The 144,179-nt window shown below is 41.1% G+C and overlaps 4 protein-coding genes across 9 annotated transcripts; 1 reads left to right on the forward strand and 3 right to left on the reverse strand.

Moving 5' to 3' along the window:
- Positions 1–13,651: 13,651 nt before the first annotated feature.
- CASP3 (caspase 3) lies at positions 13,652–27,378 on the reverse strand. Of its 4 annotated transcripts, XM_086746187.1 has the most exons (10): positions 27,265–27,373; positions 24,693–24,955; positions 24,554–24,603; positions 22,828–22,980; positions 21,449–21,541; positions 20,235–20,359; positions 19,599–19,727; positions 16,606–16,781; positions 16,002–16,119; positions 13,652–15,100 (listed from the first exon to the last, which is right to left on the reverse strand). In XM_086746187.1, exons 5-10 carry the CDS (start codon positions 21,520–21,522, stop codon positions 14,874–14,876), a joined length of 849 nt encoding a protein of 282 aa, XP_086602313.1. In that variant the 5' UTR covers positions 21,523–21,541; positions 22,828–22,980; positions 24,554–24,603; positions 24,693–24,955; positions 27,265–27,373; the 3' UTR covers positions 13,652–14,873. The 4 variants fall into 4 exon arrangements, with proteins under 4 accessions (XP_086602313.1, XP_086602315.1, XP_086602312.1 ...); XM_086746189.1 differs by lacking the exon at positions 24,693–24,955 and having other exon boundaries at positions 27,265–27,372; XM_086746186.1 differs by lacking the exons at positions 24,554–24,603; positions 24,693–24,955 and having other exon boundaries at positions 27,265–27,378.
- On the forward strand, positions 27,361–46,978 carry PRIMPOL (primase and DNA directed polymerase). Of its 2 annotated transcripts, XM_086746182.1 has the most exons (14): positions 27,361–27,489; positions 28,875–28,905; positions 30,967–31,151; positions 32,218–32,309; positions 33,294–33,435; positions 34,927–35,074; positions 39,747–40,040; positions 41,722–41,884; positions 43,204–43,301; positions 43,563–43,649; positions 43,730–43,838; positions 45,033–45,115; positions 45,200–45,246; positions 46,257–46,978. In XM_086746182.1, exons 3-14 carry the CDS (start codon positions 30,972–30,974, stop codon positions 46,560–46,562), a joined length of 1,749 nt encoding a protein of 582 aa, XP_086602308.1. In that variant the 5' UTR covers positions 27,361–27,489; positions 28,875–28,905; positions 30,967–30,971; the 3' UTR covers positions 46,563–46,978. The 2 variants fall into 2 exon arrangements, with proteins under 2 accessions (XP_086602308.1, XP_086602309.1); XM_086746183.1 differs by lacking the exon at positions 28,875–28,905 and having other exon boundaries at positions 27,377–27,489.
- On the reverse strand, positions 46,907–59,159 carry CENPU (centromere protein U). Of its 2 annotated transcripts, none has more exons than XM_086746184.1 (12): positions 59,049–59,159; positions 58,484–58,610; positions 57,366–57,483; positions 55,819–55,924; positions 54,756–54,846; positions 53,596–53,644; positions 52,440–52,557; positions 51,959–52,037; positions 50,923–50,970; positions 49,557–49,618; positions 48,150–48,306; positions 46,907–47,434 (listed from the first exon to the last, which is right to left on the reverse strand). In XM_086746184.1, exons 2-12 carry the CDS (start codon positions 58,532–58,534, stop codon positions 47,297–47,299), a joined length of 1,017 nt encoding a protein of 338 aa, XP_086602310.1. In that variant the 5' UTR covers positions 58,535–58,610; positions 59,049–59,159; the 3' UTR covers positions 46,907–47,296. The 2 variants fall into 2 exon arrangements, with proteins under 2 accessions (XP_086602310.1, XP_086602311.1); XM_086746185.1 differs by lacking the exon at positions 59,049–59,159 and adding an exon at positions 58,789–58,884.
- Positions 59,160–60,964: 1,805 nt separating this feature from the next.
- Positions 60,965–90,106, reverse strand: ACSL1 (acyl-CoA synthetase long chain family member 1). The gene is made up of 20 exons (XM_010129645.2): positions 89,883–90,106; positions 83,234–83,348; positions 82,780–82,844; positions 81,413–81,514; positions 77,492–77,591; positions 77,152–77,330; positions 74,360–74,392; positions 74,144–74,195; positions 73,251–73,324; positions 72,106–72,183; positions 70,114–70,248; positions 68,388–68,522; positions 67,539–67,634; positions 66,502–66,574; positions 65,747–65,835; positions 64,225–64,341; positions 63,532–63,675; positions 62,953–63,054; positions 62,803–62,874; positions 60,965–62,604 (listed from the first exon to the last, which is right to left on the reverse strand). The coding sequence occupies exons 1-20, from the start codon at positions 90,075–90,077 to the stop codon at positions 62,464–62,466; spliced, it is 2,097 nt and encodes a 698-aa protein (XP_010127947.2). The 5' UTR covers positions 90,078–90,106; the 3' UTR covers positions 60,965–62,463.
- Positions 90,107–144,179: the final 54,073 nt, after the last annotated feature.

Raw genomic sequence — 144,179 nt, forward strand, 5'->3', positions numbered from 1 at the left:
ATCACAGCACAATGAGGGAATTTCCATAACGCATTTCAAAGCAAATCCAACATTGGGGTAATTTCTTTGTCTTCAGTTGGGTTACGCCAGCGGGGAGGCCTACCCTTGAGAGGCTTAACAGGGTGTCTCAATTAGCAACTACTTCTCAGCTCTCATATTCCAGCTGTGCTGATCTTCAGATTGCTAAGAATTTACATGGTGGGAGTGTTGCTGTGTTTTTGTTGGGACTAATTAAAGTAATAATTACAGAAAACTCTTCCAGAATGGAAAAATGTATTTGCTTAGACGAGATCTCTGAACAGTAACTTCTCTAGCCAGCAAGATAAAACTTTTCCACTGCAACTCAGTAAAGGCAAGTGTCCTCATTAAGGTGCTGCTTTATCCATCCCTCAGGGAACTGGGTCAGAAAGACACAACGTAATAACTCACGCAGACATCTTTTCTACTACGGAATTTTTACACTTTCTCGATCGTTTTGGTCTGGCTGCACCCAGATGCTCCAAGAGGACAGGTAAGCAGGGAGAGCCTGCCATCTGAGCCAACAACATATACGACATAGAAAAACACTGCTGAGGGCTAGGTTGCCTATTCATTTTACTTGTCACTGCTTTTATTTGGCTGCAGCACTTCAGCCCCATCACTCTGCCAGCTCAGCTGCTGTACAGGGTTCATTTTCTTTAGCAAGAGGGAAGAGAGGGAACAAGAAATTTGCTTAACACCAGCATTGTGAGATGGTTTTAGTTACTCACTTCTCTTGGCCCTCGCAGCAAATTTTAGGGAGGAAAGCAGTTCTTTAAAAACATGTACAGCATCTTGACATTTCAGGGCTGGAATGGAGCTTGGCAGAGAACACCTGGACAGGAGCCAGGCTGCTTCAGCAGATCCTACCTGAAAGTGATCCTGCTTAGCCCTGCTTTAATACAGTGTTTCGCTGAAGTGGAAGCTTTTGTGGCAATTTTCCCAGTGAAACTGAGGTAGGATAAAAAGATAAGTGATGTATCACCTATTGGCTTGACAAAGCAGAACAAATACTTTTTCTTCTGGACAATAATGAGGTATTAAGAGCTTTGCTTCATGTCACGTGTAAACACAGGCTTTGATTTATTAATTAAAAACTTGTTAAAATCGGGTCAATACTCTTTGTTGAAGGAGAAGGGACTTTTTTCTCTTTTCACTTTCTGTTTGTAGTGGATTTTCACATATAAAGAAGTCTTTCCAGGGACACTCATCACAGAAATGCTCACCAGGCATATTCCCCCATCAGTCACTGTCTGAAGCACATGATGCTCTTCTGCGCATCCTGCTGAGGTCAGTGGCTTTGGTGGGGAGAAAGGTCCCACCCCGTGTGCTAGGGGTGTTTTCCTCCCCTCCGGAGCTGGACAATGGGAGGACAGAGGGAGCCAACACACTGGTGGGACCGTGCCCAGGGCATCACCTGGCAGATGTGCAGGTGAACCAGCATCCCATCCGCTGTCCCTGCCTCCCATGGTCCAAGCCAGCGCATCCTTGTGCTGGGCAATGGAGGTCAGGTGGGATCGTTGCCCAGTTCAGGAGAGGCAGGAGGTGCTGGGACGTGGCCACTTCACCAACCCCCTCAAGGGTGGCAGAGGTAGAGAGGTGCCAATATGGGGGTTCCTGCTCAGGAGGTCTCCTGCTGGTGAAACAGGCAGTGACCTGTGTGGCTCACCACTTTCCTGACCCCGCAGCAGCCCCAGATGCTATGTGTCTGGGGGGCTACTTAAATATAGCTCAAGCCTTTCCTCTTTGGTGTGCTCCCCAGCTTATTCTGCAACACAGCCTGGGTGACAGCCCAATGTGACTCTGAGAAAAAAAAAAGAGGAGCCAATTATAAACATTTAATTTAAGGCTCTTCTACCTTAAGGTAGAATGGTCACTGCAAGTTACAAAGCCATTTCCAAGTCAGCACTCTTTTCAAAGCTTTGGCTCTTTTGCCTTTTCTAATCAGTGTTTAATTATTAACAGAAGAGTAATTTTTGGATAACGAGTCCCATCTGCTGACTGCCTGCACGTATTTGGCCTGGCAACCCTGATCTCCAGAGAGCTTCTCCATAGCCTCTGCACACCCAGCTGCTCATCCTTGCAACGCAAGAGCAGATGCAACATCTTCTGAATGCAGAAGTAGCTGAAGCTGAGCTCCTCTGTTGCACCTTTGCTGCTAGCCTGTCGAGTCCAGCAAGTTCATTTTCTGAAAGGCAGCAGCTGGCCCTGCTGAGCTGTTTCTGGAGCACAGCTCACCTCTGACTCATCTCTCCTGCAGCCCATCTCAAAGCACTTCTCTGTTGACAAGTCATTTCTGTCACTCTGACCGTTGCCCTGCTCTCAGGTTTGCTAAGCCCGCATAACCGAGGAGAGGCTCCTTCAGAGGCAACCAGACAACCAGTGTCAGGGGCCGAACAAGAAACCTTTCACGGCATACTAAAAGCTGACACCAATTTTAAGTCATCTGTTCCCAGAATTTGCAATCGTTACTGGGGTCTTGATGGGTCTACCGGGGTCTTGACAGGGCGTATTTATGAGGAAACCACCTTGGGGAATGCTGCTATAATGCAGCTGGAGGGGTGCTGGCTTGGTATTTGGGTGCAAGGAGTCTCAAAACCCTGGGCAGGGTTGCTTTATCACTTTAAAAGAAAGAAGTCGTGGGAGGGGAGGGAGGAGGAAAGCTGTAGGCTATTAATAGAGAATATGAGTAGGAGCTTTATTCTGAATGGCTTCTTTAATTAGTGACATGCAATGCAGAAGCCAGGCTCGCGATGCACTCTACCTGCTGACTTCCCGAGCGCTGATCAGAGAGAGGCAGAAAGATGAAAAACCATTGCCATGCGGAGGAGTTTTTAAATAGGCCGAGCTAAAATGCCCAAATTAAAAAATAACCAGGAGATCAATCAACCTTGATCTTCAGAGGGGCGGTCTCTGAATGTAGGCTAGTGGAGTCAGTGCCAGCTCAGACTCAGGAAATTTAAGTTACCTTCCCAGCCTTACCTGCCCACCACGAAGTTTTCTGATCACTTTTATTTCCCTCAGACTTTGTTCTTTATGTCCGTGCAGAGGATAAAGCTCCTGGACATAACAGCTGTCTCGTCTTACTGAGTTTTACAGTGCCTGGTACCAATGTGTCTCACTTTCTCAGGAGCCCTGCTCTTGTACTGTGCTACAAGAAATAATGTTGCTCTGTACAGTGGTTCTCCAGTAGCACAGTTTATTTGTTCTTGTATTTTCAGTGTCTCAAAGAAATAAACAACAACAACCAGAAGCAGCTATTTAGGTGATTTAAAACTAGGAGAAGGCTTGCTTCCCCAGCTCTGTAAGTATGATGTGACACCTGGACCCAGGAGCCCAAACAGACTTCAGTAGTACATTAAATTAGTGAGACTATTTTGAAAAAACACAGCTCCGATGCTTGTGGTTACTATTTGCCTATTTGCACCTTGCTTTAAATAATTACACGCAGAGTGGCAAATCCTCCTGCTAATGAAAGGAGTACTTCACAGGTACGCATGTTACGGCCCTGATAAGCAGCAACCAGGCCTGCAGGAAAGTTTTAGCATGCAGATATCAAAAGCAGAGGTGCGGGCAGACAGCTGCCAGGCGGAGGCAGAGCTCCTTTCCCGGTAAAGCAGTTCTATGGGAATGCTGACTCACCTGCTTCCTGTGTAAGAGACGTGGAGAAAAAGCAATTATGTATAATTCCCCTGCGTTTCTTTTCCTCCCGCACCGCCGTTTCCCTTGTGGAGTGAATCTGGCTGAAGGGTCAAGAGTTCTCTGTGTTGGAAAGCATTATAAAATTATACCTTGGGCTAGGTATATAAAAGCCTGATAAGCAGGTGTTAATAGTTCCCAGTCATCTTCAAAGAAAGGGTAATGTTTCATTGCTTGGCAAGCCAACACTTAATGCACATAAACCAGTTGTAAATAGTTTGTGGTATAGTTGCAGAGAACATTTACACGAAAGCTGTTAGCAGATCTGCTGATGGTGTTTGCAGAGGCTTCCCCTCTTTTTCCCGACTGTGTATTTAAAGTTTTCATCACATTATCTCCCCTCTCTTCCCAACTGGGGGAATCTTGTTCCTTAAGAAGAATGTTTCAGCTCATGTGCCAGTACTTGCTCATCTGCAGGTGCTGGTCCATGGCCAGTTGTCCAAAGCAGTGCCATTTTTAGCATCTGGCCCTCTCAGCAGCAACGTCTCTCACTTTTCCAAGCAAGAAGTCGCAGCATGTCCAGCTGAATGGCTTCTCCTCTTTGGCCAAAGCCAAATGCTGCTCCATTAAATGCTTTCAGGTGCAAAGGGGAATGGACATGGAGGGTAGTTCTGAGAAGAGCTTCGTTACTTGGCCTATTGCCCTATCTGATCACTCGAGTACAGTACACTGCACCATCACCCTTGGCCTGACAGCATGGCTGAACTATAACATCAACCAAAAAGGAAGATCAAGGTGCACTATGGTTTTTTCTCCTCAAGTCACAGGCGCTGGGTTGTGGTAGTCACAGCAATCTGAGGACATGAGAAAAGCAGAAGACTCAAAATGCCCCTTTCTCCTGCTTCATTAGTGGTTCTGGTGAAAGACATGACCTCTCTCTACAAGATGAAGTTCCTCCTCATATCCTCATCTTCCACCAGAACTCGGATGCTGTTTCTTGGATGCAAAGCTGCTGGTTATTTTGCTAACTTGAAGGAAATGCCTAAAGGACAGAAGCCACAAGACTTGGAGTTGTTGAGTGTCCATCATCACAGGGCTCCTTCTGTCCACAGGCCATCTCTGTTACTCTGTGTTTATGGTAAACCAGGAATGGCGGATGCGCAGCCCTCAGCCCACCTGACCTGACACAGCTGTCTGGATTTTGGCAGGCCAGAGCCAGCTAATCCTGGCTGGAAATTAAACCTCTGGAATGTAGCCAGCCCCAATGCGCTGCCAGGTGCCCCAGCAGTAAGTGGGGGCATGCAGGTAAGACCTCGCTGCCCAGTGCAATGCTGGTGAGGCTGGCAGGGCTGCCTGTGTCCTAAAACAATCTTGAAAATCCTGGGCTACATTTTTTTCCTCCTTCAGGATCTCACTTTAATCTCATTAGATCTGAGATTCCATTTTCCCATTTCCCAACCAAAATCCCTGCGGGACCTTAGTGACTTGAGTTGCACGAGTTTTCCTGTGGCTGTACTACTCATGGCCTCATATACGCCTCCAAGATGTGGCGTAGGAGCAGCCTGGAAATGGGCGGCACCTGCAATGCTGTTGACTTACGCCTACAATCAGTATTTGGAGTGTTTTGCAACATTTTGCAAGATGGGAAAACAAATGATTCTCTGTTTTAGAAAGGAGGTAAATGGTGAACTCCACTGCAGATACCTTATCTCTTGCAGTTATGGAGAGGTCAGGATGCAGTCAAAACAAGAAGCCTGAGGCAGAGGAAGCTTGCCTCTATATTTTTACGCTTTTTCAACTCCTACCCTTGGGTTCCAGAGGTTTGTAACACTTTGCTCCAATCTTTTGCAGGGCCCTTGCACAGAAATGCCTTGTTGCTCAGCGCCAGCATGTGCATATACATCCATGCTGGAATCTTGTTTCCCAGCTTAAGCTGGGTACCACCATGGGTTTGTTCCCCTACCATTGTGATTCACCTGCAGGTCTGTTTATAAGTGATGTGGCTTTCAGCTTAAATCCAGAGTAAAGCCAATCAGTGAAATAAATCAGTGGCTCCTTCGTACTTGTAACCTCAATCCTAGCAAGCGAAGGATAGGTGGTTGGTTTAATGAGGTTATTATCAAGCCTGTGAAATGTAGGTTTGGTTTTCTTTTTAAATCATCACCAGCATTAAAATGAGTGAATCCTAGAAAGCCATGCTCTCTTTGCACTGCCTCCGCCCTGCTCTGCTGCATGTTTCAACACTGTAAGTCTCTGGGGCACTGGAGACCCCTGTGATTGTCAAGGACAAATCACCCGTGGCAGCTGTCACTGTCGCCCTCTCCCCAGAGAAGAAACATGCACAGGAGTCTCTTGTTTTGATAAAGTTTGTATTTCACTCTTATTTTGTTTTTCAGCCAGCTTCCCTAAAGAAAAGAGGCCACATTTGCGAGCATGTTTTTTCAATTCCCTTTCTCCCTGGCTCTCAGCATCCCACCTGGCTCTGCCATCCGCTGCCTGACCAGAGTGGGACACGGAGGAGAGGTGCAGAGGAACTGCGGTGCTGGGGAGGGGGCTGCAGTGCGAGCCCTGCTGCGGCCACGGCCACCAGCCAAGGCAGGCAGGACCATGCAGTGCAGAGCCCCGCGAAAGCCCTGAGGAGAGCTCGCCCCTTTGTATGAGTGGCATGAAAGGAACATAAACAGGAAGCATAAAGCCACAGGAAATTAGACTATAGAAGTTTCACTGTTCATAGAAGCATTATTTTTACTAGCTCTACCGCTGTGACTTGTGTCAGTAAAGAGCATTTGTTTTCTCACTCTGCTCAGACTTTGGGTAGGAAAAATACAGTCCCTCTAGGTTATGGATTGCTTTACGTTCTGCCTCCTGCAATGTTACAACCTGGTAACACTAAGTCTGAAAAATTCACACCAGGGGATGGGGAAGTCCAGCCACAGGGACACAGCTCCAGCCAGAACTTGGGAAGACTGGCTCGATGGAAATTTTGTATTGATTTAAATGGGTTTGTAGAGCTTGGCATCTGTAGAAGTTGCTGTTGTCATGTTGTGCGTGCACTCAACAAGACATCCTTCAGTTGCCCTACGCGTTTCAGTCACCAGGACAAGGCTGATAACCGCTATTTTGTTTTGAAGTAAGGGGGAGAAAATAACGTGCTTTGTGGCATCTCCCAGAGCACTCCTTTTAATCCTTAATAACTTTTTTTTTTTTTTGCCGCTTCTCTCAGCAAAATTCTCCCATCTATGAATTACACAGTTGAGCAGTTTTTCTCCCAAATCCTCCAGCTCTCAGCAGTGAATGAGGGGCACTCCATACTTACCTCCTCCTCTTGTCGGGACACACCACTCCACAGGGATTTCTTCATCCACAGACACAAATCTCACTCCATCCCCTGTGCCGCTGACTGGCAGATCCACTCTCTTTTCCAGCACCATTCTCCTGTCAAGCTAAAAACCAGGTGGTCCTCAGAGGCAGAACAGAGAGAAATCTGAAGCTTCCAAGTCCAGCCATCGTGAATAATATCTGTCAATCTGCCTGCACAGTGAGCTGGCAGGGAACCAGCGTGAGGGGACCTCAGCACCTCTCTGAATGTGAGAGCAGCCCACGAGGGATGCCAGCAGAGCTCACCTTACCTACACACTCACATGGGAAGGATCCTGTGCCCACCCCTTTCCAGGGCATCCATACAGCTACAACTCCTCCTCAAGAGCTCCACATCTTGGCCACCACCAATGCTTTGCTGGGGCCTCATGCAGGTGGTTTTCTCCATGGACAGCTTCCTGGAGGTGGCTGTGCTGGTGGCTTTCCCAGCCCACCGCTGGTAATCACCCCACTCCTCTTGCATCTTGCTGCTGCTTCACCATTCACTTCCAAGTACAATTTTCTGACATAGCCTGCCTGTCTTTTCTTTCGAGGCCTTTCCTGGTCCCTGTTGCCCACCAAAGCCATCCTTGCCTCACTGCCCAGCAAGCGCTCCTCCACTTCCTTCACAGCTGCCACCCGCATTTTGACCGTGCTCTAGAGCAGCACTCTGCACAGCTCCTGGGATCTCTCCAATTTCTCCTTAAAACTCTTAATCGCAACCACACACAGATTGATACTGCTGCCTTTTACACCGCCCAGCACCGTCTCCTTGGCTCCTTTTCCTGCCCCACTGGACCTGCCTGCTGTTCCTTTCCTTCTCCTTCACTTGTGAAGTCCTTGAGGTTGTAAAGTTCGTGGCTTTCCAGGAGGCAGTAGCTTTCCTCCACTCACTCAGGCAGCACAGGACTGGCAGTACCTCCTGCCTAAACTCATGGCTGATACAACTGGCCATTCCCGGGGATCTTTTGTGCCCATCTGTTGTTGCCACCACAGATCTCAGCCCTGACATGCAGGGTCCCTAACCTCTTACACTTCTCCTTCCCCACTTCCTTCGCCCTCTCTTTCTCCCAAGCTCCATCACACGCTGCCATTTGAATGCAAATTAGCACCGATGGTTTACCTAGAGGTTTTTACTTCTGCTGTTTAGGGCATTCCTCTGGTTTTAGGGTTCTGCTGTTTTAGTCTTTTTCCTTGCAGGATGTCCTTGTATTTTAGCTCCAAGCTAAGTCCACTCCATGCCTGGACCATGATCTCCTCCCTGAACGTTTGCAGCAACTGTCCTTCCTCCTCCTTAATTTTCTCTGCTCCCTGGCCTGTTCGCTCTTGTCCCTCACCCCCTGTTTTGTAAGCCAGGCTGCTTCCTCCTTCCCCCCCTCCCTGGGACCATTTTCTGAGCACTTTTGTCAGCCACTTCCCTTTTTCAAACTTGCCGTGCAGCCATAGACGACTGAGGGTACAGCATCCTGGGCACACACTGGAGTAACCCTCCGCTTCCAACCACCTGCCGCAGCACATTCTAATCTCATCAACAACTGCACCAACTATTTATAATCAGCTCTCTGATTACATTCCTAAGGTCAACGTCCAACTTAAAAGACCCAGAGTAGCTGATGCACTGCTGCAAAGCCTCCACTCCCCCAGAGGTTCCCAGAGCTGCGGGGTGGGTATTTAAAGGCTGTGGTCCGAGGTGCCACCACTTTCTCAGGTTTCCCATCTCACTGCTGACCTCCCAGCAGGTCAAGCCAGCATACCGTATCCTGCAGCAGGGTCTCCCCAGCTCCCTCAAGCCTTTGTCCGGTCCCAGTGGGACACAGCCCTCGCAGTACCCAGCTGGGGACCCGCAGCAGAGGTGATGATGCTCGGTGGGCTCCTGTGCCTTCCTGCTGCTCAGGGTTTCAGCAGCAGGGAAAACAGATGTCCTGCCATCATCACAGACCTGGGCCACTTTGGGCAGCTAAGCCACCTGTAGTATTTTAACTGATTTCAGCACAACCAAAACCCCCATTTTTTTTCTTCCATGGCTTACTTACAAAAGCCAGTGCCACCTTTTAGGCTTGCCTACAGAAACCCAGCGTCCTGCGGGCCACCAAGCCCTGCGCAGCGCTGGCCCTTAGAGCTGGTCTACAGCAGGACCAGGAAGCCCCACTACAGCAGGGTGTTGTCCAGGGAGGCTTATACACCACATACAGCCCCTGGGAGGATTGCAGGGATAGAATATGGGGACTAGTGAAAGTGGGGGACGAGTCTGGTTTTCGTTTTGATCCTAGATGCTTTCATTCAGTAGCATTTCAGCAAGCAGCAACCTCTAAGCATAAAGCAGAGGTGGCACCAGCTCCCAGCACGCTGCTGGAGACTCGGTAAAACCGGTTCCTTCTTCTGATGCTTCTCCCATCCTCCATAGACCTCAGGAGACATTTTTATTATAATAGTGTCATGTAATCTTACATAGACCCTATCCTGGGCAAGAAAAGGTTAACCAAGAATTATGGACTCTTGGGTGACCTATGTCTGCTTTAAATGTCAAGTTTAAACGGTTTACAGCTCACTTGGGGTTATTTATTGCCTTAATAACAGGCAGGCCGCATGGAGAAGGTCACACATGTGGGATCACCAGTCTTACCAGTGGTCTGGCCAATAGGACCAGATGTCAGGTGGGGAAGCCATGGTCCCCCCAAATGCATGTCCGGGCTTAGGACCTCCTGCAGCAGCAGCAGCATCCCCCTCACCTGAAGCTTAGCCCTCACCCAGAAAGCCCATAGCCTCAACCAAGGCAAGGTGGGAGAGCTGAGCACGGGGAACCAGCTGAGGATGAGGAGGCAAATAAGGGTGAAGGGGCTCTGCAGGAGAACTGCTTTATCCAGAGCAGGTTACATATGCCTTTAACCGGCCTTCTGGCATTGCATCATGTGGGAGAGGTGTGGGCTGTGCATTTGAGGAAGCTGTTTTTAGCTGAATGGGATAAAAGGGAACCCAAAATGTTCTGGTTTTAGTACCGGAAGTAGACAGGGAGAGAAAGAGGAAATGTTTGTGTTGGTTAAGAGGGATCCTACAAGTTTAAATCCTCCTCTAAGTTAGTGTTTAGTATTAATCAAGTTTTGTACAGAAAAGCATAATTGCACGGTGCTGGTTGGTTCCACTGCTCTCTTTAAAGGTCTTATGGTTAAACAAATGGAACCAATATTATCTTAATGGTCATGGCGTACTATGATAGTACTCTTCATCCATAGGTAGATCTTTGCATCAAATACTCTCAAACCACTCAGGTAACATTACTATAGCTTTATGCATATGCAGGAAAACGTGTTTTCTGGTCCTCCTTTACAGGTAGTAAGGTGCCTTTGCATGGTCCCTTTCTGTATACAATTTGAAGCCAGGAGGACCTATAAGATCACCTAGGTTGGTCTTCTACACACCCCATGCCATTGAATTTCACTAGCAAAGTCCCTATGAAGCTCACTGTGTTCGGTTAAGCAGCAACATTTTTGTCTTGCGCGCAGCAGGCAGCGGCTAGAGCAGCATCATTGTTTCTCAGACATTGGGGGCAGCAGTGGTGAGCTATTGAACCTGATGCCAAATCTTGCCTGCAAACACTAAACAAAAACACTTTTGGAAAATGATTGCTGTGCACCTTGTTTTCTTTTGAGGTGCTTTAATTATGCGACTGCCTTCACGACAGAACATCTTGGTCTCTAGCAAGAAAAAAAACATTATTTCATTTGGTTGGAAAAGACAGGTCTTAATTTTTTGTTTTGTGATTATCCAGGAAAACCTCATCTTCAGAATTAATAAATAATATGTAAGAGCTTACAAGGCAAGTTCTTTTCTCTGTTTCAAGTAACTGCCTTTCTTGATGCTAGCAAAGCAAGCTATTACACCATTCTTCTGATTAAAGACCATCACCACAGGTATGGCAGAAATTTTTTGGGGGGTGCTCTGAGCTTTTTTTTAAATTGAACATTACAGGACTATTAGTGGTATGGCAGGGATCTGCAGCAGGAGATGCTCCACAGTTGGAAGTGTGCTCTGGATAGGTCTAGGACAGCAGAGACAACCTCTTTTTTTGCCTCAGAAAGAGCTGATTCCAGTTTACTCTGATATGCAATGAGAAAGATGGGGAGGTTTTCTTGGGAAGCAGCAAGGGGATGTTCTCACAGACTTCGGGATGCAACTCCCAGGATGTAATAAACACTCAGGCTGACAGACAGCGACCAACCACTGAAGGTGTGAAAAGGTTGCTTCATTCAGGAGGCTTTTGGTTATAAATGGCTCATTAATGCGAGTTTTGGAGATGATTGTGCTATCTGCAGTGACACCTCGTGGTGAGGAAGCAGCAGTTTATCTTTGACCCCGTTATCTCAAAAAACCAGAGTAGTTCTGTTGTGACTGCCCTGCTGTCTGCAGTTGTTAGCAGGAGAAAATATATAGCTGAAAGGTAGATTTTCCTCGTAATGAGTAGCATTCCTTGTAGGATATGAGGAGACAAGTCTTTTGCTGATACTGTTAGAATTTAGCTATTATTATTCATACTGTAAATGTTTCTAAAAGTGATTTCATATGCATAGTGCTTTAGAAGAAAATAAATAAACGTGTGATTATAGTTAAAAATATGAATTGCATATGAATGTATAGTAATTTAGTTTAAAATGTAGGAAGAAACCATATATACATCTAAGAATGCATTATGTATAAAAAAAGGTCTTAGTAACTTGTAAACAACTGTATCATCATAAAATCATAGAATGGTTTGGGTTGGAAGGGACCTTTAAAGGTTATCTATCCAATGTCCCCTGCAATGCGCAGGGACATCTGTGAAGACAGGCTGAGAGAGTTGGGGCTGTTCTGCCTGGTGAAGAGAAGGCTCTGGGGACACCTTATAGGAGCCCTCCAGTACTTAAAGGGGGCCTACAAGAAAACTAAGGGACTTTGGACAAGGGCAGGTAGTGATAGGACAACGGGTAATGGCTTTAAACTGAAAGGGGGTAGACTTAGATTAAATATTAGGAACAAATTATTTACTGTGAGGGTAGTGAGGCACTGGAAGAGGTTGCCCTGGAAAAGGCTGATGGCTTCTGTGATGGGCCTGGGAGTAGCCCTGCAGGGCAGGGTATTATTCAGGCTTCCCCTCCTGCCCTTGTCTTTCTGTGCTCCTTTGTGGGTGCAGAGCTTTTATCACATAACTCAACAATAAAAAGATAGTTCAACGGCCCCTTTACCAGTCGAGCCTGTTGTAAAACTGATGTGCTTTCTGCCAGGTTTTTAACATAAATCACCTGTTCCTTTCTCCTTTAGCTTCATTCAAACTAAGGCAGCTTCCTCTTTGTCATTACATTGTGCCATCTCTCACTTCGCTTCCACTCCTCTACCTTAATCTCCCAATTTTCTGTGATTTATCCAGCCAAAACCTGCAGCAATGATTAAGTGGCAATTGTGCCTCTACAGTATGGCCTTTATCTACTTGTGTGTGGTCCTCACACACTGAGCACCACCCTACAGACAGCTGTCCTACAGTTTAAGTTGTCCTATTTTCCTCATGTCTTTCCTAAATGCTCACTCTATTACAATCTTCCATCCCACTGCCTCTTCCTCAAATTCAGCCTTTCCACTAGATCACATTTTCCCTGGATTACCGTGGTCTTCGGTCACCACCTCCAGCCAGATCTCCTTGCCAAACTGAGCGAGTGTTCTCGCCTGCCCCGCTCCCTTCTCTGACAGGCTCTGCCTCTATCCACAAGGCCCACCGACTGGAACACCAGCCCTCAGCTAGAAATACCCAGAAGCCTTCCTGGCACTGCGAAGGAATTTACTGACCTGGAATAAAATGAAGCTCTTGTCCTGAGAGGAAAGGACTGTATGGGAATATTAGGTCTTTCCCTAAGCTCTACCTCTACATCTTCCTAAAAGACTGGTTACTCATTGTAGCTCAGCTTTGATTTTGTTTTGCTCTATTTTAAAGACTATTGGAAAAGCTGTGTTTCCTTTAAAGGACCAAGAAGGATTAAGACCAGAACTTATTAAAACTAAGAGAAGAGCAAACTCTGTGACAGGACTTTTTCACAGCAAAATAACAAAGAATTCAAGGAACATTCCTGTTCCAAATTACTTTGAAGAAGATTAACAGAAGTTCTGTCAGTCATTTACAACATATAACTGTTCAGCTGCTTGTTGTAATTCACAACCGACATGAAGAAACCTTCATACAGGTTTTTGTAAATGTTACTTTTAGGTACCTTTAACAGGGGCCTATTTAGTTTTTTTAACAGAAGTGCGAGTAATAAATCTGCCTGGAACTGAAGTTTCAATCAGTTAAAATAGACTAACCCTCTCTCACAAAACATTTCTACACGGGAGAGACAAGACTCCTCCTATTCAGCAGGCAGTCATCAGAGAACTCATTTACGATGTTTAGAATTGCCTCCTCTGCCTAAGTTTTGAACCTGCATTTCCCAGGTCTCAATCACTACCCTTATTACCTGGCTATACAGTATACAATGCTTTAAAGCAGTTTCTTTTCAACTTCAGGTGGTAAGGCAGATGGGGAAGAAAACGTGAAGAAAAAGGGATAAAATTAAAGCTAAAAGTAATTAACAAAAGGTATCAGATCATAAAGAAATAATACACATAGAAAAGCGTGATCCAACGTAGGAAACAGTATTTAATTTAAATTAAAAAAAACAAATGCCTCTGAAAGTGAACATCCATTTGCTAATATTGTTTATGCTACACAACTTAAAGAGTTTTAAGACTTGTTTTGCAAGCACCCTGTAGTCATTTACCATTGTCTTCCTCTGATCTTAAAAAGACTGCCACAAGCTGAAACATCAACAAAAATGTTTTACAGTTTTGTAAAAACCCGTTTCACAAAATTCCATCGAGTCATAAATTTCCTATTTGTTAACACATTTTAGCTAAAATCTTGTAATTAACTCAATTTGATATTAAAGTTAAGAAGTGAAGTTTCTCCAGTACCACAAATCCAGGTTTCCACACAGATCAAGTGTGGTATGCACATAGCACAAAGCAAACTCACTCTTATTTATAGCCAGAAAGAGGAAAGCAGACTATTCAGAACGTAGACTTCCTTTTGCACCGATTCTTATAGCCCAAAATATGGCTTAACAGCTCCCCCCTTAGGGAGCTGCAGAAAAAGAAATTTCTGAAGACTGATCCCTTAGTCACTCAGCTTCAAGGTCAGAATATAAAATTTATTTTGAAACAGCTACCATGTTGATATAATTGCTTTACCTAATAATCGATACAAAAAGTTATAAAATGATCAGGAAAAAAAAAATACTTTATTCTAAATATGCTTCCTAATTGTATGCAAAAAAAGAAATGGCTGTTTTCCACAGTTCATACCCTAAGTTATAAGAACAGTTTAGATTAGTTTATAACTTAAAGAACTCGAGTTAAGAAGAAATGTATGATGACACTACTATCATATTACCATCATTCATAAACATATCACATTCTGAATCTTCTTCCTATTGGCAAAGATATGAAACCAAACCATTTACGAGAACGGTTTCTCTTCTCTGCCCCTTCAACAAAGTGAAGTATAGCACCAAATAGATCTGTTAAGTGATCTAATCTTTCTTCAGTCTCCTCTTCCTAATTTTTCAAGATACTCAGAGCACTACTTTCAAATTTGCCTGTGCTTCAGCTACTCAAGTTTGCATTTCTAAACATAGCCATACTATGTTTTACTTCTAACAACAGACAATACCTAACTTTGAGAGTTCATTATGCCACACACAGTAGTGAACAGTCATTCAGACTTAAAAGTGGTATTCCATACTAACATTGCATATAAATTACAGGTAAAACCATGAACTGAAAAATTACAAGGTGAAATTATTTTAGTAAGGGAAGTAAAATTCTTTGGTGAGCATAGAGACAATGCATGGAATCTGTTTCTTTGCATTAAAATCCTGCCGAGTTGAGCAAGACTCATACTCTGCCACTTTGCGATTTACCCGAGTTAAAATCTGCATGAGTTCAAGTTTCCTTGCATGTTCCTCCAGCATTTTACACAGTGACTGAATAAACCAGGAGCCTTCAGCTGAATTCCTCCAGGAGTAATAGCCTGTGGAAGACAGATGTCAAATTGATCAGTGTAGCAGTTTGATGCAGGACAGGATAGCAATGAGGGGAACAATGCATTATTTCCAATAGCAATCAATGTTTTAAAATAAAAACTCAAACCCACTAACCAACAAAATTTAAATCTGATAATCTCCCCAAATTCCAACTCAAAATATTTTTCAAATCCTCTCATCCTTTCTAATCTAAGGTAGAAAATCAAAAGGCAGGAAAACTGTCTTCTGCTGCAACAGCCTTAGCCATTAACCACTTACTACTTCTTTATAGAGTACACGTATACGAAGGAGAGGTGACACTCAGATGGAGCCAAGATGCAAAATGGATTTCAGTGTCACTGTCTTCAGGACTACATGCCTGAATTAAAGACTGGAATCTACTTCTGCTAACTGGTAATATAAAGGGCATACTAAGGGTTCTGCAACTACTAATTTTGCTTAAGAGTGGAATGAAAATAGAGTTAATAAGCAAATAATATGCTGCTGTTTATCACCCACTTCTGCATATACATCTATAGATATCTGATTGTTTTGTTCTCTCAGAACTAATAATACCTTTTACTTCCTGCTGTAAATTATTTGCACAACTCAGATTAACTGAATTTATAGCAGATGAACATTTGAGGGTTTGCTTGTCAGATAAATGTATATTCAGGGTTTGGGGCTCTTTTTTTTTGTAGGAACTGAGCAGAGCAACTACTTAAAAAAGAGATCAAATCAGGGGAGAAAAAACGATTGAGGGAAGAAAATTCATATTTCCATGAAAGAGAAAAAATGAAGTAGTCACCCACTGACTGGATACAACTGCAAACTGTCATTTAAAATAACAATACAAGCTGATACATAGATACAATTTCAGGAACAAAAATTTATTTCCAAGTCTCTCACCTGGAGCTGTAGAATATGCATACAGGAAGTCTGCTTCTACAGGTATTTTTTGACACATTGTTTCTTCTGATCCACTGTCTGCCTCAATTCCAGAATCTAATTCTGTCCCTCTACAAGCCTATTTGGTGGAAAGAAGAATGGAAAATAAAATAAAAAAATAAAAGAAATAAGGGCAGTGATCATGATCAGAATACTGATTTTTCTTTTCCTTTTTAAAGACAATAATATCCCAATTAAAAAACTGCAAAAATCACAGGAATTTATATGTCACATTTCCATTAGACTGACTCAGAAGAAAAGTAACTAACATTTATTTAAATCAACTACACAGTTTGGTTAAGATGTTCATTCAAAAGTGCATTCAGAAACTCACTAAAATATTGGCTAGGGTTCAGAAAGATTTTACTTGATCCATAGAATTAAGGTAGCGCAATCTCAGCTATTACAAATTCATATTACACTTTCAGACTTCAAAAGAATCTTACTCTGAAAGCAATTAAATTTAAATAAGTTTTAGAAATAATTAACTTTTTTTCACTATTGATGGGAAACACTTTTGTAAGTATCCAGCTGATTTGATCATCATTGTTCAGCTGTACATCACCTGAATGAAAAAGAGCTTGGGTTTTCCTGCTAAACTTCTGCACCTGTCACCTCTAAAAAGGCTTGTTAATGCTTTCAGTTCAAGAGGGCCATCCGTGCCATAGATTAATCCTTCATCACCATGGCTTAGCAACACACAAACAAAACTGCTTCGCTTGCTGTGATCTTCTTCAGAAACTTGAAAGAAAAAAAAAGAGCATTACCTTAACTTCTTGCATTCCCTAAAAGCTTTGAACACATGCTGCTTCCTATGTGAGAGAAGTCTTTAAGAACAAATTCCCCATGTTTAGAAACCTCCCATCAGTTTTCACTTCTGAACAAAAAAAGCCAGCCTATTTTACTTCAGAAGGTTGGATACAGAAAATCCCAAATTAAAGGCCAACCCTACCCATACTAAGACATGGCCACAGAACCAGGCCAGGAACACTGTGAGGAAACAGAGGGTATTCCCAGAGGGTCTTAAAGTCTGAGTGGTACACTTCACTCATGCAGTACAGTCTTGTGATCTGGGATTGGACTGCTGAGAAGTTCTGAGTTTTGGGAAAGGACAGGGAAGCCTTCCTCTCCTTCCCGTTAGAGACACTTCAACTACACTACACTACAGTGGGATAGAGTGCACCCTCAGCAAGTTTGCCAATGACACCAAGTTGTGTGGTGCCGTCGACACGCTGGAAGGGAGGGATGCCATCCAGAGGGACCTTGACAGGCTGGAGAGGTGGGCCCGTGCCAACCTCATGAAGTTCAACCAGGCCAAGTGCAAGGTCCTGCACCTGGGTCACGGCAAGCCCAGGCACAAATACAGGATGGGCGGGGAATGGATTGAGAGCAGCCCTGAGGAGAAGGACTTGGGAGTGCTGGTGGATGAGAAGCTCAACATGAGCCGGCAATGTGCCCTTGCGGCCCAGAAGGCCAACCGCATCCTGGGCTGCATCAAGAGAAGCGTGGCCAGCAGGTCGAGGGAGGTGATTCTGCCCCTCTACTCTGCCCTGGTGAGACCCCACCTGGAGTACTGTGTCCAGTTCTGGAGCCCCCAGCACAAGAAGGACATGGACCAGTTGGAGAAGGTCCAGAGGAGGGCCACGAAGATGATAAAAGGGCTGGAGCACCTCTCTTATGAGGACAGGCTGAGAGAGTTGGGGCTGTTCAGCCTGGAGAAGAGGAGGCTCCAGGGAGACCTGATAGCGGTCTTCCAGTACCTCAAGGGGGCCTACAAGAAAGATGGGGAGAGGCTGTTTAGTAGGGCCAGTTGTGACAGGACAAGGGGTAATGGTTTTAAAATAGAGGGGGGTAGATTTAGATTAGAAATTAGGAAAAAATTTTTTACGATGTGAGTTATAGAACACTGGAACAGGTTGCCCAGAAAGGTGGTGGAGGCCCCATCCCTGGAAATGTTCAAGGCCAGGCTGGTTGAGGCTCTGAGCAACCTGACCTAGTCAGGGATGTCCCTGCTCCTTGCAGGGGGGTTGGACTAGATGACCTTTGAAGGTCCCTTCCAACCCTAACCATTCTATGATTCTATGATTCTACTTGGATTACATGGGGACCGAACGTAAAATGAATGTTGTTGCTGCTGCAAGACTAGCATTTATCCTCTCTCTCTCTTGCCCTGTAGCAAGGCCTAGAAAGATTTTTCAAGTGTTTGTAGATTTATATTTTTTTTTCCATCTTGTGGTATGCAAAGAGCATAGAACAGATATTCTCGGATGTCTTATTGTAATTAAGGACCAAGATGATTCTTCTAAATATATGAAAAGATACAAACATGGTTTAAAAGAAAGGATTCAAAAGGAATTCTGAGTGCAAAACTCAAGAAGATGCAAGAATTCATAGATGAAAAATATAACAGTCCCTAAAGCTGAATTTTCTGTTTAGAGCTTGCCAAAACACTGAATTTCAATTCTGGAAAAACAGAACTATTTAGATTTTTCTCAAGCGATACACACTCAGGCATTTCTACAATCTGTGGACAAGCTCTGCATCTAGAAGGGTCAGGAAAGGCTCTTTTTTGGGAATCTCTAGTTAGGCTGCAGTCTGTAGTTCACACTGACTACCTGGAGGCCTTACACCACAAGACGTAGACCTTCCACTATCAGCTACTGTCAACAGACAGGCTGCAACTATATTAATAAAATTAACCATGCCTGGGAGCATTTTCTGGCATAAACATTAACTGGCACTAAAGAGCGTAAATCTACGTTAGCAAACACATTATTAAAAGAACCAAACCAAAACAAAAAACCAGGATTGCTGAAGGCTAACTAGCTGTTAGGAATAATCCCTGGAACACTTTTACTGTTGAACTGTGACCTAGAACAGACTGGTAGAGCAATAACAGAGTGATAGTAGGTATGAGCCACAGTCATGCTAGAGAACCTTCCAACAGTTAACAAGAACAAACTGTGTTCCAGGGCTTTAGATACCTCCAGGCACCATTTAATTCACTGGTCTAGATGTAGCCAAGTCCAAACAAAGCAGGACTAACACAAACAGTAGTATAAAGCTCTCACTTGACAGAAGGTGTTTTGTTACACAAGTCAAAGAAAACATGAGCTGCTTCTCTAAAAGAGTAATTCAGTCCACACGCTTGCAGTTCTGGTCCCTTGATCAGGACCCCCTCGGATCACAACACCTCCTGGGCCACACCACAGCACAGAACCCCTCTACCCAGTTAAGCAGGTTTCTTTCCAACTCACAGAGCTTCGGTGATCCCAGGGTCAGAATACAACTCAGTCTGCATCTAAGTTCAGCCTTTTTTCCAGCCTTCTTTAGAAGATGAGAAAGTATACAGAGACAACGGTCATGGCACAAAAGATGGAGAAGTAGCAAAGATGAATAAACACAGAAACTATGATGTACATGCCATCCTTAGCAAGAAACCACTGGTAGGTGTGAAATATCATCTAAAAGAATCATGGAAGAAGAGATGTGAGGGCTAGAGATCTATTTGGAAAGAGTGGTTGATTTAATACATGCACCGAACATATTATTACTTACCATTTTTCAATAGTTTAAAAATGTCCCCACACGAAAGATCATTGTTGATCTTTATTTTATATCCCAACTTCATAAAAACTTTTCTGACACTTGCAGCATCTGCATCTGTACCCGAACGGGGTAACATCCCTATACGCAAGAGAAATGTATTATTTTTTATATGATATAGATGGCATGGTCTGATTGAGCCAAATTCTTTTCTCGCTTATACCTGTATCAGTCTGGAATATTATTCCATTATTCCAGATCCACTCTAACAGAAAAAAACATTGCACTACTACACATGCACACCATCTCCCTCTCTCTGTACCTGTATTACAGATTTACCTACTCCTTATTTTTATATCTACTTATCTATATAAAGACTTAAAAAAAAAGATTTCATTTACAAAACAGAAATCATGACTAAAGGGTAAGACAGACTTGTACTGCCTATCAATTTTTCTCCCCATTACTGATACATCCTAATGTGTTCCCTCTATGCATATTTTAAAGAATGCACTGAAATTAATCACACTCCTTCAAACCACCTAGATTGCAATTAAAATTGGTCTGCATATTTAATTTTGAAGAATAATACATGCCACTAATTTATCTACATTAAGGAAAAAAAACTTAAAAATTTCAAAGCGGTACCGGTCTGCCTGTGGAAGTTCTTATTGTTTATTATTACACACTCCCCCATCTCTGGATAATCCATTCTGTAACTGTGGTCTGGCAGAATTCCAGAGTCCATAGACTTGCTAGCAGGTAGGTTCTTTCTGTATCAAAACCAGACAAACTTTAGGTATAATTTATGATTGTGCAACTTGGAACAAGCTTAAAATTTAAAGAATCAAGGAAGAACTGTGCCTAAAATGATAATGCCTCTGCACAGGAGAATATAAAAAATTAGTTTAAGAAAACAAGTTATTATATGAATAAGAAATCAGTTGAGTTTTTTTCCATCATCTTTTGAAAGATATGTATCTGCAAGCAAGATCAGCTCTGAGACTAAATCTATTCTTAATTCTAACCAAAGTCATATTACCATTGAATTTTTATAAGTAAACATTCAAAACCTAGAAAGACCAAGAGTCTATATGGCAGCTGTAATTCTGCCTTCATGGCACACCACTGATGGCTCTGCAACAGCTGTCAATGTATGCTGAAGTCTGCATGAATTTCTTCTTTTAAGCACATGGGCAAGTGGTTACAAGATTGGGGACTGCTATCATATTGTATTCTACAAATAAAAAGTCTATAATGCTGTTAAATCTAATTTTCATTGAAATACAAAAAAGAATTACTTCAGAAACAAATTAAAGTTCCCAGAGAGAGTGTAATCTTATGATAGTGCTACACCAGCATAACAACTAGCTGTCACAAGGAAGAACAGGCCTGCATTTCCTCCCTTCCACCCCTGTAATTTCCCCTTGCACTTGTGCTTCCCCACATACAACCCTAGAGCAGGTCAGCTCAAGCAGCAGAACTGCCTGACACAGGTTCAGGTGAGCTCTAGAAGCAGTTCTAGGAAAGATGTGGACATTTAGCCCAGGGTGAAACAGAGAAGGCTCTTTTCAAGAACAGCTAACCACTTGATAATACTGTTAAGCCAAGTCTAACTGTACCTCAAGCGTTTTGCTTTTTAGCTCCGTGTACATACACATGGCCTGTTCTGTCAGAGACTGTATGTTTTCAAGATCAGTATACCAACTCTAACAGTTGTTTATTATTATTATAATATATATATTATTACAATTTACCATAACAGAAACTTCTCCTTCTAGCATTATTTCTTGCCTTTTGTTACAGCACAAGATTTCTCAAGACTTAGATCGAAGATTTAATACCAAAAGTACCTCACTTACCCTTTGGGACCAGGAAGAGATTTTGCATCTGTCAGATCTTCCTCCAAATGTGGTCCATCTCCTCTGTCTGCCATTATGGCTCTCAATTATCAGCTTGAAAATGTAAGAAAATAGAAATACATGACAGTTAATTATGAAATAATACCTTCAGATTGCTTAAATTTTGTTAGGTTTCCTTACAGCCTTGCACAGAGAGCAACTTTTAAAAATTACAGAGAAAACAGGAATGTTAAAAGAGGATATTCACACAGAATAACTTTAGCCTAGGAGTATTAGCGTTGTTAGGCAAAAAAAAAAATAGCATTTCTGAGTAATCCCTACATATCTTACATTTGAAAGAAAAACATGAAATATTTTTCTAAATTATTATGTTCTTAAGCAACTCTGGTAAAAATAATCTGTAGATCCTTGTGACCAAATCACTGAAAATGCCTACAAAAAGCAGGATAAGAGACAATTTGAAAACAATCTTTAAAATATTGTAATGCCCGTACGTGCATTAGTAATATTCATAATACTAAAATGCTATGTCATATATGGATCCTTCCATCTCAGTAAGACAGAAATTGAGATCCAAAACCCATCAACACAAGTTATGGGATGTGTGCAATGACTAACATAGGAGATTAGACTTGAGGTCTTAGTATTTTGAGAAACAAATGATTTCTCTGCATTTCATTTCAAATGAAACATTGCTGCAGCCAATTCTAATTGATGTCTGAGAAGGCAACTGCAATATAAATAACATAAAAACCACAACAATATAACTTCAAATAGTTGATAAACTCTATGCTGTGGGCTTCTATTTACTTTTGATCAGAACACAGGATAAAAACTGATGATTGATACTAAGCCAGAAATCAACTTAAAAGCAGTAAACCTCCCTCCCAATTACTCTCTGTCTACTCATGGAACACATTGCCACAAGCAACCTTTAACTCAGGATTCAGAAAAGGTTTAAGCATCACAAAGTTAAACCATCAGATAGGACAAAGTAATAAATGCTTAGAAGTTAAATAAGCGCTTAGACCTCAAGAAACAAATGAGGCACTACAAGGCAAGAATTTTAAAGAAACTTACTTAGCAGATATATTTATGGTAAACAGGGACGTATAAATAACCAGACCAAGTAGTAAGATTTGCTGGCCAGATACGATGAAGACTCGTATTTAAGACTTAGGTTATTTGGTGGCAAACTGTATTTGCCATCTTATACCACCATATTCTTATAGCAAGTCTCTTAACTTCATATCTATGCTCTAGCTGGTACACTGTGAACATCCATTTTCTGTGGCAACAACTACTGATGCATAAGAAACACTAATCTGGGTAAGTATAACTATCTTTCTTTCCTTGTTTCTTAAAAGACATTTACTTACATTTTTAGTGACTCCAAGAGATCTTAAAGGTTACTCAGAATACTATTTCTTCTTATCTTGGAGCACTGATGTAATTAAGAAATCCTCTTGCTCACAAAATTATTCCAGACTTGAGAACTGTGTCATGTAAATCAGCAGCACACAGGGAATTTCCTGAAAATCAAAGTACAAAAATATCAAATAAGCTTGATATTTTAGAAATAAAATTTCTAAAATACATTATTTGCTTTATATTTTAGAAATTAATTTTAAAGACAGTATCATGGGGCAGGAACTACATCTATGATGCTGGTGCTAGGCCGGCCAGTTGATGATCTGGATTCATTCATCCTAGCTTCAAAGCCTAATTCCTTAAAAGTTCCCTATGTGAAAAAAGACAAGCACTTCCAAAGGGTAATTCAAGTACCCGAGACCTGCGGCACAACAGTTATTCAACCTTATGCCTTATCATTGGGCAGGGTGTGCTTGCATTGTCACTCTAGACTAGACTTTGTTGTCAATTGGTGTGTCCACCCAGCTGCAACTGAGAAGCAGAGCTTCTGATTCCTGGCAAGTGGAAAGCAATGAAAGCTTTCATTGATAAGAACACTAGAAGTTCTATTGCTGCAGCAGAGCCCAGCGTCCAGGACTTACTACGCCTCTTTCAACACTGTCCCTACCACAACCATCCTTGGCTTTGGTTCCCAGCTCTCCTGAGCTCTCTCAGCCTAACCCACAATGCTGATGCAACTCATGCTGTTCCTTCTTCTGGAAAAGCACTATGTGCAGAAGCACGACCGAAACCCTTCACTGTGGCTGGGATGAACAGGAGAGACAGGGAAATGGTTAACTTTCTTCCTTGTTTGTTCCTTCTTTGCCAACAGTAATGAAGAATCACATTATATAAAAAAGAACAGTACCACACACCAACTCCATTATCGAGACTAGCCAGCAGGCGTACTGAGAGCAGAGCAGCCATGTCAGCATGGAATTCCATTTCTGCTAAAAGCTCAGGTGTTTATCCCAGCCACCTGGCGCTGTGGAAATCTACTTCCAGCCAGCGCTGCAAGTACATGAATCAGCTAGAGTAAACTAGTAAACATGTGCCTACATGAGATGACCACAGGTCATCTCCTATCACATGAGCCAGTCTGGGCTACCAGTAACTTCTTAGAGAAAGACTCAGCTAAAGCATAGAGAAGGCCAACAACTCTGGGGCCAACAGATGACACCATGGAATCATCAGGGAGGGTAAGCACGTCATTAAGCTGCCTTGGGTTCACTTCAGGTGTGCTCCAACCAACTGCTGCATCCCATTAGGGACTGGTTTTAGTAAGCTGGTGGGAATAACACTGGTGAACAGCAGCAGACTGCAGTACGCAAACTGGAAACCTAACAGACTGGGACCACTGAATGCTTCTATAACACAAATGTTAAAGCGTGCCGCAAACAATAAGAAAGATATTAAACATTTAAGTGTCCTTAGATTAAGACTTATCTCCTTGACCCTTTTACAGCCTCAAAACATAAAACTCTCAAACTGCTGTCCTTGATCCAGTGCCAAAGAAACAATGAAATTCGAAGTATAGCAAAACCTATAATTACAATGAACTACAGTACTTTGTTTCTGAAAAAATGTAAAATACATTTTGTAATACTGCATCATAAAAATATTTCTTACTAAAACCTTTGCAAGCCCAGCTCACAGCCTACAGTTTCAGTTGTTTAACGAAGTGTTAGAGCTTACTGCATTCTACTGCATCACAACTGGAGCTTGTCTAAGAGTCTTTACAGAATCTGGAGAGATAGTGAAGAAACACTGGATATAAAGCATTAGGTATTTAAAATATGCATGCTTTATCTTCAGAATAGAATCTATAACTTACCTTTAATATCCATCAATTTCTGAGCACCTTAATGCACCAAGTCACCTGCACGTCTTTAAAGAACAAAAGACACCCACAGAGAGATATCTGTTTTGTTGCTAGGCACTCAAATGCACGTTTTAAGCAGCAGTATATTTTCTGCCCTAAAGCACAAGCTGATTCTAACAGACTACTAAGAATTGCCTCATCTTGGTTTAGAGAATGCAATGATGTCATGTTCTGTCAAGCAGAATACACATTTCCCTGTAGAGGATGATCTCATGCTGTCAGGGATAGGGGAAAAAAATCAGGACAATGCATTAAGAATTTAATTTAAAATTGTTATTTTGCTCCTTGATATTCTTTTCCCCGAAACCTTAGGTAAGACGAGCTTTCAACTGTAAGGAAACTTAAAAAAAACCCAGTAGCCGAAATGAGCTACAGCATTTTTCTGATCTAGTAGACTATGTTCTGCAGGTTTTAGGAAGCTTATTTTACAATATTTTACCTGAAAAAAAAAAGAAAAAGTTTTTTTAAAAACCCTATGAGACAGAGATAGTGAATATAAAGATAATGCTACAATGATCCTTATAGGTACTACTTAAAAGTAATAAAAAATAAAGTGGTTCAAAAAGGTCCAACACTATGCTCAGCAAGCTACCAAAAATGACCAAAGTCTCTCTCTATATCAATAAAAGCAAACACATATTTTGCCGTTGTTTCAATACTTTTATTCTGATAGGAAAACAATAAATAGAACAATGCTTTTACTCCATTGTGGCCTGGATTTACTTATCCTACCTGGACCTAACGTAAATAAATTAACATCATTATACATCACCACTTCCCCAAGAACGATCAGGTGTCTTTTTAAAGCGGTATTTATTTGAATTGCAAACCAACAATAGAAATTAATGATACAGTGATAAAAAAAACCACCAAAGCTTCTCAGACAGGGAAGGAAGCAAATAACTGAATTGTCTCTAGTTACCAGCTGTATCTGGAAACACACAAGCCACAGGAGACAACACATGCTCAGTATGTGCCAGCTGCTACAAAGCAATGACTGTAGCACTATTAAAATACATGTCCAAAACAGAAACCAGTATCATAAAACATGTCCTTAAAGATTAGAAAAGGACAGTTTTCTACCTCACATGACTACAAATGACAAGCATTCAAAGAAGGCACTTTATGTACATAAATACACATGGCACAGCGCAATACTAATGCAGACATGCAAATTAAGAATTTTCCATTCTACAATGTATAATGATAACCAATAATTATCTAACTAATAATGGAAGTAAAATAGAGAAGTTGACTGTATGAAAAACAATAAAAACATCTGAAATATATAATTACGTTTTCTTGTGTGGTGTTATTCCCCTCTTAAATGCTGCCATCACTGATGGAAGCAAGCCAATACTGTGACAGCCCTTCCCATTACTTCTGGTCTGGATGCGGCTGTCGGAAAACACTGACACTGGGCCAGCGCTCTGATCTTCCAAAAGCAAACAGACTTTTAGTTAGTAAGCATTAATCTGCAAAATCAGCACGATCTGAAATCATTCCATTCCGAGAGTAGATAGGACCCTTCCTTACTAATTCACCTCTACCTATTCACCACATCACCACCGCAACAGGCAACAGCCTTGTCAGGCTCCTTTGTGTTAAGCACATGGTGCGTTATCTTGAAACCTACCAGTTGTCAAGAAGCAGGTAATTAAAGGAGAGAATTACAAGTTGGAGGGTAAAAGGCCAGATTACCGCCGCTATCCTTCAGCCCAGCAGGGGACAGACAGGACACAACACGTGCTGTATAAAAAGTTGGTCACAGTGCCTGCGAGGGCCTCGGGTGTGTTCTCTCCTGCCCTGGCAGCACCAGCGAAACACAGGCGAGGGTCCACACCACCGCCCCCCCACCCCCCCACCTCGGGATGGCGCCTCAGCCACCCCACACCCGCTCTTTGTCACCAACCCGGCCGCTGCGGAGCCCCTTCCTTTGTGAGGTTTAACCCCCCGCCTCCGAAGCTTTATTTCGGTAGAGCCAAATGCAGATTTGCACCCTGTTAACAGCGTGGAAGGCACACCAGTTCAAAACCAAAGCTTCCCCCTCCCTGTTTCGGCAGCTTCTCTACAAAAAAAAAAAAAAAAAAAAAACACAAACAACCCAGGCTTAAATGAGCAAGCTGTTTGCCTTAAGTTTTTAGAAAAGCAATCACTGAGCCCCCGCGTTGCCCCTCTGGGGAGGGGAAAGCGACGGGCGCCGAAGCAAGGACGGTCCCCTCCGCCCCGCCACCGGACTCGGGCTGGCGGGAGCCCCGCGGGCAGCCGGGACAGCGGGAAGGCGGCGCTGCCAGCCGGGCCCGCCCCGCGGCGATCTGCGGGTGCCCCCTCGACCCAGGTGCGAAAAAGGTCCCGCTCCCCCCCCGCAGCCGGTGCCCTGCGGGAGAGGCGCGGGTGGCGGCCCCGCGGAAGCGGGGAGCCACAGCCCGGCTCCCGGCGGGCGGGCGTCAGCCAGCCCTACCCCACCCCCCACCCCGCCGCTTTGTTTGGCCCAGCCGCCGCGCCCACCTCCGCCGCCACCCACCGGCTGTGCCGCCCGCTCCACCGGCGCTACACCCCGACCTGCCTTCCCGGGAACTTAGCTCGGCTCAGCTCAGAACGGAGGAAGGGAGGGGACAACCGTCGGTGTCCGCGATCATCCCCCGGTTCCTCTGGCTCCTCCCCGCGTGGGGCGGGGGAGTCCGCCCGCCCGCCCGCCCCAACGGCACGTCGTTCGAACGCCGGCGGCGGCATCGCGCGGGCTGCGGAGGTGAGTCGGTGGGGAACGGCCTCAAGGACAGGGCGGGGGGGGGGGGGGTGGGTAGAGGCCGTTCCCCGCCGTGTGCGGGGGGGTCCTGGCCATAAGGGGAGGCAGCGTGAGGCCGGGCCGCCCGCATTCCGCCCCAATGCTCCCCCGCGGCCTGCCCGGCGCCGCTGCTCCCGCCGGGCCCCGCCTCGGGTGTGCTCTGTCACACGGCGGGAAACGCCACCGACCGGTTACCCCCGCCCCACGCGTGCAGGGGTGCCCACGCGAGCCTTGCGCGGGTTTGGGTGCTGAGCCTGTTCTAACGGCCCGAGAGCGATACGTTACGCTGTACTTAGTGCTGCTGCGCTTGGCTTCGTGTAACCCAAACCCTGTTGATTTTTCTCTTCTAGTTCCTCTGTGTGCTGAAAAAACCCTTGCCTTTCTGACAGAACGGTGGTTTATACAGATAAATCGCCATCTTAAGTAATTAGTGGGGGTGATTGCCAGATGAAAGGCTGTCTTTCAGATTTCGGCGAGGCACTGGGCTGTGCCAGAGCAGGATTTCCGCTTAGGATGGGGTTTATCTCACACTGCTGCGTGTCTCCCGTTGGAGGTCCCTTCCAACCCAAACTATTCTATGATTCTATAAATCGACAAACATTGTCCCTATGTACCTTCCTACCGCCGTCCCACTGCCATGCTGTTCAGCCTTATACTCTGAACCTGAGGGCTGGTTTCAGTTTCATCATCAACTTTCAGGTCAATTAGTTTCACATTTGTACATTGGCCTTTGGTAGCAGGTGTCAGAGTCTAAGTTTAATGTTAGAAACTTAAGTTTTCCAGCTTCTTCACAACAGGCCATAGCCTGCTGTTTGAGGTCTTATCATCAGGTCTAATATTCTGCGTGTTGCACAAAATTCTTCAGATCTTAGTTGTAGAAGCTACTTCTCCTAGTAGGAGCGAAAGATGAAAATTTAATGCACCTTGTTTTTGTTGAGGGAAGATGTGTGGTGTTTGTCAGTATGCTGTGGTTCAGCTCAACATAAGGATAACTAAGCTAATTTTCACTAATGTTAAGAAGTTTAGCACTAGGGAGAAAGTTATTAAATAAGTTCTTCTAAGGCTGAATCAGTAGCTGGGAGAAAATCTCATGGATTAATTGGTGTTGAAGAGTATGAATTCTGCCATAGAGCTATGTTGCATGATACACACCGGCCAGGAAACCGGTGTCATTGCATTATTTTGAGCAGTGGTTGATTTGCATGTCTAAGCTTCATTTCTCAGCAGGTGTGGATAGTGTATTTTGTCCATAACCACTACAAATTTGGGAGTATGGCTTTTTTTTAAAACAAAAATATAGGGACACATATGATGAAATCATGCATTTGTATTTTGTCTTTCACCTGTAGCACAACAGAGAAAATTGCCGTTTCTGAAATGGTGAGTCCATTTGTTTAAAAAGAAAAAAAAAAACAAAAAATACCAACCAAAGGTACAAAAATACAAGATGTCCACTGTCCTCATCACTAAAAAAGAAATAGTCTTCCATCAAAGCGGGGAATATAATAGCAAGTTCTTTCAGTCATCTCCCAGAAGATACATTTTTCCCAGGGTCTTCATGTGGTCATCCTGCTGAGTCAAAACCACTGATGTCCAAACATGTTGGTGACAAAATTTCTTTCTGGCAAGTAAAATAAAATTAATTACTTTCCTTACTTCTACTGGGACAGAAAATAGGACAATGAAGTGGGCATTTCCCAGCAAACTCAGAAGGCTCGTCTGTAGGTGTGAATTGTATGTGTTGTGTTAGGTATAGTTGGTACAAGAACTGAAGTTACCTTGAAAAGACCCAACACGTTGGGCTGCTGAGAATCCAAGGGTGTTTGGACTGCAAGAACAGTGACAGATCTCGGTTTAGAGTAGGGGTCGTCAGCCTTGTCCCAGCTTCAGATATCTTCTCAGCTGTGTTTCTGCAAAAATATGCCCTGATCTAACTAGGAAGTTTAAAAAGAGTAGACAATTATGGGACTTGTTCTTCGCTTCCCTTCTTTTTAACGGTCACCTTGTGGGAAAGTGCTGATGTAGGAATGTCTTTTGTACCCAATTAATTTGCAACAGAGCCAGCAGCATGAAAATGAAACTGATGGTTCTGCTAGCACTTCTGAGAAACACTAATTGCTGTCTGTAATTTCGCTTTTCATTCCCAAAGAAGAAACTAATTGCTACAAAAGGAAGGGCATGGGGCAAATTCACAGGTCAGGAGACTGACAGGGTCTTTAGAGATAATATGTCTGACCACTGTAAGAGAAAAATCATTCTGTTATTTAGACTTTACATAGGCACTAAACTACCAGAACACAAGCAGGCTTAGATGTACCATGGGCAGAAAGGTAGGTGTCCAGGAGCCTTTACTGTGGAAAACTTGGAGGAAGATTCAGAAGATCTAAAATTTGGCTTTTGGGGTCCACAGGAACATTTGAATACTTAAACTCACCTTGTGGATCCAGCTTGTTAAAGGTTTGAATATTTTTAGTCTAGGTGGTTTCATTTTTGTCTTTCATTGCAACTGGAAGATTGTTTTGAGAACCAAGGGCTGGTAAGTGGTTATGCTGGACAGAGCAAAAAGATAGACCGTCATGGTTTTTTACTTCCTGCTCCTCTTCCCCGGGTTTTGGTTTCTTAGCAGTGCTTTTTAGCGATTTGCAGGTGTTCAAAGGGGCAATGAATTTTCCCAGGAAAAAAGTTAATGAAACTTACAAATAATTATACGTATGTTAATGTGCGTTTGTGCTTCACTACATTACTTCGTAGCAATTGGATAACTGCAAATGACTTGAAGTTTAAAGGTTGCAGGATAGTAAGCGTTACTGCATCATGCTGTTTATTGAGAAGAGAGAAGACTGCTGTTGTAAGTTTGCAAGAAAGTGCATGAGGTTTTAAAGCAGGTGAAAGTATTACTGATGGATAGCAGAGGTCCGTGGTGGGGAATGGAGCCCTTACTTTGGATTTCAGTTCTTTTACTTTGAGATAAAGAGGTCAGAGCTAGAGTCGCTGACATCTTAATTTTTCTCAGGAACTCAAGTGCTGTACTACCTGTACAAATTAATTACCTAATTTGTCTCTCTGACCATAAAGCAGAAATAATAGTATTTTTCACTCCTTACTAATTTTGTGTGGCTAATTAACACAGTTTGCATACTTTTTGAGGAGGAATGTAATACCATTCTGTAAACAAAAATGAAACTTCTTAGACCTTCCCTTATTGTGTCTGTTCTGTTGTGTTTATCTTCGATAGTATTAATATGAAGATCTTTTACTTCCAAATCTGTGTGGATAGATTTCATGTCAAAATGAGTATCATAGCAAGGTTGGGTGTTGATCTGGAATATTTGCTATAATAAATAAAGTACACTCAACAAAATCAAAAGCAGTGATGAATAGAAGATGTATTAAAAGTGAGACAGAAATTGATAATGATTTGACTGTTTGTAATTGCTTTAGGACAAATGAAGAGAAAATGGGAAGAAAGACTGAAGAAAGTGGAAGAACTAGCATCTCACTATGAAAGAAACCCTCTTCCTCCAGTTTATAGACCGAGACTGTCCAAACCCTTTCTGCCATCTTCTGTTTGGAAAATATTTTGTCGTCAGGCTGAAGCTTTCAATTATGTAAAAACCTGCAAAGAGGTAAATTATTTGTTAGGTGAATGTCTCTACTCTTTCAGTACTTTCAAGGTTGAACTTAACTTGTAAGCTTAATTGACAGTAAAGTCTTTACCAGATTGCAAGATGTTTTTTTTTCCTTTCTGGTTTTTTTTTTCCTTCTGCCCGATCCTGAAACAGCAACTATTTTGTGTGTGTACATCTGTATAGGAGATGATGCTACACTGGAAGTAGCTCTAAGAAATACGAGTTCTAACGTTAACCTCTAACAGTAAAAGTGCTTTTTTTGGTAACATTGTAGTGATAGGTTTGTTCCTTCTGAAGATGAGGAAGCTGTCAAGGTTGGCAGGAAAATGGGAAGGTAGTGAGAGTTGAGTAGGAAGAAAGAGGAGGAAAAAACCGAGAAAGAAAAAGAGATAAATAGGAGGCAGAGACAAAATAAAAACAATACAGCTCTCCAATGGCATCATAGTAGCCAGTTGAGATGATAAGAAGTGATGACCCAAATAAATGTTATGCAAAATGTGTTGTCTGTTTTCAGTTCTCTGCATTGAATATTTTTCAAATAAATTGCTGCTTTTAAAGAAAGTGGCGGGGTTTCTTCCCACTGTTTCAGGTGTTTAAGTAATCCTGACAGTTTTCTGTCACTGGCTTGGCAGTGGGGTTTTTTGTTTGTTTCATTTTTAGATTTCAGGGTTTTTTTATTTAAATAATATAGAGTATAAGGAATATTTGCTATAACGCCATATACTGCCATCGTATCCATAAGACTGTTCCTTTCAGCACATTGTTCCCCCTCCCATTGGATGCACTTGCCACTGATCAGAAAAAAGATGACTTTATAGAGAAAATAGGGTTTACATTAATGCACAGAAAAGAAAAGCTTCAACGTTTTACTAATGTAACTGAAATCAGAATTAAGTTCTTAATTAAAAACAGATGCTACTTGGATTGAAACATGGTAAGTGATCTACTTATAGTTTTCTAATATTTACTAACCTTTGACTAAAGAAATTAATGTCAAATAACAACTTATGAAGACTTTAACTGATCTTTGAAAAAAAAAAATTCAATGTTTTTATTTTAAAAGGATGTTCATGTATTTGCCTTGGAAAAGAAAACACAAAGTGGACAGAGGTTTTACCTTGTGACAACATATAAAGAGCTTTGGTTTTATTACACGTGAGTATTTGAAAAGGTACCCTATACGTTACTCTGAGATAGTAGGATATACTGGATGTACTATTTTCTAGTAATGGCTGTTACTGGATAGCTGTCCCCAGTAGCCATCTGCTGCTCTGACTAGCACAGAGCTGTGACGGGTGGCCTGAGGTTTGATCTTGGCCGTACGGAAAGTCTTCATAAGGACAAACCAATCCATTTTGTATTGGGTTTCAACTTTCTTTTGAGTTGCAGACTTTTTAAATTTCCTTAATTTCTTGGGAATTAAGGACCCCATCTACTGAACTTAAATCTAATAGCAGTAGATTTGCTTTTGCTGTCAGCTTTCCTCGGGGGATCGTACTAACACGTGACACAAACGTATTTCCATGATTAGTTATAGAACAAGTTAAATGGTCTGGTTACTGATTTATGGTTTTGTATTTGCATCATGTAGTTTCAAGTATTGACAATTAGATGATGCACTGAACTTTTTTTCCTGATTTTTTTTACAATAAAAGATTTGGTTATGAAGTAAAAGAAATCCAAGAGTCAATTTTTACATGAATAGTAAACTTAATTTTTTTTTCTCAATCTGAAGATGAGATTAATTTTTAATTTGCTTGAAAAAGTCTATGTGGTCTCATTTGTGATGTTTAAGACATATGAGTGATAACTTATTAAGTTTTTTTATTTTAGTTTCTGTCATTCCTTAAATTCTCAGCAACATTTCTGTTGACAGTATGCATTGTAAGACTTGGGGAGGATGAAAAGGAGAATACTTTCCAAAATTAAATTCTAGGCCAGACAAATACTATTGTTGGTATTTGATGCTAAAGTTAGTTACAAATTTTTCGAAGAATTATACAGCTACTATATTTTTAATATGGATGGTTGATTGAAAAATAACATAATATTTAGGACTTGTTGAGATCCTTGTTTGCACTGATAAGTATGTCTAATACTTATGGTGAGAGGTTGTGATTTGTTTTTGTTTTTCCTTAGGAAAGGTTATAAAACAAGTCTTATGCATTGCTATGAAGTAATTCCTGAAAAAGATGCTTGCAAACTTTATTTTGATTTGGAGTTCTACAAACCAGCAAATCCTGATGCAGATGGCAAGAGTATGGTTGCAAAGTTAGTTGAGGTAAACTGGAGCAAAGTCATGTTGTAGATTGAAATGAGTTTGTTGGTGATTTAATATGAAACTGAAGTATTTACCACTTTATCTTGATTATTCAGTAGTAAAATGAAAAAGAATTGTAGACCTAGTGGTTGTTTTTAATGAAGTAAAAAGTAGTGTTTTAATTAAAGCAAAGGTTCTCTCCTTTAAGTGAAAGGGAAAAAAAAAAGAGTGATGGTTGTTGGAATGCCTGCTTTCACTGTAGGTTTACTGATACAATAAGTTTGCTTTTGCAGATTGTTTTATGTACTCTGTCGCTTCAGAGCTGTAAAACTGAAGGAGCGTTCAGGTATTCTTCAGAGTAGCATCAATAAAAGTTCCATTCAGATATTCCTCAGCTCATTTCCTTTGCCAGCTTGTGTAGTCGTATATCAAGTATTAGATAAATCCCTTCTGATTTTAGGTGTGGTCAGATGGCTGTTCATTATAATTGAGTTAAAAAATGATGTAGAGAACATCAGATGACTGCACTTAATCAATTTGGTACCTAAAGTTAAGTATCTTTGCTAATCATCAATTTTATTAAATAGTGCAAAATTCAATTTTACTGCAAATTTGATTGGAAAATGAGCTCCACTGCAAATTAAATATGACAGAGGTGGAAAATAAAGCAGGTTTTTAGAAAAATATCTTCTGTTCCAATAAAATCTCTTTGTGAGTGGCCATTTATTTGTGAGACTTCTGATGCTTACATGTCCCTAGCTAGAAAGGAAAGAAACAAGATGATTGGGGTCGTTCCTTTGTAAAGAACCCTTCACTGATACAGAATCCAGAGGGGTGTGCTCCACTGCAGATCAATTCTGAAATCTAGAGATTCCTCAGGTTACGAAGAGAGCTTTGGATTTGTTGAGTGGGGGGATCTGAGATGCTAAAATCTTAAGCTTCCAGACCCTAGGTTCTGAATCCCAGTCCTAAACATGAATAATCACAAGCTTACCTTATAGAAGATTTTCAGAGCTATTCTAGAGACAAACATCTTATGTTTTCTGTTTAGTCAGTGTTCATTGGGTCATACCAATAAATCAGCTAAATTGTACCAGTGGATTAGCATACCAATGCTTTCTGTCAAGACAGTCTCAAATCTTACATTTGAGGTAAGCCTGCATTGCAAACAATGTCACTGTGGGTGTGAACTGCTTTATAGTGCAAAAAAACCCAACCAGTAAACAGATGATAAAGGCAGTAAATTAGACTTTGACCTGCAAAACTGAAAATCTGTTCAGCTTATCACTGTTAGTACATTCAGTGACTTGCTTATTTCAGGAAATACAGTCTGTGTCAAATTTGGGTAAAATTTGCTATGTTATGAGTTAGTTTGAATTAAACTCATTGTATGCTCAAAATGAGAAAAAAAAACTTGAAAAAAGATACAGAATCTGCATTTGTGTTAGGTTTTATAGGTGCGACTCTTAAAAATGCTAGAGAAAATAGCCTAATTAATGTTTATAATTTCAGCTTGTCAGCCAAAAATTAAAAGAACTTTATGATGTAAATTGTTCAGCCAAAGATGTCTTGAATTTAGATTCCAGTACTGATGAAAAATTTAGTCGACACTTAATATTTCTACTCCAAAAGACTGTATTTAAGGATAATACTCATGTTGGTAAGTGTATTCTTTTCTCTTACACCTAGAAATAAAAGGTGAGATTTTGACTTTGTACAGTGCTGTGTCACATTTGCATATTTCTTTTAATGGAATGATATGTGGAAACAAATGTATATTCCCAGCAGAATAACGAATACATAATCTCTAAATATACTTTTAAGTCTGACAGTAAACGTCAAATTCATGTCAGAACAGTTCAAGCTTCTACCGAAAGAACTGACTAACGTAATTTAGTTATCTATTTATATTTCATTAAATCTCATTATTTCTCAATTAATCTTCTACTTCCTTTTTCTATAATTAGCATTTGTGTTTGCAAAAATGTAACTTTTTTTGTCCCTGTATGTTTTATTTACGAAACTGCTGGCAAGACTGGCTTTTGGTCCCACTTTTATTCTGCTATTTGCTCTATCACAATCTATCTGCCTGTCTTCGTGCCCAATCTGCCTTTTCCTTTCTCACCCTTCCCTCTTTTTCTAGCTCTACACCTTCCCTCTTTCTAGTCTTGAGTAAAACTTGCACTGTATTTATTCTTTTTTTTTTTTTTTCTTTTTCCTACCTCCTATGTTTTTTAAGTAGCTTCTTACCATGCACTGCGTATGTCCTAGCAGGGGATTGTAGAGAGCACAGGGAAGATGGGCTGTTTGCTTTTAGTACGCAGTGCTGGGATTCTTTCTAGTCCAGTACAGCATTAGAGAACATCTTATTTTCCTTTTGCATTGTCTAGTTATTTCGTGGGGAGAACATAGGTACTGTTGGATCAGAGTTGTGTAGCGTTAATACATGTTTTGTGTTGCTCTGAGGAATCCTCTGTGAGAGCTCTTGTCAGCATCAACAGCTGGAGGAGTAGACCAAACTGTAAGGAAAGGCTGGTTCTTGTAGGCCTGTGTCATGTACAGAATTTTTTTTTTCACCAAATATTTTTAATACATGCATGTGGTTCATGCCTAAGCGTCACTTCAGGCCAAAATTCAGATCCTTACTCTAACACAGAGAGGCCATAGGATTTATCTGAAATAATATTTTTTTCAGCTTTTTTTAACATGAAAAAACCTGTTTCTCATTCTTAGTAGCAGTGGAATGTGTGTCCCAGAACCTTTTGAGGAGTAGCTCACATGGCAAGCTAGGCAGTTTGTCAGAGTTATAAGCAAACGTTTTTAATATTGGCTGCCAGCCACAAGCGTGACAAAGAGCAGTTATTTCTTACGAGACACCGTGTGAACAGCTACAAACCTCAAAGACTTAAATGGGATTTTAGTTCAAAAGTAGAGTCTTTAACTCCTCTGCCACTATAAAACTCTTAAGCAATACAGGGATGATAAATAATTTGATATGACAGCAATTGTAGCCTGTGATCTTGATAACTAAATTACATTAGTCAGTTCTTTTGGTAGAGGCTTGAACCGTTTATTCTAGTCCATTAGTTAGGTGTTCTGTGTCTCCACTGTGATGTGAATTTGACATGTTTACTGTCAGACTTAAATATATTTAGAGACTGTGTATTCATGTTCTGCCTTTCCCTTTTCAACAAGATGTTGAAGTTACAGTAAAAATTGATTTTTTAATAATTGAGATAGGTAAATGTCAGTGTTAAATTCATACATGTTACAATATTCCATTCCAGACTTCTCATTAGTGCATTTTAGTAACCTGCTTGACAAACGTAGCTTAAAGGATATTAGCTTTGTACTTTGTGCAAATACTCTTGCTGTAGTAAATAACTAAAAAGGCAGATAACTTCGTAAAGTAATTTCACAGAATCTATATGAAAATACATATATTCTTTGAGGTGACGGGAAAGTTTTGTCTAATATTAAACTTAGAAGAGTTAATGTATTTTTCAGACTCATTCAAGTGTTGTCTTTGTAAAAATTCATCATTGTGTTCTGTCTAATAAAATTACTTTGAGTTTAGTGGTATTTATGTGGAATAAACTAGAATATGAACTATCACATCTTGAATGATACTACTTCATAAGCATTTTAAGTCAGGAGTCATGCACAAAGTGCACAGGCTTTAAATATGTTTTAAAATATGTCATATGTAATATTTGGAATTAGATACTAGTTAGAATTAAAATACAGGGACTGAGTTCATAGCTTATGTAAGAAAGCAGAGGAAATAATGTAGATCCACATCAAAGCTGTGGAGATCAATTAATTTACATTGATCTACACAGTTGACAAATGCTAAGTATAAAAATACAAATTACAATCATGGATCAAAAGTGTGAAATGCCGGGTTTGGTTCCCGCATCTGACCAGTTAAAAGAAATGGGAGCAGAGAAAACAAAGGTGTATGTGAATGATAAAGAACTAACCCTCAAAATAATCTTTCACTGACAAAAACCTTGCTATTCTGACACCAGAGTGATTGTTACTTAATCAGACATACACAGAAAGGAAGTAGTCAGCCAGGACTTTTAAAGATACTTTAACTTTTATGGTAATGGAAATAAACTTCAGTTCTGAAATAGGTACTTTTTCTCCCTGAACTGAAGATCTGAGTAACTGTTGTTATAAAGCTAAGAAATACTCTGTGCGTATTTGAACACAGAGGGTTAAAACGCTGTCTATGAGTCATTTATGTGCTCCAGTAGTCCTGTAATGGATTAAGAGGGTGGTGATACTAATGCTTGATACACAGAGTCATTCTGCTGGTATGTCGCATAGGAGGAACGATATTTCATATTCGTTCAGCTTCCCCATTGAGGTTTCATCCAACCACTGCAGAATCTTCCTTGCCAGTATTCCTTCCACTTCATAGTTTTTCTTCCACAGCTGTATTTACTCTCTTCTTTCTCTGTGTAAATAATTTGGCCATGCTTTTCTTTTGTCTGACTTTGGTTACCATGTAGCAGAGCCTAGAGCACAATGGGAGTTGGATTACAATACTGGGAGTTTGAAAAGTGATTACAAAGTATTTTTGTAAAAGTAATTTGTTGTTGGAGTAAGCCCTGGTCAAACCTTACATCAGTTAATATACCATGAAGCTGCAAATAAACCTTTTTAATCATTCTGAAAGTGACATTAGGGAAAGCAGTAGTGAGAGGGACAATCACAAGCTCTTCAGAATCGTAAATCTGAGCTTGTTAATGTAATCACATGCTGTCATTAACTACTGCAAAAAATATTCAGCTAAATTATTAAAAACTACCTATGATTGGATAAAAAAATAAGTTGTGTAATAACAAAAGCTATATGAATGCGTTGTTCGTATTGAAGAGTTTAACTGAGTGGTACATGAAACATTAAATCAAATTATGTTTTATAAAGGACCTTGACTACTTCACTTATTTTTTTTTTTATGTCACTGTCGTTAACTAAGTGATCCTACATTAAGCATTGGAATAAGTCTTACTATTAACAGCCTTGTTCATATGCCAAAATGTTCCTGCTAAGCTAAGTATGAAGACCCAAACTGAACTTGTTCAGTATGTTTCTGGCATTCTAGTGGAAGATTCAGGTGCACAGAAATTTCAGTGCAAAAGTCTTCCTTGTATTAATCATAAAGTCAAGATCATTTGTGCTCCAAGCATGGGAACAGCTTGAAATCTTGTCTGTCAGAGGCTTTAGTAACTGCAGGTGTTTTGATGGGTAGGAGAAATTATTTTGAAAGATATGAAAGACATTTATTTCAATTTTACATTTTTATCCAGGACTTTGAATTTAGTTTGGGAAATTGTAGTGACAGCTGTTGTGGTTTAACCCCAGTTGGCAACCAAATACCACACAGCGCTCACTTGCCCTTCCTTTCCCCAGGGGAACAGGACAGAGAATTGGAAAGAAAAGGAAGACTTGTGGGTTGAGATAAAGACAGTTTATTAGGACAGCAAAGGAAGAGATAAGTACTATACATATATTAATAATAATCATAATAATAAAATATACACAGCGAACAGTGCACCATTTCTCACCACCCAATGACCAGTACAGCCCATCCTGAGCAGTGATCACAGAACGATCCCGAGCAGCAAGAGCTGCCTGCCAGCCGGCCCCCTCTTATATACTGAGCATGACGTCTATGGTGTGGAATATTTCCTTGGGTCAGCTGTACCGGCTGTACCACTCCCAGCTTTTTGCACTCAGCAAAACCTGAGAAGCTGGGAAAAGTCCTTGGTCTCCTAACAATAAGTAATAACATCAGTGTATTATCAACATTCTTTGCATACCAAATCCCATGCTAAATCCAAAACACAACAGCTACTGGAAAGAAAATTAGCTCCATCCCAGCTGAAACCAGGACACAGCCTATGCATTTTGGTTTTGTTATGTTGTCGTTATTTCTAGATAGGTGATTGCCAACCCAACTCTCTTCTGAATTCTCTCTGTTCTCAGTAGTAAAATTGCAAAGGGGAAGATTGTGGCTGTAATATACAATTAATATACACACACAATTATTCATTTTCTTGTGTTTAAAAAAAAAAAAAAACGTTCAGTAAAAATTCTTGCCAAGCATGGGTGTCTTAGTTACTAACCGGAACCATTTTGTGCACTGGGCTGGTCAAAAGATTTTTTTTTAAAAATCCAGGAGGGGAAAAAAACCCCTAAACTCCAACCACTTCCGTCTTGGCTGTTTTAAAAAATGTTTGCGTAGGAACTATTAAGTTCTTTCTTGACTCATAAATGACGTTATCTGCTTTGGGTTCTTTTGTTTGTTTGTTTTTAAGGTAACTTTGTGAGAACCATTTTGCAGCCTGCCATAAGGCTACTGGAGACTAAAGCTGCTGTTTTGATTCCAGAAGAAGAAGGAGGAGGACATGTTTTCCAGTGTTCTGCAGGAGCAGTTGGATTGAATGCTTCTCTTACAAACCTTGCAGCTGTCAAAGATGCTTCCAAAGGCTGTCCAGCAATTGCTCACAAAACAAAGGACATGGAAACATCACACCAGGGAGAAAATTTGGAATTTTCCTTTCTAATAGTAAATAATAAAGAAGGAGACAAGCAACTTTTTGTGGATCTAGGTAAACATAAGAAGTGCTTTTAAATCTCTTTGGGATGCAACAAGGGTTAAGAAATGAGATGTTCCTTAATCTTTGATTACAGGCTATAAGAACACTGTTGTTCTTATTGTCTCTATGGTCAGAACTTAAACCAAATACAATACGTGCTGAAACTGTGATCATAAGTGGTGATCTTCCAAAGGAGCCTTAGCTTCTCGGTCCATGGAACTTCTTCGTTTACTACATTTAATTATTTTGTTCTTAAGTTTGAAGAGACTCTTGCCACAAAAGACTACTTTTGTTTCTAAGGACTTAGTGCCCCTATTTGGATTAAAAGAGGATAGCATATATTACTTTTTTGTCATTTCAGTTGAACTAGAAGCTGTGTAATTATGGAACAAGTCTTAAAGGTGTGGCCTTCTGTATTGTTCCACATGTATGAATTGAGCCTTCTTCCCCTGTTTGGAATGGCAGCTGTTAGGTTTTAATGACAGAATAATAGAAATTTGGGGTTGGGCATTTCACACCCCAGCTGGGCTTAGCCTGTTCATGGTATTAAAATGTTAAAAATCTCCAGGAGCACAACACCGATAGTCAGACTGAAGTGAGAAAGTTCCACCCTTCTCCATCCTCAAATCTGGTTTCTCTGTTTTTTGCCCTGTCTCAGTGAACTGAAAATAGCTTAGCGTGCTTTTGTACCGCAGTGTATTATGTACTTGAGGACTTTATCTTGTTTTTTCTCAGACTTCTCTGAAGAACCCCTATTCATTCAAATTCTTCTTGTGGAATTCAGGATCACTTTTATTGCTGGCCTCTTCAGTATGTCTGGCTTGTTGAAACGTAATCCCAAAGTTGGCCCTGCAGTAGGCTTCTCTGTTACTGATTCAGAAGGATTATGTTGCACCTTGTGTTCAAAATTCCTTCAAGCATATTTGTGAACGGAAAATAAAGAAAAACAAATTGGTTTTTGTGTCACTTTTTAAGAATTTTCTGTTAGTCCCCCAAAATTAACCATCCTCGATACTTAAGTTACACACCTTACCTCAGAACTGGAAAGCTAAAATCAAAATAGTTGGAATACTGAATTACATCACGAGACTGCAGTGATAGAAAGCTGTGTGACATTCTTGTTGAATGAGTTCTTTAAGTTCTTTTATCTTCATGAAAATTAAATGCAACCCACAAATAAAGCACCCACCTCCTCAATAAATTCTTAGACAGATTAGGCAATGTTTAAGATACCTGTTTATTTTTTTTTGTTGTTTGTTTTTGAGATTGGAACTAAATTTTCCGGATTTGTCCTTCAGGTAAGTGGTGTCCAGTCCACAGAAAACAAAGTCTGATGAAGTCCTTCGTGGTTAAAATAATTGTGCAGCTTTTTATGCTCAATTTGTATTTCTCAAGGTTAATGGGAAAGCACTGATTTCTTATACTGAAGGGAGACTTTTAGCAATGATAATGTCAGAATGATTAACATGCCTATGTAGACGTGTTCAGTGTTTGTCTTAATTCTTCTATGATTCTATAACATAAAAATGTACACGTGTGCGTGATCTCGCTTTGTTGCATTTCTTCTATGGGATGTGAGCTGAAGTCACTAAGAGTTTAGCTGGGTCTAAGGAAAACTGTTTCATTTACAAGTACTAAGTACCTTAGATGCTAGCCAGCATTGTTATGTTAAGAAATATTTGTTTTCCTGTAGGAGTTTATACAAAGAACAGAAATTTCCGGATGTATAAGTCATCAAAAGCAGGAAAAACGGTGATTCTGAAGGTAGCCGAGGATAATAAGTTTGTCCCTAACTGTGAAGAGAATGTTTCCTTGGAGGAAGCATATTTTCTTTCCTCTTTGATCTGCAACATCAGGTAATTGTTTAATTCCAATGGAATTAAAAATACTTTAAAATATGTATTTTAGTGATTTTTCTCCTGCAGCAGTTACAAATAACTAGTATCAATGTGGAGTTATTCCATGAACATTGTTACAGTGTAATTTAGGAGTTTCCAGTAGAATTCCTTCATTTTGAAGAAAAAATTTCTTGGGACTCCTTCCCCTCCACCACCTTCATATCTTTAAAGAACATAGGACATGTGATATGGCTTCAGAGTTCTGGCTTATTTGTCTACACAGACTCAAAATGCTGAAATTAAACCATTATTAAGTCTGGTCAAATTCTGTATAGTTCTGAAAGGAAAAATGATGGATTTCCAGTGAATTAAATATGAAGAGTCTAAATATTTTCTAAAGTATGATAAAAACATAGAAAGGATTTTTGTACATGTTTACTTGCATACCAGGTTTCACATTTGGTACAGATACCTCCTTAGGTTGGATACTGGTACATAAAGAAATCAATTTTTCTGCATCTAATCTAAACCTCTGATATATCTTACCCTGCACTGACTGTATCTTAGGATGATCCTAACCATTAACCGGAAAGAACGTTAAAATGGTACATCCATCTGTATAGTACTAAATGGTACATCCATCTGTATAGTACTATGTATAATAATAATATTTTTGTTAAAAACATGTATTTGTTGTGACTTCAATTTTTATATCCTGACATGTTCGTTATTCTGAATTGATAGCCAGCAGCCCCGTAGCATAAATTGTGTAGTGTCTTGAGATCATAGGTATCAGCTGAGCCTGTCATAAATATGGATGAGAAAATCTGTGTTTAATTTAGTTTTCTGTGATCATCTGGCTTCCAGCTAGTAATATGGCAAGGAAAAGTAGTTCATTGTAGAGAGAAAAAACAAAAGTGGAAACCTTTCAAAGGGTATATATGGATAAATATTACATCTGGAGCAAATACTGCTCTAAGAGTATGGACCAGCAGTCTTTAAGTGGCTGGGTCCTGGGATTTTTGCCAGGAACCAAATTTTGCTGTTCTGGAGGAGGAAATCCTGTCCTCTGCATCAGAGGAAACCATCAAAATGAGAAGAAAAAGTGCTGGAGGAACAGCGAAAGGTAGCGTACAGAATCACAGGATGGCTGAGGGTGGCAGGCATCTCTGGAGGTCATATGGTCCAACCTCCTTGCTCAAGCGGGGCCACCTAGAGCCAGTTGCCTAGGACTATGTTATGTTACACCACACTACATTGTGTTACAGTACGTTATACCATGCTGTGGTGTGCTGCAAGAATCACACAATTTCCTTTCTATCTTCTCTTTTCTTCAGAGTGAGGGATGACACACAAGTTCTGTCATCTGGCTTTTCAGAGGAGGAGAGAAAAATGTCTGCTTTTTTAAACAGTAAAACTACCAGAAGCAGTAGAGGTACCTCAAGCCTTTTCTACTGTATAGGAAAAAAAAAAACGCAGTCTTAAAGTAGCTGTACTGTGACTTTCACACCTGATAACCTACAGATCTACAGGAAATTGGATTTCTAGTGGATTTATACCTAGTTTTACTTAAGGATTTGGTGTGATTCATGTACATTTTCTGCGTATGGTCTGTATGATATCTAACAGTGTTAGAATTAAATATTGCAATGACAAAACCAGTAATAGTGTGTATATGTGGCCTTTGTTTTAACAGATTCCATGGAAGGTTATCAGCATTCACCGTATCCAGAAATTGATTATTTTGTTCGTTCTTTGGTTAATAAAGATGGGGTGCAAGGAGGTAAAGACTAGTTTACTATTTACAAATGAGTATTCCACAGCAGTATTTTTAAATAATTTCTTTTTTTTTTTCCTCCCCAGAAATACGACAATGGAATTATTTCTCTCTAGAAGAAATACTTGTCTATGATATTTCTGGTTATCGTTGGTGTGAAAATATTGGAAGAGCTCACAAAAGTAACAACATCATGTATGTTCTTTAACTATTCACTTTATAACAGCTTTATTTATTCTCCTGCTCAACTGTTATTCTATAAAAATGCTGAAAAACTCTGATGAATAGAACCAGCACCTGTTACCATTTCTGCTTTCTTGCTCTGTGGGGATACAACAGTTTTTAAAAAAAAAGGCCCAACTTTTTTACCCCCTAAATTGACTTTGTGATAACTGACCTCGTATTTCTAATATTTCAATGAAGTAATCTTCATGCTATTTAAAATATGTGCCTAAAGATGCTAACATACAAGTCAGAGTATGTTAAAGCTATTGAGTGGTACTATGCTTTGATGCTTCTTGGCTAGGAAACTGAACAATCAGAAATAAGATAAAGAAAATAGACCATTTTTGAATTAATTTACAGCGCATCTTAAATTACATTCTTACATTATTAAAATGACAAAGGTAACTCCTGCCAGCACTTCAGTCAAGATGAGTTTTGCTAGTGACTCTACAAGGACTCGCACCTCAACACTTAGCAAAATAAGCATTGAAAAGTTGGGTTTTTTTAGGTAATATTAGAATTGCAGTATGTCATTAGTATATTATTTTAACTGTAAAATAACTCTATGTAACACTTAAAATAACTGAAAGATAAGGAATATGTTTTTGAGAAACAAGGGTATTAAAAAAAAAAAACCAACAAAAAAAACCCCACACCCCACTATGGTAGATTAACTTGATGCTTCCCAAGCAAGTTGCTTGAAGCTTGGTGTTTCTAAAGCACAGCTGGAAAAGTTGGGTTGTCTAATCAGTTGACAGGAGATAGTTGTTTTATCTTGCTTTTGTATAGTTATTTTATCTTGCTTTTGTAATGAAATTATTTTTAACAGCAGTAGCAACAAAATTTTATCTTACAGTTAGGTCCCATGTACTAATCTTACTTTAATGACTTTTTCTTCCAAGCTTAATGTGATGAAGTTGACTAAATTTCACTTTCGAATGTTAGTCTTAAAAGAAAAGAAATATATTTTTAACTTAAGAAGCCTGAAGCTTATTGAAACAAATAACTGTACAAAACAAGTATGTAATAAGTATGTCAGAGTATGAAAGCAAAATCCATAGATGGGGACAGACTAAACTTGTTAATTTAGTGTCAGTGTTTCATGCTGTATGCATTCACTTCATTTACGTACTGTTACTAAAAACTAAATTATTTCATTCTTAGGATTTTGGTAGATCTAAAGAAGGAAGTCTGGTATCAAAAGTGTCATGATCCAGTCTGCAGAGAAAAAAACTTCAAATCACAAAGTATGTATTCTGTGATTTCAAAGCAATTATACTTGATACTTTTGGAATGTTAACTTATTAATTAATGCCATATATTTGTTTTAGGTTTTCCATTACCACCTCAGATATGTCTTCCTTTTCTTTTCAAAGAGGTATGGTTTTGTCCTATCTATATGCTAAAGTTCTTGTGAGTAAAGCTGTCCCTGGAAGTCATTGAAAATCCCCCCTAACACCGTTGAGTTCCGTACAGTAGTGGTGCTGGTACAGAATAGCTCCTCAGAGCAGCTCTGCTGGTAGCTTCATATATGCATTTTTAAGTTCTCCAGTAGCTGATCTAGCACAAAAACTGTCAGCACAGTTAAAAGTAATTTACTGGAACAGACTAATTTCACTTGGGACTAACCATTTTCTTCTGTTTTGGTCTGAACAGCAGTTCTCAGTACATAAAACCACAAGACCACTGCAGGTACAGAATAGAAATCTGCCCGAGTTAAGCTCTGCTCTGCTGGGCCAGCTAAAATAGAAGTGCTCCTGCAGCACTTGCATCAGAGTCAAATTCAAGTCAGTGCCCCTCAAATCTGAAGTTCACTTAACTCCATTTTAGTGTATTAAAGCAGCTGTGTTTACCCACACAGGTAGAATATTTAAACTGACCTGATACTGCACCTAGATTCTAAGCCCAGAACATAGTAGTTTTTCCACTGACTAGGCAATAAGAGTTGGCATCTTTGCAGCTTTTAAATTTACATTTTACCCTTCCAAATTTCATATCACAGAATAGCACATTAAGCTCTACTGAAGCAGATCATTAAGAGCTATTAGTGTTATTTCATAGAAAGTGTGATTTAATTGCATTTTCAGATCCTGACAGTATCTTTAAACACACTAAGATGAGTTTTAACCTTGTATTATTTGAAGAAGCTGTATACAGCAGACTACTTGTAGTTTGCTAGTAAAACAGCAAATTTCTGTTCCTACGCAGAAAGGCTTCCACAGGTTTAACATGGCTATAAATTAATGTGCTGGAAAATCTGTCTTGTTGGCCAGCTTTTTGTAGTGTCCATTTTATGTGACAGTACAAGCTTCAAACTTTCAGATCAGAGCAGTTAAAGGTATGAAGACCATTTTCATATGGAATAAGTAGTATTCTTGTTTCTAAAAGGAAGAAGAGGATACGCTAACGGATGAAAGAGGGAACACAGAAGAAAAAGTAAAACCACACTCTAATGTGTCAGAGTTGTCAGAAAGCTCAGTATCTCTAGAAAAAAGCTTGTCTCAAGACTTCCTGCTGTCAGACAGCGAGTGGGACAATGCAAGCGATGATGCCTGTTTTCTAGAAGCTACTGAAGATGTGGAACTAGCTGAAGCTGCAAATGATAGTTTGAATTATGCCATGGAAGAAATTCCTGATGAAGTTCTTGTGGAAGCTTTAAGGAAACAGGACACTTGCACTAAAGAAGGCAGCTAACCACAGACCTGGAAGCAAACAGACTCTAGCAATGAAACCTGCTTTAACACAACATGCATATCACGTGCCTTCTGTGAAAGATGATGCAATGTAGTTCAAAAATGCTCTTCCAGAGCTGTAAAACAAAGAACTGAGTAACAAAGTATCCTCACAACTGGATGATCTTCAACAAGCATGAGGAGATCATGGAAGATTACATGGGGGCTGAAGAGTATGGGACTGAAAACTCATCGTGACTGTGGCTCCAAGTTTTGCACTTTTAACGCTCACTGCTGTGCAGTTTCTATTTTGTTAGCTATCTGTCCAGGTTTTACTGATAAGCCAAGTAAAATAGATTAGATTACTTCCAGAAGCAGGAGAGAATTATTTATTTCAAATACAAATGTAATAAAGAGACTTGTCTATCAATAGTTCAACCACTGTCTATGTGTTTAAAAGTATATATTGCTTTCAAGATCACATTGTTTTAATAACCCACAATTAAAAAAACAACATTGTTAACAGAGCAAGGAAAAGTTGAGCACTTTAACTGGAATTGCTGTTTCATTAATTTCACTGACATTCTGAGTAAGTTCTCAGACTATTTGACAATATAAAGATACAATCTCTGATTAAGTCACTGAGTTCTTTTAAACATTGAAGCAAAATACAGCAACAATGATTAAACAGGCTTTAAGCACTGACAATTCTAATAATTGTTCCTAACGAAGATCAAAAAGTCTATTAAAAAACACCTAATAGTTCTGTGATAACTTCTGTCTTTGGACAGCCAGAGCCCCTTCCAGTTTCTTGTTAATATTCTGAAGGTGTCTTTCTGCTCCTAGAATTCTCCGCGACTCCACCAGAAGAGCAGGGAGGCTGGAAGTTCCATACTGTAGTTAAGGAAATAAAATTACAAGGCAACGTTTTTAACTCTTGGAAAAATCACTTACACATTTGTATTTATTTTTCCTCTATCTGAAATGGTGCAACATGATTTCTAAAAGTGAAGAATAGCCAACATGAGAATCTTCTGAAACAGCAGGATTTCTTCACACATGGCAGGCATGTAGCATTGCCAACAGAAAACACCACAGCACGTCATGAGCCGGAGTAAAAGGGGAAGGAGTTCTAAGACTACATGAAAAGTTAATCTGGTCATGAAATACAGGCACTGTTCTTATCATTAAATGCCTTACAAAACAGACATGTAAGTACCAGAGCTTTCTCTACCTTTGAACAATAACAAAAAAGAAACTGAGTACTCATTTCTCACTGTCAATCTTTCTTCAATTTCTATCAAAAATGTTGGACTTGAGGACAACCGCTACACTTCTATGTCCTTTGAATTCCCAGACATAGACAGCAAGGTAAGAGAATTCTCTCTGCAATACTTTAGTTTCTAACATGAGACCAAAAAAGTGAGTGAGATACTGCAGTGCAGCTACAGCAATGCTTCTCAAGGGGCTTCCACAAAGACAATTAACAAAATATTGCTATTTCATGTAAGTGAAACATTACTAGAAATGCCCATTGGTCCAGGAAAGAAAAAAGGGCAGAGGGGGTGACCCAGAAGAGTTCAGAAATACACACAAAATATGTACTTACTACCACTTTTGCCTTTGGGTTTTCTTCTCTATAATTCAAACAGTCTTGCTGTAGCTCCTTTAAATCAGTAAGTAATTCAATTGCTTGCCTCAAGGAAGATTTCTTTTCCTGTATCTCAGCGTATTCTCTTTGTAGTTGTACCAGCTGTAGTTCAGCTCTGAAAAAAATCAAGGCTTTGATGACTCTGTCATATTTATTTCATGAGTTACTATGAGCATATTTCCTCTGAAGAAGACTTAAGGGAAAGGTTGGTCAGAAATACAAAACGTAGGTTAGTATAACATACTGTTTAATTAGAATAACTAGCATATTATTTAAACAGGAGCATGGGTCCAAATCCCCAAAAAAACCCCAAACTTTTTTCCACATCTCACTCTTGAGTCTGACAATACAGGCACTCTCTCTTAAGCACTTAAGAAACTTCACTGGAAAAACTTAAGTATCCCGTGTTCTGCTTCTGCACACACCTGCCTGCAGGCTGAGCTGCTCAGGGCTTATGCTGAAGCATGCTCAGGTTCTACAAACCAGATACACCTGTGCCTGTGTAAACTGAAGGGCTCGAGCCATTAAAATAGCACTCCAAAAACCGAACACCAACAGCCATTTTCATTTAACAGTGTTGCACTAAAAAAGCCTTAAAATGATCACGATTAAAACACAACAAATAAAAAATACGATGGCAGCTTTCAATCTGTGAGGGAGGTCAAACCCATATTGAGGGATGCCTTTAATTATCTGAGTGAAGTTTGCCTGTAGTACTGCAAGAAAATGAGACTCTCATGGCCCTAGAGAAAGGGCGTTCAATCTGCCCTTGTGGATTCAAGCCCATGGTTCCCTACAAAGTTAGCATGTATGTTACACGCAACTTGCATATAAAGCTTGTCACTAGTAACTACCTGGATCTGGGGAAGTCTAATGGTTCTTCCAAAGAACGTAATGTCTGTGTTGTGTATCTAAATGGTAACTCAAGATTAATGCCAAGTTACAGAAAGGGAATTGTGTGGCCACATAAGGTGGAAGCAAATCATGTATCGGAGGCATCCCTGCCAGATTGCAGAGGTGAAGTACATTCTCCCACCTGAAAACCAAACCCCTCCCCTTTGTAATTTATGATCCATCACCTTTGCAATTCCAATTGTAACGTTAGCATTTTCCTTATGAGCACATGGTCTGAAATACCATCCCACTTAGCAGTTAGCTAAGAGAACTTGCCAGAATGATTATCTAGGCAACTGAAATATGGAAAGGAGAGCTGAGCTTTTCTAAAACCAGAAAGCAATATAGAACAGAAGTAGAATTTCATCAGAATAAAATAAATGAACAAAATAGTTACTTTCACTTCTCAGTTACAAAATACCAGACTTCTTAAGTTCTTCAGGCTATTATTGTGCATCATTAGAAACATACCCAATTTGCTCTTCACTGAGCTGCAACAGTCGCTGCCTTTTCTTTTTGATGTCTGTTATTACCTGAAACAAATAGTGAGGGAAGTCTTTGAAACAGTTTCTGTAACTTCAAAGGCAAGCAACTCAAATGCCTTTGGCTTTTTTTCTTTGAGATTTTATGCTTCTGATTCTGTGTGTGGAAGATTCCAAGGTACCAGACCTTATACACTGTCATATTTGAAGTTCGTATTTCAGACATTTTAAAGAACTTTAAAGTGTTAAATTCTCATCTCCACCCAAAATTTATCTTAAGGAACACTGCATTTAAAAGCATACAAAAGGAGTCTGTCACATTTTGAACTCAAACATTATCAACTCTGCCAGGTTTTTGTTTCTTTCTGTGAAAAATGCAGAGTAATATGAATGTATGTTCAGTATGATTGCCGTAACTAAGAAACTAAGCATAATTAAGCTTTCTTTAATGCAACATTGAATTAAAAAAAAAACTAATTATAAATTTAAAAACTGCAAATCTGATTATAAACAAATGTATAAAAGGCAAAATAAGGATAACTCTTGAGTGTCTGTATGCTAGACGTGTATTAAAATTTTCATTTTACATGCAGAGTAGCTTACCATATATCACCTCAAATTAGCAAGACTTTAGCACGTTAATTGCTACCTCCCAGAATAAGCTTTATGTTGACTTGTTAAAAGCTATTTTTTCATTGAAAAGTTTGTGGAAGAGGTTAATCTGGACAGAAAGCCTCTGGTAGACAGTGCCTAACCTGCTGTTAAATCTCTGCTGTAGGGCATTGACCTGTCTCCTGATGAAACCACAGCAGTGTTTTTCTGCCGTTACACTAGTTCACCCTCCTGTCGGCATTCCCCTGTTGCATTTTCAGTCAATTACTACCTGCTCTGAATGAACAGAGGAACTGCCTTCCTCTGAACAAAAATCTTCTCTCCTTTAAACGAAACGATCCAATTCTGTCCTGACAGGTCACCATCTTTGCTGCTGTCTTCTAGACTTTATATTCATGTATGTTTCTTGAAGGCTAGCTCTCAATATTTAATTGTCTCCAAAGGCTTCACTGGTGATCATTAAAGAAAAGAGTAATTCACACGCAAAGATACCTACACATCCTAATGTGTACTCCAGCTTCTTACACCAGTACAGCAGTATCTATGTATGGAGTTCACAATCCATCGTATTACCTCAGATCTTTTCCAAAAAAACTCTGTCCTCTATTTGTGTAGTTGATTCTGTAGTGCAGTACACTTTTTTGTGAATTATTTTATTTCTTAGTCAGCTTTTTGAAATTTCAGTGCCCACCTCTGTATGCTGTACAGTCTAGTCATAGCACATCTTCCAGATATGTATTTACCTTAGCATTTTTTTTCTTCATATTCTTTAATTCCTGGACTTCCACTATCTACAGAGGAAAAAGAAGAAATACAGATTGACTATGGAGCTTAATTTCATCTTTATGCTCCTAAAAACACGGTTGCAAGAATTACTTTGGAATAACAAAAAGCTCTTTAAAAAACCAACACCAGTTCAAAGGAAGATTACAAGTGCATCAGTTGTGCATCAATTCTTTCCTCTCTCCTCATGCCAGAGGAAGACTGTTGTACAAAATTAAGTCATTATGTACCAGTTAGGGCAAGTAATGCTCCTTGTACCAATTAGTGTAATAACTACCTAGCTTAATTTTTCTATAACTTTCTATAAAATATATAAATCTAGTCATTTTAAAACTTGTTGATTCTAATTAATCACTTAGAACTATAGTTCTAGTACTTACCCATTGTACTTATCACAACACCTACAAAGTTCTGAGTTTATTTTACTAGTTGTAATCAGTGAGAAGAAATCTTAGCCTCCCAAGCTAATAAGCTTTTTACAGTTAGGTTCAAACTCTTAATTAAAAAAAGATTAAGGCCTCTAACGTAGTTCAGGGAAAATAGTCAGGCCTCTACACAAGAGTCACTGAGACATAGTATAAAGATTAAATCATCAATCTTTTAAAACTCTAGTCCATGAGCTTTTAAAACAGTGTTTGACATAACTGTTTGCTCATTCAAATTATGCAGCTCTCCAGTTTTACCACGTAAGGCTTTAGATAGGAAAACACTTCAGGATTATTATCTGCTTCCCTATTCAATTGGAATTGGGCTGACAATTTGGCAAGTATTTGCATGACAGCAGTGTTGCGTCTAAAGGCAATTCTCATATAAGCCAGCAAATCACAACCTGCACACAACAAACTGTGGTTTTGTACTATTTATCCTGACAACAGATTAGAAATATCCTAAAATAAGTGTGTAAATAACAATATAAAACCACAGGCATTTTGACTACAATGCAATATACAGCTCTCTAATCACTACCACAATTGATTTTATTTATGGTGTACTTACAAGATCAGTGATTTGGTCCTTGAAAGCAGAACAGAAGCCATTGATAGCTTTTCTGCAAACGTTTGATTCTATACTTTCTCTGGAGAAGTCAGAGGGATAAAACACAATCAATTTGGTTTAGTAAATAAGAAATCTCATCCAAAAACATTCCTTTGAGTAATGAATAAAACCCAACGTTAAGCAGCTAGTAGCACAGGCAATTATGGGTCTTTCATACACTAGCAATAGCTTAATTTCTACATTGAAAAATGTCAGCTGAGATGTGTTCTTATGTTTGGAAAAATATCAGATCCCTGAAGACCACCTCAGGATCACATATGAAAAAAATATTTCTATCACAGAAACCTAATGACAATTAGAATAACATCAGAATGTAACCATGCAACACTACCTTCCCTAAAGGACAGTCCAGTAGCAAAACCACAGGTAATTTGTGTTTAAAACTTCTGAGTATTCAGCTATATGAAAGCAGAATATTTACCTATAATTTGCTGCTATCTTTTCAAATTCAGACAGAACAACATCCAGTTCTGTAATATCCCTAGGAGATCTCTTCAGCTCTTTGGGACACCAAACCTGTACAGAACATGGGCTATCAACTGAAACAACAGAATAAAGATAAGCACTGTACACTTCAGATACATGTTCTAAAAGAGAAAAGTTATTGTGCTCACCATTAAAATAACCATCTAAAAGTTATGAATATTTTAATATGAAAATGGAGAAGAGGGATGTATAGATTATTTAATCTGTCTTTGGCTGAGCAACTATGATAAACTTATCTGGGAACACTTTAGAGTTTGGATGATCAATGATATACACTTATTTTTTATTCTTCATAATTTCAAGCAAGTCTAGGAGCACGTTACCTGATGAACTACACGGTATGCTGTAGATACAGCTGTTTGTGCTGTAAAAACTATCAGCCTGAGTTTGGGCAACCTGCATTAGTCAAAGCATCACGACTTGCTATGTCATATTTGTATACATTTTGAATTAATACTACATACGATTTAAAAATAGAAGCTATATACAAATATGTTTCTTTAAACTTTGCAATAATATTGTTAACTGATTCCACGAAGTCAAATCATGTTTCTTCACACACTCCCAAATGTAAATGTAGTACCTGACTGTGACAGGGTACTGTTCAAAGGAATCAAGATGACCCTAAGAAACAGTTTCTACCGAAAAATGCCGCTCTCCCAAAGCTCCCTATCTCAAAGGTCTCTATACTAACAGCTGTGCCTACACTAAGTCAGGGGCACTCCAAGCTCTGCCCCACAGCCTGCTGCTCCAGGCTTCCAGACCAAGGGATTCCCACACCCACAGACCTAGGCTTCCCTCCAAAGAGAACCAGGCTGTGTGAGAAATAACGCACACCTATGCTTTACACCGTCAGGGGAGTAACAGGCAAGTACAGAGATGCCAACCATGGGAGTCAGAGCTGTGCAGCACAGCAGCTCCTCAATCTAACCATTGCCAATGAGTGTCCAGACCAAAACTGAAACTAAAACCTCCCATTTCTAGAAGCAGTATGCTGCTATGTTATCAGAAATTAAAACCATTGAGTTATGGAAAAGCACTCATCTTGAATGAGGAAAAGCCATACGAGAGTTCTGAAAAGTCTACTTTACCAGAAGGATCTGATGTGGTGCTCTCTGAAGACTGACGCTTCTTTTTTGCCTGGAATTGAGTAGCATTCAAAGACTTATGTGAAATAAAAAACAGATTAACTTAAAAAAAAAACCCCTAGGTATACTCATTGAAAATTCTGAGAGATGGCGGTTAGGCAGAACACATGAAAGCATTTCAGCTTCTCACGACTGAAACATCAGTAATGTTTACTGAGGGCTATTTCACCGGAATCTCAGTACAGCGATCACACTGCTGAGGGACAGCAGCTGCCTGACTGCACTGACCAACTGACATGTCAGCCACTGGCCATGCAGCAGGAGGAACATTTTATGGAGCATAGGGACCCTCAGTTCAGCATAGTCATCACCCAGTATTAACAGCTCTGGGATCAACAGTGCCTCCCTACCTTCCTTTTCACTCACGTTCTGTCCCAGACTACTTTGTCACACCAACACAAAGTTGTAATTCTACGAGAGTGCTGCATACAATTTACTGATGAAAGACTACTGTTCTGTACTGAATTGTACAAAAGGATTTTCAACAATTTCAATGAATTTCAGTAAGTAAAAAACTTTTATGCAAACTGCTGCATACCTTCTTCTATCATAGGCCTACTTTCTCAAGTCTGTAGAGTTAACTCTTCCTCCGTACACCTGGAAGCTGAGTGAGCCAAAAGCATTTTACACTAATTGCAGTCTAAGTGTGGAAAAACACTCATTCAAAACCAAGTGGTTTTTGTCTCATTCTAATATATATTCAAAATTAATTTTATCAATTAAAAATTAAATTATCTTATATTTCAAAACTGAACAAGTACAAGGGATTTATATTCCATTTAGTATGCCACTCTTTAAGAACATACATTCCAGACATAAAGAAGACATTTGAAAGAAAAGAACATATTCTCAAGTGAGCAAGAGAACGGGCTACAGGACACAGGCTATTATATTCCCCATTGACCTGATGACTGTATTTAGCATTTCACTTGGCCATCTCACAGGAAAATTTTGAGGATTAACTATTTGGGACATAATTCAGTACTAAGGAAGTACTAAGAAACAAATGAAAGGTCTTGCTCTCCCCTCCTCTCTAACGCAGGCATGGCGTAACGTAAGTTAAAACAAAATGGACTGAAATACTCATGCAACTTTCTCTGTACCTGATTTTTCTTAAGGGGCTCAGCTTGAGGATCAGCTGCGCTGAATTTCTGAACATCACCATCAGACATTTTTGAGCGATGTGGTTTTTTACTAGTAAAAGAAAAATATCCACATGTAAACCTATTACACACTGAGAAAGAATGATCTTCAACCATATACACAACAAAGTCTTAAGTTTGGGGGAACATTCTGTACTGCTAAGCCATTGAGTTTGTGCCTCCTAAATGAACTACGTACGTTGCAAAATGGCATATAAGAGGAACAGAATCTTTCTCCCTCAATAGCAACCCTCTCAATTTAGAAATCCATTACTAACTGACCACTGGAATAGCCGTGTTGTACCAAGGAGAAACTTCGAAAAAGACAAAATTATTATTGAAGATACTTTAGCAGGAATGGAGAAAGCTTTCTTGGTGGGGAACAAGGTTAGAAATAAAAAACAAAAACAAAAAAAACCACAGTCTCAAACAAGCTCTATTATTATCTTGCTATTTCATTCAAGTAATAACTATTTCAGATTTAAACCAAATTTGATTTAACAAATGAGAAACATATTAACACTTCTATTAAAAGATTTTTTGAAACCTTTAGAATGTTTCTATGTTTATGTATGTTAGTTTCTCATATATAGTTAACATAAGTTACATATATATTATGTAACTATATATGTTATATATAGTTAATATAAGTTATTCTCATATGTAGTTTAACTAGCTTTTACCTGTTTTGCAATTTTTTCACTTTTTAACTTTAAAGACATCAGCATTTAGAGGACTAATTAATACCTCACAGAGGTACTTTAAATTTTTTTAATTAAAAAAAATACAGTAAGTACTTAAATCAATATACTGCTTACAGAAGGCAGACACTAATTTATTGTCCCATTTCTTTTCCGCTTTCCCCAACCTTACTTATACTTCTGGTTTCTCATCTGAGAAATTTTAAGTTAAAAGCATCTGTTTAATAAGCAACTAGGGAAACCTGACAAACAAAACATTTTCCTCACGTAATCTAAAAATATAAAGATTAAATTAAATGCTGGCAATTATTTTTTCATCAGACCGTCTTTCTGTATTTTTCCTTTGCGAAGCTGAAGCATGACCAGCTGGCTCGTTTTGTGAATGTTCCTCTCCGTAAACATCCACAGCAGTACTGTGCAAAGGATGATCTATAAAGAACAGAAAATAATCTGTATGAAAATTGTTCCCATCTGTTCAGGCAAAGAGCATGGACACGCTAGCACTGCCTACCATTCAGCATTGATTTAGAATTTTTGTGGTTTGCTCACTAATGCAAAGGAAGTCTTGTTAAAAGTATTACTTGAGGATTAGAAAAAATATATACAGTGAAAAGCTTCACAGTTCCCGTACTCATCCACCTGCTATTTCTTTACAAACTGAAGCCAAAGGTGCATGCTCAGCACGTACATATGGCATATAGCAATCAAAACATTTTGTACAGTTTATTTAAAGTCTCTCTTTGCTATGGCATACATCAATCTTTTATACATTTAAATAACTACTTTCTAAATTTTATCTTTTTTTTTTTAATAGGGATTTTTAGCTGCCTTACTGGATGCTATGAAAAGACAGTTACAGCTGCCACAGAAAGTTTGTAAATGCAGAATTCTTGAAGGTAGCTACCAGAATAGATTAAAACTCTGAGAACCCTAAGGTTTTAACCTGTCTTCCATAGTATATATTTCTTTTTTCAAGCATATAGCCACAAAAATTCAGTGTTAGCTTATATTAGTGTTAGTGGGCATCCTTTTTATAGTTTTAAACACATATCACAGAAATGAGGAAAAAAAGAGCTTTTCATTTTCCAGACTTTCCCTTATGACAACCTATATTGTTCTTTATAGCTCTTTTTCAACACTGTTTCTAGTAATTACATGTATATTTCCATTATTTTCTTAGAGTAACAAATGTGACAGCTGAGAAACAGCTCTGAGCATTTTCTCTACAATTTCTAATTACACACTTTTTCAAAGATTTTTCTTACCAACATTGACATATAAGAGCTATATATATTTAACAACAGAGAACATCACACAGGGGCACATATTCCATCAAAACTGATTCTGTTCCAGTATTCTGAGGCCTCACAGAACAAGTCCCATATGAAGCGTAAAAATGGTTTTAATGCTTCACCAAAAATAGTACGTTTTTATGATATTACTTTTAAGTAGAACAACATCCCTGGGAACATCTAAGTTCGCTGCCATGAATGTTCTCACAACAGTAAAAAATTTCACTTCATAATTTGTGTAATTTAATACAGTAACTTAAGATATTGAACTTTCCTTTTAAAATGTAAACTCTTACACAATTGCAATGTTATATGACATGAAATTCTACCATTCAGACTATAAAACTTGAATAGCCACTATTTTTCTACCAACTGTGACTTGCACATATTACAGCACTATTCTTGTTACTTCCTAAAAGACAGAAAGTAACACCACTCGCAAAAAAACCCCTGTCTCTCCTGCCAATAATTTCCTCTGGCAAAGAAACAATACCTTTTCCTAAGTAAGCACTGAAATATGGCCCATATGGTTTGTTCATGAAAATCATACATTAAATGACACTGAAGCTAATACTAACCAAATGAATCCTCAAGCTCCTCAAGCTGATTTGCTCCTGTTACTTTCAATATCCTGGAGACATCTGGTTCCTCCAGTGAAAGTAAATTCCAGTGAGGACGGGAGTTGGCTTTGTGTTCCTGGATCGGTATGACATTAATAGCTCGTTCATCCAGTTTTTAAAGTGTAAAACACATTAAATATGACAATGAATTTCAAGAATGTTTGACTAGAAATACATTTAACCTGAACCACATTGATTACCGAGCTATGATATAAAGTATTTGAAGCATGTGTCTTCCTCAGGCTATGATTCTCCTCCCCTAAGAGAAGTGATGGTATAAAACTGATATATTCTGCTATTTGATACTATACTGTAGCGTGAGTTTCGTCTCATTTTATGAAATTAAGTGTATAAGCTTAGAAATCTTATAACTGTCTAATATCTGGTTTCTGTGATCCGTGGCCTTTTTATTTTCAGGCATTAAAATATTTCTTTCACCTCTATACTACATAAATTTCCACCCTTGTCCAATTTAATTATTTGCACTTTACAAAATTGAAAAGCTATAGTGTAACTTCTTACAAAAGTGGAATTTGTAAGCCAAGTATTACACAGACACTTCTGTAAAGCAGAAGGGTAGGGGGAAATGACACTAGTTTAGAAAATATTTGTAAACGTGTCATTCATACCGTAAGTGTGGGAGAGAACTTCCTCACTCATTTGTATGTGTGTACACAGAAAGTGAATTATAACCAGAAAACACCAACTTCTTGAACTTTTAATTTTACCGGCACTTTGCAGTGCCTCACAGGTTTTGTTATGATACCGAATATAGACACACCAACTATTTCCTCTTTAAGCTGTTCTCTTTCATTTTACAAGACCGTTTTCAAATTTTTGCCTGTCTGAAAGTCAATGGCCCGTTTTGCCTGATGAAGTAAGCTACTCCTGAAAGCAGAAAAGAAAAAGAAAACCCCACGCGCCCCAGACCTGCACTGGCAGGGACTGCGCAGCACAGTTCCCAGCAAAGCCCCGCGTTACACCTGGGCATCCACCTCCAGAGCCGAGGCCATAAAAGCATGGTAAAACAACAAAACACTTGCTGTTTTAATTCTGCTCCACCCAGCAAAGCTTACCTTTAATTTATTCCTGGAATTATTTCTCTTCATTTCCTTCTTTGCTGACATTTCACCGGTCAGTATATACTGCTAAATACACAACTGAGGACAAAGTCACCGAGAAATTGGCCCAAATACAAATCTCCTGGGAGAGAATAGGAGATCTCTGTTAATTCAATGTATTATGCACAACTCACTTTAAAAGTAATAGAACTCACTTTACTAGACCAGTCCGACGCCTAACGTAGCACGCATAAGTTAGTAACAAGACACACGTTATCTTTAAAAAGATAAAGCAAGACAAGGTGTTACGCCACTCACACCTTTACTTTTGCCTCAGAGCTGCTGTTTCTCTCACGCAGGAGACCCCGGGCTCCCGCCCTCCCGAGCGCCAGGAGCCCAAAGGCGGCCCGGCCCCCACAGGCAGCGCCCGGCCCGGCCCGGCCCTGCCCGGCAGCAGAAAATGCGGGCGGCGGCCTCACCGATCTCCCTGCCCCGCCTCGCGCCGCCCAACCGCCGCCGCCCGTCGAAACCGGAGCCCCTCAGCCCGCCCGGCCCGGCCCGGCCCCCTCCGGGGACCCACCCGCCCGCAGACGCACCACCTTCCCGCCGCGATTCGAACCGGACGCGCACTGGCGGGAAGGGGAGGTGCGACGCGACAGCGCAGCGCCGGAAGGGAAGCGGGGAACAGGGCGGGAGGCGGCGCAGCCGCTTCTGCTCTTCTGACGGGTCCGACCCGTTCCGTTCCGTTCCGCCCCGGGCGCAGGCGGGTTAGCGGCTGCCGCCCTCGCGCCGGGCGGGGAGAAGCCGTTAGTGGGTCGGGTTAGGCCGGGAGGAGAGGCCAGCGGCAGGAGCGTGGCAGCCGTGGCCGTGTCGCCACGGTGGGCCCTAGGACCACTTTAATATGAGTCCTGGGTACTTGTGCACCAGCAGCTGCTGGCTTTTTTACATTTTAAAGGTGTTTCCTCATTCCAAATATCAAGAGGTTTTATTCCAGTACCCTAGCAGGACCTTCTGGATTCAGTGCATCAGAAGACTTCACCTGACCATTGCTCTCCCCTACAAACTGCACTACGAAAAACTGCCACATTTTCTTCTCATGAACTGATGCTGTGCCTAAACAGGACATAAACAGGCAAAGACATTGCTTGTCAACAGCTTCCTGCCTACCAAGGAAAACAAGACTTCTGCAAGGCCAACCTGAAATCTAAGGTCAAAAGCTTGCAGCAGTTAAAAAAAGAAACAGATTCAAAACATACAAAATATTACTTGTTATAATAGCATGCAAAAAAAAAAAAAAAGAGATTTGTAATCCACAAAGGTTAATTCTGTATTTCTGGGATTTAGTTACTCCACAGTTAAACTGTTAACAGGAGAGTCAGCAAGTTGTCCAAAGCCTTCCTAGTTGGAGCAGCCCTTTTCTTCCTACATCTTAGGATCATCATAGGTAAGGGTGTTCTTCCAAAGATCATCTGCTGCTGCCCCCCTTGAATGGCTAAAATACAGTGAAACACCACTTGGGTGACCAGGTGGAATGGTCTCTTCCTACTTTGAGTTTGCTGGCTATAGCTAGTAGCCAGCCCCATTTAGCAGTCCATGAGCCAAAGGTAACAAGCAGCAGTACAGTCTAGAGACAGCACAGCTGTTTCTGTAGTGATAAACAGCTCTTCCTGAAAGCTGCCTTTGATGGGATGTGTTAAGAAGATAAGCCTTAGACTCAGCTCTCAACCATGTCTTAGCCATCCCCAGTAGTAGAGGTGTGGTGACACTTCACTCTGTCTTTCTGAGCAGCATACACACATATTTGAATACAGTATTGAATAAGTGACAAATATTTGGTTTAGAGTTCCTTCAGTAGGGAAGGAATGTATAAAGAACACTAAAAATTACTCAAAAGGGAGAAAGTCTACCATGGCAAGGAACAGAAGTATGGTTATTATTTCACAGTAACATCTGTGTTAAGACTGAGCTCTAAACATTGTCTGGGTGGTGATGCTTCATCCATGCTGGTCTGGTAAGTCTGCCCATGAAACTTTTCATACCATACCCCTGATTAAAGCCAGATGCACAGTGTAGGGGGGTGGGAGGACGGAATGACGACAACGCAGGAAGGACAACCGCTACCATCCAAAAGCGGCATAAGAGTTTAAGTCAACTCCAGATTTCACTCAAAAGTTGTTTACAATGATGGCAAGAATGCTACCTAACTGTCAGAAATCATACTGAAGACAAAAACAGAGATCCGTGTTTTGATAATACTGATGAAGCAAGTTACATATAACAGTATCCCTTACACATATTGGCCAAAAACATACACATAACTATCAAGGCAGAAAGCAGAAAGTTACCTTCCAAAAGTAACATGTCAACCACCAGCATTTATCCTGTGTTAAGTAGTATGTTTGTAGCAGCAGAGTTTTACAGCTTGTCAGTTACCAGATGACACCTCAGGTTGTCAGTCAGCAGCATTTTTCCTTGATAAACAAACACTTCACTGAGTTGAAATGCAGAAATATTTATTTTGGTTTCCTTCATTGGTTTTGAAAATTGTTTTGGTTTTATAAAACATAGAAATAGCCAACACTAAGCAAACATTTGAATTCCAATGTAACAAACTACTGCTCTAACGGTTGACTTGGATTTGTGTACCTTAATTGCACACATGTATGAAATTATGCTACAGAGTAGTGCATTACAATCACACACAAATCTTAGTGCAAACCTTGTTGTGCTTGTATTTTACATATATCCATGTTTTCAAAAAACAGCAATGAATGCTAATGCAAAACCAACTCTGTTAAGGATAGCAAAGAGACTTATGCTGTAGTAAGGCTTATTTCTGCTGATTTCTCAAACAAAAAGTAACTAGTTATTTTTTAATTTATCTGGGAATTAGGTTTTTATCCCTGAACAAATACCTATCCTGTGCCAACACAGTTCTGTTGGCATATATAAATACTTCCAATTGCTGCAAAGCATCAGGCAAAAACTTTTACCTGACCTATTTTGCTATTCAGTGAAGAATACTCAGTGGCTCATACATAAAGCACAGAAAATTGAGAGGTTATGTCAGAAGCTCTTCTGCTTATAGAGGACCTGGCACATTTTTTAAAATGCATTTTAAAATACACGTTTATTACAAGGAAACAAGTGGCTAGTGCAGGTGAAATGTTTACCTGACTGTTAGCATAGCCCAGCCTCCTGAATGGTTTTGGTTTTAGATCTCTAGTGTTCTTGCCAGAGTTAGAATCTGTTCATTTACAGGGCTGGCACCACTCTGGAGTTGCGTTAATGTAGCAAAGGCTACACTTTCTGAATTAACTGCATCCACACTTTCAGTGCAGAACCACCATATGCAGGCTTACTCTGAGGAACTTGTATTCATCGGTCTCCTTTGTGTGGAGTTCTGACTTTTACCTTATAAAAAGTACATCTCAGAACTTGCGGCAGATATAAAAGGGAGAAAAAAACCCATTCAGATGCCTTGCCCCAGTTAACATTAGGACTAATGCAAGATGTGATACCAGCTGTACAACCGTAGAGGCTTTTTTGGTGGTTGGTTTTTTTTTTTTTGGACAGATTAACCTTCTGAGGATGCAAGATACCGAGAGGCATTTTCAAACCTGCCAAATCCTTTGTGGAATTGACAACTGCAAAATACACTGCAGACAGCAAACATGCTGGCAATAAGAAAACCTTAGCTCCTTGGTGAAGGAGAGTCCCATTTTTGGCCAAGGAAGTCTTAAATAACTTACATATAGTTACCATTTATAGTTAAGGCTCTTTTTAGAAATTGTAGGTCACCATAAAAACAGTATGCAACACAACTTGACAGTAAGGCAGTGTTCCATTTCTTCAATGTTCCTATGGCAAGTACCCATTTTGTACAAGTAAATGATTGCACATTTTCCTTCCCTATGTTTGCTGTAGCCTAATTACAGATATGAAGGCCAACAGTAGACATCAGATGTGGGCCACTTTCTTCAATCCATTCTCAGTTACATTTTGGCATTAGCATAGAGTTCATCTATCTGTGACTGGAAATATTTTCGCAGTTCTGGTCTCTTTGCCTTCAGTGTTGGTGTCAGCAGGCCGTTTTCAATAGAAAACATTTCTGTGTGCACGACGATGTCTTTGACCTGGAAAGTAAACAGTTACTAGCCAAACTGCATTCCTTGGAATAGACAAGGCTATTCAAAAAGATTGCCCAAACATCATAAAGCCCATCCCCTTGAAGATTTTCCAAATTCAAATTAAAAGCAGTTTCAGTAGAGTCATATTATATTGGTATTGAGAAGTTTAAAGAATTAGCTGTTCAGTTCTCATTAGCATCTTACCTGTTCAAATGACTTCAAACCAGATTCTTTCCCAATCCTCACCATGTCTTCCAGAATGTGTTTTTTGAGGTCCTGTGGATACAGGAATACATTGTATAGCTTGAAAAAGCTGATGCAGAACAGCTAACTGTTCTGTTAGATATGACTCACCTTGTTTTTGCATAGCTCTTCATACGAGCCTTCAAATCCCTTTTTCTTGGCCCAGTTGCGCAAAGTCTCAGGATCAGGTACCACAATAGCTACCAAGAAGGCCTAAAAAGGAATTTTTGTCAAGCTTGTTTTTTGCTCCTTTTAAAGTCAACACTTTAGTTCCTACACATTTTATACTAGTCAGTGTTAGGTTTTGGACAGCAGTTCTGATCCTGCTATAAAGTCAGCAGCTTTCTGCTACTTGAACACAGGAGTGCAGTTCAGAAGTTTGCAGTTTGGAAAATTACTCTTGTTAAGACCCACATTTCAATTTACACTTGCAGAAATCCATACTTTTTTTTTTAATTTTTCCTGCACACTTATGTACAGTCATTAATACTCAAATTAACCAGCTCCACTATCTGGTCTGAAGCTAAATCCAGAACCACATTATATAACTGCTGGAATCAAAAATGTGTAATGTTAAAAAAAAAATTAAGATTTCAGTCCCAAAGTTTGGGGTGAGGGGAGGGAGGAAAGGAAGACTTTTCTGCAGTCTCTTCTTGCATTCATTTTTAAAGTTACCTGAAGAATGCTTACCTGCAAGCTCTCTCCATGGACAAACACCTGGGAAAGTGCTTCACATCTCAGATACACATTTTCAATTTTCTCTGGTGCTATGTACTCTCCCTGTGCTAGTTTAAATATGTGTTTTTTCCGGTCAATGATCTTCAATGTACCATTCTGTTGACAGAAGTAACTTCCACTCAGAAGAGGCACTTCAAGTGAAAAACCAATCTACACAGCTTAAGCATGCCACGCTAGATCACATAATGTACCAGAATTAAAGCATACAAACAAGAGTTTTTTTCTATGTATTTCAATTTCAGATATTGCTGTGCAACCTTTGAAAATTTCAACAGGCCAGAAGCCCTATTGCCCGAGTTCTGGTTCAACACAAACTTAAATGCTATGAGTGATTCAAGACAGTTTATTAATTTAAGTTAGATTAGGTAGTACAGTAAAATAGTGCTAGAGCCAGAGCACGGTCAAACTAATGTTAGAAGAAAACAGGCTCTGCACCCATGCTAGGGAAAGCCTCAGGATTGGCACTGCTAATACTTTTTTTAGCCCCAGGCACACTGTTTTATCTACAACAATAATTATCCTCCTCCTAAAATTACTTGTCTTTCACCTAATTCATTGTGTTTAATACAAAAATAATTTTTATTTTATTGTTAAATTACTGCTAATAAGTGCAGAAGTACATTTCAGCTATATAAGTTAACTTACTGGTAGCCATTTCCCAATATCTCCTGTATGAAGCCAGCCGTCTTTGTCCAGAGCTTCTGCTGTTTTTTCTGGATCTTTCAAATAGCCACAAAATACATTTGGCCCTTTCACACATACCTGAAATCAGCCATTTGTTAATGTATGCTATTATGAAGGGAAGTTAACAAACATTATTTGCAATGAATGCTTTCTCCTATGATTCTCAGTAAGCCCCACTAAAAAGACATGATGAAGTTTATGCATTAATACAGAAATCTCCACTCATGGTTTTTGGAGACCTAACATTTTCCATTGGTAGAAAGTATAAGAAGCAATTGGAAGCACCTGTTCTATTCCAGTCTAGCAGCAATGCTCCACTTGCTGTTTGAATAATCTGAATCTAGAGGAAGTTTATTTTTATTAATCTGAGGAAATTCTGCTGGATCCAGAAATATTACCCCTCAACCTGGCAACATGTTTGTTTCAGCTTTGGTAAGTGGAAGGGGCATTGTACTAGAACTAGCTGTATATCAAGCAATCATGTTTGTTGTCCAAAAGTAAATCAGTTAATACCTTAGGGCTTAGAGCACTCAAGACTGTTCTATAAAGGAAGCCTGCAGTTTCTTTAAATTGAAGATTGTCTGGATTTGTGTACAAAGTAGAAAACTAAGAGCAACTTCTCTGGATATAACAGGATACATGGGGATTATTAAGATCAAAAACCATGCTTACAAGGTACAAGAAAAGGACCAACAAGATTAAAGGTTTATAGGTGAAGAGGTTGCCAGGTCAGACCTTACAAACTAAATTAAAACTATTAGTAGAATATCTGGCAGTAAGAGAACATAAAAAGTAAAGCAGCTAGTCAGAAGCATGGAGTAGAGCTTGAAATATCCATAGATTATTCCAGATTTAAGTATTTTCTTCTCAACATAACACCCAAGGTTGTGTAAGTTTTCTTTAGTGGAGAAAGGTGGAGGACACAGGACAGGACCCTTGTTATTTAAGCATCAGCAGGACAATAAAATACCTCCTTAGAAATCAGGACAGAGATAAACAACATGGAAGCAAAACTTAAAAGCTGCCCACAGCACACAACTGTTGGGGAAATCAGGAGTCCAAAAACCCTGAAAGCTCTACACAAGAGTCCTCAGAAGCAAAGGATTCAAAACCATCACACCAGCTTGAGAGTGGCTTGGCATGCATAGATGACAGGAGACAATAAGAAGGGTCTAGTCTGGGGCAATAGCATCAGGACTCTAGAACAAGTCTAGTTAAGGCCAAATGAAAAATATCAATAAGAGCTAATAAAATACTAGGTCAACTATTAGTCCAAGTAATTAGTACAATTATAAAGTGGGCAAGAAACTGGCTAAAGAATCTTCAGCACCACTATAAATTCTCAGACTATAGTCTGATTTTTAGATAGCAGGCTATGTTTAGCACTTTTTCTAAGTTGAGACAGTTACTTGTTATTTCGGTAACAAAAAACATTTTGCAAGATTTCATAAGAGGCTCACATTGACCTTTTGAAATTACTTACCTCACCCTCTCCTTTGGCAGCCAAATAATTCATTTCTTGTACATCAACAAGCTTGATGATATTGCATGGCATGGGTGCTCCAACATGACCTGTTAAAGAGAGTAACACCTCAATAGCCTCAAAGGCTTTTTAGTCAGGTTCTTAAAGCAATGATCTGGTTACATGCTAAAGTAAAAAAGATGGAAAACTGATTTTTAGTAACGTACTACACCAATACCAGTAGAGTAATAGCTTAAATTTGCTGTGACTGAGACATTAAATTCTCAGATATCCCTAGAATGTCACAAACTGAACCATGTACTCAAGCTAGACAAGCTTGCTTTTTCTTAGAATCAGGACCCTCACTCTATGGACATATTTAAGTAGCAAGAGTTCCACTATCATTTCAGTTATCAGTATTACTTCAGTTAGGGAGCTAGAGATGTAACAGTTGACAGAAGTGCAGGCTGTTCCAACACCAAAAAATGCCACAGCTTTCCAGCACTGTGTTCACACACAGCAGATTCCTATTCTGTAAAAATTACAAGGGTTGATACTATGACCTCACCTCTCCTAAATCCACTTCAACTTACAAGGACAAAGCCCATTAAAAGTTTGGATTATGAACATTCCTAGCTATTTAGGGTTACAAACTTCAAGAGATCCCTTCAAAAGTGTCTTACGTCACTGAAGAAAACCAGAATCTAAATAATGTGATCAGAGATCTCTACAGCATCCTGAAATTTAACAGACATGCAGACTGTTAAACACCATACCTGCTGTCCAGTCACCAGGCAGTGACAGTGAGCATCCAGCTGTGCATTCAGTCTGTCCATAGCCTTCATAGAACTAGGACATTAAACCAAAAGATTTCAAGTTCTTACTTTTCAACATGCAGTTTCTTCATTGAAATTAATATTTTGCTTTTTTCTAGTTGTTTCAATTTGAGTTTAGCAAAGTTCTCAGCATCTTCTAACTCTATTAGATTTTTTATCACAATACACAATTTTAAGTGCAACTATTCCACCTTTAGTTCCAATATTTACTCAGTTTCACATACTATGTGACATCTCTATTGATCAAAACAAAAAGCAACAGAGGAAGCAAGATGGAACAGTGGCACTAGCAATGACTTCATTCACACCATTTAAGCACAGATTTGTCCAAGACAGCCAGGAATGGAATCCCTATACCCCATCACAGCTCTGTGACTATCATATACAAGAAAGGCTTCCCTTTTCTGTGCAGGATGTATTGCTACACCAGCACACTACTGAAGAGCTTCAAGAAGTCACAGAAGCCTCACATATTTTAAACTGGTTTGCATCTTCTATCCTTGAAATTTATTTCAACATGTTTGTTCCATCCTGCACTACTGTTTTTCAGACTTCTGCCTCAAAAAGCATGTACTTTGAAGAGGCTCTGAAGATAAATGCAGTATGTGTGATCTGATTCTCCACAGTCTCATCTTAATTATCATAATGTTGATTGTATTCTCTACAGTGCACAGTGCAGTTATGCATACTTCTGTAAGCAAGGGAAGCCCCAGAAACTTAATCCAAGGAGGTTAATTATTGCTTACAGCACCTTCCCCCCACCAAATCTTTCCCTTAAGACAGTTCAGCTGGTTACTTCAGTGATAATGACTTTGGGATGAACACAGACATCTCAGGGAACTGAGAGATAATCTTCGGAACAGAGTATGTACTTGTGTGGTCTCCAAGAAGAATTCCAGAAAGAGTTATCCATATAGTCAGACCACTAGAAATGCTTTAACAAAGCTGGAACCAGGTACTAAGGCCAGGAAACTCACCTGACAGCCAAGAGCTGTTCTCAGGAAGGTCAGTACACTTGCAGATACAGGTGCTGCTCCTGTGACCATCAGCCTTACCTTTCCTCCCAAACTTGCCTACAACAGACACAAGATACTGTGGACACCAAAAGCATTTTAGAGAGATTTCCAGAGTCCTTTTCCATCCCACCCTCAGCCACTATTCACCTTCAGTGCCACCCACGAGTGTCAGAGATTAAAGTTCAGTCTCCTATTGCAAGCTGTCTTTCTTGCAGTGTTTTTAAGACTCGTTAATGGCTGGAAGAAACACTATCTCCAACATACAGTATCTATAAAGACTATGCCATGGTGCTGCTGCAACACAGACTCCACCAGAAGTATAAAGAGCTTAAGTCATGGCCTCACAGCAATGGCTATTTTTAACTGCCTTCTATCAGCTTCTCATACATCCTGAATGCTATAAAAAGCAGCTACAGGGGCATGTTGTACAACCAAGGTTAGTGCCATAGCAAGTGAGTGCCAGATATAATACCAAGCATAACTTAATAGTGACCAACAGTGAGGAGAAAGTAGGGGCTACAGATGGCACTGTGTCACATTTAGCATTCCTCCTTCAGAAGGACAGCATTTGCTTTGAAGTGGTAAGAGAGAAGCATCAGATTGTTTTAGACCAAGTTCCCTAATACAGTTAGCTGATACTATTAGAACAAAGGGAATTGCGGGGGGGGGAGTTGAAATAAAAACACAGCTTTTATTTTCATTCTGAGTAGCCACATAGTCTTTAACCAGTGATGAAAGCCATACCAGATTATAGCCATTCATATGAAACTCAGTAATTGCAAACTTAGACTCAGAGGCTTTCAAGCATACCTGTATTTTGCGGAAGATGACTTTATCCCAGAAACTGTTATTTCTAACTATACCACTTCTGAGTTCTGCTTCTTTCCTCTTGGAAGCAAAATCCAGCATCCACCTCTTTAATGAAGTATCTGCCTGTCCAAAAATCTATTAAGAAAGATGATCTGTGGTTAGAAGCCTCAGACTATTTTTTTTTTTTTTTTTTTTAAGACGCATGCATAGAGACTCTTAACAGTGAAAACCAAGTAAATCAAACAACTTTTATTGGTAGGCATCTTAATTCTGTTAAGAAATACTTGTGGATTTTGATTTCAGCCTCTACTTCAGTTCAGATGTCCACCAAAATTAACATTTAAACTAATTCTTGCTTCCCATCAAACTGTGTGATGCTTTTTCAATATAGAATTTATTGATTAAATTGAATGAATGAAAATGGATGTTTTACTTTTCTACTTCAGTTTGATCAAAATCCAAATAGAGTATAATCCTACAGCACACCAAGTAACAATTTTCTGAGGAAATGCAGGTCCCTTCAGAAATACCAAATAGAGATCTGTCTTGCATATGTAAACTTGTTTTTTAGATCACTTTTCAAACGCTTTTCCTAGTTCTAAGGAAGCCACAGAGCAGATTCCACAGCAGAACAGATTAGTATATTGACTTGGAAAAAGACCTAGCAGCTCTTCAGCATTATGGCCCTCCCTGCCACTCCAATTTCCCACTTCACATGCTAGGTTACTGCTACTCACTGCTGACTGAGGTTGAAACCATGCCATAGAAGTGTGAAAGCCTCAGAGCACCAGAGTTAACAAGCAAGAGGACATCATGAAAGGATGAGAATCCCAAGCTTTGTCTCTGTTTCTCAAATTCCAGTACAGAATGTGTGAGCAGAATGAGGGGCTATGTTTTAAGCACTACAGGCAGGTCTCAGGATTTCCTCCCCTCCAAAAGGATCAGAGTTGCACTATTTTGTTCCTGAGACCAAACAGAACCTTGTATTACTTGCTGTTCCTCTAATCTCATTATTAGAGCACTGTCCTGGCTAAGATAGACTAGGCAGCTCTGCCATTTCTTTAGCAGTCACAGGACTTCCTGTGACAGCTCCTCCAGCTGTATCTTAACAAGAGAAGTCAGCCATCTGTATGCAAAAGGATGATTTAAAATCTGAAGTCCAAGAAGGAGAATCTACTTCTGAATTCTTTTCTCAGATGACCTGGAGCAGGCAAGCAGTAAGCACAGAGAGACTGGGACTGCTGACACACCCTCTTCCCAGCACTCCTGACTGGCTGGTTTATAGTTCTTGCTAGAACATGCTGGCTGCTGTGTAGGAAACTTGTATGCGTCCCTGCAAACATAGGCAAACACCTGACCTTGGTTTGCAAATTCCACTTCATGAGTCAGATGCTAAAAGCGTGGCACGCAGATGCTAAGCCTCATGTTCACGTTGTAGACTGAACTTACTATTTTGCTCTGAGCAAGTTAAGTCATTAATCAAGCTAGAGAGAACCAACTCCCCTAGTCAGAGACTTCTCAACACTAGCATTTGCTGCCTGAAAGTGTTTTAATACAGCCAGTACTATTCTCTGCACTTTCAGCTCTTTTAGAAAGAGATACACCAATTTGTTAGCATACTGATTTAACATTCCAGAGCACAACAGTTGCTCCTACTCTGTCAGCACAAACTTCATGAAGTCTTTTAAAGCCCTGCACAGGTCTAGACTCATGCCTGTAGACTTACCTTGTCAAACATTCTGTTCAACAGTCTTGGTACTACAGGAAACACAGTTGGCTGCAGTGTTTTTAGGTCATCCATAAGTAGTCTGATATCCCCTTGAAAGAATCCTATCCGAGCTCCATGGCACAGAACCACACACTGTTAGAAAAAATAACACTGAAAACACAGGATGTATGATGTGTTCTAGCTGTATATGTATGACAATCCTATTCAGAGTGGACTGTGCAGGATCCACCTTAAATCCTCTCAGCTTCTGGACTAGTTCTGCAGCATTCTCAGATTACAGGATGGGACTAGAAGGACCAAGTAGCAAGAGGTGCCCAGTGTACAGCAGGCCAAGGACTTTGACAGAATAAGATACAGCACAAAAGCCCCTATCCAAAAAGGGCAGTTGGCCAAATAAGGCAATGCCAGTGACTCAGAGGCAGCAAAAGACTGAAGAGTAGAACTTCTCTATTTTAAATATTTAACAAGTGTATTTAAAAATACTAGACCTTTGTTTGTTCCCTGCTATATACTGAGAAGTTCTGCATATGAAGTCAGCACATGCTATTTACTGGTCCAGCAGGGACTTCTGCCCTGTGCTACTTTATTTCTATTCTCTTGCACTCTGGTTTTCCTTCCAGTTTCATAGGACTGATGTGAGAAGAGGATTTGTTGTTAGGCAATCAAGGCGTTCTTTAGAAGATTCTAGCAAAGCCACTGCTTATTTCTCCATCACTTCATACCTACACCAAGGAAGGCAGACTTAATCCTGTTGTGTTCTATGTTCGCCATGAAAGGGTCTATAAGTCCCACCTTCCACAGCTATAAACTCCCATTTTTCTTACTTTGTTTGGCTTCATTTATTCTTTTTAACACCGTATCTGCTCTTGTGTTTATCTACACCTGCTTGTTTTTGTTTCTTCTACTTCCTCTGTAACACCTCTTCCTTCATTCCCTGCCATCCATTCTCATCTTTTCTGCATGACACATGCTGAAGTGTCACTTTTCCCATTCACCTGTGCTTTCCCACCATCTGCTAAAAAGCAGCAAATGCATCAGTCCAGATGAACTGAGCAGCAACTGCCTTTGCTAGGTGGGAACACATTTGTCCTGTCAAGTTCACTGACCCTCTGACTTCCTTAGGAAGCCAAAAATCAGCAAACGCCAACTCTACAACAGCAGGACTCTAAAGACTGCTTCTCACAGCCAGTGTTCATACCTACCACAAACAGTAATAAATCTTTTCTCCTTTCTACCAAAGGTGTTCTCACTTGATCTCCTTATGTAAATACACAAGTAATCACCTACTTTGTAAGGGCCTCAGATAGAAGACGAATACTGAAATCTAAATACTTCCTTCTCATTTTATCCTTAAGAACACAAGTTCCCATTCTGTTTCTACTACATGATCAAGAACAGAGCTTGTATCTTCTGGTGCAAGACAGGCATCAGTAAAACTGACACTGAAGTATAACCGGTAGCCAGGTTACCAGGAGGGAGAGTACTGAAAGCCTAAAGGCACCTGTACCACCTCAGTTAAGCTCTATTCCCAATCTTCATAACATGCATACGTACACACACACATATATATACACACACATTTGTACATATACGCACTTTCAGTAGAAAGCTCAGGATTTCTAACTGAAATCACAGGATGATTTCTGGCTCTATGTGCCTTTTCACGCTTGCACAGAGGCTGTTTATTCCCTAAATTTCTAGGGAATTTCTAGGCAGCGTACATGTGCTAAAGGATTGTCTCATGTTCTAGTAAATGAGTTTCTTATTAACCCTAGCTCTAAGGTCAATGGTTATATTTCAGCATGAAAACTAGTTGTCTAGTACGCACTGAATATTGTTTATGGGATATTATTTTCCTGAACTTTACCTCAAGCATTCATACACATGTGCAAGGGTCAAAAAGAAATAGTGTGCATCACTGGGATTCAAGAGATATGCCTTCTGTAAGGAAACTAAGCTTCTCAATAGTTTAGTACAACAGATGCTTACCTCAACGATTCTCTCAAACATATGAGCCAAGGGCAGGAATGATATGAGAACGTCATCAGAGGTAGGCATAAATGTTTTCTGAAAGTGTTAGTAAAATTAAATTAATTCTTATTGATCCTCTATTTTGCCTAATTTAAACACAAATGGAATCTAGCTTGTAAACGCTAGAGCGCAGCCCTTGCTTCAGTTTTGTTTGTAATGAAGCTGCATTGTCTTTCTTTCTTTAATAAGATTACAGCAATGACTTATAGCATGAGTAAACACACATTGCAGAAACGGTCATCTTTTAGGGACGAGTACAGTGACCAGATTATTACAACTTTTCATATGATTATGAATAGAAATAAATTCACAGAGAAACCACAGAAAGTTCCATTGTATACATTGGGAGGGAGGAGGAACAAAAAAGGTTAAAGTAGTACACCTAAGGGGTTTTAAAAAAAAAAAAAAAAAAACAAAACCAAACCACTTTCATCTTAGATCAGAAAGTTGTGTATCCAATTTACCATAAGGTTGATATCAAGAGTACTTCACATGATCTAATTGTGAGACTAGTTGCTTAATTTTAAGATAACTATATGCAAAGTACTTGGCAAAATAAGTACAACTGTATTTTTAATTACATTTTTATGTCTTAGAACTTGGAACCGTCTTCTTAGCTAGCCTGCAGATGAACTTTAGGAGTACACTGTAAGCTAAGAGTTAACATTTTATGAAGTAAAAATACAGAGTCATGCTTCTTGCTCATTTATACAAGGGCTTTAAGTATTTTGGGGAGGTTAAAATACATTACACCTTCTTCCATCCTTAATGGAAAAGGTTAGCCCCTACACAAACCCTCTGATACAGAGCTTGCACTAATGACAAACACTAGAAGGCTGTGGCAGAACGTAATGTAGATCCACATCAGGACCTTTAACATTTTTCTTGGATCAGACCAAATTAAGTCTGCCACGTTCTTGACCCTGAGAGAAGAAATGAGCAAACATCGACTTCTGACCTAGCATGGGCAGAGTACTGTCAAGTTACATTTTCACTTGGATCTTACTAAAAGTTAAGACTAAAGTTAATGAGATTTCAGTGTTGGTTCACTCCTGAGGTTCTTCCCTTAATGCAAATCCACAACATTAACCTTTGCAATTTACCTCTGTAGTTTTCACAAAAGCTGAAGCATTGCTGACTATGTTCTGATGAGTGATCATAGCTCCTTTGGGGTTTCCTAAGGAAGAAGCACATCAGGGTGCAACAGTGAAATTTTTAGATCCTTTAAGTTACCAAGCAGTGATAAAACTAATTTAATATAATTTCAATCAATCACTCCCTTCTTTGATATTAATACCTTTTTCTGTATATCAATTAAACAAAGGCAGAGAACTTAATAACACACTTTTAAGAATAGCTGGTAACAGTTAAGTAGTAAGTTTGTGCTGAAGTCCTCAAATTTCACAAGGAGAGCAAGTTCTTAAGCAATTGTCATTTCTTGAATAAGCTTCTCATTCAAAATTCAGTTATTCTGTGAAGATGCAGCTGTCAAACCCAGACTCATTTCTGTTGCTACATCTGCTTTAAAAATGTAGCTTGTCATTGTACTCTTCCCTTTCGCTCCCTGCTGGCATTGGATATTAACTCACAAGTGTTAAGCATGTGACATCTAGACAGCAGCCTTTCTATTTTGGTCTTACAGCAAAGGTTGCTTAGAGCTAAGGAACAAATTTTGCAAGTATAGTATGAAAAAAAGACTACAACAAGAGAATTGAAAGTCTGATGCAGAGTCCTTACTATAATTGAAATTCAGATTCAGTACTTACTTCCAAGCCCAAAAATGTAACATATCCCCTCCCCCCCAATACTGTGACCCTTTATTGATCAATGGGAAAAATCAAAGGGAGCCTTACCATAAAACTTCCCCAGCTACTACTTGCCAAAAAGATGCAGCAGCAGGGGAGAGTCTTGAAAAAAAAAAAAAAACGTAGGAGGGCTTCTGAATTAATTTTGCACATATAGGATAATAAATTCTGCATAATATAATGAGGTGTACCTGTTGTTCCACTGGTGAAACAGATGACTGCTAGATCTTCTGGCTTTGGAGGCTATGAGAGTTAAGAAAGTAATAGTATGGTTAAGACAACAAGGAAAAAGATTTTTCTTGGACAAAACATTGAAATACTGGTGTTACTTTTGAGCTACGAGAGATAGGAAGATTTGCTAGTTAGATCTACAGCTTCAGATTAAATCACTTTAATTTCATACTTACCATAGGTTTTTGCCTGTGTGCTCTTCCCAGCTCCTACAGTAACGAAAGAAAGGGGAGAGTTTAAAGATGAGCATGTAACTTTTTTTTCTTTAAATTTACCAGCCAAACATTACCAAATACCACAGTATTCCATTATTTAGACTATCTGTTACAGCATTTTACCTTATAAAAGGGTGATAAAGGCTTTAAAGGATGTTTTAAAGATATAGAATAACTATCATGTTCTACAAATACAAGCGTGATAATCTAAAACTCAAGTTTTTCTCCAGCTAGTAAACCAGAAGTCACTCACTAGAGAAGCTCAAGGTTAAGCAGTGTTATGACAAGCCACTGCAGCCAATCAGTCCTATTCCTCATGCAGAAGACACGTGCCACTGTCAACTGTTGAACAGACGAAGCAAGATTCATCTCAGTAAGCACCTTGCACCAAAATTACTGCTTGTGAGAATGAAGACTGAGTTTCCCCATGAAGGGTCATTCGGTGGTTTGTACTCCTTTTATACTGAAGAGCAGAGAGCACAGGATTCCCTCCTCCAGAACCTCTTCTCCTTCCTTCTCCCTCCTTCTCATTATTCAGGCCTGATCACTAATGATGTCATAGTTCTTTAGGATCTCCTTGGCATCCATTCCCTTCTGCCTTTTATTATCAAGGATATGATGATAAAGGAAAGATTTGAAAGCTGATGTTTGTTGCTTATGAGTTTTAAAGTTTCAAATCAAGACTATTGATGTCATGCCTATTTAAGACTAGAAACAATACTAGCTTAAGGACTTACGCAAATTTAAATGTACCTTTTGTTAAGTATAGTTTTGGAAGCACCCTTTGAGAGCAGACACATCAACTTCACTATTGCCTTTACATTCCAAGTACAGAACAATAGCACTATGCATTCCTTTACTAGCCCTAGACTTTACTACGATGTACCTCTTAGATTACCCAAAGAGGTTTAAGAAAAAAGTGTCAGAAACAGTTAACATTCCTATATCTGTACATTTGCCCTTTTGAAACAGTGCCATTATGCAAAAATTTGCTACTATGACAAAGCAGCTGTCTGCTCAAAACAGCCTCTGCATTTCAAGTACCACCAGAAGCTGAATACTTCCGTACAGTCTGTTTTGAGCAAGATCTGGAATTTACTAATTATACAGCTAAGATCTCCACACATTTCTTTTGATCTCCTAGATCAGAACTCCAATATCTCTTCCTATTGATAGTAGTTTATTCACAGCTACTCAGTTGTAAGTATTCTCAGCATAAATACAGATATTAGGCATCAGAAACCAAGCTTACGGCATCTGGCAGATACATAGAGGAACTGGTAATACAACTTATAAAGCACAGGCGAGCAATAAGCCAGAAAACAAGTACTTAAAGCTAGAAATAGTCATTCTATTCTAATCTGAGCTCCTAAATAGTTCATAGTTGCCTTTGGGAGACACTAAAAGTCTCTACCTCTTAAAGGGACAAAACTTATTCCTGCTCACTGAAACAAAGAAATATTTAGGTTTGCCTAACTTCTGAGATTTAGGCAAGAGGTTCTTGGAGCATCTATTACTGCATAAATCGAAACATCAAGGGTTGTTGTTAAGTAAGAGCTACAAAGTACTACTGGAAATCACTACTTAAGCATCTGAACTTCAAACTGAAAGATAACATGCACTTCCTGGTTTTATTTTTCGGTAGCTAGAAGATCCAGTGGAAAGCATCTTCCTCTGCCAAAAACTGGAGCTCAACTCAAGAAAATAAGCTGATTTTAGTGTACCACCTTGCAGTTGAGCCAATATTTTTCCAAGTTTAACCCAATCCTTTTACCAGTGAGATACAGCACTGTGTAAGTCACTTGCTCTGCATAATGTTTTTAGCTCCATTTCAACCTGACAGTCTTGCTGAGGCTAGTTAGCTACGATAGTTAATTATCTTTTAAGACATGCTGGCATTTTTGTATCTTTACCAGAAGGTGGCCCTGTTAACATAGCAGTTAAGACTGCCGTGAACACAAGTTCAGTGAAATGGAGTATTTCACACCAGTTACTGACATCTGCACAAGACAAGCACACTTATTTGGAGGTACTCAAGTCCTAGTGAGCCAAGCCTTCACCAGAACTCCAGATGGAACCAGGTTAAACCTGGTTTCATAATCTCACAGTAAAGATATACTTTATGCAATTTGATCCTAGCACAGAGTTCTTTAAATACTGAGGGAAGTTATTAAAACTTTCTTGCATAAGAAAACTATACAGACAAAATAACTACAACCAAAACCATTAGGTAGCTATGCAAAATGATTTCTGGAAGTCTCATCCCCTTTTATTACCATAAGCTTACTCTAGAACAGTTTAATGCCACTTTCCTCCTCTCTCAGAAAACATTTTTACATTTTGTGTACAGAGGAAGATGCCATTTTTTGCAAGACTAGAACCCACATCAGGTCTTTTTGCAATACGTATTTCTGAAGCATTAGTCACAGTATATAATTATAATGTTACTGCTTCACATGGGCAAGCCTTAATGCTCAGATCTGATGTTTTGTCTGGACTATGTTGATAAGCTTTCATTCCATCATCTTGGAATATACGCTTTTATGTTTTGAGCATTGTGAAATACTACTAGCAAGTTGTTTTGCTTCTATTTTTAAAAATATTTTTTGGTGTAAATTTCACTCCAAGAGATAACCAAGTACTTAGAAACTAATACACATGTTTTGCTCACAGTCCTAAAATCTGTTCAACAGACATAGCCTTCTTCCTCCACAAGTGGGATGAAAGCAGTACAGTAGGTTATGCGTGCTTACCTCTATTTCTCTCATGCTGAAGACTTCCACCCCACACTTTTTGCCACGTTCCACAAGATCCATGCCAAAAGACTCCATTATAACAATGGTGTTGAGTATTGGAGTTTCTCCCTTTTCCACACTGGTTAGCAGAAGTTTGGCCTTGTCAGGTTTGTCACAGAAAACCAAAGACAAGTCAGCTGATGAAAGAGAACATTATCAATGACAGGTTGACTTTAGACTAGATCCATACATACTTCAGAACACATTAATGGAAAACTCTTCTGAAGAAGGCTACAGACTGCCCTCAATCAGCTCTGCCATCATACATTCAATTGCTAAACTACATAAAGTTTCCTACCTTTGTTCACAATGTACGTAATTGCTTCATTGCCCAGTGTATCATAGAGTGGCACCACCACCATGGAGAATGCATAGCATCCCTGTTCTATGATAACCCACTGCACAAAAAGAAGAGATGCAAGTCATTATGTGTTTGTTTATCATAACAGACCTCCAAGAAAGACTCATACTTAGATTCTGACACGGAAGCTAAGAGGACAGAGCTCATTTGGACTAGTCTTTCTAAAAATAAGTGGCAGTTTGTATCATTGTTTACTTTGAAGACATACTACATTTTTATCTGTGGAAGGAGGAAAGAAAAAATAAACCATAAAGAGCTATGGGAAAGAATCCAATCCAATAGAATTCAACTCTGCCCCTAAGAGTAATTTTAAGTACTTTTGAAAAAACATTTAACTGTCTCCTTAGTTTGCCTATTAACAGAAAGGGACTGAGTAAGAATAAAATTTTTTTCCTGGTTTCAGGTCATCAAGGTAGCCAAAGCCTTCAACATTCTGTATTGCCATGGTACATGAATCAGTGAAGGACTTGCTCATCTCTTGACATACGTTAAGTTTACATACGCAAAATATTCTTACCTCTACATTATCTGCCTCTCATCTGATGGCCAGACATGCAACATATGCAGTTACACTAGAAGTCCTTTGGAGAGCCAGCTCCAGAAAGTTTTTCAGCATGTCTCAAGACTAACCATTCTTCTTTAAAGGAATCTAATCTGAAGACTTCTATAAAAATGCAATTACATCCCTACACACTGCAATAAGAAGGATTTGCCTGCTAACAAGTGCAGTACTCTAAACATAACGGCTATCACAGTCTCATTGTGTGTGATGCAAGCTGACAATGCTTTACAGCCAGCCCAATTTCATCCAAGGTACTATCAAGGCAAAATAGTCATGCAATTATTTTTCTGGATAGTAGCTATTTGGGTATAGTTTGTAAACAACTAGCTACATCAAAATACAGGGTAGCATGCAACTCCTGAAATGGGAGCCTCCAGACACATGAAGAAGCCAGTGGAACGGGAACATTTCAGTTTTTCCCCATCAAAGAAGAGCAATAAAAAAAATTCTCAGACATGGTACGTTTAGTCAGTTACAGTTACAGGAACAAAACATGCATCTTTAAAAGTTATCAGAATTTACAATTCAACTGGGATTGCATTAATAAGTGTGCTGGTTTCCCTGCCCCGCCCTCAAACTTTGTCACACTTTCCAGTGTTTTTGCAGGACACTAGCCAGTTACCTCACCCCCATATGATGACAAGTTTAAATACCATTCAGCTGGTTATTCCAGGTTATTTTGTTAACAAAGTTGCTAAATCTCAGTTTACAAACTATTTATTATGGGCAAGTTTCCTAAAGTAAGTTCTCTACTGATTGAAACAGCCTTAGACAGAGTTTCTGAAAGCATTTATGCATAGGTAATTTGTACCACTCTTATCCAAAAAGAGACTTCTTATAAAACTAGTACAAGGCCAGCTAACAGGTAACTAGACTTTCATGCAGACATTAGACATGCTGTTAAGTCTAAGCAGGCACACCTATACCAGCCATGAAAGGGTCCACTGAAGAGTTCTTCCTAGATAGCATCTACCTGTGCATGTAACAAAGGGGCAGCTGTGCTGCTGTTCAGCTGCCTGAAGTTTAGTAGACTCCCACCCTGTTAAAATAACTATTACACTAGACTTCAGAAGCCACACACTGTTAAAAGCTTCCTGTTGCAGTCTCCAACAACTCTTGCACACCATCATTCTCAATACTTGTAGTATTGATGTTGTGTCATCAACCAGCATCTTTATTTTCTGGACTATCAAGACATTTCTCTTCCATTTTAGCTTCTGAAGTTAAGAGTATTTAAATATATATACAAACTCGTGACACTTGAGTTCTCTTAAAGCCCAAGCAGTAACTAGTACCAAATACAGAGAGCAGTCTGAAAGTTTCAATTTGTTTCCTGACATGGTTCTGATCTTCTATTACAGGACACTGTATTTCACTGTCCTGTTTTCTCAATCCAAAACACAACTTCCTTGCTTACAGGAGATCATCTGTTTTGCAGTTACTAAAAGAGAAAGTAATATTGCTATTTATAGATAGAAGTTTAGGGTTTTTTAGTGAACATTTAAGCAAGTAACATGCTAGGATTTTTCGCATTAGGGGATTTCCCCAGCAGTTTTTCCCCTGAAGTGACAAACGTGAATCATTTCACACAAAAAAACTTCATGTAATCTCCTGGCTGAATTAGTGACTGTACTGGGGATGTCACAATACCCATCCAGTAGTTTTCAGCAGGGAAAATCCCAGATTTAAAATTGCTGGTTTAAACAAGTCTTTCCAGCTTATTCCTGACCCAACTCAAAGCCTGCTGGAGCACATTTTGTCTATGATCCAAGAGCAGACCACGCTACTGTGCTCTCCTTCAGAAAATCCACTGACCCAGCAGTCAGAGACTTTGCACCCAAAGGTCTACAGAGAAACAGTTCACAAACTGGCACAATGCTAACATCTGGCTCCCTGTTTTCCTTCCAGTTCATAGTGTTATAAGCACAGGAGACTGAACTGAAGAGTCTGTAACACCATATCATTTAACAGCTTCCTAGTTGGAGACATCCCAGCCTTTCATGCTACAGAAATAAAACTGTAGCTGTTAGAATCAGTATTTCAGCAGGAAAATCCAAGCAGCAAACTACTGCAGATTTAGGAGTCTGGGAAAAGTGTTTCTTTATCTGCATAAGGCAAGAGTTAAGGAGGTTTTGTGTGTACGTTGAGAGAGGAGGAAGGAGGTCAAGGTCTCCTGTCACACAGCTTGCATTTTAATGACAGCAAGGAAGGCTCAGTGACAAACTGAAATCAGAAGAGATCCAACAGCAAGCTGTTGTCCAGCACAACCAAGACACTTATATAACTTCTAACCTGTCAACACTGTAGATGGCTCTAGATAATGGCATCCAGCTGGGAGTATTTAATCAAGACATACAGTGTATTTTTGACTAAACTTGAGAACCAATCCCCTGTCTTAACACAGGTTTGGCTTGAACTAGCTTAAAGCAGCAAGTACCAGCTCAAGCTACTAAGCACATAAACATCGGTTAGAGAAATTCAGTCCTATTAAATAGATTTAATAAACAAGTCTAGATAATAAGTTTTTACTGAATATTTCAAAATTATTTTTAAAAATGGCATTCTAGAACCACTTCTGTGTTAAAGTGGATTAGGAAATCCATCTAAGTATCCCTATAGTTGTGTCAGGTTTGTAACATCATTTTGCTTTGTCAGGTGATCTTCTTTAATTATGTCACTTTCATTAGTCTTTCTGCCCCTTTATTAGACTGCAATTTGTTTGCCTTTGTCAGTAGTTCTCCCTCCCAGAATCTTTGTTCCCAGGGCCTCTGTCAGACATAGAACTATCACCTTTAGCCATCTTCTGTTTCCCCAAATATATAATTATTAAGCGTTTTTTTGGAGTTTGAAGTGTTCAAACACTTGTTACTTCCAACCAGTTTCAATTACCTTGTAATTCCAATATCACTTTTTAAGAGAAAGCAAACAGTGATTACGTTCACTAAGTACTACATTAGCTTCCCATTAAACCACCCTCCTTTATAAACTGGAAAGAAAACAAAATTAAATCAGTTCTTCTGGATTCCCTGATTCTCTTCCTGCTCTCCAGCCTTCTGCATTCAGCTCTGGGAGCTAAAAAACAAATATAAGATACTAACAGTTGTGTCAATTATCAGTTTTGGTTCTTAGCTAAAGGAGCCATGTCTATGGCTTGTGGATCTAGGCCTTTAGCCTTTTCCCAATGCCAAATGGACTCTTAGTAGGGAAGCTCAGTACACTGCCAAAAAGCAACAGATATAAGGGGGCCATTTCAATAAAGGCTAGACCACCAATACACACACTGTTAATTAAATTACCTCAGGTCTGTTTTGTGAAAAAATTCCTATATATTGAACGTGAGATGGTTTGAAGCCTCGGTGGAGTAATGCAGAACCCACGCACTCGGCTCTATCTGAAACCTGGAGGGTCAAAAAGAAAGAGAGAAGACAGAAATAATCAAGAGCAAGCTCATCAATATACACCCCTCAACATTATTTTATCTTATTTACAAGAAGTCAAATAACTGGTATGAAGTAGGCAGAAGTTTTCTAGGCTATTTTGGATGTCCTCTGTGACTGACAACCTAAGCATTGCACTGCCATTACACTGCACTGATTGTAGATATCACACTTGCACTCAATACGCAGCAGAAGAGACCTTTAATCCAGTTGGACTTGAAAGTGTTAAGTGTAAGTTTAAATGTTAAGCTCACGTACACAGAAAAGGTTGTTTTGTTGTACCTATATTAAACCCCACAAGTGACTCTGGAATGATTCAGCATTATATTTCTGCTCAGTCACATGTCATCCTTCTGCTTCATTCATTGCCTTTGGGAACAGCATTTCTCCCTTCCAAAAGCAGGAGAATAAGGAGACAAAACCCAGCTAGTTCTATAAACGAAGCTTGGGAAGGCAATTTTTCTAAGTTCTTTCCATATAGCACATGACCTGAATCCATGTTAGTCACGTGACTCAAACAGCAAAGCTTTATTGAAGAGGTTGCACCTAACAAGTGCCCTGCACCTTGGAAAAAGTGAGGTCTGCTACATGTAAAAGATGTTTAATGATCTTAACAGGATGCAATAGGCAAGGTCTATGCAAGTTTGAGGACAGTTGTCAGGAACAATCTAAAAGTGCACAGCTGTTAAAGATTTGCTTAAGTGACTTTTAGTAATCACGAAGGAGCATGCTACTAGTTAAAAACATATCTGTTAACACTGTACAACCATCCTCCAGCACTGTGGAGACAAGCTGTCAAGAGGTACAAGTAGCATCACCTGTAGATAGGACTTTTCCTAGTGTAAAGTGAGCCTCTCGGAAGCAAGCACCTAAAGCAGTTGCAGTCTGTGTCCCTGACTACTACTACACAGCTGCAACCTTTCAGAGGCAGTATCCCAAGTTCTAAACAATTCAGCAGTGAGATGCTAAAAGCCGCCAAGATAACCCAAAAAGATTCCGAAATAAAACCGTTAATAAACCAACTAAGAGATTCTCTTCTCCCTCTTGCACATATTTGAGATTGTTCCTTTAAGATACTCTAATAGGAACTAGAACCTTTCTGTAATAGTCTGCTACTACTTTCAAACAACTATAATTAAGATTTGTTGTATCACATTACTGAATGTTGTATCAATGGTCTCAGCAAGCAAAAGCAGGTCTAGCATGAAGTTAGAGAGACTACTTACCTCTTTATAGGAGATCCACTCATATGGCTGGTTTGGTTTTCTAACACCTAGACACGGACCATTATCTAAAAACGATAATCAAAAGTTACTCAAAATTTAATTCCCATCTCCTCTGTCCTGACACCACACTTAACTTACACTCTCAGTGTTAAGCTTCTAGATTATTTGCAGATGCCTTCAGAATACAAAATTGGAGGGGGGGGCAGGGAGGAAAGTTGGGGAAGGACACAGGGGCAACAATGTTGGTTTAAGCTAAGGAACTCAGCAGTGACTTTATTCATACAGCTCTGCTTCACAAGAGGTGACAGTTAAATTTGCCTTCAAAAAAGCTCACACCCAATAGATTTATCATATTGCTAGGCAGACATCCCCTATCCCCCACTGCACTTCAAAGGAGCCCAGGCCTTTAGTCCTGACATATTGTTGAAAAAATTATCTTTGAAATTAAACTTACTTGATACTTGCACACCCCTTTGGAAGATATCATAAGCTGTTCTCACATCATCATAGTAGTAAATCAACGGTTCATCACTGTTAAGAAGAGAGGACCTTCGAGCATGCTCACCACCCTAAGAAAACCAATTTAAAAGGTCAGACACACTTGGTTGGTTATAAATGAACAGGAATTCCCTGAAGGAATAAAAACACCTCATCCATTAAGTTTCGTCGTAAGCCTTGGCAAGTTCTGCCTGAGAGAACTTCTTGTCACCACCAGGTGAGATACCAGCAAGGCTGCCCAGGACATTGTTTAAATAGTCAGGCTGCTCCCTGCATTATTAAAAACTGCCAGGCAAAGTCTTATTCCTCAGCTATCTATGATAGCACAGAACAAATGAAAATGACAAAATGCCCTTTGACACTCCTTACTAGACACAGAGTTTTTCTTCAAAAGTGTTTTACTCTATTGCAGTATATAGCATAATTAATTCCATCAAGCTTTCTAAATCACTCCAGTCTTAGAGCTCTCTAGATACAATACTAATGTTGAGATCCTAATCTACTTTTCTAATTAAGATTAGAAAAACATAATCACACTTCAAACTGTGGTTTCAAAACCTAAGTTGTTTTAAGGGTGGTCAACAATACCCTAACCAAGTGTTCTCATAAGTAAAATACTCTGTACCAGACAGAAACTGAGTCCTTTAATCCAATTTAAAGTTCCATCTTACAAAAAAGGTTTTCTCCTGATCTAGTTAGAGGCAATCAAGACAATACTACCCTGACAATTAAAGTCACCATTTTTCAGCAGGTGAGCATTTATATAGGCTACAAGTGGAAGTCAATACAATAACTTAATAGTTCAAAGTTTTAATATAGCCCTCTTTAGAGTGACAGATTAAATAATCTCATTTTATATCAATCAAGTTTCACAAATTGCAATTATGCAAGTACTATTGGGACACATTTATTAGTCCTGCTATGACTGACACCTACAAGCAAGTTCTTAGCAGGAAAAGTCTAGCTGGTTAAACAGAGGGGCTTGGGTAAACATTGTGTAATATTCTATCTATCAGTGGTTGTAGTTAACTCCTGGCTCTTTCACAAAGTCAAATCCTGGACTAACTAAATCTGTGCCTGACTCGTGCCATCATCAAAAATATCAAAAACCCATTCATATGCAATCATAGGCTCTTCCCAACCATTGGTTTATTTTCCTGTTTTCAAAGTACCCTGGAAGACGAGAGAGCATCTGTTCATGTATTAACTAGATAAACACAGGTTTATCTGCAGATGTCATATTGCCTACGTCCACGGAAAGGAGATAGCACATTAAAGGCACATCAGAGAGGAAAAAAATGTTAACACTCAAACAAGTCTAACTTGTTTTAGCAAAACACTATGTGTAATGCAGTGCTTGCCACTCCTTTGACAGCAAGCAGAAATGTTCACTGTGAACATGACCCAGAACAAGTTAATGACTGGCTTACCTCTAAAAATTCACAACATTAGAAATTCAAGAGCATACTTGCACTCAGACCAACATCTACTCTGTAGGAAATGAACAGAACACTAGTACATGTCTCTGCCTGGAAAGAAAAGCAAGGCTGCTTGCTTTATTGTGCTGGTTTCACAGATCTTGGATAAGCAGGGTCAGCTTCTAGATTCTCCCAATTTTACCACCTCCGGAGCTAACCTGAGGAAGATCACACAATGTAGTTTGTAACCACAGTCACAGGTAATGTCAACAAGTGCAATGCATCAGTACCATGTTTGCTGTGCTACAATTCCTGCATCAGGTGAAATGTCATATCCAAAGCCATTCCTTAGCAACAGTCAAGAAATATTTGTTTTCTCCTCTGAGCTACTCCTGTTTTGTTTACATGCTCTATTACTCAGCACCACAAAAGCAGTTTTTGCAGTGCCTGAGGCACTAACCAAGTTTGAGAATAAGACTTATCAGACAGACACTGCTCAGATACAAGACTGACTGCACTATTCTGAAAAAAAAAAACCAAAAAACAGACTACTATTGAAAAGACCCCATCACTTTTAGTGTTTTTTTTTTTAGTAAAGGGAAACGTAACCAACTTATGGTTCTGCTTACTTTACTCTTTTTCCCCAAAGTGAAATTAACTGAATCTTCAGCAGCCCTAGAGTTAGAGCTTTACTGAAAAACACCCAGCTCTTTGTATGAAGGCCATCAGGAGTTCACTGTTACTCTTCAGACATGCAGTGAAATACACCTGGATATACTGAAGATCATTTAGACCTCAGCTTGAGTGTATCTACAAGCATTGGTCTACACTTTGCCTGAAAATAGTAGTTCTTGCTACTCTAAGAGCCTGTCCAAATGGGTCCTTATCCAGAATTCTGTTTGCAGCAAACTTTTTGAAAAAAAAAAAAATAAAAAAAAATAAATCACTGGCCATTACAATGACCAAACATCTGAATCTCAGCACTGGAATGTTTGGCTGATTTCACACAATTTATTTGAATGGGATCAAACAGATCTGGCTAGTAGAAAGGTAAGCACTCAAAAGGGTTGCCACTTTCACCAAAACATTCTTAAGGAGCTAGGCAATAAAATCTTATTAATGCAAGAACAGCCTTTGGTAACTCACATAAGGCAGCCCTTCCAGCAGCTCAGGGAGTTGCAGGAAATCTACCCATTACACAGCAAGTGCTGGACATTAAGTAAAACTTTGGCATTTGTTCAGAATAGCAGCAACTAAAGGAAACAGATTTATTCTGCAAAGGTGTATATTACTCTATCAAGGCCTACTTGGGCCACGTGAGAACTGCTTTTGTTCAAGCCTTGGATGTCCTACTTGTTGACATAGCCTGCTAAGGATTAGCAGTAATGTCAAAACACACTGTTGGCTATATCATGCCTCAGAGGCAAGAGACTCCATTTCCATTTTCCTGAGAAGGAAAGTACACCAGTAAGTGGTGCTTAGGTCACCAACTTGCACGTTCTGAGCAGCAAGTAGTATAAACTACAGTTTTCAAATCAGTCACATAATTTTAAGCGTGCTAATCTCTAGTTAAGCACACAGTAGCTAAAAATCGGTCACTTAATAGGGAGACAAGCACAGGTCTAATCAAGTGATTCTTGAAAGACATGGCAAGCTAGAGTTCTGGTAATGTATCAGGAGAAGGCAAGTAGGTTTACAAGTTTTCATGAGTTGAATACCTCTCTCTCTTTGAATGTCTTTTCTCAAGGGAAAAAAAATAAAATAAAGCCAGAGTCACAAATCCAAACTCTTACTACTAGAAAATGCTGACATCCTACTGTTTATTTATATGCTACATTTCTATATGCTTTAGCAGAACTTGAGCCAAACAGAAGCATTTGGGTTTTTAAAGCAAGTTTTAATATATTTGACAGTCATACACCTGCACTCAAATCACAGGCAAAGCTGTTCAGCCTTCAGTCACCAATGGAAAAAGCAACCTACAGGCAGACAGATCCAGATGTGCCTGCAATTACAGACATTAAAGGTGTACAGGCTTTGCAAAACGCAGGACTAATGCCCTATTTCAACCATTACTGTAGCACTGAAGTTCTTAACAATGTAGTGCATGATTGAGTATAGCATGAGCCTCACACTAGCCAGACTTTATTTAGAATTACTCTTTATTAATCTCATCTCCTTTCCTGCAGACAAGGGATTCAAGCAGTTCCTGAAAGATTTTCACCTATACCTCTGAGAAGTTCCCCTGAAGAGAGATCAGGTTGGTAGCTCTGAAGGCAAGATGGATTATTTCAGTGAAATGTAATTGTAGTATGCGTACGTGAAAGATCACACATCTCTTAATTGTGGCATCTACTCTAGAGGAGCTGATACTTTCAGTAACTCTTTGTACTGATATTCAACCAAGTGTGCACGCTTTATGCTCACTTGGTGATAGTTAAATCGGGTCACTGGGTGCTGGCCTACCAAATCAAAGCTTTCTAGAGATGGGAAGTGACCTGGAACAGCAGTAAATAGGATCTTTTCCCTCCCATATGAAGTTATGAAGATTTATTATCAGAACATGTAGAAACCCTACTCCAGTCACTGACTTCATTTAACTTTGTTAGAGGCCAAGGAAATAAGTCACACATAACAATTAAGCAGAAGCTTATTTATAGTTCAAAATTATCATCATTAACGAACAGGTAGATTAGATATTAAAACAGTAGAGAACAGGAATTTCCTTCTGCCATGTCATTTTTGGAGCACATTGCTATTGTATTGCTTAGCCAGAAAAAATAGAGACATAAATTTAGAGCAGTATTTGATATTTTTCTTCTGTGAAAGTGACAATCCATCTTACTCCATCATCTTATATATGTGTTAAGTGAAGTGAAATTCTAAACAAGATTTAGTGAGAAACTGAATCCCAAGCACTGTATTACACTCTTGTTATAAACATACAATTCTAAGAGACACTTGAAACTTGCTTCAAAACACATTCTCATTTGATTACAGTTTGATACAGTTTACAACATTACATTAAGGGCTGTATCTGAACTGCCAATACACAAAAGGGGATCGATCTTGGTCATTTCAACATGTTCTCTAAGTTTGAGCTCTTTTATCACCAAGACATACTAACATACTCAGCTGTTTTTCACTTAAGTTTTACTACTATTCTATCTTGCTATTAAAATGTATTTTCTGAACATGCAATGAAAAAATAATGCTGTTACACCTATCTCGCTATGATCAGAAAACTGATGTCAATTAGTACAATATTGGTCAATGATGCATTAAGTAGTTTAGTGAAGTCTCATACTGCTGAACAATTATTTCAATCCCAGAACCCAGCAGTGCCAAGCAATTTAGCTTGAAGATGTAACAGGAGAGACTCTTGATAGCAGTCTCAGTTAACAAGTAAATAAGCATTTGTCACCTGTGTTCTGGCCAGTTAAGAGCCACTATTTTACTATCTTCCAGTGCAAAGCCTCCCAAATCTGCTGAAATCTATACTGACTAGTGAGGCTCTCCACAGCTGGAAAGCTTTCACTGCTAGTTTATTCCAGCCACCAAAACATGCTGCTCTACAAGACTATTTCACCCACAAAGTGACTGCTGTCAGGACTGGGAAAGCTCACTAAGGGAAGTAAGATCTAACCTCTGGATCCTTACTCTATGCATGTTCCTTGAGAAGAGATATTTTTGACAATTATCATATTGCCAGCGCATTTTTTTCCCCTCCTTTGTGTAATTCTAATAGCAGACCATTACTTGTTATAGTAACATGACATGTCAGTAAGTTTACTGTATACGATACTCAAAAGATTAGGAAGTAAGTGGTACTAAACTTTTGAATGGAGAGGCCAGCTAATGCTTCATTCTTCAATTTCAGTATTATGAAACATTGCAAAGAAAGTGCCTGGTTTAAGGCTATAGAAGGAGTTTGCTTTGCTAGAGTTCATGAAAGTTTTCCTACTGTAAGTTTCAAACTGCTCTGTCACATTTGTTTATATCAGTTTGTAGTCACAGCTACTCCTAAGCACAATAAGCAGCCACGTTAACTGCACTTGATACAGGACAACAGGATGCAGTCTATCCACACAGAAGAATGTGCTTTAAAAGGGAGACTTCAGTTGCAAGTATATATATATATATAAAATTCTATAATGGTAGTTTCTGACTATCAAGAGTAGTGTAAGAAACTGGCAGCCTTACAATCCTACATTTTGTAAGTATCTCCCTTGAAGATCACAACCTTTCAAAGTTGTCTCCTTCCTTCAAAAACAGAAACACTTTATCTACCCTGAACAAATAAAGGCACTCTTGAAAGAATTAAATGTGGTTAAAAAAAAAAAAATCTTGATTCTGTAGTTAACAAGGAAATTGATAAACTGCTGCTTAGGCAACTGATTACATGGCTAGGGTTTCCTATATTTGCTTCTAAGCAACAGTTCCTCCCTGTCAGACTGTTTCCATATTTGACTTCATTACTGAAAAACCTATCACCTAACAGCAACTGTCTGCCTCTAAAAAGCATAAAACAAAAGCTAAGCTAGATGTCCAGAGTTTAGCAGGTGGTTGCTTTAATTTCAACTTACTTTATGGCTGTGATCTCTTGGCAGGACTAATATCTTTCCACAGATCATTTGAGGACAGTTAGTACTCTCTTCAAGCTTGTAACCCAATAAAGTCTCATCTGTCAGCTATTATAAACTAAATATTATACAAAAAAGTATTAGTCTAATTGGTATACACCAGTATACATACTCTGACCCCAAGACCTAATTTAACAGGTCATCACCTAAGCACACGTCCAGGAATTGAAAACTACACTGTGCCAATTCTAACATTCACAAGTTTCCTCCCATCAGTCAGATCAGAAGCTCAGTCTTTTTCTCAGCACAGTCTTTTCTCCCATGCCAGCTGGGAGGTCATCACAATGACCTCAACCCTCAAATTGGTTTTCAAATTCAGAAAGCCTAAAAACTGAGTTCAAGGCATATTAAAAAAAAAAAACCAAACAAACACAAAAACAAAAAAAAAACCAAAACACAACAGCAAAACACACCCTGAAATGTATTCCCCCTCCCACTAGAAGTTTAGAAACACTCTTATGTAATCAGTGTTTGGTGTCTCTTTCAACGATGCCTTTAGGCTTCAAAATTCAGTGAAGGACAGCATCCATTAAGTGACACTTACCTCTACTTCCACAGATTGCATTGCTAAGTCACATGGTGGTTTTAGTGCTTTCGGTCTTGTTGCATACCAGTAGGTAGTGAGGGCTGCAAAAGCACCGAAGCCCATCAGCGTATTCGTTGGAAGGGTGCGCACATACTGTCTGACGTCCCCCAGCTCTGGCATTCGTAGGTGTCTAAACAACTCATGTGCTTGCATGGCAGTTCAGTGCAGTTGTCCCAATGCTGGAATCTGTTGATATGAAATAAAGTTACTCATAAAGATTTGAAATCCCCTTCTGATTCACTGTTGTTGTAGGAAAGCGATGTATGCTTTGTTCTGCTAGCTTCCCACTATCAAAATAATTTTATCTGCCACTAGGCAGGCAATACCTTTAGACTTCTGTGCTGCAATAAAGTAAGCAAGCAGTTACTGGTTTATACTCTAGAAAAAACAAATGGGGCTGACAGGAGGCAATTTCTGCCTGGTTTTAATATTGCTTTTAACATAGTGCATTTCAACAAATCTTTTGCCTTTTTTTTTTTGAAGGACAGCATGTCACAAATGCTAGTAGAGTAGCTGTACTAAAAGACTGTTCAAACATAAGTGTTAAACAGGGAAGTCAGGAAGAGGGAGGGCATGGGTATAAGATGTTAACTTGCCTACATTAACCTAACAGAGCATCCTAATCCTATAGTAGCACAGCAGGAGCAGGATTTTTCAATCTCTAAGTCCATTAAATAGTCACTCTTTTCTACTGTCCCTTCAGTTGTGTACAGAAAGCACACTAAAGCAAGCTGCCTTCACAGCCGATATCCTCCCATAGCTCCTCTATGCTAGCAAGCTTCCTATTTCTCCCCGCACCATGCCAGCAATTTGACTCTGGTCATGAGGCAGACTGCATCAGCATCTAAGGAGGCCCAGGGCAGAGGCACACAGCAATATAATCAAGCACAGGAAGCACACTGGATTTGTCACGTTCACACAGAAGGAAGAGCCGAAAGAGGCTTCTACCCACCAGCGCTTGCTGACATGGATATTCCACAGCAAAAACCAGCTGGGGGCGGGGGGGAATAATGGATTGCAGTCAGCTCAGCTGGTGCTCTCCTCTACAGCCAAGGACTCCTGGGACGTTTGTCACATGTCAAACCCACCAGCTCCTGCCCACTAGGTGAAAGGTAAGCAGCAGGCAGCTGGCCTGCCTGGGGCCAATGGACACCCGCACCCAGTCACCCCACCGCCCGCCAAAAGGCCCCTGCCCGGCTGGCAGCTGCGCTCACAGGCGCCTGTCACCAGCTCAGCCTCCTGCCACCCAGGGATGGCTGACAATGGCCGCTGTCAGGCTGCGGTGGGGGGAAGCAATGCTTTCCTGTATTAAGCTCTACTTGTTTGAAGAGCCAAGATGTTTACTCAGATAGTTTAGGTCCATTTCCTATGGACAATAAAATGAAACAAAAGACCTAAAGAACATTAAAAATGTGTGTTTAAATAGCTAGAACATACGGTGTAACAATACACTGCTACAGGATGGCAGCATAGGAGATGCTGAAATCCAAACAGGCAGAATTATATGCTGCTTAGTTTTTAAAGCCAACCATATCAGGCTAAGATTTTATATTTCTACAGGAAAATATCTAGTTTACAGTCTGCCCTTGAAATCTTTACTGCTGCAATCAGTTATTCAACCAGGCAACAGAAGAGTTGGTTCACAAAAAGTCTAACCAGTATTTGGACAAGGATTTGCTATAGACAGCAAAAAAAGCCATAAAAATAGTTCAAAGGGCCCATCGTTTCACAATGTTAGCAGAAGGACAGGCTGAAGTAAGGTCATGTATGGGGGCAATGTCAGAATGGACTAAAGGTCCATCTCTGGAAGAGTCCTGGACCCATGGAGGTCTCCCCAGTCCGCAGGCACTGCCCTCTCTCCCCACCACTTTTCTCTGCTGTTACAGCATAGCCTCAGGGTACAGGGCTGCATCACGGAGACATGCAGTGCAGGGCCACTACAGAAATGCCTTTTGGTTATTTGCATTGTGATACACAGCAGACTATGCTCAAAATCCACAACAGAGCATGCTGTAGTAAGGGAAGGTAGAGAAGAACTGAATATATTGATGAGGAACCTTTTCGTCTTCCCTTGGCATAAAAAAAAATTTAAAACCAATTACTGACTTAGTAGTTAGGATTACCACACTGTTCCTTTTTATGCATCAGATCATGCTCATTAGCATTGGAGGCATGAAAACTACCTCTTAAGTTTTAATATACACAGATGAACAGTAAAAATAAGAAGTCATTTCAACAAGGAATTCTTGGCTCACAAGTTAATTTTGGGTATATCATAGACACCATGTAATTAAACTAGGAAAAGGGGGCTATAATGTAAGGGCTAAGGGCAAGCTAGGTCTTCTCCTCAAGCCCTACAATAAGCACTTTTGACTTAAAACAACAGATTCTTGCTTTCCTCTCCACATTAGTCATGATGTGTCCTGCACACACACTATGATTTAGGAATGCAGTGTAATTAGATAGTTGCTTTTTCAAAAGGCTGTGGTGCCATTACAGCTAACAAGAACTGAAGTAAACATGAGCGTTCCATTCACATAAGAATCCCATTGTAGTCAAGGAGCTGCTATAATTTCAGCCTTGGTGAAGAGAAAGGGAGACACACATCTTTACTTTCATTTCCTTGACCAGGTGCTTGCAGAGCAACCTGTAACATAAAACCTTTCTTGAGCAGTTATACTGCAAGTTATCGGTTACTTAATGATACATTTTACTGCTTAGGTTTATACTGAGGGACAACAATTTTTTTTATTACAACTTATGCCTCATCAGCACAAAAAACCAAGGTTAGGACAGTTTTCTGCAAGACTAAGCAATTAACACTATCTGCTAAGCAATATCAACTTTTGTCTTCTGTATTTAAGAAAGAGCCAGATGCAACAGAGAATAAATTAACATTCTTAACATATGCACCCAAATATGCCCCATCAAGAAAAGGGGCTTCATTGTGCCCCAGCCTTCTTTGATCTATCTCAGTATTGACTTGGCTCATGCTCCAGTCATATCAGACATCCACAGTCTTTACCATGACCAAGGAGAGCAGTTTAGAGCTTTCAGACTGCGATACAAAGATCTTCCCAGTGGATCTAGGATCTGGCTTTCAGTCCTTTTCCTCAAAGGAGAAAAGGACTCAGCCAAGTCTGCTCGCTCAAGCAAAAAAAAAAAAAAAAAAAAAGCCATGCTCTCTTCATAACTCAGGTCCTGCAATTGCTTCTCATCCAGACAGGATCTGGACCACAAGAACACACTTAAACTCAGCCCAACTGGGAAATTGCAAGTTTTTGGAAGTCACAGCTGGAGACCTAAAGGAAGGAGATTCAGGACAAGGAAAGCACCAGCCTATGATACCCAGGTTGCTACATGTAGCAAAAAAAACTTGGAGCAGAATGGACACTATTTGAGATCAAAAGTGCTTTTTCCTCAATGCAACCAGTAGACCTTGGTTTGTTTCTAAGTTTAGAAACAATACCAGACAGATATGGGAAAGCAGTTTTAATAATCAGGCAAAACTGCTTCAGAGGTAACACCTACTTGTCCTGGCCACTTCCACAGAAAGAACACTTCCCCAAATCCAACCCATGAAAGCATCCCTCTGACCTCATTGTATCAGTTTGGCTACGGAGTTCTGTACAGCTCAGACAAAGCCAGCTCTCTGCTCACACACCCCACAGCACCCAAGACTCATTCTTTACAGCAGAGCCAGTATCTCAAGGCAACGACCCAAGTTGGCAGGACTCTGTCGTTCTTTGCTGCTCCTACTCTCAGCATACAATGGGCTATTTACAGCAGGCAGCAGCCTGCCTATTGTCTATCCATAGCCAGGCATCGTTCGAGTGCAACGGAAGAGAACAGGAGAGCAGCCGTCAGCTTCTGTACAGCAAAGAAAACAACCCCAAGGACCAATGGCCTCTCTTCCTCTTTATCCTAATATTTAGAGGAACAGCACACTTGCACTGCAGTGGCCTGCCATAAAGGCAAGTCCACCATATGGTGTAAAAGAAATGGCTGCGTTATTTCTACAGCCTCTTATGGGCTACGAGACAAGTTCCCATCTCTTATTATAAGCAATATGGCCCTAGGAGGTTTTCACTATGATATGCTGGAACAGGGGATCAGCCACCCATATACCTTTGAGTTATCCTAACAGCTACTTGCCACTGCAGTTTGTTGTTTTCTTACTGTTATAGGTTACCCTGCACAGCTCCCACGGATCTGTTTTACTTGAGTATTTCTCCACTCATCTTTTGAAAGAGCAAGTGCAGAATCACGTTCTAGCTCCTTTATTGAGTATAAAAGAAGGTGCAACAAATAGCTTTGGCTATTAACAAGATAAATCCTTTGTCCAAATAAAATACATAATCCTAATCTCAGAGTGCATTTACAATCAGCTTAAATTTGAGTCAGTCCAATCTGTCCCAGATACGTGCTCCCACAACCCTCTTTGGCCTGGCCAGGCACTCATCTGGTGGTGTAGTCACCCTAGAGAGGTGATCTGGCAAACACCATTTTCCTGTATCAGTTCTAATGCTAGTTCTTAGCTAGATCAGCTCTTGTCTGGACGACCAAATAGCCATTAGCTCCCAGAAGGAAATAAGGGGAAAGGGATTGACATTGTAGTACTACACCTTAAGCATGCAACTCTAAACACTGCATGCAAGTCCTCCCAGGATTGTCTGCCCCTGCCCTACAGTCAAGCCATAACTTAACTGAGGTCTTGCAACCACCTGTGACAGAGCCAAACTGTAACCAGGAAGGAAACCACAGCCACCCTCAAGATACAGCAAAGGAGCATAGCTACTTGAGACCTGAAGGAGAATTCTCAGTTTAAGACTTGTATAACATGAATACAACAGCAAGATGTCTCCTGTGGTGTAGCTGGTCATGTTATCATGTCATGTATGACATGACAGTCCCTCCTTAGTCAAAGGGCTTCCCTGAACAAACCAAGTATTGTTGAACTGTTTAATCCACTGCTCTGCCCTCCTTCTCCACCTACCTCCTGTCACCCCAATTTAAAAAAAAAAAAAAACAAAAAACAAAAAACAAAAAACATCTAAGTATCTCATCTTACCCAGAATTACACTAGACTGCCCAGCCCAGCTTCAGAGCTATAAACTCACCTTTTAAAGCAGTAACTGACAGATTCACTATCCTGCAAGGGGGAGGAACTAAAAAGCTGTTAGTGAGGAACCTATCCCATGCACAGAGAGGAAATAGTAGATCCTTAATATTCACCCCTCCTACCTCCAACCCCACTTCAGCTCCCCCAGTCTGCCTCTAAGCAACCACAGGGCATCACACAGTGGTTCAGGTTGCCCCTGCGGCTTCAGTTTCTGTTCCTGCATTTGGGACAGGGCAGGACTGGAGGGAAGCAGCCTACAAGCTGGTTTCAACCCCATCAGTTGGGCCACGGTGATTTACTTCATAGGCTGCAACTGAAGTTAAGACTTTTGCTGCAGCCTTTAAGGAGCACTACATCTGATACTGATGTGTCAAGGCTCTGTCCCCATCTACAAGGAAAGTCACAGTCCTGCCCTCAGACATTTGGTTGCAATCAAGTGGAACAACACCTGGATTCTTGCCTCTTAATGATGTCCAATAAGTAATCTGAGTGCACACCAATGAGGTCACTGGAGTTTATTCAAGTTCAGGAGCTGAACCACATGACAAGGACAAGAACCTGCTCAATGCCTTTTGTGCAATTACAGTCCTTTAGCAGCACTTGGTAACCCTGTATATTAAGGAAAACCAATACGTCCCACTAACGCCTTTGAGAGTGATCGATTTAACTTCCCTTTGATCCATGACTATACACACACAACATGTCACTAAATTGTCTTATTGGTTTCTCATCTTCAAAGACCACAGAAGATGCTTACAAACATCCATTTTGCAGCTGTTAGAATTGCATCCCTACAACTCTGATTTGCAAGTACAGCATGGCACTACTCTGTTAATTTAACCTCAATCCAACTACAGTTTAGATGAAAGTCACTCTACAGAAGCAAATCGCTACAAACCAGCAGCATTAACAGCTTGAGTAGATCATACAAACCTATTCAATTCTACTCCTCCCAGGAAAAGGCTACTATTCAGAAATCCCAGTACACAACATCAAGTTAACACATGCTTCAAGTGCTCACCTGAGACTATGCAAGAATCAGTTTCTTACTCATACTTCTGTCACCTGAAGTTCAGCAGAAGGCAACCTGGGACAGGCACACTAAGCCATATTGCATCACACCAGATAGCATTTATATTCAGAATGATGTTTTTAAAAACATAACCCTTAACACAGTGAGACGGGACAGATCAGTAAGTACTTATGAGAAGCAACTGGTTCACTGAGTGACCTCCTAAGACCAGCATCACAAGCAAGATTATGACAAACCAAGTAACCTCTTGACCTCAGGTATTATGGTATCCCTGTACTTCCTCTGAGTCAGGGACAGTAGGCATTTTCTCCTAGCTTTCCTAGGAAACCAATCCATCCTCACCAGGCTATTAATGCCCAACTGCAGAGGCTAAGTTTTGGAAACAAGGCACATGCAGTATCAAGCTAAAAACCTTAAGAGTTCTAGGTTTAAGAACAGTAATTCATACAAGAAGCCGGAAGTCCTTTTCTGCAAGCAGGACATCATGCACTTCTGCCATAAGCCTTAAACAGCCCAACTACAAAACCAAAAAAAACCAAACAAACAATTAAAAAACCAACCAAACATTTTTCCTCTAAATCTCTTTAAAACCATGCAAGTTGTTTTCAATCAGTTTTGGACAAACTACCAGTACTATGAACAGTCAAATCCTAACCAAAATGGAGTATTTTGTTATCACATTTTACTCTTTGTAGATTAAAATCTCCCAACATGAAAGGCAGCAAGAGAGAGCAGAAGCCTTGTGTTATCAAGTGTCCTTGTTTCAGGAGGCAGGCCGGATCTGCAGAAATGCAAGCCCCCCCCATCTGCAGCCAGGGTTCAGCCTACCGCCTATAAAGGTCAATGCTGTACAGCAGTGCTTCCTTGAGCCACACAACATTGTGAACTCCCACGCAAAACCATTTACCAGTGAACAAACTGTCTCCCCTCTTATTTGTGAGGATTTCTGGGGAGTTACCACTGGTTATAGTTAACATATTAAAATATAAGTTCAAATATGTTAAATAATTTAGCACAGCAGGGAAGTAGGATATGGCAGGCAGTCTGTTAATCAGACTATCACAAGCCCAATTTATCAAGCAATGTATCCCCTCAAGCCAGAATTTGTCTCCCTCTCTGCTGCACATTTGAAAAGTTTTGTGCCATTAGCCTTTTTGAGTCTACCCATTTCTATCAACGATATTACCAAGATTTAGAAAAACAAAACAAATCTACTACTATCTTCTGTTGCTCACATTAGTCAAAGCGTTGTTTTCCTGAGGGGAAAACAAGAGAAGAAACTGTTTACTCTTCCTCACTGGAGATCAACCCACCCAGGACAGAGAAGTATGTACAACCCACCTCTGTCTCCTCCAAAAAAAATCCCACACAGTACGCATTTCTAAGGGAGTGATGAGGTAGGAGAATCAGCTACAGAGACTTTATTCAAGAAACAGGAGTCACTTACCCAGATAACTATTTATAAGTTGCCTTTCCTTCCATTTTGAATTACTGTTTTTGTTTTTCCACCGGTACCAACCTTGTACTTGCCCTTGAAGCAAAAGGCTGCTCGGGAGTTTGCTTCTCAAGAACTGAAGACTTACTTGCACCCTCACATTGGCAGATTCATAGTTGTAAAACAGCATCTACCAAATTTAGAAGCTGCTTTTTAGATTCATTATAATCATGCAGCCCTCTGAATAGGCTAAGGCCATTTGCTCAAGACCTTGAACTGAGTACACTACACACAACAGCTACTTGTAATTACAAGCTTTAGATTTTCTCCAATCAGCCATCCTCAGACATTTTCATATTCCAATACAAGCAAGTTAGATATCCTTGGACTTTAAAGAATCAGGCAGTAACAGCATGGTTCCTTAAGGAACTTTTAATTTCAATTTTGGTATTATTAATACTGCTACTCTTGCAAGAGGAAAAGAAAGGTATTTTCCAGCAAACTCAGTGCCTTCTTACACTCAGAATTTCTTGATACAAGAAATCTTATTCAAGTCTCTTGAGTTGAGAAATCTCAGCTCGCGAGTTTAAGAGCACATTCCAAGCAGAGAGGTGAATACAAACACTCCTGAGCAGGCTCAGGAGACTGCATGGTTCCCTGTAAAGCAACATGAATGAAAAAAAAAAATATGCTACCACCACATGGAATAGCTCTGTGGTCCAGGTGCAGATACAGAACCACAGGGTTTTGGTAGCACTTTAGATGTCACTCTTTCCTATCACAGGACCTGACCATCATATCTCAGCCTCTAACCCAAGCGAGGCATACATTTAAATGGATTACTAGGTCCAAGATAGCGCCTGTAATACCCCAGACAGCTCCCAAGACATGCCCTTTAGAAATTCAGAAGACCTCAGTGTCGCAATTCCTGTTCAACAGGAATGAGAAATGTACGCATCCTAGAACAAAAGCATCGTGCAACCAGGCTAAACCCCCGTGCTGTACCACTGTAGGTCCTTCCTAGGAGCAAAGAGGAGGCTGGCAAAGTCAGTCACTCAACCTTCCATTTTAGGCCAGTTTGCCTCACGCTATATTTTCATACGTGCTCTCAACTGCTTAAAAAGAAGGAGCAGCTTTTTTTTTTTTCCCCAAGTACACGCTGCATTCATGCCCCTAAGAACAGCCTGGCTGAAGGCAAGGTCCAGCAACCAAACGTTAAACCCCTCGGGCTGACACGCAGCACTGCGCTCCCCAGCCTGGAGCGTGGCTGAGCGGCCGGCCAGGGCTGGGCTTTGCCGCTCCGGGAGCGGAGCCGGCCGGGCGACCACCTCGTTCACCCCGGGCCGGGCTGGGCCGGGGGACAGGGCAGCGCCGGAGCCGGAACAATGCCCGGCCAGCCGGAGCCGCCGCAGAGCTCTGGGGGGAGGCCGGAGGCAGCCGGCTACGCTCTCCTGGAGGCTTCTGTGCCCAGGGGAAGTCAAGCCGGCTGCAGGGGCCGCCGACCCCGCGGCGAGGCGAAAGGGAAAACCCCGCTGCCCCACGGAGGCGGCCTGAGGGGATCGGCGGCCGGACAGCCCCGCCGGCACCCACCGCCCCTCACCGCCAACCGCCCGGCCCCGCAGGTGACAGCAGCCGCGCAGGCCGCCCCAGCCCCGCGGCGGAGGGCCGGGCGGCGGCGGCTCCGACAGGCCCCGGCCCGCCTCAGCGGCAGCCGGGCAGGTTGCGGCCGGGGCGTCCCTGACAGCCCCAGGCCCTGCGGCGGCTGCAGCGCCGCCCGCCACTCAGCGCGGCCGGGCCCACGGCCTCGTCCCCCGTCCTCGGGCGGCAGCAGCACCCCCCGCCCCCAAACCCCGCTCACCTCCCAGCGACAACAACAACGACCACGGCTGTGCGCTGCTCCCCCGGCGCCGCCCTATTTAAGCCGAGCACGGCGGGAGCGGCGTGTGCGTGTCCCGAGCCCGCCTCCTCCGCCCGCTCTCCCGCCCGCATCGCCGCCCACGGGGCGCTAGGGCCTAGGCCCGCCCCGGCCGCCCCGCCGCCGCCGCGCCTCCCTCCCCTCCCCGCCCCGGCCCCTGCCCCTGCCCCTGTCCCCACCCCGGGGCTGCGGCCTCGTCCGGAGCCTCACGGGCTCACGCCGTCACCCTCCCGGCGCCCGGGACGGTCCCTGCATCGCCTTATACCTCACATATCATAGAACGGTTTGGGTTGGAAGGGACCTTAAAGATCATCTGTTCCAACCCCCCTGCCCTGGGCAGAGACACCTTCCACCAGACCAGCTCGCTCAAAGCCCTGTCCAACCTGGCCTTCACCACTTCCAGGGATGGGGCACTTCCAGCGTCTCTGGGCAACCTTTTCCAGTGCCTCACCACTTTCACAGTAAAGAATTTCTTCTTTATGTCTAATCTAAACCTACCCTCTTTCAGTTTCAAGCCACTATCCCATGTCCTATGACTACCCACCCTTGTCAAAAGTCTCTTCTCACTGTTCCTATAAGTCCCCTTGAGCTACTGGCAGGCTGCTATAAGGTCTCCCTGGAGCCCTCTCTTCTCCAGGCTGAACAGGCCCAACTCTCTCAGCCTGTCCTCACAGGAGAGACGCTCCAGCCCTCTGATCCTCTTCATGGCCCTTGTCCTCCTCCTCCTCCAATCTGAGATGACAACTTGCAAGGGAAGTTTTTCTCACAGGTTTCCAAAGACATCTGCATCCAGTATGAACAGGCTAAAAGGACATGTGTTTCAGTAGAAGGGAACAATGACCTTGCTGCAGTCCAAGGAGTCATGTGTTCACCACCACCAAACTTTGTGAGGGGGCTGCGGGTTTGAGGTGTGTCCTGGTAAGGCAGAGGCACTTGGGGCCGTGTCAGTGACCTCTGACAGTGATCTTAACTGGTTTTGGTTTGGCCCAGTGCTTCATCAGTTCGTTCGACCTGTAAATCATCAACCCACATCTCAAAGTCCCACCATGTTGCACACTCTGCATTGCCATAGTTTTCCTGCATTTCATGGGTGTTATTTAGGTTATTTTAAGTGTATGGGGAGGTTAAGGCTATACAGATTCATATATATACATATATAATATTTTGTAAATGATTGGAGGTACTTTTGTTTTACATAAAGGTAACCACCGTTTCCTGATGTGTCAGTTCATAGCAGTGTATACCAGGCACGGGATTTCCTGCAAAACAAGAGTTTTAAACAAAGGAATGAGCCTATCTTCACTGTTTAGCACAAAGGAGGACTGCACTTGTGAAACTTCTGACAGTCCCCACTTAACTGCACTTGGGTTCACATAGCGGAAGGGCTCAGAAATGCAAAAGAAATTCCTTTCTTAGGAAAGGAAGCAGGTAATCCAGGAATGCATCTGATTGACTGCAGCCGCCCATGGGCATGGAGTCCGTAGCACCACTAAAGACAGACCGAATAAAGCCCCAAAGCACAGGCAGCATGGACATCAGCAGCTCTGCCAGGGTTGGGCTCTGCTGGTTTGTTCCTATTGCACCACACATAGACACAGCCAGGCTCTGCCAAGTGATTTTTGCATTACGTCCAGGGTTTTGGATGAAGGAATCAAGTAATGTAGAAATACACCGTCTCAGGCACTGGTGACTTCATGTTTTGTCCCAAATGCATCTAGGTTCCATCTGTCAACCACCAAAACTCATTATGATTTATCTACTGTGCTAATTAATCCTTCATTACCACATCTGGGTTTCTAAAAGCCGTAAACAACGTTTATAGCCCTCTCTCAGAAAAAAAAACGTCAGTGAACTGATTTTCTCTTGTCTCTCACTGGAAAGGGAGTTTCTAAAAAAATCTCCCTCGGGCACATACCTTTTCATGAATCCTATCATCAACATGAAATTGCAAAGGTCCCAGCTGTGCAATTTTTAAATAGGTGTCATCTCTCTACTCCTACTTGATATTCACCAGATTATACGTCCAAGGACTACATTACTCTCTGAAATTGGCTTTTTCCAGCTGATTGGAAAAGAGAGGGACCCAGTCTCAATCAAACTACGCAGAGAAACATAGACAGACAACAGGGAAGCAGGAGCTGTACATAAACAAAATCTACAATGAAAATATTGGACTGTCATACACAGGGGAGCTAAGGAAACAGGCTCCTGTGGATCACCATGGGCTAGGACCCTTTGGCAACTACATACACATTTGTAATTACATTTGAGACATCACCAACCATTTTTGTCAGTGTACGGGGCATACAGGCTCTAAACCCATTTCACCAGAGAAATCAGCTCTTATTAAGTACATCAGATAAACCAAATAAGTAAATAAAGAGATTCAAAAGGAGATTCTGGCTTTCTTGTTTAAAGGGAATTCCCCATATTTCAGTCTGTGCCCATTGCCTTTTGTCCTGTTGCTGGGCACCATTGAGAAAAGTCTGCCTCCACCTTCTTTCCACCCAAAATACATATTTATACACACCAACTAAACCTCCCTTACCCTCAAGCTTCCCTTCTTGAGGCTGAACAATCCCAGCTTGCTCAGCCTCCCCTCATATGACATAAGCTCCTGTCCCTTTACCATATTCATAGCCCTTGACTGGACTCTCTCCAGTATGTCCACGACTTTTTCGTACTGGGGACCCTAAACTGGACACAACACTCCTTCCCCACTGCTGAGTAGAGGGGAAGGATCATCTCTGCTTGACTGCCTGCACATGGGGATGGACCACTGTTGAGCCTGGAGAAGGTAATCCTTAAAAAATCGACCAGCTTTCTTGGACCCCTCTTCTCTCCAGGACCATTACGTTAACAGGACAGTTATCCTGGAAATAGATTACCCAAAACAGAGGATTTCCATTTCAGCAATGCATGGATATTACAGAATTTTCAGCACCAGTATTTTCTTTTCCCAATAATGTTGATATCAAAGTATTGTTCTTACATACATGTCTTGGCTATCATTGACAAAGTAAATTAAGCATCTGTCAGAAAAAAAAAAATCTCTTAGCTCTATTCTTTTTATTCTGATTTACAGGGCATACACATCACTCTACTGAATCGTATTATCCCAAGTGTATAATTTGAGAACCAACCCAAGTGTATAATTTTTATACAAAACAGACTGCCTAGCCTTCTACCATACTGTATCTGCATCTGCTCACACTTGCATGGAATCTCAAGAGAAGAAAAACAAAGAAATGTTATGTAAATAAGCACTTCAAAATGTCTAGCATATATTGCAATTAAAAAACATGAGCTACTGTGTCCATGGAGCCGGCATGGTTACTTATGTCTTGTCAGCCCTCTTCCTAGTGGGAAATGGAATAATGTTCGGTTTGCATTTGTAACTGTCTCATACACTTGAGAAAAGGGAATGTCAGTCCTGATAGGAAATGCCTGGGAGCTGGAAGGGGGAGTGGGGTCACTCCGTGGCGGGCAGTGAGCAAGGAGCCGAGAGCAATGATTTCTCCCAGGAGTGGTGCCAGGGCACCTGGGCAGGTGACACCAAGCTGTTTTGCCAACAGCCCTGAGCAGGTTGAGGTGATAAGTCAGGACTGGGGTCCGCACGGAGATCCAATGGGGAACAGAAGGAGCCAGCACCACGACTGGAGACAAAGCGGGGACACATGTCTATGGCCCAATCAGGAGACCAGGCTGGAGACAAGCTACCTGTGATGTCCTTCCAGCTCCATCCAGGAAAAACAAATCGGGAATCTGTGAGAGCAAGGGACAGGACTGGGTATGGCATAGCTCAGGCCTGAGCTTAAATGGAGCCCCTGGACCACTGGGTAGGGGCATAGGTGAGGGTCCCAGGTGAGGCTGCTCAGGACCATTGAGGTCTATAGGTGTCCCCAGGGCCCTGGCAGTAACATCAGTGCACCTCACTTGCACAGAAACATATGGCATGTGTCCGGTTGCGTGTCACCTGGGTTATTCATAGAATCATAGCATAGTTTGGGTTGGAAGGGACCTTCAAAGGTCATCTAGTCCAACCCCCCGCAAGAAGCAGGGACATCTCCAACTAGATCAGGTTGCTCACAGCTCCATCCAACCTTGCCTTGGATGTTTCCAGAGACAGGGCATCCACCACCTCTCTGGGCAACCTGCTCCAGTGTTCTACCACCCTCACTGTAAAAATCTTACTCCTAATACCTAGTCTAAATCTACCCTCTTTTAGTTTAAAACCATTACCCCTCATCCTATCACAACAGGTCCTGCTAAAGTCTTTCTCCCTGTCTTTTCTGTAGGCCCCCTTGAGGTACTAGAAAACCGCTATAAGGTCTCCCTGGAGCCTTCTTTTCTTCAGGCTGAACAGCCTCAACTCTCTCAGCCTGTCCTCATAAGAGAGGTGCTCCAGCCCTCTGATCATCTTTGTGGCTCTCCTCTGGACCCTCTCCAACTGGTCCATGTCCTTCTTATGCTGGGAGCTCCAGAGATGGATGCAGTACTCCAGGTGGGGTCTCACCAGAGCAGAGTGGAGGGGCAGAATCACCTCCCTTGACCTGCTGGCCATGCTCCTTTTGATGCAGCCCAGGATGCGGTTGGCCTTCTGGGCTGCAAATACACATATTCCTGCCACACACTGAAAGACAGTGATGACATGGCGACCTAAGTTTCTTTGAGGTTATTTGAAGCTAGAGCTGGGACAAAAAGGTACAGTGTGAAGAAGAGTCTAGAATAAGATATTGTAGGCTTGAAATAGAGGAACTGATTTGCTTAGGACAAGTGAATCTGGTTATTTCTATGCCTTTTTTTTTTCCAGGTGTATGGTATTATACAGGTGCATTTTCATCTAAGAAACAACACATCATGTTGGGCACAACAGCAATTATCCCAAATGTAAAAGCCTCCAAGAAGTAAGAAACTCTGTCCTAAGTCAGAGAAAAAAAAATATGTTTGGAGCAATTCCTGAAGACCGTAGTCATTTGTCTTCCTTACACATGAATGAACGCAAACTCAAACATACTGATGTCATGAATGAGCTGTACTGGCAGATGAAGGTCTGTGCGGGGCCAGCCTAAACCATGCTTGTCACAGTTGTTATGTTACCTTAAATAGTTTTTCAGCTTAGACAGAAGTAAGGAAGTCATGAATGTAAGGAGTTCCATGAAATACAGATCTTCTAAACATTGAGATATCTAGCCAGAAAAATAGTTTATGAAATCTGCTCTATAAAAGCACAAGAAAAAAAAATTTGCAAAACTTCTACTGCAGACCAGAAAAGAGACATTATATATACATAAACAGATATATATTGAGACACTTTTCAGAAAAAAAAATAGAAAGAAAACTAGAAGGCCACCTTAAACAGCAAATATATGTTTTCAAACATGTAATTACTTTATTGGGTTTTGAGGATTTTGTGGGTCTTGTAAATGCAGAAAGGATTTTTCAGCTATGCCTACTATTCCTTCCACTTTCTGTTACTGTCTTTGTTTATCAAATATTTCTCCTCCTCCTGCCCCCTACCCCCTTGAAGATAAATACATGGCTTATGGTTTGGGATCTTCTGATAACCAGCAGCTGTAAGAACTGACAAAGTCCCCATTTAGTCCACACTCAGCACACAGGACCTGTCCTTCCCACAGCACTAGGGTGTCAGTTTGAACCCCAGAAGATATGAAGGAGATAGAGGAGTCCTATGGAAATAGTATTCTGTCTAGTAAAGAGAAGACAACCTGGCCATAACGTTTTCAGCTTGCTTATGTCAGGCTAACAAGAATGTTATTCTTCAAATGACAAGGTGCCTCGCCTCTGTAATGACGCAGGACTGGAAAAGCCAGTATAAAGCAACAGCAGATTAAATTGTGCTAAAGCCAGTTCATTTGCCACCAGTCCTTTTTCTTTCTCTGAACTTTGCTTCAGAGGCTGCATTTCATCCCTTCCTCCTCCAAGCTGCACATGTGCCCAAGTTTACTAGCAAGTTTACTATTTGCTTCATCCAAACGACCAACATGAAGCTTTTCAAATTTGAGAGTTATTTAAGTAAACCCATAAACATAAGAAGGATGTTCTGCTCTTTGTTCCTGCCAGTACAATACGAACAAACCAACCGTATGGATTTTTTTCCCTTTTCCTCTTGTAAAATATTTTCCCCAATCACCGCTCCTGTGCATATCTATCCTTTGGAGGAGGCTCAGAGGCATCACACAAAAATGATAAAAGTTTACATTCTTTACTTCTAAAATCTACATAAGAACAGAAGCTGCAATGTATAAAGCTACATTACAGAAATACATAAACTAACAATAAAGTTCTGATTGCTTAACTGAAGATTAAGTAAAACATTACACAGAGATAATCAGAGCAAGAAAGCTCAGAAGTTAAATATTTATTATGTTTAAACTCCAACTAAGAAACAAAGTGTGTCAAAAAATAAAATACCATCTCTTCGTCTGGAACATATGCTGAATGCAATCTTTTCTGGCTGACAAAAGGAGTAAGTTGTTTTATTTGCTACGGTTTACAATTCACCACCACATGTTTAACACAAAACTGAAGAGCAGAGCCCCGCATAGTGCCAGCCTACGGTATATTGAACGTCCCTTGCCAGCAGTGACCTCCAAACACACAGCATGTTTTCACGTTCTTCACATAGTCACACCTCCTCACAAATATTTCTAATGAGTATTGGTGCACAAGCACAAGTTCAGCCCCGAGAGCAGGCCAGATGTCACAGCAAGGAACATCTGCTTTTAAAGGATATCTCAAGTTGAGCATGCTTGCTTCCTCGAACTGGCCAGCTAGCCAATGTGCTCCACCACTGCAAGGATTGATTTGGGCTCCTCCAACACAATGTTAGTGCCTACAGAGGACAGAAAGGGAGCACAGAAGGAGTTCATAAGGACCAAGCCCTTTCCAAAGGCCAAAGAGCTTGTACATAGTGTTTTTGATGCTCTGATTTTAAATATGTGCCTACCATTCAAAAAAGCCTCAACACACCTTACTTCTCACAAAACACATCTGCGTACTGGAACATGTACATCAATTCTGTCATTTGCATTTTTGTATAACACCTACGTCACAACACTTAAACCATGTGTGTAAACAGAGCTCTGCTTTTGAAAGCAGGGCCTCACAGCTCATCTGCCCGAGCCCATCCAGTGCCAAACAAGGCACGCCTGCAGATGCCAGTCCAAGATGATGGGCGAGCAGGCCTTGGAGGTTACCAGCTGCCTAGCTGCAACAGAGGGAGAAGATCCACAGGAGCCACTCATGTAAGCCACCAAGCATAAAAAGGTGCTGAAACACAGGCTTCTGGAAAAACCTCACGATTCCCACGTGTGGCAAGCCCTACACTAGCACTTGGCTCCTGTGGGAACTGGGGACTAAGGGCAGGGAGCTCAGGTTGGCAGCTGGAGTAGCTCAGGCTTTAGTTAATGCTCCTGCTTGGCTACAAAACTAAGATTGCACACTCCTGCACGCTTCATTGCAAGGCTGCGCTTAGACAGGGTGAGAGCTAGAGCCAACGCACAGGTTAACGTTGTGGAGAAGATGAGCCCTGGGAATATTTTTAATAAAAGGCTTGAGGGACATGGATAAGATCAGCGTGGCCAACATATGTGGCCCCATTGAAGTATTCCACAACAAGTTACGTCAGTAAACTACATCTTCATTTGGGCTAAAAGCCAATCCAGGGATTAAAAGAACAACTTGTCAAGGCCCTTCATCATAAAACACGTGTATTGTCTCTGGAAATGGGTGGAAACATTCCACCCTCCACACTGCGATGGTGTGATTCACTGAGTTGTGCTGCACAGGAAAACAAATAGGTCTGGCTTGTGAATAACAAACCTTCCTATGCAAACTCCCAGTTATAGGAAATCGACTAGGCTAAATACACCTCTCCTTGGCAAAATGGTGTTAATAAGCATTGTTTGGCCATGTCTATGTTATCAGGAACCACCATTAATCCAATTACACATTAAGCATATATCCAATTGCCTACACAAAAGAGCTATTGAGCACTGGCACCATTTCTCTGCCAGTGAGCACTGGCTAGCTTGCACTCTGCCATGGTGCATGGACTCGAACAAGCTTTAGAGATGGGACCCTGAGTCATTCTTGGAAATGGAGTTTCCCTATCCCATTCCTGAACAGCACGAGTCAGTCAAACCATCACTTCCCATCTGGTGCTTCCCCAGCCAGTCTTACTGCCGTGCTTACAACACCTACAACCCCAACTACCCACTGTAGAGACCTCACTTGATCATACCCCTGACCTTCCCTGGCTCCAGCCATGTCCTACCCTCAGTGTCACCCTCCATCACCACATGCAGCATGGCAGCCCAGCTGGTGCAGAGGCATCCCTGGTACAGGACGCGGGAGCCTCTGCCCCACACAGGAGCACATTCATCCTTGCAAGTTGTCCTCCTCTTGTCAGTGCTCAAGCTCCTGCCCAGAGGCACACGCAAGGATGCTTGAGGTTGCTTCCTTTCTCCTAGCCTACACAAGAGAGGAGGTTGCACATCAGTGGTCGCTGCTGAGGAGTGACTCAGTGAAGAGATGGTGTGTAACCTCTTGTCTTGTCGGAGGGGCTCACAAACAAGTCTAGGGATATTTTAATGATCTATTTCTTATATTTTAAGATGCAAACCTCCTAGAATCAGCTACATCCAACACTGTTTAAAGCGATGAGTAGGCATTTATCTTTGAAAAGATATGTTTTGCTATGTATCCTGGCAATGAAATTCCTATTTCTTATATAGAGATGAGTCTGGAGGAATATTTGAGTACTACTTCATGTAACACACAACTTAATGTTATTAAACATTATTATTTTAAGTGCTTAGCTTTATTTTTATGTGACATTAATGGATACCTACAGATCAGTACTTTAGAAAACTGATTTTCCAAAATCTCTGTCTAGAAATATCTAACAGCAACAAACTTTTACTAGAGACCAAAAAACCCCCTAGCTTTCTCTGTCTCAAAAAATAACCACATTAAGTTCCTTCCTTGTATTTTCTGCTTTGAAACAGTAGCAGACCCTATGGCAACGTTGTTTAACCTCTGCGTGATAACACAAATTTTCTATGACTACATCTGTTATGTACTACTTCACTACCAGAATAAGAGATCACTTAGATTAAGAGATCTAAGTCTCTTGGAATAAATTTGGAATCTATAAAGTACATTGAGACCCTAAAATGAAGTACAATGGCACTTACAGCACAGTACAGAACACACAGACAGGTTTCTGCTGGCTGCAAGTGTTGTGCGGCTTGCCACCAGACCAGGTAGACCAACGCTGGCCAGCTTCTGCCTGGAGCGTCGTGCAGGCACCTCAAAATCCTAACTCTTTCTCAATACTGGTTTTTTTTCATTGCTTTTGTGATACCTGAATATTTTTGTTGTAAGCATCCAAAAGGATGCTTGCCTCTTTCAAACTTTAAGATATCAATTAAGGAAATGGAAGCAGAGCCTCTAGAATGAACTAGTGCACCCTGGATGCCATCAAACAACCCAGTACAAACACTGTTTCTCAGTGCCTAGGACCTATTCTTCACAAGATCATTTAGCACCTTTGAAAACAAATGACCAGCCTGAATTTTGGTGTATATGTAAAACACCCCAGCAGTTGGGTCACTATTTAGATAATGACTTTTATTTCCACAAGGCAAAGACAGCATGGCAGCAGACATATGTGTATATATATATATTCTCCCTGCCTGAAGAGAGAAACAGAGTTATGAGCTAAGAAATTAACAGATCAATACAATGGGTGAAAAGAGCAACAACATTAAGTTCAGATTAAATTAAAATTATTTAAGTTTAAGCTTGATTGAGCCAACCTTAAGTTTAGATTAGCTGAACTAAAAGCAATTATTTTATTTCAAGCTTTACAGACATGTTAAAACTTCTTCTCCTATTTGATCCCACATTCATTATTTGTATTTGGATCATACAAACCATCAATCTGAAAGGGCAATTTTAATCTCTGCTCCCTGCAATAGCAGCCGGCACTGCCTGGAGTATCCGGTTGGGGTAACAGCAGTGCTGGGGGCAGGCACCTGCAGGGCCAGCGGGCAGTGGTGACAATATGTCAAGCCCAGTGTTCTGGTGCCAGCTGCAAGCATTTGGTGTCCTCTAAACCAGACTGCTCTGCCAGGGTGCTTCGCCAGCCTCCTGGGCTCCTGTTGCTTCTCCCTAGAGAGGTCAATGCCTGCTCTCGCTGGCTGGCATGAGCTGCTTTTGTGTAAAAAGGGCAACAGGTGGTAATGCTCGCCCCAAGGTCACAGAAGAGTCCTGCCTCCCAACTGCCTTCCCACCTCAGTGGCCAGGGAACAAAAATTGCCTTCGTGTTCCCCTCTCACCTGCGCAGCAGCAGATACCGCTGCGGTTACACTCACGGTTTCCATTATATGACTATTTGCTGACAGAACTTCAAAGAACCCATGCATTTAGAGCAGATATATATTTTTAAACATTTATTTGCCTGAAGTGACCATGGAGAATGAGGGCCCAGAGGTATCAGTGTGAACCACTGAGTACATTTTTCAAAAAATAGGAAGATTATAATAGACTTGCACCTGAAATTACTAAGAGTTGAAACATATGATTTGGCACAAATCATTGAGGAACGCAGCAGATATCGGTTTGGCTTGACTGAGCTAATGACAAGCTGAAAATTATCTAATAAGCCCAGGCAAGGAAGTTTGTGCTTACTCAGTTTTGTATGTTTAGGTTATTAGCTGCACACATGCAAGGTTAAATACAAGTGCTGCAATTCTCAGTAAACTCATGGTGTCTCAGAGTGAAATCACAAACTTCACAATCGTTCAGCAAATCTCAAATGTGGTAAAAAGTTCAGCATTCTATATTTGCCCTTCAGGTTTTGACATTAAAAAAAAAAATCGCAAATATGCAGATTGCATAGGCTCTTCCACATTACAAGAGTGCGAATGCAATCTTCCCTCTGCTCGCTTTGACTAACGCACCTTAACAGGCAGCATAAAGCAGAGCTAACCTTTAGATAACAATTTGGAAATTAGCTGGTTACAAATGAGAAAATTTAGAAATTTAAAAATAGCTGTTAACAAAAAAAATAAAGGGGAAAAATATCCAAGAGCTAGTAACCTTTCCAGAAAGTGGGATAACATTTTTCCCCTTGTGGCAGCTGCTTTATGGTCTGCAATGGCACAGCTCCGCTCTGCCTTCAGCTGGCGTATGACCTGCTGGGCTGGGGCCGCAGGGCACCCTGTGGAAGAGCACACAGGATCCCCATGTTCTGTACCCACTTTGGAAAGAAAGCAACGTTACACCAGGTGCATTCTGCAGCAGGTCCCTCTTGTTACGCACAGACTCATCCTGAACCATCGGTGGTAACTGCTGGAGCTGAAAGATATCTTTTAGCTTTGTAAAAATATGAGTTCATTAATTTTCCTTCAGCACACTCCATATTCTCCTTTTTCTGTTCAAAGGCTTGAAGAATGGAACTTCCTCTGTTATCTACCCCACTAAGCTTGGAAAAAAAGCCCTTTCGAAGCCCAGGCTATAAACCCCGGAGCAGCCAGAGTCACAAACTATGCTGAGTTATCAGAGATCTTGCTTTCACAGGGAGGAAAGGACCTTTAACGCGTTCCCAGAAAGTGGTGCAGGGCATGGCTTTGCTTCATCCAGAAGGAGTATTCCCTCCCATGAGAATGTGATCTGAGCTTGCCTAGAATGCCACAAAAATGTGTCAGCATCCAGCAGCATCGTGCGGTCATTCAGAACGCAAAGTAAAAGCTACATCATCCTAAACATCAGGAAAATCTACCCAAATAAGGCATGGCAACAGATGTTTCCTGAAATTTGTTACTGCCTACTGTAGCATAGGGTGGCAAACCATAAGGACGTTTCCGACAGATTAATTTGATAAGAATTATGAAATAGAAATACAAGAAGGGGAATGCAGAGTTGTCTTCAACCTTTTTCAGACAGTCTAGACAGGCCATACATAATAATGGTCTCCTCCTTATCACTATAGTAACTAATAAGCCAGCACTCAATTTTTAGCAGTCCTTTGGTGTGATTACATACACACGTGAACACTGAGGGCCAGGTAATAACCACATTCAGCTTCTTCTAGAGCTGATGAAAACCTTTACCCTAGCTTCAACAAAATCTAGATTAGAATATTAATAATTCACAGTGGGTGCAGTATACTGCCTAGAAGTTGTTTTGTTGCTTAGTGAGTTTTTATCTACAGTAAGATGGGACTGGTTTTCCACACTCGTATCTACCCTTGGTACGATCAGATTTTAAATGCACATGTAACTTAAGAATGTGTATTTCTTAAAATGCAAGTTCTGCAGCAAGTAAAAAATTACCTTCAGTATCCATGAAGGATTCCCACAGAGTTTTATGGTACCAAAGCAAATGGGTTTGACCAAAGTGTCTCTGACAATTTAAAAACTTCAAGTATCCAAACTCTTTGTGATATTAAAAAAAAAAAATTCTCAAGAAAGAACCATTACTTTCCAGAGCTTTTCCACTGATAGAGCATGTGGTGTGTTGGCAGAGCAGCGGCACCTTCCCGCCAGGCAGGGATATGCCAATGCGAAAGGGCCTCCTCACCAAATTACAATTGTGTAGCACCTCTGCTTAGAAAAAGAGCAGTCTAAATCTTGGGAAGCAGAATTCTAGATATGTTTTTTTTTTTTGGAGGAAGGGTCTTGTTTTTCACTCATATGAGAGCACAGTTCATTATCCTTAGGAAATAAAAACATGAAACAAATTCAAAGTGAAAGGTCAAAAAATGCCGTTTCAAATTTATAAGAAGCTACTTGTGTCTTTCAAATAACACTTAAATTTTATGTCATTAATTTTGTGCATCAAAATTATTTACAAATTACTCCTGGTCCAACAGAAACTAGACACAAAGTTCACTTCTGGTGCTGAGGGCTCTCAGGTTAATCCGACTCTCTCAGCCCTACTTCCACTGAAATCCAGGACAAGATTCCCCTGGCTTTCCACACGGTAAGGTCTGGTAAAAAGAAGGCCATCTACAATTTGCTTAATGTTTCCTCTTTGAACCAACAACTCCAAATCCAGAGCTAAATCCTTGATTTAAAACATTTTTAAAAAGAGTTCATTCTCCTTCCTCAGACACCCTTGCTCAGCTCAGTGTACACTTGCTCTTTCTTTCACTAACTTTCTGGCACAAAAGCATTCCAGCTTCTCAGTTAGGGAAAGTGTGGGGGTTTTTTTTCGTAAAACCTTGTATTAGGATCCTTTTTTTTTCCCTTGCAAAGTGGGAAGAGGGCCAAGAGTGAGAAGATGTGGTCAGTGGGGAGAAGCAGGGGGGATTTGCAGCCCTGTTAAATTCCCCTTTTCTTTCCCAGGGGACACATTTCTGTCCTGCTTCCTTCCACGCAGAAAAACAGTTTGTTTTCCAAGGCAAGCAAAAAAACAGATTTTATTCCAGTCCTTCAGGTCATAGAAAAGCACTTGCTTGGGACAGATTAGTCAGGATTAGTAATTCTCTTTCCCGTTTGCAAGTATTAGAAATAATTCTGGAACTCATACGCTGTGTTTCAGGCTGGTTGTGAAACCTTCATTTTCAACACTATGCTATCTTGTAGACTTTCATTTTCCTTTTTCTGTTTTAGTCATACGTAGTTTCTGTGCCTACTTTTGAGATAGACTTATTCGGAAAACTACATGTGTTTAATAACATTAGACTTGCTACAAATTTCACAAGCAACAGGAATACTTAGGTTGAGTGGAAATTAAAAAAAAAAAGTTCAACCAATATCCAGGTTTATCAAGGGACCAACAAAGTGGGGAATATTCTCATTTGTATGTACAGCACCTGAAAGTATGTAGTGTGAATGAAATTAAGAAAGATTAGAGAGAGATGTTTAATCGAAAGATCTCTGCACAACTGAGAAGCATGTGATCGGTATCTTACTCTGACTGAATGGGCTTGCAAATAAGTACAGGATGTAGCGTACACCTTATCAGTATTGTAATATCATAACTAAAGCACCAGGCATCTAATGGTATATCCATCCTGAATTTCATCAGGCTACTTGTCCTGATAATATCCAGAGTGCTTTCCAGGTAAAGTCAATAGCAACAGCAAAATCTTTGGATTGTGGATAGGAAGAAGATATTGTCAGGGTGAACCCATTACTTGGATGAAAATTTAATTCAGTATCTTAATCATTACTTCCTAACTTGTTTTTTGTCCAGTGAGAGTCTGTGCATTGACAGTCTGCATGCTATTGCCACACCATGACCACATTTTCCAGGAGGAGCCCTTTCCTCTGCTACACTGCTGCCTCAGCACGGTTACTCCACGTCTCCCACACCAGGACAACGGGCCAGTCTTGGCATCAACATCTATCCTATAGCATTAGAAACTATCAATCTTACACAGCTCGTATATCACATTGGTAAATTGTGGACCAAGTTGCAAGTGTTTAAAACCTTTACCTGAGGCTCCTGTAGGGGACTATGGTATGTAACCAGTAACAGGGTTGAGCTGACACCTGCACTGCTGAGTAATCTAAATCCCAGACTGAATAAAAAAAAGCAAGCCAGCAAGGACTTCTGAGACCAACATCACTGGGTTACTTAAAACTATCCATATACTGTGCTTCTCTCTCTGCAGCAGGGCAGCAGGGTCCCCCAGAGAGCTACTAGCACATCTGGACTGGGAATCACTCCCGGTTTGGCTCTCAGAAGCGTGGCTGTGAGCCAGGAGAGATAAATCAGAAATAAAACCCTTCATGAGCAGCTGCTGGGTTAAGCAAGGTTATAAGGAAAAAAAACCAAGGACCTTTCCCCAAGCCAAGGGACAATCATCAGTCTCGTGACAAAGCCTCTGTCCTGTGCCTTGGGTGCAAAACCCCACCGAAGCCTTCCAGAGCCTCTCCATTCCGTTCGCCCAGGCCCTGCAGGCAGCTCACATGCATCCTCCCACAGTGCAGCAAAACAAAGGAGGCATAGGTACAAACTGAGTAAAAACCACCCGAACAAATAAGCACAACAGAGGCATCTCTGCACTAGTGCACTCAGTGGTACACGATGATTAGATAATTGGCAAGATTAGCCCAGAGCTGACATTCTACTTAAATAGACAAACAAGTCCAGATGGCTTTGAATAGCTGATTATCCAGCATCGTTGCTAGAACGAGCATGACCTCGGAAGTGCAAACGCCGTTGCCTCTCTGCAGTCACTGGGAGCTGGAGAGGCTCAGCCTTCAGGGGCCATTTATCTCCTTGTCACAGCAGAACACGGCACGGTGCAGCTCTTCAGATGGTCCCTCTGCCCCAGACCATGCTTTAGCTTTATTCTCCTCCAATATAGCAGATCCAAGGCCCTGCATAGCAGGCTGCCCACAACTGAGAGTGGATCACCTGCAAGGGAACGGCAGCAGATGAGCAAGGAGCAAAGATTTTCTTTTGTTTTCAGTTCCAAGCCAGCACCACTGCACGAGCACAGAGGGCTGTTGGTTATAATTCGTGACCATTAGATGATGGGAAGCTGGTTAGTGCTGTCCCTGCTGTCCTGCAGGAAAGGAAAAACAGAGGTGTCCCCAACTCCAGGGAATTCTTCCAACATTATCTACCCTCTGCAGAATCCCACACCTCACAGTGCCTTCAGGCACAGTCAAATGCCAAATACTGTCTGTCAGTGCCGTTGACCGCTCCCCAATTCCTTCAAGAAAGCATACAGTTTTCTCCTCAAAAAGCTTGCAAACATTTTTTATGAGGATACAGACTAAACTTGTCCTTTAGACTTTAAGTTGTAGAAGAAATCAGGATCAGTAATTGTTCTTTACAGCAGTATTCTCTTGTACATAGTAAGTTGAGCCCAAAGCGAAGCTCAGTCACCCCCAGGCCCCCGACATGTAATCACACCAACCCTTTGCAGTGACAGGCTTCTCCTCCCTAATCCCCTACGCAGCTTCACTTACACAGCAACTTAATTTTTGAAACCTCATACATGCACAAGCATGCCATGCTGCTTGCACACATCACCTGTTGAAAGACTAAGCATCTGAGCATTATTTTGCTAGAAATGCTGTAATATTAGCTCATCTGAATATTTGTATTTTTGCTGTCTTATGTTCCTTACATCTGTTTGTGGAAGGTCATGTTCTATCAGCACGTTCAAACCCAGCATCAACTTCCATTATACAATGCAAGGCTCAACAACCCCTGGACTCACAACGTTTGCTGGCAAGGTTTCTTATTACTTTTCTACCACCCGAGCAGTGACACTACCATTTTCCAAGAAATGCGCTTCTGTTTTCATCAGGAAATAACTACTGCGAAGCATCTACAGATGGGTGATTGATGACTCCTGAGTATAATATTGGTATCTGTATCTCAAACACCTGGAGTCTTTTATCCTCAAAGGACTTTGAGGATCAGTAACAAACCCTTAGTGAGACAGGAGTGGGTCCTATAGTGCCAGGTTAGACCTGGAGACAGATGGCCCCAGATGCCTCTGACCAATGGGGAGGACTGTTCTGACAGCGTTACATTTTAGCAAACCATCCACCATCTTCACAATGATGTAGGACTGCCTTTCTATAGTAGATCTTAATGGGTTAAAGTGCAAGCCTGGATTTTATGATGAAGACTTTATCACTTTAAACAAAACAAACCAAATGTCTCAAGCACACAGGAGCAAGAGCACTCGGGGCTTGGGTGAGATGAACAAGAGAAAAAGCTATGCTGATTTTCAGCCGAGTGTGGCATTTCAACAGCAATAGGGCACTTGATCACTATCCTTTGGGGGAGATAGAGCTGCAAAACTATAAAAACCTAGAGGAAACACCCACAAGCAGATAGGGGAGCAACACTTTAAGAGCTGTGACATAGTCCATCACACACAATTGGCCAGAGCACAACAGGAGAGGAGAACACAAGAGTGAAGACAGTTGTAACTACATCTCCAAGCAAGCCCTTAGTCTCTGTAGGTAGCAACCACAGCTCTGATCTACCCTTTTACATAGCTCTGTACACAGTAGTCCGTCTCTTACCTCCCGGCTAGCCCAGCTAGCAGGGAAAACTCCATGACTACCCAAACAAAATGTTAGCTACAGTGATATGTTGAAATAAGCTATACAAGTAGCTCCTACTCCCTTGGACTGGCTTTATCAGCTTATTCAGTGTGGATTGCTAATGCTTCATCTATACGGTTACCCACTCACCTCCACACCACACAGATGTGGTGTTTACAGACATCAGAGATGGGAACCTGCAAGGCTTACAAAGCAATTTAAAGATAATGAGTTGGAAATTATTTACAGTTATTTTTAATTGTAACTGGCTGGTAATTACATACCCCTTGCTTCCTTTCTCCTTAACACAGGTGGACATAGTGATGGACCTTCATCAGAGATTTAGCCGCCAACTCTAAACCCACCACATCCCAAGGCAGCTCTCACGTTTCTGCACTGCTCGCAATGATGATGATCACAACCATCAAAACCAGACCATCTTCCACATAAATTAAATGATAGTGGTAAAAGTCCACTGAACCCTTGGCACTTGCTCCCTCCTCAGAGTAAAAAAATCTACTTTGGGATCAGTTCAAGAATTTTGTATGTTAATAAGCTGGGAAGGGGAAAAGTGCTTTAGGTTAATTTGTTTCCAGGCAGGCTATTCCCTCCCTTTCCTGGCTGGAGAGAGCAGCTCAGCACTGAAAGGTTTGTTTATAGGGCTGACACCTCTTCAGAAGGGACAGAGCAGCCGAGTTCTGCATTCACCACCTCTCTCTGCGGTGGCGTTTCATAGCTTTGCCACTTTCCAGCCATGCTGCTGGTATGCACTTCACGTCAGAGCAGTCTGATACAGCGAGGGCTTGAGCCATGCATTCATCTGTGCTCCCTGCGAAAGTCCAAGAAAAAATAGTATTTGTTCAGGTTTTTACACGCACTGGCATGTTTGTTCAAGGACATGTCAAGGAAACAAGGAGTTCTGAGCTGTCCTCTGCTGTACAAAGCAATCCTAATACTACAGCTGCCTTTAAGGAGGAACTCCTGCTTCAGAGAGCTCTGAGTCTGAGTTCTGACTGGATTAAGTTTTGCTGCAGCAATCCTGAGACCAAACTGCCCTGATGAGGCTTCAAGCACTCAGATAAACCCAGCTAATTTACACATGAGTGCTGGAGGAAGGGAGAGAGCTCTCAATGCTATCAGAGAAGGAGGAACAGAGTAAGAAGCAAAAGACACCCATGCACTGCGCTAAGGTCAGAAAAGTTTGGATGCACCTGAAAAATAAGTGCACAGGCTCTGTATTTTGAAGTATTTATCACCATTTTGAAACAGGAACAGAAAAAGAAATTTGGGAGATGGGGCAGTACCAGACCCTTGCACAAATCTAGACTACAAACTCCTTTCGTCCCCTGCTCTAAGCAGCAGTCCAGACATACAGAGGGGAGAATAAACACTCAAGAAAAAGATCCCTAATTCCCTTCCTGCTTCAGATCAGAATTTGAACAACAAATGTCTGTGACACATTTCAGCAGCAGCTCTAGCCTCCACTTTGCAGGACCCATCACACCCCAGTCAAAGCCCTGAGGACATCGTGGGGAGAACCCACAGCACAAGCACTAGCGTGATGCTCCTTCCAGCGTGGTCTCTGGATATGTGAGATACATACATATATAGAATCATAGAATAGTTAAGGTTGGAAGGGACCTTTAAAGGCCATCTATAGTCCAACCCTCCTGCAAGAAGCAGGGACATCTCCAACTAGATCAGGTTGCTCAGAGCCCTGTCCAACCTTGCCTTGAATGTTTCCAGGAATGGGGCATCCACCACCTCTCTGGGCAACCTGTGGCAGTGTTCCACCACCCTCATTGTAAAAAAATTTTTCCTAATATCTAATCTGAATCTACCTCCCTCTACTTTAAACCATTACCCCCATCCTATCATATAGCTCTATATGGGTGAGATGAACAAGAGAAAAAGTGATGCCGATTTTCAGCCAATTGTGGCATTTACACAGTGGCAGGGCACTTGATCACTATCCCTTGGGGGATATAGCACTGCAAAACCATAAAAACCCAGAGGAAACACCCACAAGCAGACAGGGGAGCAATGTTGAATTTATGTGGAAGATGATCTGGTTTTATACAGAGAACACCCTGTATATATCTCTATATCTCCTTTGTGCTATGGCTTACAAAACCAGTGCCCTACATTTGGTGAGGTTACACCTCCCCCTCCTCCCTTTTCGGAGCAAAGTAAGGACAGGCTCTGGTCCATACCGTCTTGCATCAAGGCAAGCTCTGACCTGCACAGAGGTAAGGAGTAACTCTGGGGTCCTGGAGACAGATCTGCAGCAGCAGCTGCCAGGAGAAGCCACTTGCTCCCACTGCGTGGTGCAACAGATCATCAGCCTCTTACGCATGTGGTGCAGTAAGAGAGAAGAGGAAGTCCTCACCCCTTCTGTATCAGCATAAGTTTCTGGTATGTTAAGAAATTTCCTGGGGACTGTGCTGCCAGTCATGCGTGCTCAATGGGAGCCTACAAATCCTAATGGCTTAAAACTGAAAGGAGACAATTTTCTGCTGTAATTTCAGTCCTCGTCTGCGTCAGTTCTCTGATGACTCCTTCGTACCCCAAGTACCATTCAGAGAGAAACGGAGAGTACACCAGCTACATCAGCCAGCAGCTACGCAGCAAAGCCCTGGCACAGACTCCTTGCAGGGCTCACGTGGGGAATGGAGGAGTAGAAACAAGTACGTGTGAGGACACCATTCTCCTATCACTCTGATAAATACTCTCTAGGTTTTCACTTTTTGGGTAACATGTCATGTTAGACCAAAGCCCTACAGTATGTTAAATCTCTTTGGCAGAGATTTTGTCTGGTCTCTTTTTGCTGCTGGGGTAGTTTTAAAAAAAAACATACAATCTGCATGTAACCTGAAGTGGAGTCATTGAGATACACCGTTCCCTTCAAAGCAGAGAGGAATGAGAGCAATAGTACAGGAGCTTAAAAGTCTCTACTCTAGCAGAGAGACAATTTCCCACAGTGCAGGCACTGCCTGCAGTTCTGGCTATCTTTCCAGCATCTCCTCTGAGTCTTGGATGGGAGGTGGTGGGGCTATAAACCAATCACAGACAACTTTACGGGGCTGCCCAGAGGGCAAGCCAGAGTGTGACTGAGGAGAAAGAGGTTGGTATAACTCAGACAGCCTTTCAAGAACTCCCTTTGAAGTTGAATATATTTCCAGTCATTAAAGAACACAGTCAATTCCTATTTTTTCTGTAGAAAAGAGGGTAATCATCTCCTAGTGCTCTGGTCAACATTTTTTTTTTCTTTCACAACTGCATTTCCTAATTTCCTTTCAGATCTGCAGCTACCACAGAACCAACCACAAGACCCTTACATCTTCGATTACATCAAAAGCAAGTCTCCTGCATTGTCAAATGCAGATCTTTCCTCATATTTCACGACTTTATCGTCACTAGTAGAAAAGTCACCATTTCAGACTTACCCTCTCGAGGTCAATTTTTCTGCTGACACATACCCAGACCAAACCAGGACTGCTCCCAACTAAGTCACAGTGATGCTGACTCCTTTAGGTTTCTGAAACTGCCCTGGGATTTAGCCCGCAATGGCACTGCCCAGCCATCTCAAATCTCAGAACAGCACTATCTCCATTTCACAGATTGAGAAAGAGGGGCAAAGAGAAGTGCACTGATTTGCCCAAACAGCAAAATTAATACCAAGAATATGAGCAAAACCGAGAAGTGTTTCTGCCTCTATGCCAGCTGCTAAGACTTCAACGAAAAGTGGCCAGAAAAAAAAAGTATATATTTGTTCCCTGTTACTCCAGGGCCTCCTCATTAGAGAACAAGCCTGAAAACCCAAGGATCTTCACTTCTATTTCAAATCAAGCAGATCAGATCAATGTTGCAAAACTTCATGTAATTCAGGGAAAGGTGGCAAAAGACACAATCCCATAGCAACACAGTCTGGCAAGGGTCCCTGGTGTCAACACGACGACACTCAAAAGAGTTCATTTCATGGTTTATTTCACCCCAAAAAAATAAGGAGTCCTGCTATGTCGGCACTGGTAATTGCATGCCCTGCCAAAACACTCTTACCCCAGACTTGGCTGTACTGCTCCACTCAGGATGGACTGCTGCAGCTGACATTTTTGTAACTCCCTTTAGTGCTAAAGTCATTTCTTGAGTACTATTTTCAAAAAACCCACCCACCCATTCTCTATACATTCTCTTTTACACATTTTCCAATATCAAGTATTTTTCTTAAAGAACACAAAAAGTGATGAAACAATTTTCAAAGCAGAATAATCTCAGTACTCTAGTTTACTTTGTCATTGTCAGCTTTGACCTTTTCAATGTATAAAATGTATGTGATATCTAAGATTATTGCAATAGTTGTCAATAAAAACTATTCTTCCTGTTGCAACCATAGCATTGACTCTTTTTTTACACTATTGTTGCTCACAGCTTGACAAACTCATGAATTTCTTTTCTTGCAGACATCCTTAGAATTTATGTAGGAACATCACAACTTGAATCACATTGTCAACCCAGCATCAAAGCTAGCGGGCCGCACGTTCAACTGCATGGCAAAGTCACGAACTTTACCCTTGGGCCTTCCGTACTTACTAATATGCCGGCATTAAGACCTCTTATTTCTAAAATGATGCTCAGACCTTTATGCCCTCCATAACCTTTCAGAATTGCCAGAGCACAAAATGTGCTCATTCACCTCTGTATGATGATAATAAGAAAAACGAAGCAAAAAAAGGTTCTCTCTTCTAATTGTCAAGAAAAAGGTGTACAAAGTCTATGCTCAGGCAAAAACACTGCTAGGACGGGAATTTGTGCTTGGGGGATTTTTGGTTACTTTAAGCAGAATTATGTGTTGAAGCTGATGTTTTATCTGATCTTTCTCCATCAAAAAAACCTCCAAAACAATAAAACATCTGAAGGCACGAAGCTGAGGCTGCATGTAGAGTGGCTAATGTCATCAACGCTGAGCTAATACGTGACTAAGCTTTGACGGTTGGACTGTCACACAAAGCTCTTCTCTGTCCTCTTCCTCTCGAAGCTCCCCAGCAGCTTTCAGCAGCACTTGCCCTTCCCAGGATTAGCCCGAATTAGGTCAGAGTTTATCTGAGGAGGGGAGGGACTCTCTTTTCTGCTTTCTGTTTGCACGCTGCCAGGGATGAGAAGATCAGGGGCTCCTTCAAGTTGTAAAAATAAGAACTAGTGTTAGGATCTATCAGATACCCTGGCATAAAGCCAGAAAAAAAAACCCCAGAGTTAATGACAATTGACTGATGAGATGCAAATTTTGGAGTTGAGACACAGATTCCCCCTTGCGACTACAAAACCCCAGGATAAATGCACTGAGCTCCAGGAATTATTCTCCCTTCAAACTGATGAACAGAAATCTGGAGTTCCAGTGCAGACATATATTTTTTGTCCTTTCATAAATTAATTTTTCTGGTAAACGTAGGGGTGGAGAGGTGTCACTTGCGTTGAATGTTTTTTTTTTCTTTAAAGTGGATTTGAGCTCATTTGAACACTCTCAGATATATTGGCAACTTCTTAAATTAGTCTCTTGCCAGGGTAAAGCCTCCATCCTCCAGTGATCCACTACGGACAAACCTCTTGGTCAGCATAAAGGCCTTCTGGAGTTTCAGGAACAGTAAATTACAGAACAAGGCAGAGTTAAAAAAGCAGCATCACTTTCCTTTAATGACCCACTAAAAATGACACAGTGCTACACAAAGATGTAGTGGAGACTTTGTAAAGCTCAGGTGAAAACAGTAGTAAAAGGACGCCCAGGTGCAAGGTTTGGGTAAAAACTTGTGTGATAAGAGGTTCTCCAGACCTTTGCGTGGCTTTCCATGGACAGTTGTCCCACCGCTGGAACAGCCTTGAGACGTTATCGGGCTGCACACAGGAAGAACGGCAGAGATTATCACAGGAACAAGAGGATCCTGGGGAAAACATGTCAGATTTGACATTTACCTGAAAAATATAGGGGGAGGGTGGGGAGGAAAGAGGGAAGGAAGCCAAATGCAGCCGCACAGGACGTGAAGTAAAAGTACGTAAATGTAAACTTAGTTTGCACACACAGTGCTGCTTCCTGAGATGGTTTTCTCACAAGCGGAATAGGAGTCATGTTCAGTTGGAACAGAAATATTATTTAAAAAAAAACCCACACAAACTGCCTGATTAATAAAGAGAAGATCATGAACTGAAAATCCATATCCTTCAGGAGATCGTAAAAATCCCCTCAGGTTACCATGAAGAACTGTTGGCAGTTCCTCACATGCTTGACATTCACCGTTTACAAAAACCTGAAAAGTAACACCACTGGTTAAGAGTAAGCGCAGAATTTTCACCCAGTGATGTGTGCACTGTGGGAACCTTGCTGTCATTAGAGAGCCAGCAATCCTCTTTTGAATGTAACACAAAGTTATGGCCAGATGGGAGGAAAAAAAAACAGATAAGAGAGGCAGAAAAAAAAAAAAAAAGCTGTGTCTTCTGAATGTCACTGAAAAGGTCTTTTTGGTACAATCCATCAGGAGACACTAGTGCAAGCATACACTAATCCTAGGATTATAAAAATGATACCCCAGAGGAATTTTGGACACGGACACATTTCAGCTTTATTGCTCTGTAGGAAATAATGCCACTCTGTTGAAAGCAAGGCAGTCTCCTCACAGACACTATATAGGAACTTATACAATGCTCGTCAACACAAGCTAACGAAGACGCCTGTAATCCAGATCACTGCAACTGTTACACTGCTATTGCTTTCTGGAAGCAACATGCATTGACAATCAAAGCCCAAGGTCTTGCAAAATAATCAGTGAGCAAAACAGACACAAAAGCTAACTGAGATTCTGAGCAGTATCGTTAGAAGAGGGGGCTAAAATCCACATCCAGAAAAAGTCATGCATAAAGTGATTTCAAATCCTTTTATACTATTGTTTGGTTTAATGACATGAGCTCCCCTCCTGTCACCACCCATCCACAAAAAGAAAATAAAAAGATTGGGAATTTTCTGTTTTCATTGCAAACATGTAACTTCTCCCCAGCACTATCAGGATGTAGGAGCAGAAGCAAGTCTTCTGGTCTAAGTTCGTACAGGGTATAGGCTTAGCCTCCAGCACTCAGCCGTGCAGGGCTGTGTGCACCACACTGCCTCCTCCCCAGCTTTTAATAATGAAGAAGAAGGGAGCTGAACTCAAAGAATCAAAAAACAAATCGAGAAGACCCAAATAAATTCAAAATGTACTTGCTAATACATCACCATCCATCTAATCTGCTGTAATTTCCGGGTACCAGCATCCTGCTCTTGCAGATACGGGGAGCAATCCTGTTGCCTGCAGTCAGGTTACTTTTATGAATAAGGATTTCTGGATCCTGCCCTTAAATAGAAAACTATTCAAGACACATGCAGACTAGACCAAGAAGTGAGGTAGCTACAGCACAGTTTGCAACTTCATTTCACAGGGCTTGCCATCACATGGCTTTTCTTCCCACAAGTCCAGATTATAATTGTTTACAATGAAGATGTGTAATAATCTACAAAGGTGTCTAATGATCTATGGTTTAATAAACAAGAAAATTACTCGGTCCTCTATAAGGAAGGGTCTCCCTATCCGCTGCCTAGAGAAATTTATGTAAATATCAGTCACCCGCTATTTTTGGGCAGAACTTATTATCAGTTTGTTAAAATCTTATTAGGAGTCATATACACACACACACACACACATATATATATCTGATATAGATATAAATATACAAAAATATAAACAAATCAGACTGATGTTTCTGTAATATCCATTAGCAGTCCACAGAAATCCCAGATTCACTAAGGCCAAGGGCTTTTTTTTTTTTCCTGCAGCACTCCTTCCTAAGGAAAAGTCATCTCAGATGGTAAAGCCCAACTGGGGATTATCTTTATACAGCCAGATCTTGGCTGCATGACAGAAAAATTAAAGAAGCCTGCTGATCAGCTAAAATACTACTGCTCCAAGTATTTTTGGATGACAGCCAAAGTCTTGGAATTGTTTCGCCATGAAATCTGCTTTTAGACAGGAAGAACAAGAAAGTTTTCAGTCTGGAAGAGGCTTCCTGATGAAAAGCTTGGAAATCAAGCCCATTATTCACATCCAATCAAGCCTGCCCCTCCCTGCTCCTTGCTCCCCTCTCCATCCCCAGCACAGGCGTGCCCGTGCATACAAGTGCACCCCACACTCCACACATGCTCTGCACCTCTTACATGCTTTTGGACGTTGTTTTCAACCGGCCGCTCAATATTTAATTCAAAATTATATTGCTGATCTGCCTTTGAGTGAGCTATGCTTCATTCACATAATACAGGTCAGAGAGATTACTGTCCTTTAAAATAAGTTATTGGCCAGTATTATACATATTATATCCACTTCAAACCTTCTGGCTCCTAAAGACAAAGTTCAGTGTTACAGAGAGGCTCTGCTTGCTTTTTCCTCTGTCTGCCTGCACTGCAGCCGTGATCTGCAGTTGCATTTCAGACATCGCATACTCTTATCTGACACCTTGGTTTCTGTACAGGCAGTACAGCACCAATAGGTATTTAAAATGCAGACGACGTCTAGAACTCTACTGCTTTTGTGGCCGTAACACAGGGAGCTCTCCACGGCCGCTGTTGCTGGTGAATTGTTGCAGTCATGTTCTCTCTGAAGGCAGCAAGAACACCGTCCCGGGTCTAATCCTGGAAATCATAGGCAATTAAAAAACAGAGCCTGCACGCCTGTGAAACGCTCCCTGAAGTGGAGTATCTGACCAACTTTGCTTCACCTGGGGCACCCAAGGAGTGCCCTCCATCCCTACCCAGGCCTGCGTGTAGCTGGGCATCTGCCCTTTGCACCCAGCAAGGACTGGATGCTGTGGAGAAGCAGCCCCAGCAGCTGGAAGAACACTTTCTCTGCACTGATCCCATCTCTGTTTCCATACAAACTGTTCAAAAGTTTTTCGTAAACACCAGCTTGTCACCACCCCAGGTATTAGACTATGTAAATAATGTAGCGGTTTCACAACAATAAATCTAGTTTCACAACTCTTGCTATTGAATCAAAACTACCTTGCATTAGATGATAGCAACCTAAGGTTTGCTAAGCCAAGTTTCTAAGTTATGACAACTTAACACTGTGATGGCAGGCTTTGGGCTAGCTCGGGTACTGACCCCTCCTCTTTCACGCTGGCATCAGAGCACACGGATCCTGCGAACTCCATGACAGCTGCTCTAGTGCAGTGGATGGAAAGGCAGTTGCACATCCTCAGCTGATCTGTGATTTGCTTTTACCAGCACTGCTTGAGCCACACTGAACCGGCACATGTGCCTTCCCAACGGCACCGTGGAAAGCCGTGATCACTGACACAGGGCGCTGCGGCAAGGGCTCCGACGCTGCTATCTGATTTGAATCCAAATCTGGTCAAGCCTGCCTCACACTCAGTCTTGCCCTCTCTCCCTTTCTCCCTCCCACAGAACCACCACCAATTCACACTGGATCTTAACTCTGAATTTCAAGGAAGGCACTTTTTCCCTACCTCCCCACAAGTGTTGTAATAGCCACTTGTCCTAGAAAATTAATTTCATTATAAGATTTATTGGCATAATTTACATGATTGAAGTACAGCTTTTAGACCAATAGGTGTAGAGAAGATAATTTCAAATTAACACACAGAGACTGTTTGCCTCCAAGTTATTTTTGTTCCCAGCTTGGGAGGGCATGAAAATTGTCACACACACCTATGGCAGGGAACGTGGCAGGCGTTTTAGTCACCAAAGGTTAAGCATGACTGAGAGACATTCAGGCATTGCTTTGAAGCCTTTTGTCTATACTTAGCAACCTATAGGCAATTTCACAATCACGGTTTTACCCAGCTGTCTCTAGGATCGCTTGCTACTACTACAGAAATACTGAAGTGGTCACACAGCTCCTCATGGCTTTGAGAACTGAAAAGAGTTCATTACAACCCTAAACGCAGGTCATTCACAGCTACTGAGCATCTCCTTGACAAGCCATGGGAGGCAAAGTCTACCTGCCTTGGCTCACAGAAGCTGTTTAGAGCTATCATCTGCTTGATCTCACCTTGTCCCTTCAGCCATCAGGAGGAAGAGAGTCTGCAGAAAGGACAAGACAGCTCCTGTAGCTCTGAAAGAGGCTTACAGACTTGAACAAGGAACAAGTTGCACCTCCAAGCCCTGCAGCCCCTCAGTGCACCTTCCCCTGCTGCCCAGGCAGGGTACTCTCACCTACAGCCAGCCCTGATGTCATGGAGAACATCTTACAGGCCTTGACGAGACTTCTTGATGGAATCCCTCCACGCTTCTCATTTGGCTGTGTTTTATCTATAAGTCACACTCTCTTGTTACAGAATCATCAGAATCCACAGATTTTATGCATATGCATCCTATACTGTATTTCATCCACCTCATCAAATCGATCATGTAGATTTTTCAAGTTCTTCTGCCATCAGCCACAGGCCAGAATGAAAAAGGTGGAGTGGCCACCCCACTCTGCAGTCTAGCAGAGCTTGGTTAGCATGGGACATCTGGCTCTCCTGATTCACTGTCAATTAGGGTGGCACAGATCTATCAATGGATGGTATTGATCAACTAATGGTAGAGGCATGGACCACTTCCAAAGACGTGAACTTTCACATCCTGGGCATGTTCTTGTAACAGTCACAGAGTAGTAGGGGAAATTGCCTCTATTCCTGACCTGCTGCTGTCATGAAATCTGTTTACATTGTCCCGAAATCTGTTTGTGTTGAAAGGATTCTTTCTGTTGCAGGAAGAATGCAAAATTTCTGAAGATGTCCATTTATTGACAACTTCTATGTTACACAAGGTGATATGCTTTTATATCATAGAATCATAGAATGGTTAGGGGTGGACCTTCAAAGGTCATTCAGTCCAACCCCCCTGCAAGGAGCAGGGACATCTTCAACTAGATCAGGTTGCTCATTCCAACCTGGCCTTGAATGTTTCCAGGGATGGGGCATCCTGTTGCATATCTACTAGGAATATTTTGTTTATGAAGTTATTTTACTGCTTCATTACTTCCTTTTGACCCTGAATATCCTCAGAAAACAAATATTCCATTTAAATGCTTTGCCTGTCTTTCGAGACATGTAGAGTAAACCATTACAAACATTCCCAAAGGCAATGCCTCCAAGTGTGGTTTGTTTCCTCTGAGCCATGCTACCTGAGGTTGTCTGAGTCATGGATTTTCTGCCTACTTACATCTGCTTACATCTGCTGTCTAACTATTACCCCTAAGTACAGTGCTGAAGTCCAGTGTTGCAAGTCCTAGGGTTTCTGTTTCCTTCTTAAGCATAGCCAGAGATTTGACTTTGCTCTGGCAGCCCTGTTGTACCAATCACACGTGGCTGGTCGTGAATGCTCAGCACTTCTTGTCAGTCTAGGCAAAGTTGAATTGTGCTTGCTCTGAGGATGAAACAGAACGGCGTGTCTTGCTCTCCCCTTTGGAGAGGTCAAAATTCAACTGTATAGCAGTGGTGAAAGGGCTCTGGCAGACACTGCTGACTCAGAGAGGCTCATGGTACCAAAGCTAAGCGATCCCAGGAGCAGGAGGCCATGGTCCACTTCAGCTCTTTGCATGACATATAAGCACGCTTATATGTCCACAGTATTTGGCCTATTCTTGTTCCTCTCCTGCAAAATACATATCATTCATATATATATATATATATAACATATTACTGCCGACCTGGGGAGAAGAGAGAAAGTAAAAACAGCCAACCTGCAGCCCATAAATCCCTTCATCTCACTGCTAGCATTACCTGAGATTTGGAGGGTCTGTCTGCCTGGTTCCCCTTCCCCCCCCACCCCCGACTCCTTCTTCAGGACATCATTTTTCCACCCACATCTGTGTACCCTTCAGCAACTGACAACTTTACTTGCGTCCAAAGCCAGATTTAGATAATACTAAATAATTTAACATACTATAAAGAGGCAGAAATTCAGGTATGACCTTGAGACTTCATTTTATCTCAGGACTCCTGACCAAGACACTCAGTATCATTTTTCCCCTTCTCTAAAACTGAGTAACAATCAAGTTCTCCTTTGCAGACCACTGTGCTGGCACTACCAAAGAGTGATGAGGTACTCTGATAAACTGGTATCAGAGTCCACGGAAACATCGTATCTTTGCCCTAGTCTTCAAAAGTGATCCGCTTTCCCAATTTATTGATGGGCTTTGTAGTTTCTTGGGGGTGACATTAATTTTATGCTTACGTGTATTTGTACTTATCACTCTCAAAGCATTTTGACACAGTATGGTGCAAACAGATGTGTCGCTGCATGAAAACTGAAAGTGTGTCTGCACAAAGAAATCAAATTCATTAGACCAAAATAGCTTTCAAATCGGGTTCATGTGATAAACCTGTACAACTCTGCAGTGTGGATGTTACTAAAAGTGTCTAAGAATACTTAGGCTAGCATCACATAATGCACCAATAGCAGAATATTTGCACAAAGGAGTTCAGTTTTCGAACTGTTATGTAGTAGCAGATACTATTTTATTAAATCAGATTTCATCTCAAGAGAGGTTGGGCAAGAGAAAGAGAAGGGAGTGCAAGGTTATTATCATTCTCTGTATCTGTTTTTAATTGTTGAGTTAGTTTATGGAATGGTTATATGGGTATTCTTGCAAAACTAATGCTAATTCACTGCATAATCCTATTTGTTTATTTTAGTTCCAAGGAAAGCTGAGCATAACGTGCCAGTGTACGTGTTCTCAACACCAGGGCTCTCTTACATGTCACCACAGGTATATTTATCTTACAGCTGTCATCTACACATTTATTTTATTTCCAAAACTATCGTAGGAGAATGGTTTCAGAGAGACAAAAGGAAAATATGTGTCCTGTTTAGGAGTCACAAGTGAGCAGGAAAAATTTAAGAGTGAGTAAAACTATACTGTGGACCATGAGGTCAAAATGGAAACCAGACATTGTTTTGTTTGCAGTTAAAGTCCAAAGCGATCCCAAATCATGCCAAAACCCAACCCACTTCAGCTTAAAGAGGATCACTGCATTTGAAAGTGAGTCAAGAAAGGGATGCTTAATCACAGTCAAGGCTTCTGCCTTCAAGCACTGCAGCTAGACTTACAAAGACAAATATACTTTGACCTGAAAATCCAGTACTGTATCTAATTTTTCTCACACTTCTCATTTTGGATCAAACCCAAGAAAGGGAGGAGAACAGACTTAAGGAGGTGGGTAGGCTCTGCTGTATTACTGCTGCTTGCAATCCCCACTATCTCCATCCTCCTCATATAGTCCTGTAAAATCTCTTCTCTGCTGTGTTACTACCTGAGCTTCACCTAGCTCTTTCCCACCAGCCTTCTGATGCAAGACTCTGTCTTCGCAATTTGTCGGAATCATCCACAGTAATTCCATTTTCTGCTTGAAGAACCACCCCATACCTCAGCTGTATGCTTTATCATCATCACAACTTCATTCGATTCACAGCCCTTTTTTATTCCATTCAAAAGAAAGGTGTTGAATTAAAATGTCCTTTGCAGACAGTTCCTCTGCAATGCCTCATCTAATTTACAGCTGCTCTTTGGCCATCAGCTCCCTAAGCTTTTTCCCAAGATATTCCCTGTGAGATCTGGTTTGCAAGAAATGATTACACCTTGGCCCTTTCTTCTTGGCTTCACCTTCTCTTGTCCATTAGCACGGTGCTACTTCTCATTGTTCCATATCCTCTTATACTTTTGATTCTTTTTTCTTTCCCTTCAGCTTCTCTAGCAAACCCAGTTGTATTAGTTCATCAACACCCATCACTTGGATTGATGCTACAAATCACCTCTGAGAGAAATCCTACAGCAAGATTGGTCTTCTTCATCATAACAGCATTCTCTTCTCTTCCAGGGACACCATCCCCCCCAGTTTGGCCCCTGCCTTTCCACCCATCCTCTTTCCACAAGATCTTGCTGATTTTATCCTAGAAAATTTAATCATTTTCCCAGAACTCTCCTTTCATCCTCCCATGTCACCGTATCAGAAATTTCACATCTTCATAGGGGCTGATCTTGCCCTAGTCTACAACAACAAATGCCACCATTACTCAACAACAAAACAAAACAATCCCACAAACAAGCAAGCCAAATATATCAGTCAGAGCAAGAGGGGGAAAAAAAGCATTCAGATCCCAGAACAAAATTTCTCAGCATCCTTTCAGAGCAAGCACCAGTACTTCCCTCAAAATAATCCATAGGAGAGCCACTGGCTACAAAAGTAGCTCTTCTGCAGGGCCCTTCCTCGGACCAACAAGCACTCCTGAGAGAAGCCTCAAACCCTACCTGCTCCTTCTGTGCTGAGGCCCAGTATATCAACTGGGTATGATGTTCATGGGCTCACTCTCGCTCTTTGGTTAAACAGGATCAGCTGTTCCCCTACATCCTTAAAAGCCTTTGCTCTTTTCTCTAACTCCTCAATTGCACTGACGACCCCATCCCATCTGAGTGATGGATGTAGCTCACACCTGCTCTCATCCCCTTTCCTCACATTGCTCCTAAACCTGCCATTCTCCCCTCCCAATGTAGACCTTTTAGCCTCTCCCAACTACTAACATCCACACTTAGCCACTGCCTTCCTGAGATGCTTCCATATTTTCCTCCTTCCTTTCATCTCAATGCTTTCCTAACTGCACTAAGAAGGCCTTCAGAAAGACCTTTAGAAAAGGTCTGCTGGGATTAGCATCTATCAAGCTGTACTACAGCTTCTCAGTTTCCTTCTATCCTGCCAACAGGCCTTTAGCCTTTGACCCAGACTGAGGTCCTTGGGGTGACAATATTTGTTTGCTCAGAATCTATTAGCACCAGGTCCAAGAGCAACCCTCTAGGTGCTACAGTAATTATTAACAACAATTCAGTCACCTATGGCAGAATATTTCACAGCTTGACCTCTTTACATAAGGAGATATTTCCTTCCTATTTTGTTTTTTAAGTATCTGTTTTACTCAACTGTCTTACTGGCACTCAGGCTAAATGGGAGGAAGGGAGAAGACTGCACGGAAATCTTAAGATGGATAAGCAGAATGACAGTGTTCCTTGAAGGCAACAGTGTTCATGCTGAGAATAATTTCATCTGAACAATTACTGTTTTAATTCCTGGCTCAGTACACAGAGATTTCAAACCCGTGATCTGTAGGTCATTGTGTTTTTTCCTGCAGCTCAGTAAAACTAGTCATAAATTTGCATCAATTTTAGCAGTTTCAGGCCTCCACTTCACCATTTACTCATCGCTACATTTTCTTTTTTTTTTCTTTTGACATTTTCAATACTAGAGTCCAGCCTGCAATTTCAAACTACTTTTTCAAACGGAACTTAATTTTAAAATAGATTGAAAGAAAAAAAAAAAAAAAAAAGAGTGTTTTATTCAAGCCAGTGTGGATTTGTGGGATCTTGATTTTGGCAGAAAAACTGAAGCTAAGATTACTCCCATCTCTCTTATTTTTCCCTGTTCTCACCAAACCAAAAAAATACTATTAGCACAACTGCAGTCTGTGAGCAACTGCCTTAGCCTGAGTAGTATGTCATCTTCTCTTGGTTTCCAGTGCTGCAAAAAAATGGACAGGTTTTAACATTATTTTTCCAGCAACACTGCCAGTGCCACTGCCACAGGAATCCCCGTGCAGAGTCCTGAGTGCCGCCTGGTGACCCTCTACCTCTTTGTGCCCTACACCTGTCCAAGCACACCTTGGTGGCACGGCGCTCCACCAAAACACAGGCTTGCGCTGTGCGCCCAAGAGCCGCCCCCGCACGAAGCTGCGCAGGCAGACAGCCCAGGAGATCTCCCTGCAAACCCCATGGCCACATCCCTACGTGTGCAGCAGCCAAGACATTCCAGGTGCCCTTCCAACAACCATCCATCAGCCCCTATTGAGTTTCTGTGAGCAGAGGAGGTCAGGTCCCTAAAGCTTGGCAGGGACGCAAGCCCTATTTTAAACACACCGACCAGCAAAAGACATCTAAGGTGCGTCCTGACCTTGCAGATCCCATTAAATCTGCACAGCTAGGCTGAGCCGGCCTCCTTCCTCTGGGTCACCAGCGCCATGAGCAAGAGGGGCAGGGCACGGCCTCCCACACTTGAGGCAGACGAGGTGACCTTTACACCTCTGAGGCTCCAGCAGATCAAGTTTCCCCAGGGGCCTGGACTCTCCACACTCCCAGTGCCATCGTGCCTGGGGCTCGTCTCTGCCTGACTTGCAACAACGCCTTTTCCACAGCATTTCGTCAGACTGCTGTAGCAACCCGGGCCTATACATGCGCTCTTTTGGGCGGCCTTTGCCAACCCCGTTGTGACACTGTGACTTGGAGGAACGCGTACCCATCCCTAAACTGCAAAACTGTTCAAAGTGGTGGTCTCTGCAGTTTCTTAAGCAGCAAAGACTGCAGAATAATGCGTCGGGGAAGGCAATCTTTTGCGGGTGTACAAGTGTATGTCCTTTGCACGTAGTAAGTGTTACGTATTTGCTGGGAATACACCTCAGCCTTTTGCTGGACATGCAAGATAAACAGAGCAGAGGGAACCGTAGCCGTTATGGAGAAGTTATGTAGGTAAAAGGTTAAAATAATATCATTGGCTTGGGCTTCCCGAAAGTTATCTGAGCTCAGAGTTAACCATTCACAAACGCTGAGGTGCCCTGAGGGGACAAAATAGGATTGCTCTGCTCCCATTGGTACAGATAATTAGAGGTCATTTGGGAGAAGATCCTCGAGGCAAGAGATAACCTAATAAAGAACTGGAGGAGGTTACAAAAGCTGGCTCTCATTTTCACAATAATGGAACAACCTGTCCAGGATTCTACACTCAGAAAAACCCAACAAAACCTTCAGGTCTTCTGAGAATACAGCAAGCACAGTTTTTTATGCAAAACACAAAGAAACTCCCCTGTTCTTGCACATTAATATTCACATCTGCACATTTAACATGCTAACTCACCCATGCTTCTCACTGTTGGCCCAGGGCCACATAAATACAATTACACATATCATATTTTAGAGGTGGGGCCATATATCTAAAGGCTAAGCAGATCAGACTAGGTTTACACAATCCGGTCACAGGCTGGAGGAGCCCCAGTGCAGCTGTCTGGCAGCTAAAGCGTCTCTTTGGTCCCACTGAAACCCTTCTAACAGCCTTAATCCCAAGCCACGACATGTTCTCAGCGTCTCGCTGAGTGAAATCATGCACGTCACGCCGGTTTATAAAATGTTAACTCCATTACCCTTTTAAAATATATCATAAATACTGTCTACTGCCTGTAAAGCTTGTTTATATTATATTATTTGTAAAAAATCTGTAAACAATGCCACGATTCTGCATAAAACAGAGATTAATATATTTGCAGGAGAGTATGCAGACAGAGGTGCCCCAAAGCAGTTTTAGCACCGTTTCATTATGGCTTTTTAAAGCAATTTATTTCTTAAACATATTTAAGGTTTAAAAATATCCATTTGTTCTTAAAATCCCTTATTAAGTTTAGAAAATTTTGAGTGAAAATTTCAGGTTAAAATGCTTCTATTTTACATAAATGTGCAAAGTGCAGACTGACTCAATTATGGTAGTATATATTCAGCTAAAACTCCTGATTTCAGTGACAGAGTTTCTTGAGTAACAGCAGAGGGCTAAGTGCATAGCTTAAAAGCTGCTTTAAAAGCAAGTAAACAAACCAATCTAAAGATCACCACACCTTTCTTCCCAGAAGAGTCTCTAGTTGCAAGGCATAGATCAAAAGAAACATCTGGCAGAAAATTCAGAAATGACAATACTTCTACGCATCCCACCTCAAGTAATTCCTCAGACATTACATTTACACTACATTTTGGGTTAGTATTCCTCTTTCTTTTCACACCTGCAAAAGGGAAAAGAAGTACCTGAAGCACAAGAGCAACAGAAGAAGGATGTATGATTGTAGGTGGATCAATGTTATTTTTCAGTGCTGAAATGTCAAAATAATCCAGGTTTGCTCCTTGAGGTCCTCCTGAATAAAATATGCTGCCCCACTAAAAACGTCAATTGGTTCCATCAACGTCTTCCAGGAGTTGGCCAGCTCACCATGTTACCACACCTTCTCCACAGCTCAGGTCCTCTTGAGCCAGTACACCTCTTTTCTTTTCTCTAGTCCTCACTGGGCTGCCCATCACTTCTGCCTGCAGAGTGAGAGGGCAAAAGCAAGTCACTCTTGTAGGAAAACTGATCTTTGTTAGGCTGATGCAAAACCAGTCCTAGTGCTGTGCAGGCAGAACTCAGACACCAAAAAATGTAGATCTCAGAGTTCTGCCTCTTAGCATTTACTGAACCCAGGAAAAGAAACCAGGAGAATTGTCTTGGAGAAGAATTAATGTATGTTTTATCTATAAGCCCTGAGTTCCAGCAAAAAGCAATCAGACTCGAGTCTGATTTCTGGTAACAGGCAGCTCAAAAGCACTTTGTAGGAGCTTCCAGTTAAGTGACGTAGATGAAATGAACTGTGAAATGTTCCACATAAGAACAAAGAGTAAGGTGCCTCATAAAATTGAGACCCGTAAGCAGTATGGTTTTGAGAACAAAAAGAAAAGGGAAAGGGGACCTGTAATGGGTGGTGTTGTAGGTGGGAACAAAATAAAAGTTACAAAGACCAGGTATCCTTGGAGATGGAAACTCCCACTACAGGGAGTAGTATTGTCCTTGACCAGGATATGCCTCCTGGTCAAGGACAATAATATATTCACAGACTTGTTGCATGCACATTTTGTGTAGGTGGTGTATGGTTTGTTATACAAGCCTACATGGGACCCTAACCTAAATTTGTGTCCTGAACTATCTTTAGGTGATCTTAATGCTAAAAATTACAGCCCCTTACAAATAATGAGTATGCTAATGAAGAGGACCACCCTAAATGTTTAAAACATGAGAAAATTTAATCATGGGCGGTGGGAAAAGTACTGGTAACCAATCAGTTATTTTATTGCAACTTCTTCCTTTTGTATAAAAGACCACTTGTATTTCTAAGAGGTGTGCTAGCTTTGTGGAATACCACCTAGCACTTATCTTTGCGCAAACATGAAATACAACAATGCCTCTACTCAGCTTCCGCACACTGGGTAAATGGACACAGATCTGGGACAAAAGTGGGAGATAAAGAGCTACCTTTGAGAAGCTTGGTGAACGTCTAACAAGAGACATAATTCACATCTGGGACAAAAAGACATTTAGTGTGATGGTACACGGAGATCTAGAACTAACTTGGGATAAAGCAATTAAAATTTTCTGGCCAAAGAAAGGAACCTCCATCACACTGACACAGAGCAACTCAGAGCATACAGCAGTACTCTGATACTGCGAGCACAGAGGAGCATCTAAAGCAGCAGATGAAAGCAGACGTGAATCAGAAAGACGCAAAGGGGAGCAGTGCCAAAGTCCACAAGAAATCAGAGAATACTCCAGAAAGATGGCCACTACCAAGTTTTCTTCTACACTTCATGTGTTAGGATTGTTGTGCTCTTAGCACGCCAAGCCATTGCCAAAAGGGCCTCCCTCTCCTTCTGCTCCCTTGAAAAGTGTTGACTTTTCAAGTCACCAAATAGAAGATTTGTGAACTTATATAACATGCAGAATGAAAGATCGGTGAAGAGCAAAGTCCAGAGCTGAGTTGACATGTCAATCCAAGTCAAATACACTCTGTTTAGTCTCTCGTGGACTGTGAACTACAGCTGTCAGGTCAACTACTCTGGACCAAATCCTGAAGAAAGCTATCAAATCTCCTTGCATGGGATGGTCTGGCCAGCATTTTGGGGGTCTTACTATGGATCTAAAGAACTCCCAGAATTAAACCGCGTTTCATCTGAAGGGACCAGGAAGCTAATACCTAGCATGATGCATTAGGAAAGACGAATGGCAACTGTGCAGAACATGAAAAACCTCCATGAAATGCTTCAGCTGGAAAGCAACACTGATGGAGCTGTAGAAGCAAATGTACCCAACAAAGAACACAAAAGAAACACACAGGAAAAGCTACGCAAAGCAAAGCAGGCGCTGGTGCTTTGTTGTCAGAAGGAAGGCAGCCACCATCTCCTGCGTGCCCAGTGAGAGTAACCACCGGGCTGCAGTACAAAACTCTCAGCTCTGGATCCTGTTTTGAGGGATGTGAGTTACCTCAAGCATTGCGCAGGGCGTCCCTGTGATTAACTGAAGGGTCAGGACTCTGCTTCTCCAGGGGGACACCTGGGGTGAGGCTCAAAGCTTTGTTTCAAATGCAGCCCACAAGTACCAAAAAGGTCAGCTAGAGAAAACATGACTTTCTACCAAAAAGACAGTTAAAAAAATAGTTCAGCTATGGAAAAACTTAAATCCACTGTTTATTCTAAACCTTGCATTGCTATAACAAGCCTGTATCTGTTGGAAGAGCTTTGCTCATTCTGTGGGAGATACTCTGGTTTGTTTACCAATCTTCACAGCATGTTCAGAGGTCAAATTGTATCACCTTTCATGCATGTTCTTTTGCAAGAACCACAGGAAAACAAAAAACCCTCAGTAACAGCTTATTTAGCTGTTTGGCTATTTGCTTATCAAGTTAAGCACTTCACTGAGAAGCCTTTCAAACTGATTTAAGAGTACAGATTCCACTGGAAAAGAAACAGACTTAAATGCAGTCTTATTTAGCAAAACACTTAAGCAAGTACCTGAGCTTATCTGGCTTTAAATTTCTAAAAATCTTAAACTTTCTGACAGTATTTCTCATGGATACTGAATACTGGCAATTTGCCTTCAGCAAGCATATTACAAAACATACTTCTGTGGGTCTGGAGACTAGAATTTACACTGCTAAATAAAGGCACCCAAACTCCCAAAATAGTACTGGAAAAATAAGTTCTCAGAAAAAGAAGGAGAACTGTCTGACCTAAAAAAAATGTATGACTCCTGCTATCACAGCCGCTGCTGTTAATGTTCAGTGATTAGGGTGAAATTTAATAAAGATTACAAATGAAGCATTGCTTATTAAGCAATTTACCTCTCCCTTCTTTTACCAGGGTTGGACAATTCCCTGCAGTGCTCCCTTGAGCTTTCTGTCCAGGGTCTTTAAAAATGATTCTGTTAATGCAGCTTCTTTGAAAGATTATTCCTTAGTATAATAGATTTAATCAAGAAAATCAGTCTGGTTTTCTTCCTAACTTTTCTTTTAATATCTTACTCCTTCTCCCTTTACCTGTTTCACCGGAGGCCACACTTCACCTCCCTCTCCAACTGCCTGGCAACACAACAGTAGCCAATAAAAAAGTGCTTTGAATGAGAGACATGGTGTGTACCATGGTTTGGTAAGCAAGACAACTTCCAGTGAAGAATGTCTGTATAAAAGCCATCAACAAAAGCTGCTTCTTTTTCTTTTCTGGACTCCCATCGCTTCAGAAAAAGAAAAAAAAAAAAGAAGTTGAATAACATTTCCGAAAGATCATGAGCTGGTCTTTTGCATTGGTCTCCCCTGAGTGGTACCACATCAAAAGTGCCCAGGTATGTCCCAGATGTGCCACATAGCACGGTACCAGGATGCCTGACCCAGATAACAGGCTCTGCTGCTTCCCAGACACAAGCTGGTACCTACACAGGGCACGGCAGAGCATCCATCCCAGCTGTTGCCAGCTGTGGGCTCCCTGCACCATGCTCTGCTGTGCAGTGTACATTCTGGGGCCCCCAGATTGCTTACGGATCTTTCTCCTTCTGGCATCTCTCCGGCAATTGCTTGTGCTTGAACATCAGCATTAGAAGATGTTTTTGCAAATATTTGCAAGATTTTTTAAAAATCTTTCATGTTCTCAGTAGCTGTGAAAAAAAAAAAAAAGAAGAAGAAATCTCTCTGTTGCCCAACAGATCCCCAAGACCTATTTTAGAGCTTTTGTGACATTGAGGTTAAAGACCACAGCAGATCAACAGCTGCCTGGAAATGTTTGTTCAAATTTATCCCTAATGCAAATTCACTAAGTTCAGAAGCAATACAGCAGAGGTGAATTTAACCTGTTGATTCCACAGCTATCAAAAAAACCACAGCCCTCTTCAGACATCAGCTGCCTTAAAAAATAAAGTTGCATTTTTTCTGGAAATAAATATTTATTCAATGCAAAAGCAAGTATCATCATTAATAGAGAAGGATTTTGCTGACAGTTCAGTGTTTTAACTCCATGTTTCAAAAATCAAGAAGATGAACATGCATGTGTAAAGAAAAACATTAAATAGGCTGAAAACAGAGGCTTTCAGTGCAATCGGAGACATAATTTAATGCCCTCTTGATAACTCAAGGTTAAGAGGTAACTAATAATAAATGAAAGTATAAACCTGCATGCTTTGCTGATCACATTTCCCTTGAAGAGAAACTTAAGAGAATACAAAAGAAACATCTTCCCCTGGTAAGGTCACAAGATGAACGGGCTGCCAACAAGCCATGATGTCAGCAAGATGCAACAGTAACGGGGGCGAAGGTAAAGGCAGCAGGAGTCGTGACCACCGACTCAATTCAGGACCAAGACTTGCCCCATTCCCAACCTGTAAGGAGCATGCCTGCTAATTTACATAGCAAGCTAGGCTAATTTAAATATAACTGACCAATGGCAAATGATGTGTTAATTACTAAGCAATCCATTATTTTATTGTGATTTCTTCCCCATTATTATTGTGTATAAAAGACCCCTTGTACTTCTAAGAGGTGCACCAGCTTTATGGAATACCACCTAGCACCCATCATTGCACAAACATGAGATACAACAATACCTCTACTCAGTGAGTTAATTGGCTTATGCACACCAGGTAAATGGACCCAGATTTGGGACAACACTCTGGTGCTAATGGAATGACCCCAGCAGATTCACATGGACCGTTTTGGAGCTAAAAGGCGCAGTGATTGTGAAATAAAATTGAATTTTGCCCTGGAAGAGAACACCCAGGACCAAGAATGACAGTAGCCATGGCCCCTTTCCTCCTCCTGCTTGTTGCCCTGCACCGTGCAGCGCCAAAATCACAGCTGTGGTATCGGCTGCCAAGCCTGAGTTCTCCTCTGCAGAGAGGAGAGGGGCACCCAGGCAACATCCCCACACTGAGAAAGTCTAAAGTAGTCATATAATAATAATCCCCACACACATTTACATCATAAAAGTGAACACTGTGACTGGGGCGATTCCTAAGTCCACCTCTGCAAGAGACTGGGAATGGTTTGATCAGTGCCCAAAGACAGGCAAGCAGCAGCAATACCAGCTCACGCAGAAAGAGTAATAAAGACCATAAATAAGGAACCACAAGCCCTGCCTGAAAAAAAAAAACAATGCCAGGGTGGCCCCCACCAATAAAAATGAGTGCATGATGTGTATTGAATCAGTCTGTACTTCTGGAAAGGTACCCAGTATGTGTGTTTTAAATGGCTGATGTGGCTGATCACAGTAAAGAACTTCTCTTGACCACAATCAAAATACACCTAAAGGCTCCAGTGCCGACATCAGTAGCAAAATGATTTGGTCAGCAAATTTAGTCTGTATATGTGTAATTAAAAGCTGGAATTTGTGTTTATCATATTAAAAAAGGAAAATATGCAAGGATATTTCCTATGGATATCCTATCCACAGGCCAAGGTTAAGTGAGGATCCCAGTAACAGAACTTAAAATGCAAGGTTTTACAAAACCAGAGGGTAGGTTTAGATTAGACATAAGGAAGAAATTATTCACTATGAAGGTGGTGGGGCACCGGAAGAGGTTGCCCAGAGAAGCTGTGGATGCCCCATCCCTTAAAGTGTTCAAGGCCAGGTTGGATGGGGTTTTGAGCAACCTGGTCTGGTGGAAGATGTCCCTGCCCATGGTAGGGGGGTTGGAACTAGGTGATCTTTAAGGTCCCTTCAGACCCAAACCATTCTATGATTCTACAATACCAAATTTGGACAGTCTGCATCCCTAATTGTCAAGCAAATACATGTTTGCTATAGGTTTTCAATCACAGGTCCAACACAAATAGGGGAGGTTGTGACTTCCACTTCCATGAAAACACTAGCGAGAGGAAACAGCAATAAGCAGAAGACTGTACATCCCAGCCACAGGTAAGAGGATGAAGGAGAGAAAGGAAGGATTCCAAAGCACAAAAGGACAGAAAGGGAATGGAAAATGATAGGAAGATTCTGGGAAAATAGTCTTCTTGGGAAACTTGATGATCTTCCCTTCCCACTCTACCTATTACCCTTTTACAAGTGCCACTGGGTATCCTATGTGCCTGTAAACGGTGCTAAACATGATTTACTCCATCAGTGTAAAATGATTTTCAACATTTCCTTGGATACTGTGTTAATAAAATGCAACAGTTCCTCTCTGCTGATCTGCAGTGTTTTGGCAGTTTCCTCAGATTGGGAATCGGTGCTAAGAGAAGCTTAGATCAGAGCTTGGTGCTCAGATTGGGAATCGGTGCTAAGAGCAGCTGGTACTTCCCCGGCAGACTGGCAAGCTCACTGTTTACATACAAACGGCTGCCATGAAGCCCTGTGTGCAGCAGGCACAAGAGAAAAACTTTCACTGTTTAAACACCAGTTACTCTCTCAGCTTTAGTTTTTATCTCTCATCACCCTTCTCCCTTGTTATTCAACCATCTGAGCAGAGGAGCCTGTGGTGAGTTGCCAGCAGCTCCCATTGCCCTTCCCGGCGGAGTGGGAGCTTGTGCAACCCAGCCCAGCCCCGTAAGTCAGATCTGGCATGACAGGACTCCTTCCTCACCCGGTTTCTTTAGGCAGGATTGCCAGTTGTCAAACCAGGAGGAACGGATAACTTGGGACAATCCAGGTGTGAGGACAAAATTCAATTAATTTTTACCACTTGTTCATTATGATAAGGTGCCCTCTTCCAAGCAGTGCACACTTGCAACCAGAAGCAGGGCAGAGGGAAGACCATCTGAAGACAGCCTGAAGAAACATGGGGCTGTACAGACCACAGTCTCCAAAGGGAGGAAGAGGCCAGTCATAACACTGCAGAAAGCTGCTAAGACACCATTCCCTGTGATGAACTTTTTCTCTCCTTACACTGTGTGGTTTTCAGCGCAGTACGCTGGTCCTGTACCTTTGACTTGTTTGCCAAACATCTGCAAGTGCCTCCACAGAAATGACAGCATGGGATGTGCCCAGGCAGCAGCAGAATCTGTTGCTTCATTTAGCTACCATTTATTAAGTTTCCAAGGATTTGGGACAATTCTCCTTGGACTTTCCAGTTGCTATCAGAGCTGTCAGGCATCCTGCAGGCTGACTGATGCATCTGGAGCAGCTCTTTGTCCAAGGCGACCAGGATATTCACATTTCAAATGCTGCACTCCTAAAGATCCCCAAGAGATTCCTCTCTAGTATCAACAGGCATTGCCGTAGGCTGATTTTAGTGGAAATCAGGTCTTTCCAGATTCCTGGCTTTTGCTGGAATCAGTATGACTCTGATAAGAGCGGGAAAAGCTCTTATCAGGTTTCTTCTACACAGATCTATGCAGCAGCAGGGGGGAAGGAGGCTGTCAGAAGATCAAGGTGGGAAAAACAGCCTGACTCAGGTTTAGACAGATTATAGGGATCCTGAAGTGACCCTAAAGTTGCTGCTTTGCCCTGTTACCTGGAAAAATCTGCTCTGTTTGCACAGCACTTGGCGAAATCCCTGCTCACCTTTTTGAATGGCCTGACTGTCAGATTAGGGGACCTGAGACCTTCCTACCTCTGCAGTTGCCAGCCATAAATGGGGTTATCTTCAAAGATATCTAGAACACACTGAAAATTATAGAAATTGAGAGGATGCAGCTTTCTAAAGTACTGTACTGCAGCCGGCAAACATCATCTTCCCGTGGAGATGAGGGTAGAGCACTGTTTCTCATAGCCAGTGATTTTGCTGACATCTGAGGGAAATTACTGGAAAAATTGGCATCTCCAGTACTAAGCTATTTTTAGGACCTTTCAAGATCATTTCAAGGCAAGTGATGTTGAATTTGGAACAATCCTGAAAAGAAAAACAGAGTAGCTGTCAGCATGGCTTACATAGAAGTGATTCAGGATCTGAAACATGCTCTCCCCTAGGTCACAATTTTTTTCCACCCGTATTTTTTACCTCTTCCCCTTCCCTCAGCTGAATGGTGAATCATTATCCTCCGACAATCTCATGTTCAGGAAAAAAATTGTTTGCTCCAGAATGTTTCTTTGTAAGTCATATAAACCTGGGCTATGCAAATTATCCTCCTGCCTTTCTAAGGTTTGATTTTATAAAGTTGTCTCAAATATATTTTTTTTACGCAGGAAATTTTTACTCTATAGGAAGCACTCTGCTTAGTAGATAAAGCAAATATTTTATTACCCAAACATGTCTCTGAAAATAATCAGTAGATTACACAAGAGACTACTTGCTGCTGCTCGTTTCCTCCTACATCATATGGCAAACACCAAGAACTTCTGTAACCTTTGCCCTACATAATTCTGATGGAAAAGTGATGAAATACGAAGACATTGTTCTTAAAGAGGTTGGTAAGCAGTGTTCATTGGCCTAGAAGCAAGAGCACAAAAGGTGTGACAGAGCAAACAAGCTGCACTGTTTGTATGTGTGATGCTCTCGTGTCCCTGAATCAAAACCTAGAGTGGTCTGTGTGACTCCAGAGAGAATTTAAGTGCATTCGTTTTACTAAGCTGTGATGCTGAAAACAAATCAAAGCAGTTAACCACTCGATTAGTCTTCCAGGATAAAAGTAAAGGTGACCCTCTTTCCTTGTGTCCTTATTTTGTAGGCCAGTGAGATCAACACACTTGTTGCTTTGAGAATCTCCTTGTCACAGCCGTTCTGCCCGCAGAACAACTCAGCCCTCCCTAACCCACGGTCGCTGATGTTCGCTGATAAGCAACGCAGCTAGGCGCTAGGCTTAATGAGGCAGTTTTTCTTAATTGACTCTATTGCATTTTGCCTCGGTAATAGAGTAAAAATAGCCTTTCCTAGCCTGCTTTAAATTAGATCCAAGCCAGCCTGACACACAAAAAGTCAAATAAACCCTCACGACTGCCCTCTAATGCCAACAGCAGACCTCTGCTCAGACAGCGCTTGCGTTCGGTAAAACTCGATGGGAACTTAAGCCACGGGATGTGGCATTTTGAATCGTTACCTTGAGTGGAAAAGCACACATCCCACTTCTTAACTAGCAGGTACTTATGCATTTTAGCACAGGGAAAGAGAAGAAAAAATTGAGCGAGATCTCTAGTGCTACTGACAAATTCTCAACTAAATCATTATTTTGAAACCAATGCTCTGTTTCTCAATTATTCATATGCTGCAATGCTCCCCAGTAGTTGTGAAAGGAGGGCAACTTGCTTCTTATTAAAAGGCTATATCTTTAAAATGTAGCAAAATATGTATTTAAGTAATGTAACTTCCAATAAGCTTATTCAAAGCAAGGTCTATTATTTTGTAAAGAACTGGGAAAGAACTAACTCGGGAGATGACATAAACATGACATGCTTGGATTGCCTGAACTGTATTTTTAGGGATATATCAGCTGGTGTCCACAGCAAGGACAGTTCATACTGTCACTTGGTGTAAATCTTGAGACCTCCTGCATCAGGCACTGTTTGACAACACAGAATTTAATTCATCTGATCACACACACCGTTAATTTTTCGCTACTTGATTAGAAAAAAAAATAGGCGGCGAGTTGGAAACCTTGGC

Source organism: Chlamydotis macqueenii, chromosome 4 (assembly GCF_036417535.1).
Source record: "Chlamydotis macqueenii isolate bChlMac1 chromosome 4, bChlMac1.mat, whole genome shotgun sequence".
Lineage (NCBI taxonomy): Eukaryota > Metazoa > Chordata > Aves > Otidiformes > Otididae > Chlamydotis > Chlamydotis macqueenii.

Bases quoted from the DNA above. Each gene is read 5' to 3' on its own strand.
- CASP3 (XM_086746186.1), bottom strand. From the start codon at position 21,522: ATGGCAGACAGAGGAGATGGACCACATTTGGAGGAAGATCTGACAGAT. The intron at 20,360-21,448 runs GTAAGTGAGGTA...GTTTTGATACAG, and splicing joins TCTCTTCCTGGTCCCAAAGG to AAAGAACCTACCTGCTAGCA. The intron at 19,728-20,234 runs GTACCGCTTTGA...TCTTGCGTATAG, and splicing joins GAACTTCCACAGGCAGACCG to GGATGTTACCCCGTTCGGGT.
- ACSL1 (XM_010129645.2), bottom strand. From the start codon at position 90,077: ATGCAAGCACATGAGTTGTTTAGACACCTACGAATGCCAGAGCTGGGG. The intron at 63,055-63,531 runs GTAAGCATTCTT...ATTCCTTTTTAG, and splicing joins TCCATGGAGAGAGCTTGCAG to GCCTTCTTGGTAGCTATTGT. The intron at 62,875-62,952 runs GTGAGTCATATC...CTGTATCCACAG, and splicing joins AAGAGCTATGCAAAAACAAG to GACCTCAAAAAACACATTCT.
- PRIMPOL (XM_086746182.1), top strand. From the start codon at position 30,972: ATGAAGAGAAAATGGGAAGAAAGACTGAAGAAAGTGGAAGAACTAGCA. The intron at 32,310-33,293 runs GTGAGTATTTGA...GTTTTTCCTTAG, and splicing joins GAGCTTTGGTTTTATTACAC to GAAAGGTTATAAAACAAGTC. The intron at 33,436-34,926 runs GTAAACTGGAGC...TTATAATTTCAG, and splicing joins TGGTTGCAAAGTTAGTTGAG to CTTGTCAGCCAAAAATTAAA.
- CENPU (XM_086746184.1), bottom strand. From the start codon at position 58,534: ATGTCAGCAAAGAAGGAAATGAAGAGAAATAATTCCAGGAATAAATTA. The intron at 53,645-54,755 runs GTACAGAGAAAG...ACTCAATTCCAG, and splicing joins AGCCCCTTAAGAAAAATCAG to GCAAAAAAGAAGCGTCAGTC. The intron at 49,619-50,922 runs GTAAATACATAT...TATTTGTTTCAG, and splicing joins TGAAGAAAAAAAATGCTAAG to GTAATAACAGACATCAAAAA.